The sequence below is a fragment of the Papaver somniferum genome, chromosome 6, assembly GCF_003573695.1.
Source record: "Papaver somniferum cultivar HN1 chromosome 6, ASM357369v1, whole genome shotgun sequence".
Lineage (NCBI taxonomy): Eukaryota > Viridiplantae > Streptophyta > Magnoliopsida > Ranunculales > Papaveraceae > Papaver > Papaver somniferum.
Window position 1 is genome coordinate 174,045,885 of NC_039363.1, and position 144,179 is coordinate 174,190,063.

At 37.3% G+C, this 144,179-nt stretch overlaps 7 protein-coding genes, 1 long non-coding RNA gene and 1 pseudogene across 16 annotated transcripts; 3 read left to right on the forward strand and 6 right to left on the reverse strand.

Annotated features, from left to right (window-relative positions):
- Window positions 1-18,507: 18,507 nt before the first annotated feature.
- LOC113290166 (glutathione S-transferase-like) lies at window positions 18,508-19,597 on the reverse strand. The gene is made up of 2 exons (XM_026539713.1): window positions 19,329-19,597; window positions 18,508-19,223 (listed from the first exon to the last, which is right to left on the reverse strand). The coding sequence occupies exons 1-2, from the start codon at window positions 19,476-19,478 to the stop codon at window positions 18,732-18,734; spliced, it is 642 nt and encodes a 213-aa protein (XP_026395498.1). The 5' UTR covers window positions 19,479-19,597; the 3' UTR covers window positions 18,508-18,731.
- Window positions 19,598-25,507: 5,910 nt separating this feature from the next.
- On the reverse strand, window positions 25,508-31,370 carry LOC113290167 (phosphatidylinositol N-acetylglucosaminyltransferase subunit P-like). Of its 7 annotated transcripts, XM_026539716.1 has the most exons (7): window positions 31,043-31,370; window positions 30,017-30,148; window positions 27,827-28,072; window positions 27,019-27,091; window positions 26,551-26,669; window positions 26,229-26,356; window positions 25,508-25,991 (listed from the first exon to the last, which is right to left on the reverse strand). In XM_026539716.1, the coding sequence occupies exons 3-6, from the start codon at window positions 28,008-28,010 to the stop codon at window positions 26,241-26,243; spliced, it is 492 nt and encodes a 163-aa protein (XP_026395501.1). In that variant the 5' UTR covers window positions 28,011-28,072; window positions 30,017-30,148; window positions 31,043-31,370; the 3' UTR covers window positions 25,508-25,991; window positions 26,229-26,240. The 7 variants fall into 7 exon arrangements, with proteins under 7 accessions (XP_026395501.1, XP_026395500.1, XP_026395499.1 ...); XM_026539715.1 differs by lacking the exon at window positions 25,508-25,991 and having other exon boundaries at window positions 26,031-26,356; window positions 30,045-30,148; XM_026539714.1 differs by lacking the exon at window positions 25,508-25,991 and having other exon boundaries at window positions 26,031-26,356.
- Window positions 31,371-32,102: 732 nt separating this feature from the next.
- LOC113286451 lies at window positions 32,103-32,939 on the forward strand (annotated as a pseudogene).
- A 13,765-nt stretch (window positions 32,940-46,704) lies between these two features.
- LOC113291843 lies at window positions 46,705-47,857 on the reverse strand. Its single transcript, XM_026541332.1, has 2 exons — window positions 47,501-47,857; window positions 46,705-47,097 (listed from the first exon to the last, which is right to left on the reverse strand). Exons 1-2 carry the CDS (start codon window positions 47,855-47,857, stop codon window positions 46,705-46,707), a joined length of 750 nt encoding a protein of 249 aa, XP_026397117.1.
- A 7,911-nt stretch (window positions 47,858-55,768) lies between these two features.
- Window positions 55,769-56,503, reverse strand: LOC113291844 (protein FAR1-RELATED SEQUENCE 8-like). The gene has a single exon (XM_026541333.1). The coding sequence runs from the start codon at window positions 56,501-56,503 to the stop codon at window positions 55,769-55,771; it is 735 nt and encodes a 244-aa protein (XP_026397118.1).
- An 8,220-nt stretch (window positions 56,504-64,723) lies between these two features.
- Window positions 64,724-67,488, reverse strand: LOC113291845. Its single transcript, XM_026541334.1, has 3 exons — window positions 67,155-67,488; window positions 65,799-67,012; window positions 64,724-65,695 (listed from the first exon to the last, which is right to left on the reverse strand). Exons 1-3 carry the CDS (start codon window positions 67,486-67,488, stop codon window positions 64,724-64,726), a joined length of 2,520 nt encoding a protein of 839 aa, XP_026397119.1.
- A 473-nt stretch (window positions 67,489-67,961) lies between these two features.
- On the forward strand, window positions 67,962-77,079 carry LOC113290169 (photosystem II 10 kDa polypeptide, chloroplastic-like). 3 transcript variants are annotated; one of them, XM_026539722.1, is made up of 7 exons: window positions 67,962-68,203; window positions 68,292-68,442; window positions 70,593-70,658; window positions 70,797-70,852; window positions 75,151-75,247; window positions 75,382-75,434; window positions 76,773-77,079. In XM_026539722.1, the coding sequence occupies exons 3-7, from the start codon at window positions 70,614-70,616 to the stop codon at window positions 76,939-76,941; spliced, it is 420 nt and encodes a 139-aa protein (XP_026395507.1). In that variant the 5' UTR covers window positions 67,962-68,203; window positions 68,292-68,442; window positions 70,593-70,613; the 3' UTR covers window positions 76,942-77,079. The 3 variants fall into 3 exon arrangements, with proteins under 3 accessions (XP_026395507.1, XP_026395508.1, XP_026395509.1); XM_026539723.1 differs by lacking the exons at window positions 67,962-68,203; window positions 68,292-68,442 and adding an exon at window positions 69,585-69,680; XM_026539724.1 differs by lacking the exons at window positions 67,962-68,203; window positions 68,292-68,442; window positions 70,593-70,658; window positions 70,797-70,852 and adding an exon at window positions 74,065-74,559.
- LOC113290170 lies at window positions 75,614-76,216 on the reverse strand. The gene is made up of 2 exons (XR_003331446.1): window positions 76,096-76,216; window positions 75,614-75,956 (listed from the first exon to the last, which is right to left on the reverse strand). It is a non-coding gene; the product is annotated as an uncharacterized LOC113290170 (long non-coding RNA).
- A 1,758-nt stretch (window positions 77,080-78,837) lies between the features above and the next one.
- Window positions 78,838-80,203, forward strand: LOC113286452. Its single transcript, XM_026535076.1, has 2 exons — window positions 78,838-79,619; window positions 79,810-80,203. Exons 1-2 carry the CDS (start codon window positions 79,470-79,472, stop codon window positions 80,077-80,079), a joined length of 420 nt encoding a protein of 139 aa, XP_026390861.1. The 5' UTR covers window positions 78,838-79,469; the 3' UTR covers window positions 80,080-80,203.
- The last annotated feature ends 63,976 nt before the right edge of the window (window positions 80,204-144,179 follow it).

Genomic DNA, 144,179 nt, shown 5'->3' on the forward strand with positions numbered 1-144,179 from the left:
GAAAAGACCCAGTTTTTACCACTACTACAATCACTATTTGAAAAACCATCAATAATAAACTCTTGAACTTCGTAGACCCTTTGACAATTTGTAACTCTTTTCCTCAATTTCCTTGTTGCTTAAAAATTCTTTATATATTTTTCTTCCCCATGGCCTTAAAAAATAAATAAAAACAAAATAACAAATTTTTCTCGTCGCTTTTTTTAAGACAAGAAAAATAATACAAAAATAACAATGAAAATCCATGGTGAAGTACTTTACTGCTTGATTCTTCACAATTTATACCGGCTTCGTATCATAAACATCAATAATTCTCATCTTTTGATTTTCTTCGCTCTTGTAAATAAGTCTGCAACTTGGATATGGAATTCCTCCCCTTATGTGTAAGTCTTCAACATGTATATAAAAATAGGCTCATTGTAGGTTGCTTTTACTTGGATATGAAACTTGTTCTTCTTTATATTGTTGCTTGTAAACCTCAGACGTCTTCAACTTTCCTTGTAGATTTTGATGTCGCTTTACTTGTTGATGATGATGGTGTTTCCATGGATCTGTTGTTGGCGGGAGAGAGAATCGTGCTAACTGCAAATCAAACTACAAGAAGGTGGTTTTCATCTATAGACGTCACCCTCATGATTGACAGAATTAACACTCAAGAGATCAAAGAGTAGTGCTTCTATTGGTGGGAGGTTGGGTAGCTCACCATTCTACCCGAACTTAACGTACGGTGACACACACTCAAAAGAAAGCTCTTTAGTCAGCTATAAAGAAAATTTGGTCTGGTGCCTCAGTTGATATGAAAATAGTATTGATCAGCAACTCTAATAATGCATTTCCCTCTGCACCTCATTTGCATCACCGACATGATTAAATCCATTATTTAACACTCTAACAAGCAAGACATCTGAATGTAGTTCTCTAACACTTCCAAGTTCAGTTATGTCGGCCAATATTCTCTATGTAAAATACCTAGAAGTATGCTAGCTAGTGACTCTAAAATCTCTACAATTTGAAGGTTTTTTTATGCAAAATCTTTTAAAAACTCTATATGCAAAATATCTAAACACTCCCCCACACTTAAATTTTACATTATCCTCAATGTAATTGACTCATCCTAAGTAAAATCAAATGGGAAATCCTAATATGATATGCAAAAGAATAAAATTAATAACAAAATGATAGAAAATATAAAACCAATGGGTTGCCTCCCATTCAGCGCTTAGTTTAACGTCCTCAGCCTAACCCGTTGGTTATCATCCGTACACCAATAATCTAAAAATCTGGTAGTCCTCCCAGACAACAGTCTGCAATTCTAGTAACAACTTCAAACAATTGTTAGCACAAGATATGAATAATCAAATAATTATTGCTTGGAAGTTTCCTCCATACTTAGTCCTTTCTACACTCGAAAGTGGATAGAGAACATAAAATAAGGGAATTTCGTTAGGTTCCTCAGCTTGGTGAACCTGTACAACGCTAGAATCAAACATATCAAGTGGCGGATACTTAGAAGCAAAATAATCCGTTAAAACTTTGGAAGCACACAACTCCAATCCTAAGCGATGTGGATAAAAATATTTAGAAATATGCAAAGGATTAGACAAACCTTCCACAATCTCTTTTATTACGGGATCCTCATCATTCTTAAAGAATTGCAATGAATTATTTACCTCGTTTGTATCATGGTCCTCTATGTTATTTAGCCATTCTTCGTCTGCTTCAACCGTAATCTTAGCATCATTATAATCCTTGGCAAGTTCAATTGGGTCTTCCACGACTTTAATCAATTTGGTTTCTTTCTCAATCTCAATCTCTTCAACAACCTCGTCGGAATCAGAATCCTCTCCCAGAAAGTCTAGTTCATTGGTGCAAATCCTAAAATCTTCACTTACGTACGTTACACCATTGATAACAACGGTTACGTCATATCCGCTCTCCTCCTTTTGAATAGGCGAATGATCGTTATTATGATCCGGAGTTGGAATAACATTACTATTATTGCAAGAAATTTCAAAAGGTTGCTCATCATCAGAATCTTCCTCATAATCTTTCATATCGAAATGACGTTCAAGTTCCAAATCTATGACCTTGTTAATTTCATCAAGAGTCTTTTGTGATGCACCGGCTTTTTCTAGCTGCTCATGTTGCTTAAAAAGTTTTCTGACATTAACACGTTTTCCACCATTATGCTCAATAAAGTTTCTAGACATTATCTCTTCTTTAAGTGAAGGAAAAACACGGTAAAGAGGAGTATATCTTGATTCAGTATCAGTTTTTAGTTCCAAACTCTCTGTCATCTTTACATTACAAGAAAACAACTGATTAGAAGTATAACTATCCTTCCATCCTCGTGATTGTTCACTTACATGCCCGTCATAAGGTTGTTGACATGTATGAGAATATCCGTAAGGTTCCGAGGGATATTTATCATAGCCAAAAAATTGATTTTGATTATACCCATAGGATGGTTGGTAGTTGTCATATGAATGAGATTGAAAACCATATTGATTACCACTGTTGTATGTGTGATCTTGTACTCCGTACATGTTATTTGCGTAAGGAAACATGACGACTCACAAGAACAAAAGAGAAAATCTAAAGACAAAAACAAGCTAAACAAATAGCAAATCAATTAACAATCGCTCCCCGACAGCGGTGCCAAAATTTGATGCGTGTCGTAACCACAACAAATTAATCGAGATATTTCTCACTAATTAACTGGTAATATAGCGGTAGTAAGGATCATTCCCACAGAGAGTGTGTAATTGATAGGTTATTTAGATATCAAAATAAGATAAAACAAAGGGGGGTTGGTTTAAAAGAATAACAAATAAAAGAAAGATGATCAAGGAATCCTTCGCTGTTACCAAACGTTAACTGGATTATAATACTTATCCATATTTCGTTAGAATCATTCATCACCAACCTTAAAATAATAGCTAGCTTAGTGCTATACCCAAAACTCCTTATACCACGGATAAAGAAACTATCCAATATCAGATTCCATTGAACCGAACCACCAAGTAGTAGCCCACTCAAGGTGTAATCCAATCGAACGCTTTAGACTTTGTGAATTAGGTTGATATCAGTAGTTGAACTTGTTAGAGCACTGCTCGGTCGAACTCGCATGCGTTGCTATCTCAAGCATGTTTGTCAATGTTAGTGATCAAAACTATAAGTCTTGATTTCTAATCTACTATTAGCTAAGTCTCGGACTAGGATAGAAAGTGTAGTTGAGATCAAGAACTCCATGGCGATCATCATACAAGACGAAGAACTACTCAAGGAACTGGTGGAACTTCATCGACTAAAAGGTATGTGGAGACTTGAGATTATCTATCACTCAAAAGTATATCTACTCCATCTCCTATCTTAAGACAAAAGTCGTTTTGCTATATAGACTATGATTATACACATTTGCAATTTAGATCCGAGTTTATCTCGCTTATCTATTTCTCTAAATATGTGTTGGTAAGATTTCGCTTTGACCAAGTTCATCTTTACCTAGTGACGAAAGTCATGTATTGTTTCAATCACTTGAAAATGGCTTTGACAAAAAATGGTTTGTGAATAACAATCATATAACGTCCTCTAAGAATGTGTAATGATTGAAATGAGAGTTTAGATTATATAACCATGGTTGGATATAAACATTGTGAGGTAACTCATACATGTACAAGTCCTTATTCCTTGAACCAAAGTATGCGTACTTTGTTGATCAGGAAAACCGGAACAGAGTCCGCGAACCCAGTCCGCGTACCCAGTCCGCGTAATGTCAGAGGTTCTCTTCCCGAGAAAATCTGCTGGAGTTTGTGAACTTTTTACAAACTCATTCCGGGTACTTAAGTCCGCGTAATTAAGTTGGTTATTTTCTAAAAACGATTATTCATGAACTTAAACTTATATAAACTAAGGAATGCAAGTTTGCAAACCGTGGCTATAAAGTTCATGAATCGATTCAAGTGAATCAAATCATTTTTTGTTTCAATTGTGTCTATTATAAAGATCTAAGCAATTGAACAACTCTCTAACTAGTTCATTTGAGTCATTTGAACTAGTTATGTTAAAGAAGAATATGGTTGATATGAAAGTGCTCATATGGCTAACCATTTGGTTAACTACTGTTGAACCAACTAGATGTACAAGTTTGGGTACGGTTACACGAACCTAGGTAAACGTGCATTTCATTTGTGTGTAACAATCTAAGTTTCGATCTAACGGTTGAAAGATATTACCTTGAATCTAATCAGGTTTTCATCTAACAGTGAATATCAAATGCTTTGTTACTAAGCTAACATTGATTGCAAACCCTGATTTGAAAGACTATATAAGGGAGAACTCTAGCAACTGGGAAACTTAATCCCCACACCTCTTGTGTGATACTAGTTGTATTATCTGGAGTCGATTCTCCTTTAACCTTAGGTTTCTACCGAGACCCTGTAGGTTAACGACTTGAAGACTTCATTGGGATTGTGAAGCCTGAACGATACTACTTTCTTGTAATTATGTGATCTGATCTTGTTGTTTCTATCGTACTAAGTACAATCGTAAGGATTGGCTTGATATTGATTTCTCCGATAGGCAAGATAAAAAAGTAATTACAAACACCTTCGTCTCATCGTTTGTGATTCCACAATAACTTATTCCGCTAGTCGATTAAGTTTATTGTGAGGTTATTGATAATACTAGGCTGTTCTTCGGGAATATAAGTCCGGTTTATCAATTGGTTTCTGTTCACCTCGATTTATCAAAAAACGGAACAAAAACTCGTAGGTATTTCTGTGGGAGACAGATTTATCTATTACCGTAGACTTTTCTGTGTGATACAAATTTGTTTATTAAAATCTTCGACTTTGGGTCGTAGAAACTCTTAGTTGTGGGTGAGATCAGCTAAGAGAATCAAGTGCGTAGTATCCTGCTGGGATCAGAGACGTAAGGAGCGCAACTGTACCTTGAATCAGTGTGAGATTGATTGGGGTTCAACTACAGTCCAGACCGAAGTTAGTTTGTAGTAGGCTAGTGTCTGTAGAGGCTTAATACAGTGTGATGTTCAATCTAGACTAGGTCCCGTGGTTTTTCTGCATTTACGGTTTCCTCATTAACAAAACTTCTGTTGTCTGTGTTATTTATTTTCCGCATTATATTTTGTTATATAATTGAAATATCACAGGTTGTGCGTTTGAATCAATCAATTGGGAAATCCAACCTTTGGTTGTTGATTGAAATTGATTGATACTTGAACATTGGTCTTTGGTACCATTCAAGTGATTTCTCTCGTATTCAATTATACTCGCAGATTTATATTTGCTTGAGTAAGTATTGAATCGAGAAAGAGAGATATAACTCTTTGATATATTTTTATTAAGATTGAGTCTGACTGTCTAGTTGATTCTCTTAAAAGTATATTGAAGTTAGTCCATACAGATTTCTAATCAAAATATTGGGTGTGGTTGTTAGACCCCCGCTTTTTCAATTGGTATGAGAGAAGGCAAACACGTTTAAGGACCTTATAAGTCTGTGTTTGTAGCGATCTGACTCTATGGACAAGAGTGTTATCTCTGATAAACGCTTCACCAGAAATAAAAGTTCTGTCTCTACTATATCTATTAAAGAGAAAGATTCTTCAATCTCAAATATAGACGAAGCTAGTGTTCTGATGAGACAGACAAACACTGACATGTGTTGTTCCGATTATCCTTCAAAAGAGTATATCTCCTTTAATGAAAGGGAAATAGATGAAGAGAGTCAACTGATTCTAAATCTTGTTAGAATCCAAGATGATAGATTTAGTCGGTTGAAAAACCATGTAAATGTCCTTCTTGGTGTAGTTAGAAACTGCAATTCCAAAAACGTTGAAGATCAGTCTTCATGTATCCTACTTAAGGCAAGTCTTGATAAGGATGTTTTGGAAATTGAACATTGCTTGAATAAACTCTCTATTCAAGGTCGTGTCAAAAAGTCCTCAATACCATCTACTTCTATTGAAACCAAAGCTCCAGGTTTAGAAGTAAAATCGGAATCCCTTCCTATTAAAAAGGATGTGCCTGAAATCTCCATCAATCAAGGATGTTGCACATCAAGTGGAAGAAAGAAAACTTCAAACGATGATGTTAAGACAAAACCTTCTAATCATCCTCATGATCAAAAAGTATGTCTCTTTTGTGATTCAAAAGGGCCTGTTAAGCTAAAAAGAAACTCTAGGTTGAATAACAATTTCATTGTTCAACTTCAACACACCTTAGACTTAATTCTCAAAGGTGTAACTGACATTCGTATGTCTAAACCAATTGGTTTTAGTACTTACGTTGTGTTTTCTACCAGGAGAGTCAGTTCAATGAGTTCCTCAAATGCTCAAAAGAAGAACAAATGTCTTAACAAAAATCGTCTAAGGAAAGATCAAGTCGTTTCCTATGGAAATAACATTACCTTTGATGTGAACGAAATCCCATGAGAGAGAAGAAAAATTGATGATATGAGAAATAACCTGAAGGAGATAATTGAAGGCTATAAAGAAATTGTCAACAGGTTGTCATCCTCCTCAAGTCAAAATTCTTCTGGTAAGAACTCAAACTATGTCTCATATTTTGATGACAATAAGTTTTATGATAATTTTTCACATCAAAAGAGATTTTTTCCTAGACTTGAAAGGAATATGAAACTCAACCATGAACTTCGTTCATCTAATGAGATGAAAGCTCATTCTTGTGCTAATTAATCGCAAGGGTTGAGAACTTACTCATAAAAATCCTGTTGGGTAAGTCGTGTTAATAATAGGGTATACTTCTGTCAAAATTATTTTATGTTTAGTTGGGTTGTCTTCTTATCGTTTATGACTCAACTATTGACTGCAAACAACTTTTCCTAAAGTATTAACTGTGTCTAATGTGATTCTTCGTTTTGCTTTCTCTTTTTCGAAGAAGTTTTAGTTGCAACCATGTTACTTGCTACTTTTGTGCTCTAATACTGTTTCTCTACTGACATATAACATTTATTGATCCAAAAACCTTGTGATATGTTTCACATAGCAGAAACTCTGTCTTGTCGTAAATTTACGACTGGTTGTGTATCTTTTATGTTGGGTCAAGATTGTGTTCGTACGAGTACCCGTTTACTATCACGAATCAATTTTTAGAAACCCTAAAAGTAACCTTCCCTAAGAAACCATTTAAATACCAAAACCCTTGAGTCTCGTACGCATACTCTGGGATTTTTTTGCGGTCAGTCAAGAATGTCTTCTTCTAACTCTAGCGGTTTTGCAAAATGGTTTCTTGACAAAGGCATTGGTTTCGAGTCTAAGGGTAGGAAGAAAAGAACCCTAGTAGAAGATGATCATCCTAATACCTCATGTTACTATGCCTATATACATCAGGATGTTGAGAATGAGGATATGATTTCTGCTGAAGTGGTTCATGGTTTTCTTAAATATTTTGAGGAAGCAAAACTGCAGCTCGTTGATACTTTGAAGAGTCTTGATGTGTTAAGAACTGAGTTGAAAAAGGTTACTTCTGACCTTGGTCTCATAAAGACACATATTAAAGATATTCTCAATAAGGATATCTTCTCTGAAGAAGCAGTAGATGTTGTCAATCACAAGCTCAAAGACCTCAAGGCTCGTGAGGATTCCGAAACGTCTATTTGATCTCAGTTCGTGTTCGGTTTTGATGGTTTGAGAGTCTGGCCTTGTTCTTTAGCTTGTTGATTTTATTTTGTCTAGCAAATCTTCCTATGAGAATTTTATTCTTGTGTTTTTAGGAAGAATAACTAGACCTTGGAATAGCCATTATTGTGATTACACATAGCTATGTCCAACGTTTTCATCTTTTTTTTAGATTTTTTTGATTAAATTCTAAAAAGTTGTTTGGAAGATGATTTTTGCAGTATTAATCTTTATGGTTTTATATATTGCAATATGTTATCGGATATGTGTGTTTGCGTCCGTGAAGTATAATTGTCCCATACCTTGTCAAACGTTAAGTCTTTCATATGTCGATATGCATGTATTGATAAAAGAATTGATGATCTTTTGACATGAAAAAAGTTTTGAGCCTATTATGTCATTATGCAAGTATTGATGGAAGATAGGATAAACTTTTGATTACGAGGATTACGAGTATGTCATTGTGCAAATAGTGATGGGAAATAGATTGAATCCTTGTCTATTCCGCAGTATTGATCTTCCCTGATCCATATTTTATGTATACACTGTGCGGCTCCGTAAGTTCTCTTATTTCGAGCATGACCAATTTAATTGATCACACTCTTGTGGTAATTTAGTTGTGTTTTCCGATTAAATTAATCATGGGTCTTCTTCTGGTTAATTTAATTGAGTAATTTTGGATTCAAATTCATATTCGTATGTGATTTGTTATGTCCAAAGAAATCCTTCTTTTCTTGCGAAAGTAAGGTCGCTCTTGTTGTTCTTTCGGGAATGACATTTTATGGGGGAGAGTTCTTAATTGAACTTGTGCTTAATTGCCAAATCTTTGTGGGGAGTGCGGCTGTGGAATATTATAGGGGTTATCTTGTATCTTTATAAACTCCTTGATGAATGCATTTAGTGAAAAAGCGGGGGTCTGACAACACTACCCAATATTTCACTTAACAATCTTTATGGACTAACTCCGAAATACTTTGCTAGAAAATCAACTAGACAGTCAGACTCAATCTAGATAAAAGTATCTCAAAGAGTTAATATCTCTCTCTTGATTTGATTTTTACTCAAGCTAAAATCAATAGCGACTCTTTATCAAATACAAGGAATAACTTGGACGTACCAAAGACCAATGTCCAAGGATCAATCAATATCAATCAACAACCAAAGGTTGGATTTCCAATTGATGATCATGAACGCATAACCTGTATTATTTCAATTATATAAAATATAATGCGGAAAAGAAATAACACAGAAACCAGAAGTTTTGTTAACGAGGAAACCGAAAATGCAGAAAAATCCTGGGACCTAGTCCAGATTGAGTACACACTGTATTAAGGCGCTACAGACACTAGCCTACTCCAAGCTAACTTCGGACTGGACTATAGTTAAACCCAAATCAGTCTCTCACCGATCCAAGGTACAGTTGTACTCCTACACCTCCGATCCCAGCAGGATACTGCGCACTTGATTCCCTTAGCTGATCTCACCCACAACCAAGAGTTGCTGCAACCCAAAAATGCAGACTTGATAATAAACAAATCCGTCTCACACAGAAAAGTCTATCAAAGGATAAATCTATCTCCCACAGATAAACCCTAGGTTTTGTTCCGTCTTAAGATATGAAATCAAGGTGAACAGGAACCAATTGATAATCCGGTCTTATATTGACTAAGAACATCCTAGATTAATCAATCACCTCTCTACAATCCTTGCTGACTACACAGGCGGTTTGTCGAGGAATCACAAACAGTGAGACGAAGATGTTTGTGACTTCTTTATCTTGCCTATCGGAGAAATCTCACGATCTGAAGCCAATCAAAGATTGTACTCGTACGATAGAAGATGCAAGATCAGATCACATAACTACGATAAAAGTAGTATCGGTCTGGCTTCACAATCACAATGAAGTCTTTAAGTCGTTAACCTGGTTTTAGAGAAGAAAACCAAAGGTTAAAGGAGAATCGACTCTAGCGAGCGCACTAGTATCACACAGACGTGTGGGGATTAGTTTTGCACAATGCTAGATGTCTCCTTTATATAGTCTTCAAATCAGGGTTTTGCCTTAGTTACAAAGAAATCCATATTCACCGTTAGATGAAAACCTGATTTAGATTCAAGCTAATATTTCTCAACCGTTAGATCGAAAACTTAGCTTGTCACACACACTTGGGTAGACGTTTACTGGGTTTGTGAAAACCATGCCCAAACGTGTACGGGTATGTTGGTTCAACATAATAACCCAAAAGGTTAACCATACGAGCATTTCATATCAACCTTGTTCTTCTTCACCATAACTAGTTCAATTGACTCAAATAAACTAGTTAAAGAGTTGTTCAATTGCTATGAGATCTTATGTAACTACACATGACACAATTGAAACAAAGATGATTCGATTCGATTGAATCGGCTCATGAACTTTATAGCCACGGTTTACATAAAGCATTCGTTAGTAATTTAAGTTTCATGTTCAGAGCACATCTTTAGATCATAACCACTTAAGATCACAAACAAATTAGCGGACTTAAGACAACCGGTGGAGTTTTCAAAACTCAGCAGAAAATCTCGGCAAAGAGACTTTCGCTAGTTCGCAGACTAGGTTCACGGATTGAGTTCGCTGACTTACACGCAGACGAGTTTTTGGAAAATCCCAGCAGAAATTCTCGGTACAAGAACTTCCATCAGTTCGCGGACTTGGAAAAGCCAATTCCTCCGATTTCTCTCAATCAATAAAGTTCCAAAACTCCGGATTAAGGAATACATGGTTATGTAATCTAAACTCTCATTCCAATCATTGAGACATTCTCAGAGGACGTTATATAGCCGTTATTCACAGACCGTTTCGCGTCAGAGCAATTCTCAAAGTAATTGAAACTTTTCATGTCTTTCGTCACTAGGTGAAGATAAACTTGATCAAAGCGAAATGCTTTACCCACACATGATTTCGAGATATAGATAGGCGAGATATACTCGGCTCGAAATATCAAATGTTTATGATCCAGTCTATATAGCATACGACTTTTGTCTCATAAGAAGTAGGAGATAGAAGAGATAGACTTTTGAGTGATAGATAAGTTCAAGTCTCCACATAACTTTTTGTTGATGAAGTTCCACGGTTCCTTGAGTAGATCTTCGTCATTGTATGATGAATCGCCATGAAGTCCTTGAGCTCAACTATACTTTTCTATCCTAGTCCGAGACTTAGCTATGTAGGCTAGAAATCAAGACTTATAGTTTTGATCACTAACATTAACAAACATGTTTGAGATAGCAACGCATGCGAGGTTGACCGACCTATGCTCTAACAACACACAAATGAAATGTACTATTTTGGGTTTATGTAACCGTACCCAAACGTGAACATTTGTTGGTTCAAAAATAGTTAACCAATGGTTAGCCATATGAGAACTTTCATATCAGCCATGTTCTTCTCCACCATAACTAGTTCAAATGACTCATATCAACTAGTTAGATAGTTGTTCAATTGCAAGGAAATGTTATGTAACTACACAAGACACAATTGAAGCAAAAACGATTTGATTCACTCGAATCGGTTCATGAACTATATAGCCACGGTTTGCATTTAGCATTCCTTAGTTAATATGAATAAGTTCACAAACAATCATTTTTAGATATAACCAACTCAAGTTTGCGGACTGGGTTCGCGGACTTAAGTTCCCGGAAGGAGTTCACAAACTCCAGCAGATTTTCTCGGGTCGAGAACTTCCGCCAGTTTGCGGACTGGGTTCGCGGACTTAGCTCGCGCCACTATTCCGGTTCTCTTGATCAACAAAGTTCGCAAACTTCGGTTCAAGGAATAAGGACACTTTTCTATCCTAGTCCGAGACTTAGCTATGTAGGCTAGAAATCAAGATTCATAGTTTTGATCACTAACATTGACAAACATGCTTGAGATAGCAACGCATGCGAGGTCGACCGAGATATGCTCTAACATTTAGCTTCGGCTATATGATGGCATCTAAAAAGTTGATATGTGCTTTCTTTTGGTCATGAAATGTCTCTATGGAAATTTCATTAGGATCCCACTAGTTTTCGTACCTTTGCCAATTATATTGACAAAAAGGGGGAAAATTAATGTGTAGTCACACTACAAATACATATGGTTTACGGATCATTATGTAAGGGGGAGTGGTTTCCATGTGAGATGGAGTATTGACTAAGGGGGAGTGATAGATATCACCATAGTATTGTTGTCGAAGTTGTGATACAATTGAACTTTGATGATGTATAATAATACTATGACACTGTATAACAATGATTGAGAATTCTTGTTTTCTCATTGTTATGACTACGGATTTTCAACAACAATGATACTAAACTTACAACCTTTGGAATCATTGGAGTACTTGGAAGTGACGAAGATTTCGAGTAATGTTGAAGAACCAATAAGATCAGGCATGTGGAAGAGAAGCTACAAAGTTTATTTATTTATTTTGTATTCCATATGTATTGATAGTTTTTCACTAAAATTGACAAAGGGGGAGATTGTTAGAGCACTGCTCGGTCAAACTCGCATGCGTTGCTATCTCAAGCATGTTTGTCAATGTTAGTGATCAAAACTATAAGTCTTGATTTCTAGTCTACTATTAGCTAAATCTCGGACTAGGATAGAAAGTGTAGTTGAGCTCAAGAACTCCATGGCGATCATCATACAAGACGAAGAACTAATCAAGGAACTGGTGGAACTTCATCGACTAAAAGGTATGTGGAGACTTGAACTTATCTATCACTCAAAAGTCTATCTACTCTATCTCCTATCTTGAGACAAAAGTCGTTTTGCTATATAGACTATGATTATACACATTTGTTATTTCGAGTCGAGTTTATCTCGCTTATCTATTTCTCGAAATATGTGTTGGTAAGCTTTCGCTTTGGCCATGTTCATATTTACCTAGTGACAAAAGTCATGTTATGTTTCAATCACTTGAAAATGACTTTGACAAAAAATGGTTTGTGAATAACAATCATATAACGTCCTCTAAGAATGTTTCAATGATTGAAATGAGAGTTTAGATTATACAACCATGGTTGGATATAAACATTGTGAGGTAACTCATACATGTATAAGTCCTTATTCCTTGAACCAAAGTATGCGTACTTTGTTGATCAGGAAAACCGTAACAGAATCCGCGAACCCAGTCCGCGAATCCAGTCCGCGTACTATCGGAGGTTCTCTTCCCGAGAAAGTCTGCTAGAGTTTGTGAACTATTTACAAACTCATTCCGGGTACTTAATTCCACGTACCAGTCCGCGTACTTAAGTTGGTTATTTTCAAAAACGATTATTCGTGAACTTAAACTTATATAAACTAAGGAATGCAAGTTTGCAAACCGTGGCTATAAAGTTCATGAGTCGATTCGAGTGAATCAAATCGTTTTTTATTCAATTGTGTATATCATAAATATCTAAGCAATTGAACAACTCTCTAACTAGTTCATTTGAGTCATTTGAACTAGTTATGGTAAAGAAGAAAATGGTTGATATGAATGTGCTCATATGGATAACCATTTGGTTAACTACTGTTGAACCAACTAGATGTACAAGTCTGGGTACGGTTACACGAACCTAGATAAACACGCATTTCATTTGTGTGTAACAAGCTAAGTTTCGATCTAATGGTTGAAAGATATTATCTTGAATCTAATCAGGTTTTCATCTAACGGTGAATATTGAATGCTTTGTTATTAAGCCAACATTGATTGCAAACCCTGATTTGAAAAACTATATAAGGGGGAACTCTAGCAACTGGGAAACCTAATCCCCACACCTCCTGTGTGATACTAGTTGTATTAGCTAGAGTCGATTCTCCTTTAACCTTAGGTTTCTACCGAGACCCTATAGGTTAACGACTTGAAGACTTCATTGGGATTGTGAATCCAGACCGATACTACTTTTCTTGTAGTTGTGTGATCTGATCTTGTTGTTTCTATCGTACTAAGTACAATCGTAAGGATTGCCTTGAGATTGATTTCTCCGATAGGCAAGATATAAAAGTAATCACGAACACCTTCGTATCATCATTTGTGATTCCACAATAACTTGTTTCGCTAGTCGATTAAGTTTATTGTGAGGTGAGTGATAATACTAGGTTGTTCTTCGGAAATATAAGTCCGGTTTATCAATTGGTTCCTGTTCACCTTGATTTATCAAAAGACGGAACGAAAAGTCGCAGGTATTTCTGCGGGAGACAAATTTATCTATTATCGTAGACTTTTCTGTGTGATACAGAATTATTTATTAAATTCTTCAACTTTGGGTCGTATCAACTCTTAATTGTGGGTGAGATCAGCTAAGGGAATCAAGTGTGTAGTATCCTGCTGGGATCAGAGACGTAAGGAGCGCAATTGTACCTTGAATCAGTATGAGATTGATTGAGGTTCAAATACAGTCCATACGGAAGTTAGTTTGTAGTAGGCTAGTGTTTGTAGCGGCTTAATACAGTGTGGTGTTCAATCTGGACTAGGTCCCGGGGTTTTTCCGCATTTGCAGTTTCCTCGTTAACAAAACTTCTGGTGTCTGTGTTATTTCTTTTCCGCATTATATTTTGTTATATAATTGAAATATCACTGGTTGTGCGTTTGAATCAATCAATTGGGAAATCCAACCTTTGGTTGTTGATTGAAATCGATTGATACTTGAACATTGGTCTTCGGTACCGTTCAAGTGATTTCTCTCGTATTCAATTAGACTCGCAGATTTTTATTTGCTTGAGTAAGTATTGAATCGAGAAACAGAGATATAACTCTTTGATATACTTTTATTAAGATTGAGTCTGACTGTCTAGTTAATTCTCTTAAAAGTATATTTGAGTTAGTCCATACAAATTTCTAATCGAAATATTGGTGTGGTTGTTAGACCCCCGCTTTTTTAGAACTCTTAGCTCAAGGTCCACTTGCTGGTGTTATCTTCACTCGCGATTGCTCCACATAATCCCTCTGCGAGGTCTCGCGATTTCCACTTGTGTATGAATTATTCGACGATTACTTATCTCATAACTTAATAATAGAAATAGAATGATCAATAGATTAATCTAACGTGCACTCCAAATATTCTAATTAATAAATCATAAACCCTAAAAATAATGAAAACAAACGATGATAATTAAAACTTCGAATAAATTTATATTAACAAATCAGACTTCACGTCTAGAACATTGAATTCATCCTCAATCGATAAAGGTTTAGATACTCACAATTATAAGAAGAATGGGTCCCCCCTAAAGGGGTAAACCCTAAGTTTTGATGTAGAAGTTGTGGTATGAGAGGTAGAATTGTGTCTTCCAAGGTATGGTATATCTTCTTAAGGCTATGGATGTCCTCTTATATAGAACTCTCAAAGTTAGGCTTTAGAATCCTTTCGGGACCGTGTTTCCTTGAGATAGAAGTCAATTTCGAGTCCAAATATGTCCCAGGAAGTTGTCAGGTTCGGCTCATAACTTGCCGACCTTTCCCGGACGAACCTGACAAGTGAAATTTACTATAGGAGAATGTTAGGTTCTGCTCACTTGATTAAATTTCTTTTGAGCCGAACACTCTCCTGTATACTCTTCGAAAATATTGATTTTTAAGCTCCAGGTTCGGCTGACTCGAGCTGATGAAGTTATCAGCCGAACCTATCTCTGTAACTTCAAGTTTCAATCTTGTATTGCCTATAACTTCTTCGTCCGAACTCGGAATGACCTCATTCTTTTTGCGCTCTTTTAGTATTCTCATTATCTTCAAGAGGGTATCAAGAACTTTTAGATTTGAATGAGTTGAATTTGGTCTTTGGCCTTCCTTCATTGATAGACTCCACTTCCTAATTCATTTAAGCACTTTTTAGCTCCTTTTTGGATGATTCACCTGATATGACACATAAACTAGAAAATAATCGTAATAACAAGTAATATGCAAGAATTATAGCTAAAACAAGTATGGAATTAAAATTCTAAACATGTAAATTAAACCCTTATCAATTCAAGATTATTATTCGAAAATAGCCTGAAACAGTGATATGTGCCATTGATGTTATTTGAGAATGTTTCGAATTGATTTAAAGAGAAATATAAAACTAATGTAAATATGGATACATGACAGTATGCATACCAGTTCACATATTGGGAAAACTGTTATAGGTCCGGAGACGCAGTACATGCACCCAGTACATGTACTGGCGAAGCTATAGTTCGGCAGCAACTTCGTGGTACGCATACCTGGTATCCATATCACAAAAAGTCTGTGAACTTGTGAACATGGAATGGTACGCATACCTAATATGCATACTGAAAAACAACTGTTGGTTTTGAAACTGGTGTGATATTCATAACCGGTACGCGGAGCGGAAAAGTTCTGTATGTTCCGGAACTTGTTTTTTTCTTAAGGGTACGCATGCTCGGTACATGTACCATGAAAAAAATAGTCACGAAGAAGGAAGAGTACACGCAGTTACCCTGTCGAATATTTTCAGATGCACATAAAATTATTTTTGTGAGATAATTAATTAACATTTAAATAAATCTCTAAAAACACTATATAGACATGATTGATCACATTATAACCTATGGTTGTGACTCAAGCTTAAAGTCTTAAGTGTTATATGAAAATGATTAAGCTTATGGTTCAATTGTCCAGTTTCAGTTAACCGTCCATAAACAATGTCTTTATACACGGTTCGGTTACGGTTCATCCTAACCAGAGTGTATATCTTGATATGTTAATTACATTTCAAAGATAAATCTAATGGTGGATATTGTTTGTTTGGTTCCAAAGCTATCTTAGCTTAAAGCTAAAGAAACCTATACTTTGAAAGCATATATAATGGGAACCTTAAGCAACTGGTATCTTTGAATCCCTGACACTATACTTTGTAAACTGGAGACGTTCTCTTCCTGCGAATAAAAAGACTTCACCCAAGGAATCGTGAAGCAAGGTCCAACTATATTTTATCTTGATAGTTCGCGTATCCTGATGTTGTTTGATTGTTGAGATGCTCACTTGAATAAGATAGATATAAATCGCAAAGTTCTATTCGTTTCAGACTTTGTAATTCCACAGGTTTAATACTTGTGAGGTGAAGTCCGGATTTTGAGGTTAGATACATTTTGTCTATTGTTATCGATTTCCAGTCTCACCTTGATCTACGATCAAAAATAAAATCACCATATAGGATGTTTTGTGGGGGGAAGATTGGTTAAAGTCTTCAATTGAGTTGAAGCACGTATGTCAGCTAAGGGAATCAATTGAGCGGAGTACTGCTGGGATTCAAGAGGCGCAAGGAGCGCGACTGTAACTCAATTGTTATGAGGGTTTAATTCGGTCTCAACTACATTCCAGTCCAAAGTTAATTGGTACTAGGCTAGTGTCTGTAGCGGCTTAATACAATTTGGTGTTCAAATCTAGATTAGGTCCCTGGATTTTTCTGCATTTGCAGTTTCTTCGTTAACAAAACTTCTGGTGTCTGTGTTATTTTTTTCTGTATCATATTGTTTATCTTTATATTTGAAATATCACAGGTTGTACGTAAATCAATCAAAGTAAATACATCCATTCTTGTTTGTTGGATACGACTTGATTAATAAACGAATATTGATCTTTGGAATCGTCCAAGAACTCTCACACGTAAATCTGGTTCACAGACTAGTCTTTGTAAACTTTCTGATTGTGAGAGAAAGAGATATAACTCTAAATATTATTCCTTGATTGAGATTCATTAAGTTGAACTCTCGGAATTGTATTTAAGTTTGTACATACAGATTTCCTAAGAAAAAGTTGGTGGTGTATTTTGGTACCCCCGCGTTTTCATAAAGAAATAGGTAAAAGGCAAAGAAGATTTCAGGTTTTGGATATTAACCAACTCAAACTTGTAGCTAAGAAAAGGCAAAAAAGAGTTCAATGCAAGGAAAATCAAAGCAAAGCAAATTTGAAGAAAAGATAAAAATAGACAAAGGAAACTCCGTTCATGAACACATTGATTGGAAGTTATGTGAAATGAAGAAGACAAACAAGATGAAGAACATTGTTCAAGATTCTTAATCTTAAAGTCTATATTTTAAATCATTATTGTCTACTTTTATGTCTTGTAAAAAGACTATTAACGATGAATTCAGAGTTTATATCAATTTGAAAATTTGACTCGTATTCTTAAAAATTAAGTTTATATTCTCTTCTTAATTCAGTCTTACATTTTAATTAGACTTACATTTTTATTTTAAGTAATAAAGTAAGAAAAATATTAAAACTTCTACTTAGGAAATTAATTTCTACTTAAAACTAATATTAAAACTTCTACTTAGGAAATTAAGTTGACAATTGAGAAATTAAAACATAAATATTTGATTATATTTGGGAAACACTTTTAAAACCTCAAAGCAACTTCCACATTGGAAGTCTTTTCTGTTGTTGCAGGGGTACTGCGCCCGACACCTTTGTTCGGTGTCCATCATGATTTCACCACTTCTCATATTATGACCCGTTTTCATTATCTACAATATGATCACGTCGAAACGATGACTCAACGAGTTCACATCATGATTGTACTTGTAGAGGTTTAGTGTTTGTTCTTGAAATTTCAAAAATATGTTTTCCCAAAATGTCATGGTATGGAGTGCAGCACCAACAATAAGGTATTGACAAAAAGAAAAAAAAAACAAGATTCGTGCAAACACATTCATCTTCCTGACAAAAAAACACGAGCGTTGTTAAGATCTTTTCCATACCTATAGTGAATGCAAAAGTGGCAAACCATAGTGTTTGACAGGTGTGCATAGGAATTGGCCCAAGGAAAATTGGGATGCAAATCTGCCACAATGGGCTTGCATACAAGAAGATATGATCTCAATTCCAAATGACAAATCAATGTAATTAATCTCGGACTCGGATTTTGTAATCAATTGCTAGACTTGTAGTTTTCAAGCAAATCTCACAAAAGCATTCAACATTATACTAACAACAAAGTTACAATCTTTTATTAATCAGAGAAACTCCGTATGGATTTTTCTGTTCCTGATCTACAACTCGAACACAAAACAAGAAAACCACTAATTTTGAAATAAATACTAGATTTGGGAGAAACCCAGTTCTTTTTAGTGGCTCTTCTGCAAATCAAGAACTTTAGCCCAGGAAGGTCTAGCTAAGATATCCTCAGACCAAGCAGAAACACGAGGTCGAGATTCAAAAAACTTCTTAACTGGTGTGCCCATCAAACACTGAAGATTAGGAAGATGATGAAGATCAGCCAAAGTAAACTCATCTCCAGCCAAATATTTGGACTGGCTTAGTCTTTTTTCATAAACATCCAAGACTTTACCCAGCTTAGCTTCGTTTTCTTCAACAGCAGCTGCATCTGTAGTCATACCAAACATCGGCTTAAACACCAACTCCCAAGCTAAAGCTGATGATACTGGCTCAAAATGGTGAGCCTCGACTTCCATCCAGTTCACCATCACTGGCATCTTCTCGAATGAAATCAACGGGGTTCCGCTCTTCGCATAATCATGTGCGATGTACTGTGTGATGGCCCTTGACTCGAAGAGCTTCAAATCTCCATCTTCAAAAGCTGGAACTTGACCAAATGGCTGCAAAATTAACAACAACAAAAAAAAAATTAGTGAAAAATTCTGTGATCCATCAACTAAAACTGTAAAAGAAAAAGATGGGAGTTTGAACTGTGATCTGCTTACGTTGAGAGAGATGAAGGGTTCTCTCTTGTGTTCACCTTCACGCAGGTTAACAAGAACTAGTTCATATTCAAGACCCTTTTCGATGATCGTAGCAATAACTCTTTGAGTTGCAGTTGAAATTGCACTTCCATGAACCTTGAGAACAGCCATTAATTATCCACTGAGTTTTCTAGCTAGGAAATGAAAAGAAAATGATGATCTTGTTTTGATTGTAATATGCAGAAAGTGATGGCAATTTATAATGGAGCAACGAACTCAAAGTTGCTCTGTCTAGCTAGTGTTAGGAAGTTGGACCAAAGTGGTGTGTTTATTACAATTGATACCCCTAGAGGATGGCTGTGGAAGTTTGAACAGCTTATCAGTACAGTGGCATTATCGTTATTTGGATGCTAATTGTGTCTAAATACATAATCTGTCATTTGATTAGTTTATCCAGTAATCCACTATCATAAAGTCTAAATTCTAGACACTCTAGACCACCTTGTTATCTCTTTCTACCAAACACAGACACGTGGTACGAAGAGTGCAGCGCTGTGTGGAAAAACGATGCAGCTTTTAATGTGAATGTGGTGTACCGTATAAGTTGTTACCACATGAAATTGACCAGTGTGCCAAGATTTTTGTGTGAAAAAGGATATGGGTTTTATACACGCTTCCAGCAGCTAACCGGTAAGTGAGCTACCATTCGTAAGTTTAGGTGGGAAGTCATGTGTTGATGATTTCTGTATAGGTACGTGCAAGAATCATGGGAATGGGGTGCAAAAATTTAGTATGGATGCAACCAAAAATTTTAGGGGTACAAAAATGTAAAAACACGCTTAACTAAGAAAAAAAAGTGAAAACTACATACAAACTCATTTTTCATATTTTTTCCATTACGAAACTCATGGTCAGAAAAACTCACGCGCGCACCCATTTTCTATGAAAAAATATCTCCCAAACTCATAGTTTATAAAATTCTGTTTCGGGTCTTTTTTTTCTTCTTCTTCTTCTTCAATTCCTTTTCTTCTTCCTCTCCACTATACCGTGAATACCCGATGAGTAAAATTATCCATCGACAAAACCCTAGAAATCAAATTAGTCGATATGTATAGTTAGTCCTGCACTGTCTGAAACCAAGAGAAGAATGGCGACACCTAAAACTCAGAAAAGGGAGAGGTTCATGGGGTTGTGGGAATTGATTTCGAATTTAAGATTGAGAAGAACATATGGGTTAGAATCAGATCGAGAAAAAAGTGATGTTATTCTCTAATCATGTGCTGAGAATACCTTTGTGTATGCTAATCGTGGTGAGGAATTATTCTTTTGTTGTTTCGTAGAAAAAAGAATATTTAAACCCATCTGTAACAAATGGTATGCATCCATTTTTGACTCTTCTTCATTTTTAGCATTTTAGATCTGAGAACTTCTGTTCCAAATCTCACAAAAAATTCACAGCCTAAAATTTTTAGGGTTTTTATTTGTTTTTGATTATTTCAATTATGTTAGATGTGAGTAATATATTTGACTCTTCTTCTTTACAAATTACTAGATCCCCTGATTTCCCGTTCTTCGTCTTCTTCACTTTGAAATTTCTCAAATTTAGTATGGATCTTAGTTGAATTTTGCTAAAAGAGGTGGAGGACCCACAAAACTTACTACTCGAAAATGTAAAGGGAAAAGAGATTTTGATTCCATTTGTACAAATGAAAAGTAGCCATTAAAAAGGGGAATTCAGAGGAAGCGCAGTAAGTATCTTGTACGTATTTGGTAAAATATATAATGCCAGTAATGTTAGCATCTGTACATGGAATGAGCTAATGAAAACTAGTGCTAGTTGTTGTTTTTTTTAAGCATAAAACTAGTGCAAGTGGTGTCATTACCTGATGCTAATGCCTAGTGCTAATGAAAACTATTTCCACTCAAGTGACGGTGATTGAGTTAGTGATTCATAGTGGCAGTGGAGCTATGAGATGGAGCACTGACGTATTAAGTTCCTTGTTTTGTGCATCAGCTGCAAATACATTTCAATCCAAAATCACCTTAACAAGAAGGATTACAAATGATTAAGTAAATAACTTGGAAGTGTTTATAAAAATGGATGCATAACCTATTATGTATCTACAAAATTTGCTGCATAACTTGTTATGCAGTCCAGAAAACAGTTCCATAACACATTATGCACACTATTAAAACCAACAAAAACAAAGACTGTATAACTTGTGATGCACCTACAATAATATCTGCATAACATGTTATGCAGTCGTGAAAATGGATGCATAACCTGTTATGCATCCGAAAATATGACTGCATAATGCATCGAGAAAATTGTTGCACAATCTTTTATGCATCGATAAAATAGATGCATAACCTGATATGCATCCGTAAATATGGATGCATAGTGCATTATGCATCAATTTTTTTATGTACGCACTAAAATCAACCAAAACAATGGTTACATAACTTGTTATAAATTCATAACTTTGTTATCCAAATGCATAATTTGTTATGCAGTGGAGAAAATGCTTGCATAATTCGTTATGCGTCTGCAGAATGTGTTATGCATCTTTTTTGATGACTGCATAATAGTTATGTATTAAGTTTTCGAAAATTTTGCCTAAAATGATGATCACCTCCGATTTTTTCGTGAAAAACAAAAATTTGATATTCTTGTTTGTACTCGTTACGTAGCTCTCTTAAAAAGATTTCCAACGATATAAAATTTGTAAAATTCCAAGGCGCGGATTTTTAGATATGTTATATCCAAGTTGCGTTGTCAATTATACCCCTGATGCATAGCCCGTCATGCGGATGCATAATCCGTCATGCAGACATTTTTAATAATTTCATATAATTATGGGTGTCACGGATATAATTATGGGTGTCACGGTACCTAAAGTTAATTGTGGGTCTGACAATGAAAATATTATTTTTTTTGGGCCTGCGCCTAATTTTCCCTATAAAAAAAAATCTTTTAATGGGCTTTGAAGCCAGCTGGGCAGGGGTGCAAGTGCACACCCTTGCAATGGGCTAGCTCCGCACCTGAGTACGTGGGCGAAACAAAAAAAAAGTTATATATGCCCAACTTCAATGTAAGATTTTTTTAAAGTGAAAACTACAGGGAGACCCATTTTTCAGATTTTCCCCATTGTGAAACCACGCTTAGAAAACTACAGGCGCGCACCCATTTTTTAGGAAAAAATTATTCTCAAACCCATAATTTATAAAATTCTGTTTCAGTCTTTCTTCTTCTTCTTCTTCTTCTATTCCTTTTCTTCTTCCTCTCCACTATTTCGAATTTAAGATTGAGAAGAATAGATGGGTTTGAATTAGATCGAGGCGGTGATTCTTGTGTTGTTTTCCGGCGATTAGGGATTAACGATGAGTACCAAGTTGATGAAATTGGGTTGGTGTTGATACTGATGCCTTGTAAATTGTTGAGTTCTCAACAAATCTGGTATGAGGATCTGGAATTAGAATCAGAATTTGGATTAATTTGTTGTCGTTGCTCCGGTGGTGGTTGTTCATCGGCTACCACAGATCTATTAGTAGAAGAACGAAATAGATTCGATAAAATACTGAATCTGTATGTTTTTTCTTCGCCTGATTAACACTAGTAGTATTTACAGTATTTGTACCGAAAGTGTTTGAAGATGGGCCTAATTGAGGAGTACTGTAAAACCTTGAATCTAATTGATTTTGGTTTTGATGCCAAGATGAATTGTGCACAAAATCATAGCTCGGGAGTTTGAGAATTGTACTATTGTCATTGTAGCTCACAAAATTCATGTGGTCATAGACAGTGATCTTGTTCTCGTCCTTAGTGAAGGTACGAAACTATCTAGATTTTGTAAGGATTTAAAAACTAGTTGTATGTAGGTTTAAGTTAATTGGATTTATGGCTAAGAAATCATTGCTGACGTCTAGGGAAGGAAGGGTTGTGGAATGCGATACACCATCTAAGCTACTCGAACTGGAGGATTCGTTCTTCTCAAAACTCATAAAGGAGTACTCAATGAGATCAAAAGATCTCAACAATTTGGCAAATGTATAAAATGTGGGAGCTCACCCATTTACAGCTAAGATCTTGAAATTACATGATCAATTTAGAGATGGGAAAGCAGACGAGCAATGAAAATTACCGAGTGCAGACAAAGAATTTCCATATTTAGGTGGTATTCGGTGTTTTCGTGTTGATGAAGTCAGGGAAATGAGCTGTTTTCGCTGCCGCCATTGACAGCATGTGATGGAATGAGACAGCAATGGGATTGGTGATGGAGGAGATAAATAAGAATGGCTTACCATCGACTCATTGATGGTGATGGTGGAAGATGTTGGGAAGGAAGTTGAGATGCTGTTAACAATGGTTGGAGATCGACAAAAAAGTTGTGCTGCAGGTGTTATGCTGTTAACACGTGATGCAGTTATTATTTTAGGTGGATGACAAGTTATGCCGTCTTTTTTTCGCATAACTTGTTATACAGTACAGAGAATGGTTGCGTAACACGTTATGCAACTACTTTTTATTAGTATTAAAACCAATAAAAAAAAGGCTGCATAACACGTTATGTACCTATAATAATATCTGCATAACATGTTATGCAGTCGAGAAAATGGATGCATAACCTGTTACACATCCGAAAATATGACCACATAATGCGTTATGCATCGAGAAAATTGTTGCACAATCTTTTACGCATCGAGAAAATAGATCCATAACCTGATATACATCCGTAAATATGGATGCATACTGCATTATGCATCAAATTTTTTTATGCACGCACTAAAATCAACCAAAACAATGGTTACATAACTTGTTATAGATGCATCACTTTGTTATCCAAATGCATAATTTGTTATGCAGTGGAGAAAATGGTTGCATAATTCGTTATGCGTCTGCAGAATGTGTTATGCATCTTTTTTGGTGGTTGCATAATGGTTATGTATCAAGTTTTCGAAAATTTTGCCTAAAATGATGATCACCTCCGATTTTTTCGTGAAAAACGAAAATTTGATATTGTTTGTACTCGTTGCGCAACTCTCTTAAAAAGATTCCAACGATATAAATTTTGTAAAATTCCAAGGCGCGGATTTTTAGATATATTATATCCAAGTTGTGTTGTCAATTATACCCCTGATACATAACCATACATTTTTAATAATTTCATATAATTATGAATGTCCTGGATATAATTATGGGTGTCATGGTATCTACAATTAATTGTGAACCTGACAATGAAAATACTTTTTTTTTTTTGGGACCTGCCCCTAATTTTCCCTTTTTTTAATGATAATCCGGTCCAGCCGAATACAAGTTTTCCGGTATAACCAGGCTGCAGAATTATTGATTTCTCGATAAAATGAACTCCTGTAACAATGTTACCGACTTCAAAACTTGTACGACTCTAGTTCGACAACAGGCTAATCAAATTTTCAGATGGGGTTCTAGAATCCAGCCTACTTTTTGTCACCTACTGTGCTTCATCGTGGGAAGGGGTTGTGAGTCGTGAGGCATCATACTAGAAGCTTCAAGACAATAATAGTATTATTTAGAAAATCAGATCAAAAAGAAAAGAAGAAGAGACAAGGAATTTGAAATGTAAGAGGGATGGATGGTCCAAGAATGCTTGCACGATTAACACGATATTTCTTTCTCTAGTGGTTGGTAGGACCTCAATGTTGTATTTTAGAAGATGGAGATCGTTTCCGGATATTTTTATTTGATTCTATATGCTCTGAAAAATAATTGAAGCTTTTAATCACACTGTTAGTAAAGCTAATGAAATGAATCATCCGAGAAAGTGCTAGCAAATTTTTAAATGACATTTGAAGTTTCAAGAACCAATTATGATTAGTCGTGTCCATCCATAATGTACTGCATGTGTGACCTTGCAGTTGCTGTTAGATCCTGGGAGTTTTGACTCTCTTCCCGGCTAGAAAATGGGAGCCTTAGGCATCTAGGTGCGCTTATTGCATCCATGTCTACGGCCATTTCAGCCCGGGTTCCTAAACATACAGTAGGTTGCTAAGTTATGTTTCTCACTCTCTTTAGAGACTGCAAGTAGCAAAACCAAGGATCCCAACAGGACCCAGCCGTATTATAGGCAGTGACGGAGCCAAAGCCTTTCTTTGATTGGTCACAATCCAAAAAATTTATAGTACAATGATATCATCAAGAATCATTAGAACCTACTATAAAACAATGAACACTGACCGAATGGAACTTGTAAGGGTAACGTTCATGGTTCTATGTGGAAGAAGTAAGAGTTAACTTCCATGAATCCATGATGCATTGGACGTTGGTTTCTCTGAACAAAAAATCTGGGCGTAAGAACTAGCCGTGATAGCATCAGTCATGGCTAATAATCCCCAATCACCTGATAATCCTTGTATTACAGCAGCAGGAACATATTACTACCATCTCTGACCCAAGATGGGAATACACGAGAAGTAACAAGTTATCGGAGAGGAGAGAATGAAATTTAATTTTGTGACGAATAAGACAAACCTGTAGAACAGTAGCACATTTTAGAGTGCAACCAGTTGGGATACCTAGTCTGATTCCAGGTCATGAGGTGCCTGGTAAATTTACTTACTTGCTTCAGAACTTACTGGCTAGAGCTGCAAATAGTAGGATGAATCGATGCACCAACATGTTGGTCTTTAAGCAAAAAAGGCTCTTTCCTAATTGCAATTCCATATCCAAATGAGAATATGAGATAGTGATAATAGTCAAATCCCACTGCATGCACTATGTTGTTTAAAGCGTGTACAATGTTACATATTCAGAGGTTTTGTGTTTGTCAGGAGAACTGGAATAAGGTAACTACAGTTTCGTCTATAAAATTCAAGAACGGGGCAGGATTAGCAAGTCTCGTGTAATTTGGCTTTTATATACAACTGAAGTCAAAGAGTTCTTACGCATCAATTTGCCTAGTTAAACATGAGATCGTTAACTTGATGGATCCCAATATCTGATATAGGTTCGATAGGTTGCTCATCTCCTTCCTTTGAAACCTGACAAACAGAATGTTCTCTACTGAATTCGTCTGCGAAATCAAAATGGTTTTTACAAAGAGGTCAGATTTTATGTAAATGTATGAGACCCCTATTGAAATTGCAGTTGCTTAACAGCTCTAACCAAAGAATCTATTGATCAAACAAACGATCTTGTGATATGATCTCAATTCCAAAAGACAAAACAAAATTTACATGCTTCGAGAAGAGTTGGCCAAAGGTTTACCATATATACTGTTGAAAGAGGTTGGAGGAGCTGTTGCCATGAAGTTCAGACCAATGTAAAATGTGATTGCTAATGCTATGGCAACCATAGCATAAGATGGCAATGCCAATGCCCAGTATCTGAACAAGTTGAATGATTTTTTAGTTAGATAAAAAAAAAGGCAATAACTTCAGAAAGAATTCTTCACGAGAACAATCTCCATATTAGCATATTACGCAAAGCTGAGAGTAGCCCTACCCAGGTGTCAAAAAATAAGATGAAGTTGCCTATGACAACTTTTTCACCCTGAGGCCTGGACTGAAGATTCAACCTCAGTTGGATAAAAGTACACAGTAAACACTCCTTGATTGCCGTCAGGAATACGAATTTATGTAGTTTTAAACCCAACAAAACGTTCATAAAACGCATGACATACCAGCAAATATACGAAGAAATAGTCAGAATGGAGAACAGGAAAAGCTCACTCACCTGCTAGGATAGTAAGTGATCCCTACAGAATGAAGCCAAGGTTCAGGAATGTAGGCCCATATCAGGTAGATAACTGCTTACAGAGAGGAACCAAAGAGTTACAGATCGAATGGACATTGAATGATTTTTTGAACATCTTGAGATAAGGTTTTACAAGCAATTATAGAATACTGTTGATTCTGGTGATCATAAAATGAAAAATAATCAGATGGATAACAAAGCTCACATTATATGGATGCATATGGATGGATTTTCTCAGTAACTTGCATTGTTCTTGACAGTAGCATAACGTGGTTGGCACTGATTCTAAAAAAATACAAAAACAAATACAATAACAGACCTTACTCCTACAAAGGGTGGGTTAAGTGAGACAAATGAAAAGGATGCATATGCTTTTACATTTGTAAGCAGAATCTATAAAATGAGTGAACCTAGATTGTTGGTATTACAAAATAACAACTGAAGACTTATTTGTAAAAGATGAATATTTGAAGGGTACCGGTTTCTCTCTTCAACAATTTGCCCAACATATGATGAAGCAGAAGATTTACTAAACTACATACCCTTGGGTCATCAAAAATGGAAGCAAAATATAAAAATAAACAAATCAAGGAATCCTAGCCTAAATTGAGCAACTTGCAGAGCTTAAATGCTTAATATGACTAAATCGCGGCCACTCATTAGCAGAAAGTTTTAACTATACAGTGTGTCCATAAGCAACCCAGTCAGAATACATAATCCTATTGTCAATAACTATCTTACACATAACAGCAAGGTTTGAAATATCAAGGATAGTATTGTTCTCAACCTGTAGTCGTGATGGTTGCAATAGACCCCACAAAGCCATATACCTCTGTAGGCTTTGCACCAAGTTCTTCAGATACAGGAAATCCAGAAACCTTGTCATCGGGATCTGTAAAAGAGACAGTCGCTCTCTTCTTCGATAAACTCAGTATTCTTCTCGGGCTATTGAGAAAAGACGGATCTGTCATTGTTTCAACAACTTCTTATCACTCGCCTGAAAGTTATCAAATAGAACACCACATGCTAATTCCTGCACATTCCCAATTAGTCAAGTTACAAAACTTATTTCCAAGTTACTTAAAAGCATCAATATCATTCATAATGTAGCATTAATGGTCTTTTGACAAGTTTGACCTCGAATACATAATGCTAAATATCATCCGATTCGAAGGAGAGCTTCTAATAAAAACACGTCCCTTGAGAAAATAGTCATGGTATAATTCCGATTTGCCAAAAAGAAACCGAACACGGGAACATGCAAATAAGAGAACCAATCTAATTGACCGAGAAACAATCCCCTGAATTTATGTAAACAAGAATACTGTATTTGTGGTCCAACAAATTGTTCAAATGTTCTACAACTATACAAAAAACCAAGAAATAATCAATCAAAAGTTTATAATGATTGTATCAGTAATGATAACAGAATAATCAGAAAGTCATTAGAGCTATCAAGGTAATAACATTACGTCAGTTAGCACGTTCTATAAACCCAAAGAAGAGCATCTACTGCAATTTCAAAATGGTAGAAAAGTTAAATATGACTTTTCTCAAGTTGGAGAGCTTTCTGAATTCTGGTTTGGCATTTTTAGATGGGGATTTTTAAACTTTAACTACACAAGGTTCTCAAGAATATCAGATAATAATTGTAAGAATATATAGGTGTTGTGGAAGAATCGAGGAATATTATTGAAATTAATTATAGACTGAGAATTTAGAGAACTGGAGAAAAGTGCATAAATTCTTATCCTTCCAAAATGCAAGAATGGTATCTATCTTCTTTCTCCCTCCTCTCCTAAACCTAAATGCAATTGAATACCAAATATCTCTATCTAAAGGCTATTACACCTGAGATTTTCACTCAAAGCATCTCTATCTAAATGCTAGATTACACCTGAATTTTTCACTCAAAGTGGAGAAATTATTCAAAGGGTTAAAAGATCGAAAGATAAGTAAAATGAAGACTGGCTTGGAGAACTAATTACCATCAGATGTATGAAAATTGATCCATCGGCTTAAAATATTTAATCAATTTACCAAAAAGAAGATTGCCGACTTAAGAACCGTCAACTGAATCTAACAATTGAAGACAAGAATATTTTTTTTGCTTGATAATCGAAACATTTTACTAGCAATGATTAGAACAAAACAATACACCAAAATCCCAACAGAGAGGCAAAGCAAAAAAGAAGGTAGCTACCAGCGGCCACCAACCAAGAAACAAGGAAAAGCAAAATAATCAAAATCTAGTAAAATCTGTAATAAAATGTATTCTTATCGGTTTCACAACAGTCTCTATCGTGCCAACACGAACAATCATCACATGTGGGATGTTCCATGAAGCATGGGTTTATTAATGGGACGGTGATCATGTGACAATCAAAAGTTGATTTCAGAATTCACAGTGCAATAAGCATCAAGAGAGTAATATAAACAGATTATGCTGACTGAATTTTATGAGTTGCATCATGCTCATTTTCAAATGATTCACAAAAATTTAGAGAGAGATGGAGACAATTCCAGCGAGAAACAATACTTTTAACTCTCCTTTGTCAGAAAGAGAAAGAGAGAGAGGACACTAGAGTGGTGCGCAATGGTGCAACTGTTTGTGAGGTTTTGTGTAATCAGATATTTGAATTTATGTCTGATGTATGAAGTGCTCGTATATGACCTATATTGGCCTTGGCCTGTCAGTAATCTAAAAATGCCAATATCCTATTAGCATCAAGTTGAGTGATTGATTATTAATAAATTATTACATCAACATTCTGACTAGTTACAGTAAGCCAACCAACTTCAACACCTATACAAATGTAAGACAACCAACCTCAGCACCTATAAGTTTTTAATACTTTTATGTGCTACTATGAAAAGCAGTTCTGCAGCCAAATCCAATCAAAACATTTATCCATTAACATGGAGATTAATTGAAGTACTCGAGCACAAATATTATAAAAATAAAAATAAAACATACCAGAACAAGCAAAGTGATGAGATTCTACCACAGTGAGTTTCTTCTTTCATTAGAAGTGCCAAGAACTTGGGAGATACAGAAAATGTTGTACTATGCACCTTGCTCAAAACTTCCGTGTACTCAAGAGTGTACCTGCGAAGAACATCAAACAATGAATTTACGTTTCAAGAGACTCATATCATGACCAATGATGGTTTCTTCTAATCAACAGGCGTGTATTCGTGGCTCAGGAGACATAAGTCATGATCAGAGTTCAAGTTATAACCTTTTGAAGAAACAAAACTTACTCTTAGGTAATTACGCAAACTTAATTTAGAAGTAAAAAATTAAGTAGAAGGGTAAGACAATCACACATGCAGACAGTCACTGGCATCAGTAATTACGAGCTTCACTTTTTAGTTACAGTTACCACTCAAAGATTCATGGACACATCAAGACATTACCATGTAGAAGATAACTACGTGAGTATATACACAAACAAAATGCACACAGCTATACTACCCGCTGAAGTTTCAACAGATACACACAACAAAGACCATTTTATCAGATTAATAACATGCCTGAAAAGTGTCTGTGTATAAACAAGGAAGAAGCTAAATAAGTTGATAAACCATCCAAATGGTTGGATATTGCATCCATATATAAAAAATAAAATAAGAACTCTTAAAAATGACTATGCGTCTATTATTAAGGCCGACTTTGATCTCTAAGCATGTAGAGGATGGCAACAATCAGATATGTTGTTCTCAAGATACTAAATGTTGGCGACATCTTAACTAAGATTTGATGGCAGAAGAAACTAAATTCAATTCAGCAATTGTTTTTAAAAGTCAAAATCAAAATAGATTCACTTAAACAAATGACACCTACAAGACTATTATTAGCTAATTTTTTTGAATCCATATAATTGCCTCTGTGACCTATTACTCTCTCTGTGCCTCAAATTGGGAAATGCAGCCTTAGTCAATCCAAGTAGGTTGGAATCCAAAACACTCTGAAAATAATTATCATGAATGTAAAGCTCACCTTCAAACCCTTGTTGGTCGATAACCTTGAATTCAATTTCGAAGCTTTAAACAGTTCAGCGAACGAAGAAGAAGAAGAACTTCGCAGGATGAACAAACATTGAGGAGGATGTCGGGCACTCAGGGGTAGTAAATTTTGGGACCCGTTTTGACGGGTATTTTGACGCGGTCAATGGAAAACTATTAAGTTTGACTAGTATTTATATACGAGTCGCCGAGACTTGTTTCCGAACTCAAGGACGGAAAGAAAAAAGAAAAAGAGTAAAATAGCGCACAGACAGATAACTAAAAACGTCTGCAGCTTGAGCACAGACAGAATACTTCACAAAGTTTGGTGATTCTTTCTTTTACATTGTTCTTCTCTATAATCTTTTGTTAGCGTTTGAGGTAATTTGATTTAAGCTTTTTAAAAGTATTTAACCATGTTTATATGTTTTAATCATCATGATGATATATTCTGCTATTTTTATTATCAAATTCATGATTGTTGATTGAATGGTGGTATTGATGTTGCGTGATATATGCATGACGGGCTGCGGTAATTCTTTCAGAATTGATGGTTATTTCGTAAAAAAAAAAACAATTTATTTTTTTTCAATAGTAGGAGTTGGCGGTTGCCACTTGCCTGCTATGTGATGTTTCAGTTTAAATCCAGAGGTTACATATAATTTTTCACTCCCAAGCAACTACTGCTCTAGCCAGAACTTGCATACTGGTTGGCCTCTCTGCCACATATCCTAGAGAAATCCTAAACCAAATGTTGCAACCTCAATTCAATCCACTGTCAACATAATTATGCACAAGATAGATAAAGGCCTCTACATATGCCAAAAGTGTCTTTTTCTAAGTTGTATTACCAGTCATTTTTACTGTTAACAAACCTAAATTCCAAATAGAGCGAGGAATTAGTGTAATGCAGATGTTTTTAGTCTACTACCAGCTCGAAATTAGTCGATTTATTTGATAAAGGGTTTCATCTGAATTATATAAACTTTTTTCTCAATGCGTTTCAGAGTGAGACAGGAAGATATAAGTCTGAAATTTGATGACTGTGTATAGAAATGGCAAACAGCAAATACGAGTATGTGAAGTCATTTGAGGTGGAGGACAAACTATTGCCATCTTTACAGTGTAGTTGTTTACTAGGAACTTACATTCCAAGGTCTTAATTTTATGGTTGTTGTTTTAGATTTTCTGCCGAGCATGAATTTAAGAAACCAAATGATGAGCGAGCTATGAAACTGATGAATGCTTGTGCGGAAGCGATGTTTGTCGAATTTCCAGATGTAGTCTTTGCATATGGAGTTAGCGATGAGTACATGTAATTCTATATGGATTGAATTCAATGTGTTAATTTTTTTTCTTGGGATATTAGTTTCTTAAATGCTCTTTATTATTTCGTTTTCAGCTTTGTTTTCAAAAAAACAACAGAATTCTACAACAGGAGATCCAGGCTTGTTTACCAACCCTTATTCAGATTTTCACCTAGCATGGTGTTGGTCTTTTCCGTACTCAGTTTTTCTTTTTCCTGATGTATGCAGCAAAATAGGTTCCATCCATGTTTCGTTTTTCACATCTGTCTATGTCGTGAAATGGAAAGAATTTTTTCCTGACAAAGATTTGAAGTCTACACCTTCTTTTGATGCTTGTACTATTTGCTTCCCATCCGCTGATGTTGTTCGAGATTATTTGGCAGGGAGGCAAGCAGATTGTGAGTAGTTAATGGAACCATGCACCTTAGTTAATTTGAGACTAGATTGTTGTATGTATGTGTCAGATGAATTTTGATCTTCATCTTTTATCCTGCTGGACTATAAACTTACCATCGCATTTTCTTTGTAGTTTGTATAAATAATCTGTACAACACTTGGTTTTGGATGCTGGTTATAGTGGCATAAAACCACACACTACATCCAATGGTATAGAGGATGAATTAAAACTAAGTAAAGATGTTCAACAAACATAGACACAAAGATATACGTGGTTCGGTATGATTACCTACGTCCACGGGGTGAAAGGATGAATGTTATTATTTCTTTTCTTTGATTACAAGGTGTTCTCTCCTTCTCAAATGGTGTAACTCTCAAACTCTCAAATGTAGTGTCTTGTTTCTCCCTCTTTCAACCTGCCTCTCTCTCTCGACCAACCCTTGTATTTATAGGCCAAGGTCGACATACAACAGAATTACAATGTTGGTCACATTACATCAGTTTAGATGTTCCCTATCGTGCCTATGTTGGCGCTCGCCCATCTTTCTGGTATAGCCGATAGAGTCTTGGTCTTTGATAGTTCTTCACCCGAGGCCGAGTCCTGATCGTTTGGTTGATACGATGTCACCCTTCTTTCTTACCGTCCCATTGTTTGACCAGCTCCCTTTGTCTGACCGAGTGCTTTCTGATCGTTCGTCCGACTTGTCAGAGGATAAGGGTCACGTTTCATCCGGCAACTATAGGGCCATCACGTCAAACCCCCGTGACACCTCGCTCTTTGCGCTATTTGGTTCTATCCTGTGCTTCGCCGCTCTTTCCTCTTCGACGTATCATAGTTTCAGATCTTGCCACCTAACCCTGTGGATTATCTACACCTATATTTATGCCCCTTCTTTCGCTCGTGTGCTTGGAACGAGGGAAAGAAAATCGTTCCATCTTCCCACTCCTTGAGCATGCCGAGAATTCCTCCATGCAGTTCCCCACTAAACATCCCTTTATGACTTGTAACCCCTGCTGTCGGTCAAGACACTTCATCCTGCAAATATCCCCCTTTATGTTCTATTTCCTCTATTCGCCATTTTCGAAGAAACCAAGTGTTGTTCTTTCTTCTTCTTCACCTTCCTTCCTTGTCGACGCCATTAACTCCGGTGACCCTTTTATCTTCTCAGTCTTCATTTTTGATGTTCCTGTTGGTGAGGTTTGCGACAGTCGTGGTTGGTTCTTCTTTTTACTTCTCTCTCCATCAAACTTCATATCTCTCCGTTCGCTTTCTGCCATGGCTACTTCTTCTCCGTTAATGACTGAAAAAAGGTGCGTGAGTGATACCTTCTCCGAGGGCGATGTTGTTTCTCTTGATTCCTTATTTTGGCTTGAGAGTCCTTCCCATCACGATTATCGTGTTATAAATTCCCTTTTTCCTGATGATTCTCCCTCTTTTTCATGTAGGGTTGATAAGTGGAGAGACCGAGGCGAGGGTCATGGATCTACGGCCGATTGGTCGACCTATAAGCCTAGAGACGCTCCCGATTACACTTCTGCCAATTTTATCGTGAACTACCGGAGCAGGACAACTACCAATGACGACCTTGCTGGTTTTGCTGCTAGCCCTCACCGTCAGAAATCTATGCCCGAGGGTGTTGACAGATTGTTGCTAGATGTTGATCCCCTTGGTAAAGGTTCCAACAAGCGTGCTCACCACACCAATGACACATACTGGGACCGAGTTCCACTTCTTGTTCGCGGCCAAATTTTGCATGGTAGCTTTCCTCCTCCTCAATTTCCTGCAGAGCCTTATCCATTCTGGGTGATTAACGATGGTAAGGTATGTTGCTTTCTTTCCACTTTCTTTGATTCCTGCTGTATCGGCTTGGGGTACTGATTACTTTCTTGTCGTAGGTTAAGCCTCAAGGCGAGTCTACCAAATCGGTTTCTATTTCCAAGAAGAGGAGTGCTGGCACAAGGGTCGAGGAGGATCAGGCGAAGGTAACAAACATATAGCTTTTATTCTAAGTACATGTACCTGCCCCTGTTTTTTGCCTTCACATATTCTGACGTTGAACCTTGTGCAGAAATTCCCTCGATGCGAGGATGAAGATGTTGAGGGTCCGATACTCGTGGTAGTGAAAGTTTTGTTCCAAAGCGTAATCCTTCTTGGGGGAAGGTGGCGGCAAAGGGCGTGGTGCTGAAAATCTCGGACGTTGTGATCGATATCCCCGATTAAGATGATGAGGACGATATATTCGGGGACGATCAGCTGTTTGATGAGGATGCTGGTGGCCAGAATGAAGCGGAGGTTTATGTGGAGACTGTTGTTGTGACTCCTGTCGTGCAGTCTGGTGATCATGGGCCGACCCAAACATCACTCCAAAAGTTGCCCCAGAAGGATGTTGGGTCTCCCTCGGGTGTTCAGACGTCCTTTACCATATCAGGCCCTATTTGTGATTCACTTGGCGCGTTGCATTCTGAGGAGTTCGGCTCCTATACTGATGAGCAGATGATTGCTGTCGTGCCCCTGTATCGTGATATCGCGCCGGTCTTTGATAATTTGGTAAGTGATTTGTTTGCACTTTTTCTTTGGATGTTATCGGGCCCCACTAATCTCGTCTTGGGATGAAATTTGTGGGCGTTGAATCGGTCGAGGTTGGAGGCTGCTCTCCGTCGATAGGAGATTAGGAAGTTGGAGGCTGCTCTTCAGCAGGAGAAGGAACGATCTCGCGATCTGGAGATCAAACTCGCCGATGAGAAAGGTATATTGTTTGCAATAGTTGTGTTGATTGAGTTCTTCGTACCGATGTCCTGAGTCAATTATTATTCTTCTAGCCGAAATTTCTAGTATAGATCTAGACGCTTCTTCGGAGTATAGGCTTATGAAGAGAAAGTGGGATATCGAGAAAGATCTTGTGGAGAATCTTCGACAACGAATTTCCAATAAGGATGGGAAGATAGGCCGACAGGAGGCCGAGATCCAGCAACTTCAAGAGGAATTGGACAGATATCGCCTGTTTGAGTATGTCCCCGAAGAGATAGATAACTTACGGGCCCGCTTGGGCATCTTTCAAAGACTTGTTGGGTGATAAAACGTTACTAGCCGATAATCTGGAGAGTCAAAATGGTTCTCTTAGGCTTCAAAATCGAGATCTTCATGAAGATCGGCGACGAATTTTGAGGGAAAAAGTTATGGCCGAGCAGTCCAACCGAGATCTTCTGGAAAGGACCAAGGGTTTCGATAAGCTGTCCAGTGACCTAGAGTGGACCCAAGCCCAGTTATCGATGCTACAAGTGTCCTATAACCGTCAGAGGGCCGAGTGGAGTGATCACAAGAAATATTTCCCTTCGAATGAGTTCAATGAACAATACTATAATGAGTTAACCTTGAAGCTTTTTAAGGCCGAGGATGAGTTGGCCAAGTCCATGGAGTCGTTAGAATCTATATTGCCAATTCTGTCAGGTCTCTGGAGTGCATGGTGGGGAGACCCTAACACCTAGTTAATTTGTTGTTTTTAATCTGTATTCTGCTATGTTCCGTGTTTAATATGCTTATGATGTTTTGTTGCAGCCGAGCAGGGTCGTGTCAAGGATCTGGAGCGAGATGTGCAAAATCTCGGGCAGGATGTGGAGCAGTGGAAGAAGGCCGAAGGTGAGGTGAAGGTTAAGCTCCATGCCGCCGAGGCGAGGTCCGAGCAGCTTTCTCAGCAGATTGTGGACGAGAGAAATGCTCATCAGAGCGAGCTTGCTGAGGCGATCAAGGCCGGTGTGAACGAGTACATCGCGCAAAAGCGCCGCGAGGTTGCTCAGAGAAAGGGGGGAGCCGGTGTTGTTCCACCCCGGAGTTGATCATGTCTTTTGTAGTGTTGTGCCACTAATTTGCCCTTTGTCGCGGGTTGTAATTCGTTTGAACACTTGACCCATGCTTCTTTGAACAACTTCTTTGAATGGGGTGCTGCGTCGCCAAGCTTGTTTTTCTTTTTTATTTTCCTTGACAATTTCCGCCTTTATCATTGTGTTGACGTTGTTTAATTTTATGGTTGTTATCTTGTTGTTTGTGTTTCGTATCTGCATTTGATGTCACATGCCTTAGTATTAATGCATTTTATGTCAAACACACTCAACAAGGAGGGTCATCGGGCCCGATGCCATGTCCCAGCCGAGGTATCTCATCACTATCTTTTAGATTCAGTGGAAGGGTTTTAGACGTCCTAGTTCTAGGCCGGATAATCCCGAGTGGTTATCGACCAACCAACTCGGGCAAGTGGTCACAGCTACTTGTGATGGGGGTAACCTTTCAGATGTAAGTAGGTTACCTAGCTGAGAAGAAATCGTATCTTAACAACCTTTGGTATCTGGCTTCCAACCACCAGTACCCTTAGGCTACCTCGGCACTTGCACACTGCCACTGCCCCGAGTATCGAATAGCCAGTCGACTGTAAGTCACCTCGGCACTTCCACACTGGCTTTGCCCTGAGTATCAAATAGCCAGTCGACAGTAAGTCACCTCGGCACTTCCACACTGGCTTTTCCCCGAGTACGAATGACCATTCAAGTGTAAGTCACCTCGGAACTTCCTCACTGGCTTTGCCCCGAGTACGAATGACCATTCGAGTGTAAGTCACCTCGGCACTTCCTCACTGGCTTAGCCCCGAGTACGAATGACCATTGGTCGCTCATGTCATATTTCTACCCCTCGCGGTTTTAAAGAAATGAATGACAAGTATGTTTACTTGTTTCCCTCGAACCCCTCATGGGTAATAAAGTTTCAGATGTTGAGCGTTCCACGGTTTTAACTCGGGTTTGCCGTCTGGTTTGAGTAATCGATAAGCTCCCTCGCCAGCTTTAGACACGATTGTGTATGGTCCTCCCCACCTTGCCGCTAGTTTACCGCCCTTTTTGTCACATTCCCAATCGGCTAGATATTTCAACACTAACTGCCCCGATTGAAACTCTCTTGGTCGAACTCGTTTGTTGTATTCTCGTTGTAGTCTCCTTTGGTAATTCTACATTTTTTGCAACGCCATATCCCTTGTTTCCTCCAAGTCATCGAGCTTGGCCAATATTAGATCTGCCGATATGTTTCGCCTCTAGGATTCAGTTCTTGTGGTGGGTATCATTGCTTCAGTTGGTAGTATCGCTTCGGTTCCATAGGTCAGCATGAAAGGTGATATCCATGTTGCTTCCCTTCGAGTGGTTCGATAGTCCCATAAAACATTGTAGAGTTCTTCGCACCAATCACCGTATTCTCCATCTAATTTTTTCTTCATATTGTCGGTGATAGTTTTGTTTGTGATCTCGGCCTGCCCATTACTTTGAGGGTGTATGTGGGTAGCCTTGCTTTTTCTGATGTTGTAGGTGTAGGTCGATGTTTTCTCCCTGGAGTTGTTTTCATTATACGAGACGATGGTCGCCAGTACTCCGAAACGACATATGATGTGCTCCCAAATGAACCCGATGACGTCCTTGTCACGGATATGTCTCAGTAGTGCCGCCTCCACCCATTTAGTGAAGTAATCCGTCACTACTATTAAGTATTTTCTCTGCCCCGATCCCACATGTAATGGTCCCACGATATCGATCCCCCACTTTGCGAAGGGCCGGGGGATTACTACCGAGTTTAGGGTTACTGACGGTGCATGTATCTTCTTACCAAACCGCTGGCATTCTTCGCAAGCTTGCGTCATTTGTTTTGCATCATCATTCATATACGGCCAGAAGTACCCCATCGTTTTCGCTCTCGCTGACAGACTTCGCCCCGAGCTGTGATTTCCGGCTGCTCCATAGTGTAGTTCATTCAAGATTGTCTGGCCTTCTTCCTTACTTAAGCATCTTAAGAGTGGTCCCAGGTATGATTTCCTGTATAGGACTCCGTCTCTTAGCTCGTAAGCGGACGATTTGCTTTTCACTTTGTTGATCTCGGGTCGCCCCTTGGGTAACTCGCTTGTCTCCAAGTACGAATGAATCGGATTTCTCCAATCTCCGTCCGGATATCTGTCGGCCGTGTTGATAGCCACGTCGACGTGCACCTCGGGTGTCTCTGGTATAGATGGGGCGAGGAGTCTCATGACACGAATACCCTCCACACTTGGGTCTGTGAGCTGGGATGCAATATATGTCAATGCGTCAGAGTGTCGATTATCTTTTCTCCATATGTGTCGAAATTTGATGCTGGGGATCTGGTCGATATAGAATTGGGCGAGCTCCCAGTAATTCTGCAAAATCGGGTCGTGGATGGCGTATTTGCATGTGATTTGTCGGATCACCAACTGCGAGTCGCTAGTTAGTCTTACATCTTATAGGCCCATCTCGACGATTAATCTCAGGGCGTGAATCGCAGCTTCGTACTCGGTGACGTTGTTTGTCGCCTTAAATTTCAATCTAAACTAATAGACCATTTTTCGTCCCTTTGGTGTGGTAAAGACTATCCCAAGTCCCGATCCATCTTTGTTCGACGCTCCATCGTCGAATACTTCCCAACGTGATGGGCTAATTGCTTCGAGTAAGTCGACCGGGTCTTCTCGATCTTCTTCTATTCCGGGTATGTCCTCGACCTCATCTTCGTCGCTTAGAGGAAAATCTGCCAAGAAATCTGCCACTACTTGTGCCTTCACTGCTGTCCTCATTTCGTAGAAAATATTGAACTATTTAATTTGTGCCCCCCATTTGGAGATCCTTCCAGATCGGCCTGCCTTGTCCAGTACCGCCTCAATAGGTGATTTTGTGAGCACGTGGATCCGATGGGCTTGGAAATACGTCCTTAGCTTCAGGGTGGCGAAATCTAGCGCTAGAATCATCTGTTCCATCCTTGTATAATTTTTCTCGGCCGGACTTAATGTTTTGCTGATGAAGTAAACAAGTTTTTCCTCGCTCCCCTCATTTCGAACTAAGACTGCACTGATAGCATATGAAGTTGCTCCGAGGTATAATGTGAGGACCTCAGATGGCTCGGGTCTTTGTAATACTGGAAGACTTGTAAGATGTAGCTTAATATTCTGAAACGCCTCCTCACAGGCGTCCGTCCATTTGAATTTCTCTCCCTTTTTAAGAGTGCTAAAGAAATCCTTGCATTTCTCGGACGACCGAGATATGAATCGCCCCAATGCTGCTATACTTCCGTTCAACTTTTGTACGTCTTTCATTGTGGCTGGTGATGGCATCTCGAGGATGTCTCTGACTTTCTCGGGATCTGCTTCTATCCCCTTTGGAGTGATGATATATCCCAAAAATTTGCCCGATGTGACCCAAAAATCGCATTTGGTCGGGTTAACTTTCATTTTATATTCTCTCATCGTCCGAAAAATTTCCCGCAGGTCTCGGATATGATCCTTGGCTAGGCGAATTTTTACTAGCATATCATCGACATAGACCTCAATGGTGTTGTGGATCTGGTCTTCAAACATGTCGCCCACCAACCTCTGATATGTGGCGCCTGCATTCTTCAGCCCAAACGGCATCTTGTGTAGCAGTATAGGCCCCTTGGTGTGAAAAAGGAGGTGTGTTCTTGATTCTCGGGAGCCAGCGGGATCTGGTTATACCCCGCGTATCTGTCCACCAACGTTAGTGCCTCGTACCCCACTATAGATTCCACCAGTTGATCGATACTTGGGAGATGGACACTGTCTTTCAGACAAGCTTTGTTCAGGTCGCTGAAGTCGATGCAGATTCTGACTCCTCCGTTTCTTTCTGGTACCACGACCATGTTAGATATACACTGTGGGTAGTGCAATTTCCTAATTATTCCCGATTTCTGTAACTTCTTTAGATCCTTCTCGACGGCCATCTGTAATTCTGGCGCGACTCGCCTCATCTTTTGTCGGACCGGTTTGAAGCTTGGGTCAATCTTTAATTGGTGACAGCATACCTCCGGGTCTATTCCCTCCATATCGTGCACGCCCCATGAGAACGCGTCCATGTTCTCCTTTAGCACCGCCACGAGCTAGTTTATTTGCTCGTCTGATAGTAACGACCCGATCCTCACTATCCTTGGTTCTTCTATAGTTCCCAAATTAATCTCCCGAGTAGGTTCTACGGCCGAGAAGTTTGGTTTTGGTTCCTTCATCGGTGTCGTCTCCTTTAATTGCTATGAAGGTTCACTTCCTTGTGTTTCGTATGCCATGACCGCCTGCGAAATAACTTTTTCCAAGTCCTCTGCCGCTTTGGCTTCTTTAGCCTTGTTCTTCTCTCTCCTTTGTCGTACTCACCGCTCCTCATTTATTCGGGCATCGACCTGCATGCACTGTCGGGCTGCCTGTGAATCTCCTACGACCTTAGCTATCCCCTTGTACGTTGGAAATCGTAGCTTCTGATGATAAGCCGATGCCACTCCTTTGATTCCCGCGATCCACGGTATCCCGATAATAGCTTCATAAGGCGAGGCGACATCGACCACACAGAATGTAGTTAACGTATCTAGGTAACCACCTCCGTCCGATACCCTTAGGGTTACTTCGCCCTTTGGGATGGTCACGGTCCCATTAAAACCGTAGATACGATATGTCGATGGGACGAGTATATCATCTGACAACTCCATCCTCTTGAACGTGTCGTATAAGATTACTTCGACTGAGCTCCCACTATCCACTAGTATCCTTCTTACCCCCCTTTCCTCAATCAGCAGGGTGATAACCAAGGGATCACTGTGAGCTTGGTCGTTCATCGGGACATCCTGAGCCGAGAAAAAGATGGGTCGCAACATCCAGGTTCCATCGGAAAAGCTTTTGCTACACTGAAAATTTCTTTCCCATTATGATCCCTCTTGTGGATTCTAGACATGATTCCAGGATTCAGATTGTACGATTGAGTGTCCGAATGCGAAATCGTGTTGACAAACTGCATGGATTTGTCGATCCTGACCTGGTGGACGGGTGCATCGGGCGTTGTGGTCGTCTGGGCCGGGTACCGGACGAACTGTCTCAGGTAACCGTCTCGAATAAGATGTTGCATGATGTCTTTTAATTCTCGGCAGTTATTTGTAGAGTGGCCTCGATATTGATGATAATGACAATACTCTGGGTGATCCTTGGTCTCCTTGAACTGTATCCCTCTTGAAGATGGGTATATGATGTCACTCCTTTTCTCGACCTCTTTGAAGATTTCTTCTAGTGGAGCATTCAAAGGGGTGTATGTTCTCGCCTCGTGCCTCGGCCTCTTTCCTTTAGCTAACCATTCCTTCTTCTCATTTCCTCGCGTAGGTGGGCTCGGTCTCTTCTCGGTCCGACGTTGAACATCGTCCGATGTCGACTAGGACGCCGCACTAGCCTCTTGCACTCCCATATCCCTTGATTCCTCCTGAATTTTTTCTAGGGCGATGAAATGCTCTTGCATTTTCCTCATTTCTTTCAATGTCTGTGGTTTTTCAGTAAACATGGCTATCCAGATGGGGTCCGACCTCCCTAATGCGTTTTCGAACCCGAATATTTGCTGGTCGACTGGTACTTTCCCAATTTCTGTGCACAAATTTCTCCATCGATCGGTCAACGACCTGAGTGGCTCTATAAACCGTTGTACCAAGGTGGATAACTTGTTGACCTTGGGCCGAGGTATGCTGTTGTGCATGTAAGTTTGGAGGAAGGCTTCGACTAGAGTCTCATAACTATCGACTGTTCCGGGTGGGAGATTGTAGAACCACTTCCTTGCCTCGCCCTCCAGGCTTGCCGCGAAGAATTTACACATTACCACCTCATGGTTCTTCCATTGGATTAGGGACATAGTGTACATCTTCAAATGCTCGACCTGCGTCTCCTGTACCGTCGAACCTAGATAGAAATCTGGGGAACGTGCACTTGGGTGGGAAGGCCCTTAGTTCTAGCTCTTGGGTGAAAGGGGTCCTCCCGGCCTCGCTTATGACCTCGGCTAGCTTATCTTCTTCGCCGCTTCCTGACAGCTTCCTTATCTTTTCTTCTAACTCCCTTAGCTTGGCTTCGGTTGCATTGTCGGCCCTTGTGCCTCTCTGTTGATGATTCCTCTCGCGCCCCTTCGTCTTCTGTTGATGAATCCTCGGGTGGACCGTACCCTCGGATAGGTGGTGTCGGGGGTTGTCCTGATCGGCCTTGGTTACCCGATATCCCTCGGCTGGAAGACCCTCTCGACCTCGACCTCAAGTTCCGTAGCTGATAGTTCTCAAACTCTAAAGCTAGGTTCCTCTACTGAAGATCCCTTAAAGCCGCCTCTTGCCTTCTTTGACTTTCTAGAATTGCGAGTAGCGTTGGATCCGTACTCTCATGGCTAGAGTGACCATTTGGATGGCCTAAATGAGCAGGGGGTGGCGCCGTCATTATTGGTAGGGGAGGTGGTACTGTAGGGGGTATCTGGGTTGATGCGCTGGATCGACTCCAATAGTTGTCTCTTGTCCTAACTGTACTCGCCTAAGTCGTTCTTTCTCTCGTCCGAGTGCTTCTTGATACTCAACTTTTCGCCTGGTGTTTCTTCTCTGGGCATGCAGGATTAACGCCTCCTCATCATCTTTTGTGTCTGATGCGGTGAGTCCATCTATTTGATCATCCCTCTTCTGAGTTGAAACGATTCGCTCCAGAGGCGAGGGTTCATCGTCTCGTCCAAGATCGATTTCCTCATCCACAATCGGCATACCCCTTACAGCTGCTCGTGATTCTCAGGTGGTGGATGCCCATCACTTCCCTGCCTCGGCCCCGTTACTCCTACTTGCATGCTACTGCCGGTGATCGTGCGGTTCCTCAGAGTTCTCCCCATCCCTGACGTACTAGCCATCGGACACAATATGTTGTAAGTCCGAGAGTCGTTCCTAACTACGTCAGCAGAAACAGACAATACCTTACTTTGACCTGTTTTTGAAAAGTTTATCTAGTACGTACGATTTTAAAGGAAAAAGGTGATTGACACCAAAACTAAGTTTCAAAAGTACGATTCCCTCTACTCTATCATGCTGACCTCGCAAGTATGCCCTGTTTTGACTCTAAGTGTTTCTTTTAGATGGGTATCATGCTACGTCTCTTTCAAGGTTGCACGACGTCGCTTTCAGTACCACGACTCTGCATTAACTACAATTTGTCTTACATTCCCTAGACTCCAAATCATTAACTCCTAGTTCTTTGCGAGTAAAAGATCCAAATTCATACTTTTTATGAGGTCAGCACACCACATTGAATTTGGATCAAAACTTATGAACTTCCTTGGAACTACACAGGGATGTCTTCTCTGAATTCCTTGGGTTCTTTCGCCGGAAACTAATAATCTCGCCGTGCTATTGTTTTGGGAATTTCACAAGCCAACATGGAACCTCAAGCAACTTCAACCACACATCGAAGATGTTATTTGGAAGTTTTAGAGGTATTCCGTTGTTGAACTCGTATGACGAAAACTAAGATTGAAACACGAAGATAAGTGCGAAAACTAATACGAAAACGAAGATTGAAACATGAAAACAGACTCGCCTCCGAGCATGGCTAGCCGATCTGTTATCAGGATCCTTCCTTGGCCTCGACCAAACGCTAACAGTGTTATTTGAGAGCTCTTGAAGGATTCCCTATCAACCCGACTGCTCGGAATTGACCCAACTGCAAATACTTGCTAAAGACACGACTTCAACAATGAAAACTCAACCATATCAACAAACTTCAAAACTAAACAAACATAAACAGACCTCACCAAACAAAGTTCATCCCGTAGCATCAACTAACACACAAGGTGTTCTTAGGAGATTTTGGATCGTCTCTGTTGGCACACGCAACCAAGGTATCCGGAGAACTTAAACGTTCCCCTTAGTCGGCGCCAGAATGTAGTGGCATAAAACCACACACTACATCCAATGGTATAGAAGATGAATTAAAACTAAGTAAAGATGTTCAACAAACATAGACACAAAGATATACGTGGTTCAGTATCATTACCTACGTCCACGGGGTGAAAGGATGAATGTTATTATTTATTTTCTTTGATTACAAGGCGTTCTCTCCTTCTCAAATGGTGTAACTCTCAAACTCTCAAATGTAGTGTCTTGTTTCTCCCTCTTTCAACCTGCCCCTCTCTCTCTCGGCCAGCCCTTGTATTTATAGGCCAAGGTCTACATACAACATAATTACAATGTTGGTCACATTACATCAGTTTAGATGTTCCATATCGGGCCTGTGTTGGCGCTCACCCATATTTCTGGTATGGCCGATAGAGTCTTAGTCTTTGATAGTTCTTCACCCGAGGCCGAGTCTTGATCGTCTGGCTGACACGATGTCACCCTTCTTTCTTATTGTCCCATTGTTTGACTAGCTCCCTTTGTATGACCGAGTGCTTTCTGATCGTCCGTCCGACTTGTCAGAGGATAAGGGTCACGTCCCATCCGGCAACTATAGGGCCATCACGTCCGACCCACGTGACACCTCGCTCTTTGCGCTATTTGGTTTTATCTTGTGCTTCGCCGCTCTTTCCTCTTTGGTGTATCATAGATTAAGATCTTGCCACCTAACCCTGTGGATTATCTACACCTACACTGGTTAAAAAACTTCTCCAACTGTTTGGTATAAAGTACACTGGGCTACCTGGCATATTTTGTAAAGGATCCTGCGTGTTCAAGGACAAGGTGAATTTTTTTCGTATCGCCAAAAAAATATACCTTGCACTATGTTTACAGATGTGTGTTTTGACGTGCTGGCTAAAATCACATAGATGGTTTTTGGTTTTTATACTCAGGTGGAGGAGACAGTGAAGTACAATGAAAATGGAGAACCCGTCGTCAAAAGATTCAGAAGTAAGGTGATTATTGACCATTGTGATATTACTGATGACAAATTTTGGAACGATCGTGTGAACATCCTCAAAGACGAGTAAAAAATCATCACAGGATACATCGAGCACGTACAAGCTCAGATTCAGATGAATCTGGCTGTGTTATCAATTCTTTTGGTACTAACTATGGTGTTTTGGATAGTCTGATATGGAAAAACTAGTTATTGAAGAAGTTTTCTAGTATAGATATTGATTATTAATAGAGATGAAAGCTTGAAATTCAGACTTCAGACTATTAACATTGCAAACTATATTAACGGAGTAATAGTCATCTTTTGTCGTTTCATCCAAACACTAGTATTTATTTCATCATAAGAAAAATGGATCTTTAAAGTAAGGTTATTGAAGCACTAACGTACCTATGAGGGGGCTAAGTGGGGCTTTAGCCCACCGCTCACAGGTAGAGAAATTTTTTTACTATATGCATTTATGAGATTATTTTTATAGCCCATTGTAAGCTAACAATAGCCCCATACCTAAACCACTACCAAGTACCAACTCCCTTTTAACTATATCTTATATCTTAATCTATTTAAAATTGAAAACAACTCTCGGTTGCTTACTGCAATAACTGAGACGGAGAGTTATAGAGATTGAAAGGTATTTGGAGACATCTCAAACCAGTGATTTGATCTTGACCGAAATTATCAAAAGTTTGTATTGTGATTTACCTAGTTCATTCTCTGATGAGAACTAAATGTATTGTGATTTGTAATTTTTACTTACCTTGTCAATTTATGGGTTTTTAAGAGTCAGTTAACTTTTAAGTGATGGTTCATTTGAATGTTATTGATATTCCGTGTGACATTTTTTTTCACACAGTTTCCCTTTTACTAGACTTCTTCGACAGTTTAGCCCCACCCAACTACAATTTTTGGGTTCGTCCATGTATTGAAGTAAATCAACTTGGGTTAGTCATTTCGAGTTGCCTTTCTTATGTGAAGTTCGAATAGCGCCCCCCTCTGTGGTTCAACATTGAAAAAACATGCAAAGAATTGTGAAAAGCAGCCCATAACATAAAACTCACTTTTGGTGGACCACCTTGTTTCCACAAGAACTTGTTGAAATCACAAATTTCTTCCTCCTGAACCAAAGACTCATAACACTTCTTCACTGTAAACCCTCCCATAATATTCACAGAATCAGCTTCTTCATTCAATCCATGAAGTGGACCTAACTCATTGCAGAGCATGTCCCATTCAAACTGCTCATTCTAATTCAATCTTCTTCTCACTTGACAAGTTAATCTGCCATTCTCAATCATGTCATCAATTGAAGCATTCTTATTCCTACAAGCCTTGTAAATTGCTGGATATCTTGCTTTCAAAGCACCTGTTGCAGTCCAATCATCAAGCCAAAACGTTATTGATTTACCATTGTTAAGCTTAAATTTCACCTCCTTATCCACAAAAGAAGTATTATTGAGAATACTCTTCCAATTACTCCTCCCAGTAGCAGTATCATCATTAGTTGGTGGACTAACTTCCTCCTTATTCTTTAGCTTTTGTTGCACTACCCTCCTCCATAAATCTTTCTTCTCAGTTGCATATCTCCATACCCATTTAGCTTTAAGAGCTTGACTTGTACATTTCAGATTCTTCACACCCTATCCACCTAAAGATTTAAGTTTACAAACTATAAGCCAAGAAACCCGACTTATTTTCCTTCTAACATCAGTAGAATCCCAAAGAAATCTTCTCATAAGCTTGTTCAGTTTCTTCTCCACATTGACTAGCATAGGAATTAAAGAAAGAAAATAAACAGGTAACTTGCTAAACAACTTCTTATTAAAACTAACCTCCTAGCCTTATAAAGAAATTTCTTCTTCCAAGAACCCAATTTTACTTCCATTCTCTTCACCACCTCATCCCAAACTGAAGAACACCTCCAAAGACAGAGTCTCAATAATATCATCTGCTCCCACACACTAATCATGGATCTTTTCTCCAACTTCAACTTCATCCAGTCAAAATCTCAAAAGAACTAAGCATCAACAACAATCTTCTCACCTCCTCCTCATTAGCAATCACAAACAATAAGGTGTCATCAGCAAATTGTAAATGAGAAATGTTGATCCCACCTTCAACCACCTGAAAACCTTTCAATTGATCCCTCCTAACAACATCATCAATTAACTTTGACAAAATCTCCACCGCAAGTAAAAATAAAAAAGGTGAAAGAGAATCACCTTGCCTTAATCCTTTAGATGGTTTGAATTTCTCTGTGGAACTCCCATTCACAAGAACTGAAAAATGAGATATTGAAATACACCACCTAATCCAAGATATCCATTTTCTACCAAAACCATGCTTCTCAAGAATTCTCAATAAAGAGCTCCACCTCACATTATCAAAAGCCTTATCCATATCTATTTTAAAAAGAATACAAGGTTTTCTAGCTTTCAACATGCTGTCCACACACTCTCATGCAATAAGAACACCATCCAAAATTTGTTTTCCCTTAATAAAAGCACCCTGTGAGTCTGAAACTAATTTATGCATCACAGTTTTCAACCTATTTGCTAGAACCTTTGAAAGAATTTTATAAGCACTACCCGAAAGACTCAAAGGCCTAAAATCCTTAGAAATACAAGAATCCTCCTTATTTGGTACAAGAGAAATGAAAGAACAATTCAACATCCAATCCCAAGAACTAAACCTAAAAAATTCAGCCATCAACTTCATGAAATCAGTTTTTAATTATAGGCCAACACACATTGTAAAACTCCATAGAAAACCTATCATGCTCTGGAGATTTATTAGTACCAAAATTCTTAACAACATCATACACTTCAGCTTCAGAAAACTCCCTCTCCAACTCTTCCTTCTCTCCTTCAGCAATACTTGGAAAAAATAAATTATCAAGAGAAAATGACACTTCATTATTTTCAATAAAAAGTCCTTCATAATAACTTCTCATTTCAGCTTTTATACTCTCCTGCTCAAAACATTTCACCCCATCAATCTCCAGCTTAGATATTGTGTTTCTCTTCTTTCTAGCATTAGCAATTCTATGAAACTAAGAGGTGTTAGAATCCCCCCACCTAAATTCATTTTGCTTGCTCTAGCATGCCACTCCCTTGCCTCAATAGCTTTTATCTTCTTCAATTGCAACAAACTCTTCAACCACTTCTCAAATTGCTCATCAGAAAGCTTATGTTTTTCCTCCATCTGATCCAACACATTAATCTTCTCAGTAAGCTCCTTCTTTTCCTTTTTAAGACCACCAAACTCCTTCATACTCCACTCTTTAAGAAAAAACTTCAATTCTGAAGCTTTTTAAAGAACACAAAACTAGCTTGCCCCTGGAACTCCATAATTCCCCACCATTTCTCCACATTCTTGAAAAAATCCCTATGCAGCAGCCACCCATTTTCAAACTTAAAGTAATGTTTACTCTTTCTACTAGGCTTAGTCACCAACATCAAAAGCTTATGATCTGAAACCACTCTTGTTAGAGAAACTTGAATAGAATATGGAAAAAGTAAATCAAAATCAATACTTAGAAGAAACCTATCCAACCTACAAAGAAGAGGATCCTCTGTCATGTCAGACCAAGTAAATGCTCCCCCAACCAATGGCAGATCCACCAACTCATTCTTCATAATATAATCATTCAAGAAATTATTATTTCTAGACTCTCATTCACCTCTATTTCTCTCTTCTTCACTTCTCACTGCATTCGTATCACCAGTAACACATAATGGACCATTCCACCAACTTCTTACCACCTCCAGATCCTTCCGAAACTCCTCCCTTTCGTTATAACTACAAGGAGAATAAACATTACACACTGCCCACTTCTTACCATTCACCTTAGAACACAACCCCAAAATGATGTTATTAACTCCCATCCTTTCTTCTACTTTCACAACTTTATTGGTGTTCCAGATAGACAATAAACCCCCACTATTACCATGACTCCCCGCAGAAGGAAGATTCAGCCAATCGAAATCCTCATCAAATCACAATTGCTTTACCAACCATATATTCATCTTCATAATTTTAGTTTCCTGTACCAAACAAATGTCACATTTCTGATTCCAAATCAACTCCTTCAATGCTGTCATTTTATCAAAAGCATTCAGCCCTCTAACATTCCAATTTATGATTTTACAATCCGTTACCAACTTCCAATTGATTCACAGTCTCTTCCATATTTACTATTGTGTTAGTGTTGTCTTCATTAACCAACACTAACTCCCTCACCCAACCCTCTTCTATCTGCTCCACAACCACATTATTTTTCCTAGCATTTTCCTTCATGAATCTTTTTTTATACTTTTGCACTTGTTTCATCACCACCTCTGTTATCTTATTCTTATCCCCCTCACAAACACCTCCATACGCACAACAATGTTTTAACATAAGCTCTGCAACCTCCATCACCTTCTTCATACTCTCAGTATGTGATAATTGAACATCTCCTAGTTTCGACACCACCTAATTCTCGATACTAGATAACATATTGATTTCTACTATCTCCTCATGGATATTCCTCATACCCTTCTGCTCCTCCCTATTTTTTGTTGCTTCTACCCTCTCTCTAAATGAATTGGTATTATCGCTTCCTTTTCCATTTGAATTAGAACAAGCAACGGTCGAATTTTGACCAAAGACCACCATACAACCAGAATTCAAATTAGTCTTTGACTTGAGATGGTAAATCCAACCTCTCGTACCAGTTGAAACAGCTGCAACTGACTCAGCTGAATCGTTAACATTTTCTCACTGACTCACTACCAGCTGACTCTTCCCTAACTAACTCCTCATTCCGGCCACCAACTCAACATCTACCGCATTTTTGAATTTTGAAATTTCTCTAACGGCTGCATCAAACTTCCTCAGTTCACGCCCATAATCCGCCTCCGATAACTGTCTTTCCTTCTTGTAATTCGGATCTTATTCCACTGTCAGCACCACCTTCTCCTTCTCCATCTCCATCACCACCACTGCCGGAATCTGTGTCAGAGTACCATTCACCGCCACTCTAAAAAAATGTAAACCCTCTAAATTTAAAGTTTCAGTAGCTATTCTTGATAACCCTCCTGTAGAAATCACATTTCCAATTTTTTCTAGCAAATTTGACGACCATTTTGACTTGTGTAACCCCCTAACTTTAAACCATTGTATCTCCTCCATTGTTTTACTAATAGAAAACACAGAGCCCTCCTCCGCCTTCTTCTTACTACTATCCACCAAATTCTTATCCTTCACCCTCCTTGATAACCCCCCTGAAATAGCAAATGAAAGTCTACACCTTCATCCCGCCATCTCAATGGTTTCCAAAGCTGTTTCCACTCCTCCTCTTCCAACTGAATAACTCCTTCTAAATCATTGACAACCTGTATCATGATGTACCTTCGTATCCCCATCTCTCGTTTGATTGAGACTGCTACCTTGTTCCAGTTTAGCTTGTGAGATAAGACTACCAATCTTGATCTAATAATCTTAGATTTAGATTGCTTAACCATTCCAAGAAAATCAATCTCCTTAGGGACCACCTGCACAACCTTCTTTAACCCTACCTTATCCATAAAGCAATATAAAACCTCCGCCATAATTGACCAACAACTCTTGTTATCCCCACTAGGGATGCAAATACTCACTCAATTAAAGTCTGCGGGCATCCAACTCAAAACAAATTGGCAATGAGTGGAGAGTCCCTAAGGATTATAAACCGCAGAATCTTAGATTTCCCAGACAATATGGGACTAATAATCTCAACACGCCCCCTCACGTATAGCCTCGTTGGGTCTAACACGTGGACACTAAATCGGGTGACGTCGGAGTAAAGGCACGGTCAAATGACTCGTCACAAATAACATGCTCTGATACCATGTTAGAATACGAGCATCCAACTCAAAACCAATTGGCAATGAGTGGAGAAGCCCTAAGGATTATAAACCGCATAATCTTATATTTCCCAGAAAATATGGGACTAATAATCTCAACACACTCCCTTATCACCATCACCTTTCTTGTGTTTAGAAATCCTAATATAATCCCCCTCTGCATTGTTCTGAACCTTAACTTCAAAAACGTTATCTCCATATTCTTCTTCATACCTCAAAGCTTTGTTCTTCCCTTTGTGAATGGATTTAAGTAAATCAATCACCCAAACCACTAATCTCTCTGGCAAAGCCACCCAAACCCTAACACCTCCCTATCCTCTCTCCAACACCTTAATCAACTCACGATCCGCAAAAGTATCCAATGAGATCTCAAAACTTTTTCGATCCAATTGAATAAGTTTCTTCCCTCCATCGCACTCTCTATGTTTCTCTCTCATCTCTGGTTCGTCTTTAACAGGGTATATTAGAAGTGTTTTGCATAAATATCAGTTGTACAAAAAAAACACTAGAATCGAAAAAATTGATATTATAAATATATTTTTAAAAGTTTTTTTTTTTTTTTTAGAAAATGTAAAAATGAAAACAATACAATACTGGGCTTAGTGGAAAGAAATAGAATCCTATTATTGGGGCTTAGAGAGTCAAGCTCCTTTGACCATTTGGGGGCTTTTTTTCTTTGGGGAAGCAAAAATCAGACGGGGGGAGATTCAAGTCATTTAAAAGTCTGATTTACCCTCTTTTCTAAATAAAACATAATCTTAATTCAAAACCTCTCCCCATTCATTTTCTCTATTCTCCTTCATCTTCTCAAAAAACTCTTTAAAACCTAATTCAAAAACTTTTGTTCTCCATTGAATCTCAAGATGGCAGCAAGACCAAGAGTGACAAGATCCGGCCGATTGAACCTTGATTCCGAAACAAGGCAAGTTATTGATGTTCCTTTTAATGGAGATGTGGTGAACCAATCTCTCCAAACATCTTCAAATCCTCTTGTGGTGAGCCAATATGTTCAAACACCTGTGAATCCTCCACAAATGACTCATACTAGGTAAGAATCGAAAAACTCACCAGTTATTTTACCATTAGATTGAAAAAATAGGTTCGATTGATGATTTTAGGGTATTTCAAAATTCATTTATGAAGGGTTTACGGCTGGGATATCATATCGTCCTATCCGTAATTGCAACCTAACGGTTGGGACATCACGAACTCCCATCAGTTAACCTCTTAAACGGTTAGGAAATTTTTATATCCCAACCATTATATGTGTACACGAATGGGACTTTCCCAACCGTAAAAACGCCCTGTGTTAGATGATTGTTTTCATAATTGATGGTTACACGGATGGGACATCCTAACCGTAACAAGTAGTTCTTGACCGTTATCCATGTTTCTTAGCCGATTTACTAGATTACGGTTAGGTATGGGCCATTTCCCAGCCGTTATCATATAAACGGCTAGGTCGTGTACATTTTTTATGACCGAGACTTTGTTTACGGTTAGTATGTCCTAGTTATCCCAGCCGATAAAGTTTACCACAGATGGGTTTTTGTTAGTTCCTAACCGTAATTGTATAACTCTGATTTGTTTTTCACCATTTGTATGAACCCTGAAAAGCAAAAAGAAGCCCAAGAGCTTCCAATGTGTGACATTGCTACGATGATGGTTAAGCGATCTAAGTGGATATCCAGGGTACTGCGACGTAACCTTGAGGAGGTCTTATATTTGGATTGCGACCAACAAAAAACACTGCTTCTCAGGCTTCAGGAGTTACATAATCCAATGAGGGATGATCTATATACTGACGAAGAAATTGATGATTGGACTAGTGCTTCCTCAACTCCCCTAAGTTCTTCTTCATCATCTTCTGACGATGTTCCCAAGAATATTGGTCGTGCTGAATAAGTGGTTTATATACTTGTTTAAGACTTTGTTTTAGTATGTCCATCTTCTTAGGTTTTATCATTCAAGACTTTGTTTTTGTGTTGATTTAACTTGTTTTCAGTAATTGGATACTAATGTACCTTGAATGAATGCATACTAGTGTTTTAATTATCTAGCCGAGAACACAATTTACTGACAATCCAAAGTAACAAACGGCTGGGATAACCAACCGTGAATTAAGGATACGGCTGGAATTCCTAGCCGCATATTAGTTTACGACCAGCAATATCAGCCGTAAACTTGATCGTTCCCAGAAATACGGGTGGGATTCCCAGCCGTAATTCTGGGGAAAAAAATTAAAACACCAGTTCATTTGGCATTACAGGTTGAATTCCCTGCCGTAATATGTGAATTGGTAATCTCGGTTGAGTTTTCAGGCCGTAACTTTTGAAACTGTGAGGTTTTTCAGCCGTTTTTAGGTATACGGTCAGGTATTTCCAGCCGTTTCAACTAAACGGCTAGGTCGTGTTAGCGTAAAACCTGGCCGTAATGAGTGATTTCAAAATTCATTTTTTTAAACATGTGATAAAACTAGATTAAAATGTTCATCATTTATAATGAGTGATTCAAAAAACAAGAACATTCAAAAGCAAAGGTTCACATCACATTCAAAATACAAATGTTCACACGACCCTTCAAAATAACATTGTTGTCATATTATCACTAACCTTGACACCACATTTACTCATAGTCATCATCATCGGAACTCATTAGTACACAAGGCGCATCCCTAGACCTCTGCAATGTTGTCCACAATTCAAATCTTTCTTCGAACCTAGCACACCAACTCACTGATCTTCGAACCTAGCAAGCAAACACTTTAGCCTAACAAAAGTAATTTGGTCGTCACCCCAATCTTTTGCCTGCTCAAAAGGTCCAAGTTGATCTACGAACACATGGTATCCACAATTTCCGTCCCCCGCAACATCGTCAGTGGACTTGACGTACTCATGAATAAAATGTGGTAAAAAATGCATGTAATTCTTGTATATTGTATACGTAGGTCGGATATAATTACCTTCATCATCTATAGGGGGTGCTATCCCTGATCATACGTCCATATAAACCGTCTCTTTCTCACCACTAACTACTATTTGTGGGGTGATTCGCGATGCTTCAACCAATGGTGATTTTCCTTTGACATTATTACCCCGGCTTCTCGCTAATTTCTTCATACCAATTGCACTACCAACTTTCCTTTGGACGCTACTACCTTTTTTTGTTGTTGAACCTTGTTGGGATGCCATAACCACCTTCTTCTTGCGGCCTTTTTCCATTTCCTTTCCCTTTATTGAACCTTCTTGGGATAGAACAACCGGTTCTTTAATTTTGACTCCATCATTAACCTTTCTTTTTGAACCTTGTTGGGATGCAATAGCCACCTTATTTTTGGGGCCTTTTACCTTCTTTTCACTAGCTCGGCTCGGTCCGCCTTTTTCCATTTCCATTCTCTTATGTTTGTTTGTAGCCGTATCTTTCGACTCCTTGTACAACTCGTTCAACGTTTCAAAACCCGAAGGATCTCTATGCATTGACGGAGTCAATTGTGGACCCTCTTGAAGCTTTCTCCTACCTTCCGCCCTTCGAACTTTCCTCTTTTTTTTGTTTGATGGACTACCCCTTCCCTTCACCTTGGGAGGTTCAAAAATATCATCTCTAGTGAAAGGACGATTGAATTTCCGCAATTCATACAACCAAAGTTGCCTTTGCGCCGGTAATAAAGAAGCATACTTGTCAAAAAGTTTCTTGTGTGTGTCCGTGTCGCAAAACACCTCCCCAAGACCTTGATTGGGTAATGGATCGGTGAATGTTAGTTGTTTCCAAAATTGATCTATATCTTCGATCGGAATCATCCTTGTGGGGTAATTGGCTACCATATGTTTACATGGGATGCCCAAAACCGTCTTGATGGGAAAAATGCATCTAACTCCTGGTGGAATATGATTATCCTCCGAAGCCTCCACTTGCTCCGTAATTTTTAGGATTGCCCATTGGAAAACGCATAAATGTAATCCCCGGAGCCAAGGGTTCTCCCTGCAATCGAAAATCCTTCTAGATCGGCTCCATTCAAATTCCCCTTTAATTCTATGAAGATCACGCTTGAAATATTCATCCATGGCTTCAAAAACAACAACAAATCCACCATCACAACCATTTAACTTGCTTTTGAACCGATAGTGAGACGACTTCACCGTGCTTGTGGCTTGGTTGTCATAATGTCTATAACGGTTTACCCGTGCACTTGCAAACTTCTCTTTGTGGGGATCCAATAACTCCTTCTTCAAATATTCTATAACATCCGGGTAGTTATCCCATTTTTCCAATAGAAAACACTCTCTTACGAAAAAAGCATCTTGCGTGAGCGACCATATTAATTGTTCCCAATCACGTTGAAATTCCACCCATTTCAACTCTGCTATCTCATCATCGATCTTAAACTTATCTTTGGCATCTTGTTGTTTCTCCATTGGTATTTTTTTTATCCTCCCCATTTCGGACTTCCTTGTTGGAAAAATAACCCTCTTGCAATTAGTTTGCACATTGTTCCATATATGAAACGTGTAAAGATGGTGACGCGCATCGGGAAAACACGTGATATATCCCACATCAACGATTGCTCCTTATCCGTAATCAACACCCTAGGAGTATAACCTTCTTGATACAATAGCTTGACCTTTTGCAATGCCCACAAATAACTTTCCTTGGACTCGTCTTTCAAGAAACAAAATGCAACGTTAAATGTCGACTTGGTAGATGTTTGCCCAACAAAGTTCAATATTGGCATGTTGTATCTGTTTGTTTTATACGTGCAATCCATAAAGAGAATTTGATGGAAGCATCTTGTCAATTCTACACATTCCGGATTCGCGATAAAAAGATATTCCACTTCACCTTCGTTATTCATGTCGTAGGCGGTAGAGTAGTTTGCCTCCTCAAACAAAAACAATAATTGTTGCATAAGCACCCTATCTTGCCATGACTCATTTCTAAATTTTTCTCTTTCTTTATAGATAGTCGACAATGAGGATGAGTTTGAGGGGCTTAACACCTTCACGCCACTAAGAATATCAATAGGTCTTGTACGTCTTTTACTCAACACGCGTACTAAATCTTTTTCCAAAGGGTTGAGCCTTGCCGAATAAGGATGGTTGATCAAACTTTTCGGAATAGGATGACTATGATAACCCGAGACGACTTTTTCCATATACCACATTTTCTTGTCGTCGTTAAATTTAAATTGAAGATTAAAAGGGCATCCGCATTTCTTCGTATTATGACGTCCCCTCTTCCTCGTTGTTTTTGGATTATACTCACTACCCTTCTTCTAATGACTCTCATACTTTCCACTACACTCACAAACCATTTGAAAGCTTGTTTTTGTAACTTGTTTATTCTGGACTATGATGCACATATTTTTCAGTCCTTGTTCTCGAGCCCACTTCTTTGCATCTTTCGGATCTTTCCACTCATAGTTGTTTGCATAGTGAGCACTTGTGTCCTCGGAAACTTGCACCGGTAGCGGTTGGTCTTGTATAACCACCTCTTGGTCTTCTATAACCACCTCTTGGTCTTCCACCGGAACGTATGACACGATCTATAACAAAATTAAAGATGTCACATCAGTTATTAAAAATAAATATACAAAAACGGCTGGGTCAAAAGGGAAAGTTAGAGCCGTAACAGAGTTTACGGTTGGGTCGACTAGGTATATCCTAGCCGTAACGTGTTTACGGCTGGGTCGACTAGGTATATCCTAGACGTAAAGTGTTTACGTATAGGAGTTTTTTGGCCGTTTATTTCCCTGTTTTTTGGATGAGTCTTATTTCAGCTTAGAAACCCATCCGTAAACCGGTAAACGGTTAGGTAACCCAGACGACGCCGTCAGCATTAAAAAGCATTTAATACTTTCGTCCAGAAAACCTAACCGCCGCCGACAGTATTAAATGCTACCCATGCACGTAGAAAAAACCTGGCCGTAATTGACTAATTACGACCATGAAACTTTCATCGTCCCATCCGTAATATATTGTTATTGCTCGGAGTTCATGAATTGTGAGCCGTATAACAGAGTTACGGCCAGGAGTTCATGAACTGTGAGCCGTATAACAGAGTTTCGGCCAGGAACGCATTGTTTCCGAGCCGTTATTCTACCTGGCGGCTAGAAACCTAGGGTTTTCGGAAGGAAAAAATCGAAACTTCTAGCCACTATGAGCTTAAGAACTGAAACCGGAGCTAGAATAGAGGTATACCTGGTAATCTTGAGCATTGGGTTCTCGGATTTCTTCTTCTTCTTGGGTTGGTCCTTCGAAATCATAGTAAGGTTCATAGGGGTTATTTTGAGTTTGAGAAAAAATTTCATGATTTTCTGGAAAATCAGCAAAAAACCGATCGTTGTTGATGGGTAATAATATGTTATCATATTTTGAAGATGAAGGGTGACTGATGTAGTTTTTAAGTGGTAGTAAAGTTCGTTCAACTCGGACTTGATAAGATTGGGTTCTAGACTTAAAATAAAAATAGAAAATATATATACAAAAGGTTTGTCACAATGTCGAGAGAGACTGAGACTCAGGATTCCACCAAATTCCATTCATGTGACTCAAATAATAATTCCAATCAATTATAGTTCAAATAATAAAAATGGGCACTTGTTCTTTGCCAAAAATAGATTTTTGAAAAGCAATGATTGTAAATCAAAAGCATGATGTATCAAAAATACATAGACCAAGCATACACCATCAAACGAAATCACACTCACTCAATAAAAATCATAAATCGATTAAAAATCAATGCAAATAGTCATAAAAGAATTATTAGAACTACCACATGCGTGAAATAGGGATTCCTCTGTCATCCCAGTGTTTGGGTTTAGCTCCTCATATTAATCAATTGATCAAAATACATGTTTATAGCTCAAAAGTTGATTAAAAGAGTGAAAAGAATAAAATCAGTGAATCTGCGACCCACAGAAGGCCTCCAGAAAAGAACGATAAAACTGAAGTGCTTCTATTGCTGTTGTTTTAAGACTGTCTTGCGTCTGTCCTTGTCACTGTAGAAGAACGACTGTCTGTGGAAGTCCGTTCTTCGTGATCTTCAGGATCTTCGTGTAGCAGCAGCAGCAGCAGCAGAGGCGGGCCTCCTGTAATCTCTGATTCTTGCCTCTTGAGCTCTACTCTCGACCCCAAACTCCTCGTCCTTCTTCTAGGGGACCTAAGCATCCTATTTATACACAAAAGGGTCATTGAATCTTTCCCAAATCGCATCAAAATTCCCTTTTTCCTTTCTTGGCAGTCACGACAATAATCGCTTCCCAAATTTGTTTTACGCGTTTCTGAGCTTTCCCACTTATCTCAAACTCTTCCTTGGATAGATACCAATCTTTGGGAAGTTTTGTAGCATTTTAATCTCCCTAGAATTCCAAAAATAGCTCCAAACAGGGACCCGTGTGTAACTTAACCTTGATTTCCTTTTTCCGGCTATTCTAGCCAAATTCAGCCCATGAAATCACCCATATTAGCATTGTATATCTATATCACGTCCATCCCATGAAAATAGGCCATTGAATCTCATTAAAATACGTCCAATGATCCAACCCTAAATCTGTCAGAACTGTTGTAATTTTTCCCGCCATTTTTTGCATTTGAATTTTGAAGAAGATGACCTCCCCCTATCCAGTTCTGGTGTCCCTTTAGCACATGCCCGAAATGGGTTACCCCTTATCCAAAGCGAGAGTCCGAATAGCAAATGTCCTCCCAGGTTCCTTTAACAATTTTTCGAGCCAATTTCGCCGCAAAAGCTTATTTCTCCAAAAACACCTACAAAGAGATAAAATACCGAAATAAGTACAAAAATGGGTACTAACAATATAACAATAGAGATGAAAATAGACACATAAATGCGTCTATCAAATACCCCCAAACTTATTATTTGCTAGTCCCGAGCAAATCAAAACTACAAAATAAAATCCTAACTCACTGTCGCAGGCATCGTCGATTGCATTTAGCGTATGCAATAAGCCTTCAAACCCCTAGGTGGACCTAGTGGCGGAGTGTTGTCTCCGGAGGGCTTACAAGAGATATACCCACAAAACCTTTACTACTCCAGACCCTAACTATCTACGCAGAACCTTGGAAGGCACTAAAGAATCTCCTTGGTTGGCATACTTATTGACTACATGAGGAAGTACCCTGATGCGAAATTCCAATTGATGTACACGAGTTTGCACTCAAGCATACTAAAATTCATATATAAGTGACAGAGCCCTACTCAGATAGTTGCACTATGGACATCATATTCGGAGTCAAAACTAATCACATGGATAGATCAAGAAGATGGATATAGAAAAACATAGATGGTTTTGATGTTTACTAAGTGAACGGCGTTTCCCATATCTGTCTGAAGGCCTCCGCCAAAATGAACCTATCCTAATAGATTGAGATATTAGTCTGACTAATATCAACACACTGGCATATACAAGGGAACCAGTGGTCGATAACCTAACTCTAGGTCAACACTACTGGCATATACAAGGGTACCAGTGGTCGACTTTATTGAATTTATTCCTTTTGGTCAAATGGTCTGGTCTGGTCTTTTTTTTTTCAACTTTTTGGTAACTACCATTTTTTTTTTGGTATCTCAATCACTCTAATTCACCCTAGCATTGGTAACAAATTGAATCGTGGGCCCCACCTATCACTTAGAGAAACATAGTTTAAAAACAAAATAAAAATAGAAGTGAAAAGGACTCAACGAGATATGGTGAAACTATCATGTTATTTCTAACACCTGAGCTCTGTGCTTTTATGAATAGACTCTTCTAGATGTTGCCATCTAATCAGATTGGTTCCTCAACTCCTACAACCAAAATGCTTCCATCCACTTAGATTGGTTAGTGCCATCCTTAATAAACATAAATTTCTAGGCTCTGGAGTTTATTAATGCAACTAAAAAGTTTCTCCCCTACCCCCAAACTTAAATCTAACATTGTCCTCAATGTTCTAAAGATAAATTAAAAGCACGAACAAGGAGAAACTGTTACCATTTGAAGCAAAAGAGATAAGGAAAGATATTGCCGTGTTGCATGAATGTTGGGTTACCTCCCAAGAAGTGCTAAGTTTAAAGTCTTCAGCCAGACTAAGAAAGGATTAGTCACCTCAAAGAATCATAAAGTAATAGACGAAATTTCTGTGGGTCATCAAAACCAAATAGAGCTATCACAAATAAAAGGAATCTGCAACCTGTCAAGAAAATAAACAAATAAAGCACACCCTTGGCTAGTTTCCTATTTAAGACAACTACAGCTAGCTATGGTTCAGGTTCAGGTTCTATAACTGGGTCCAAATAAAATATTTTCATGGGTTGGAATTCCTCAAAGCTAAGATCCGGTTCAGGTATTAGAGTCTGAAGAAACTCAAGTAAAAATTTAAAAGCACATAATAATAACCTGAATAATTGTGGATCCTTAAAGTCAATCAGTTTTGACTCACACAGCTGACCACAATGAGAGTGGTGGTCTATCTTAAGCAAATGTGTCAGTTCTATTTTCCTAAAGTACTTAGGGTTAGTCTCAAAACTTAATATTCGACACATTTGAAAATCATTCATTCCCACATTTGGAAGAAAAGTATTTGGTGGGAAAACAAAGTCGATCTTAGTATCATAGCCTGGTCTAACCTCATCAACCAGAGGATGGGTTTCTAACAACTGAACTTCCTTATGGACATCACTAGGTTCAGGAAAACGTGTATGAAGATAATCTTTTAAAATGGTTGAGGCACATATGTCAAGTCCCAAGTGAGGGACCTTTCTAATAGTTAAAGCACATGGAGAATGATAATCACCCCCAAACTTAGAGTTTTCAGTGTCTCTAGAAAGACTAGTCACAACTTCCCTAATTTCAAGGTCATTAGATTCCTGAAAATGGTCAATTGCTTCTTCTAGGTTATACTCAGGTGATGCCTCCTCACACATGTTTAAATGCTCTACGATTTCATCTTCTTCGTCTAAGACTATTGTTTCTAAATTGCTAGACTCTAAAACGATATTCTCAGAATAAACTCGTTCCTCTAAACCATTATCGACTTCGTAATCAAAAGGAAATACTACATCATCTAAAGAAGTGGTATCTCTAATCAAATCCTCGTCCTTTTGAATAGGTGAATAATCATTAAAATTATCGGGATCTGAACCAGAAATAACACTATCATCATAAAGTTCATTTGGAGTAACAAATTCCTGATCACTATGCCTACATATTTCAAATTCTTCATCAACACTATCCTCGTCATAATCATCATAATAGCATGAAAATGGTTGAACCTCATCTAAAGTGGTGTTACCAATTCTAACCTCGACATCTTGATTATGCAAATAACTATCCTCATTTTCAAGGGTACTATTGGAAACACTATATTGGAAATTAAGACTATCTTGAGAAGTTCTGTTCTGGGCCTCTAATAAAAGCTTTTGAATCGACTCACATGACTTCCTTATGGTATCGTGTATAGAAGGTTCACTCATGGGTACATTTTGTTTATTCATTTCTAACACAAACCTATTTGTATTCTCAGTTAATTGTTTGAGAGACTCTTCTAGAGGAAGAACAGGTTCAGAAGGATCATAATAAGGACTAATTTTCAACATTTTCATTATATTGTCCAAAGACGAGGAACTAGTACTATAATAATCCTTATTTTCTTGCTCGTATGACCGGTGTGTGTGTGTATAGTAATTGGGCTCACCATGGTATGAGCCGTAACCTTGAAAAGGTTGATGTTCCCAATCACTATTCACACTATGGTTAAAATTGTAACGTCCATTTTGAAACTCAGTCGGATATTCGTTGTATTGGCTATTGTGATACCAGTTCGACATTCTTTTGCAGGGGTGTGAGTTATCACAAAATAAAACCCACTGACAGGGGATTCGTGGGTGGATAGAGTCTTACCTCCCGTACCAGACGGGCGATGAACCGTTGAAGTCGACTCAGGCCACCGACTCCGATGTTAGTGTACGAACCCGAGGGGCCGAGACAGTATCGTAACTGTCGTCCTTCCCTGCAAACAGTTGATATTTAATTTTGACCCTTTCTTAGGGTTTAAAAATAATGTCCAAGAATGTCCAAAAAGTCCAAAAATAAAAATGTCCAAAAAGGAAAAGAAAAATTACAAAAATAACACCTTATTTACAGTTTCTAAAAATAAAACAAAATAACTATATACAAAATCTTCTTCTTCACTCCTTTCGGATTCCTCTTTTCTTTCCTTCTTTGGCGATGCTTTCCTTTTATAACACTTTTTCTTTCCTTGTAGCTTCGCTCGAAATCTAAAAAGAATCAAAAAATACCAAAGGCGTAAAAGAGAACAAAAATTCTAAAAGAAATAAAATAAATCTAAAACCTAAAACCTAATACAAATCCGCGTCGGCGGCGCCAAAAATTGATATGATTTTAATTATTGTAGAAAAAGTGGTAATAAGATTCGTTCAACTCGGACTTGATAAGATTGGGTTCTAGACTTAAAATAAAAATATAATATATATATATATATATATACAAAAGGTTTGTCACAATGTCGAGAGAGACTGAGACTCAGGATTCCACCAAATTCCATTCATGTGACTCAAATAATAATTCCAATCAATTATAGTTCAAATAATAAAAATATGGACTCTTATTCTTTGCCAAAAATAGATTATTGAAAAGCAATGACTGTAAATCAAAAGCATGATGTACCAAAAATACATAGACCAAGCATACACCATCAAACGAAATCACACTCATTCAATAAAAATCATAAATCGATTAAAAATCAATGCAAATAGTCATAAAAGAATTATTAGAACTACCACATGCGTGAAATAGGGCTTCCTCCGTCATCCTAGTGTTTGGGTTTAGCTCCTCATATTAATCAATTGCTCAAAATACATGTTTATAGCTCAAAAGTTGATTAAAAGAGTGAAAAGAATAAAATCAGTGAATCTGCGACCCACAGAAGGCGTCCAGAAAAGAACGATAACATTGAAGTGCTTCTGTTGCTGTTGTTTTAAGACTGTCTTGCGTCTGTCCTTGTCACTGTAGAAGAACGACTGTCTGTGGAAGTCCGTTCTTCGTGTTCTTCAGGATCTTCGTGTAGCAGCAGCAACAACAGAGACGGGCCTCCTGTAATCTCTGATTCTCGCCTCCTGAGCTCTCCTATCGACCCCAAACTCCTCGTCCTTCTTCTAGGGGACCTAAGCATCCTATTTATACACAAAAGGGTCATTGAATCTTTCCCAAATCGCATCAAAATTCCCTTTTTCCTTTCTTGGCAGTCACGGCAATAATCGCTTCCCAAATTTGTTTTACGCGTTTCTGAGCTTTCCCACTTATCTCAAACTCTTCCTTGGATAGATATCAATCTTTGGGAAGTACTTTAATCTCCCTAGAATTCCAAAAATAGCTCCAAACAGGGACCCGTGTGTAACTTAACCTTGATTTCCTTTTTCCGGCTATTCTAGCCAAATTCAGCCCATGAAATCACCCATATTAGCATTGTATATCTATATCACGTCCATCCCATGAAAATAGGCCATTGAATCTCATTAAAACACGTCCAATAATCCAACCCTAAATCTGCCAGAACTGTTGTAAATTTTTCCCGCCATTTTTTGCATTTGAATTTTGAAGAAGATGACCTCCCCCTATCCAGTTCTGGTGTCCTTTTAGCACATGCCCGAAATGGGTTACCCCTTATCCAAAGCGAGAGTCCGAATAGAAAATGTCCTCCCAGGTGCCTTTAACAACTTTTCGAGCCAATTTCGCCGCAAAAGCTTATTTCTCCAAAAACACCTACAAAGAGATAAAATACCGAAATAAGTACAAAAATGGGTACTAACAATATACACAATAGATATGAAAATAGACACATAAATGCGTCTATCAAATACCCCCAAACTTATTATTTGCTAGTCCCGAGCAAATCAAAACTACAAAATAAAATCCTAACTCACTGTTGCAGGCATCGTCGATTTCATTTAGCGTATGCAATAAGCCTTTAAACCCCTAGGTGGACCTAGTGGCGGAGTGTTGTCTCCGGAGGGCTTACAAGAGATATACCCACAAAACCTTTACTACTCCAGACCCTAACTATTTACGCAGAACCTTGGAAGGCACTAAAGAATCTCCTTGGTTGGCATACTTATTGACTACATGAGGAAGTACCCTGATGCGAAATTCCAATTGTTGTACACGAGTTTGCACTCAAGCATACTAAAATTCATATATAAGTGACAGATCCCTACTCAGATATTTTCACTATGGACATCATATTCAGAGTCAAAACTAATCACATGGATAGATCAAGAAGATGTATATAGAAAAACATAGATGGTTTTGATGTTTAGTGAAAGGCGTTTCCCATATCTGTCTGAAGGCCTCCGCCAAAATGAACCTATCCTAATGGATTGTTTCTCTGGGAGGAGGAGACCAATGCAAATTATGTCTGTTCTGCCTATGAGGGTTTACAGTTTTCTTCCGACACATGTCAGTGAAATCAGAAAGATACTTCCTGCAGTTTTGAATAATAGTTTCAGGTGACACTGAAACTCCCTTGAAAATGGTATCACATCTGTGAGACCATATGCACCAAGCTACAATAGCTATTCTGCAGATTATATCTTCATTAATCTGTCCAGATTGAAACTGCGTGAAATGACTTATTATCCAGTCTTTGAGAGTGACATCAGAAGGACTTCTTACACCCAACACAGCAAACAAGACCAAGTGAACGATGTGCCATTCCAGAATACAGTGAGAAGTTGTTTCAGTGACTTGCTTGCAGAAAGAACAACTATAATCACCATCAATAACATGCGTTAGTTTATCTCTTGAAGGAAGAACATCCCTCACACATTTCCAGAGAAATTGCTGGACTCTTGGCAATAATGGCAACCTCCACAACCTTTTAAAAACACTCTTCATATCATCACTAACTATTTGACCTGCATTTTTCTCTTGAAACATTTTCTTGTAGGCAGACTTGACTGAGAAACCTCCATTTTTCTCCAAGGTCCAAACAAGTTTATCTTCATAGTCTGGAAAAATATTAATATTAAGAATAACATTTGCAGTCTGATCTTCAAAAAGTGAGAATAGCAGATCTGAATTCCAACTGCAGTTGTCAGCAGCCATAAGTTGATAAACATGAGTATAATGGGAAGTATTAATAGCACCTTGTTTAGGAATTGGCGGTTCATGCATTCCATGCACCCAGTTATGCTTCCAAATAAGAATTTTATGGCCATTACCAAGAGACCAAAAACTGAACTTGAGGATGAAGTTAATCTCATAACTGATGCTAGTCCAAGACCAAGTGGTGTTTTTGCCTTTCTTTATATTAGAAACTTGGCCATCAGGGAAGTATTTTGCCTGTAAACATTTAGCACATATAGAAGTCTGATCTGTACACAATCTCCATGAGGATTTTGCCAAGAGAGCTCTATTGAACAGATGCAGATCTCTAAAGCCCAACCCTCCTTCTTCTTTTGGAGCATTCACACTTTTCCAAGTTATCAGTTGCCTTCCCTTGTTTGACTCTTTTTCTCCTCCAGAACATTTGCTGTGTTGAGTTCATTTTCTTGATGGTAGAATCTGGTAATTTGAAACTCAGCATATGGTGAACTGGTATTGCATTTGTAACACCTCTGACCATTACAGACCTAGCAGCTTCAGACATATTAAAACATCTCCATTTTGTTAGTCTTGCTTCCATTTTACTGTTTAGAATAGAGAAAGGAATTTTCTTGTTTCTACCAATAAAGAATAGAAGACCCAAGTATTTTTCCTCATTGAGATTCATTTGCCTGACTTGAAGAAAACCACTTACTGTTTGACAAGATGAAGGAGACATATTCTTGCTAAAATAAATTGCTGATTTATGGAAATTGATGAGCTGACCAGAGCAAGAACTGAAGTCTTCTATAAGTTGAAGAAGCTTCCTGGTTTGGTCTAAGTTTGCCTTGCAAAACAAGAGACAATCATCTGCAAATAGCAAATGGTTAATCTTTGGAGCAGATCTTGATATTTTCATACCTGTTAACTGTTTTGTGACTTCATAATGATTCATATTTCTTGAGAATGGCTCCATTGCTAGAATAAACAGGTAAGGGGAGAGAGGATCCCCTTTCCTAATACCTCTTGTAGGTTTGAAAGAAGGAGATGGAGATCCATTAACCATAATCTCATTTTGTGTAGTTGAGATACATTGATGTATGAGCTGACATAACTTTTCAGAAAAGCCAAACTTCTTAAGAACATTCATAAGAAACTTCCATTCTAGCCTATCATAGGCTTTTGATATATCCATATTTAAAGCCAAGTGACCAGTTCTACCTTTTTTCTTCTTCATAGCTTGAACTAATTCTTGAACCAAACAAATATTTTCAGAGATCAATCTCCGTGGGACATATGCTGATTGCATGGGAGAAATGATGTTTACCATATCCTTCTTTATTCTCAGTGCAATGACTTTGGAAATAATTTTGTAAATTGTATTACAAAGAGTAATGGGTCTGAAATCTTCTGGTTTTTGAGCTGAGTTAACTCTGGGAATTAAAGTTACTCTAGTGCTGTTTAATTTCTTCAATAGAAAACCTGAGTGAAAAAAAGCTTGAACCACTTTGCAAATATCATCTTTAACCACTGACCATTGAGATTGATAGAAACCAGGAAGAAAACCATCTGGTCCTGGGGAAGTCCAGGGGCTCCATGGACATAAGAGCTTTGTGTATTTCTTGTTCACTTGGGATTGCAACCAGTTCTTCATTGTCTTGCTGAGTGATGCAGGAAGGGATATGTTGAAGAAAGTTGTGGCAATCTGCTGGATTACCTGTAGTACTGATAGTTTGAAAGTGATTTACTAGCATCTGCTCTATTGAAGATTTATCTTGACACCAGGAACCATCTGGAGCTTTAAGTGAATCTATCTTGTTTCTTGTTCTTCTTTGGTTGGCTCTAATATGGAAGTACTTGGAATTTTTGTCCATGTCATTATAAAACCTATCCCTTGATTTCTGTTTGTTTGAACTTGCTTGAATATCATTTAAAGATTCAATCTGCTTCTCTAACTCTATGACTTTAGAAGTATTGCTGCCATAAATATCTGTAGCTTGCAGGTTAGATAACTCTTCTTTAAGATCAAAAGTTTTGCTTGAATTACTCATTTTCTCCAAAATTTTCTTCTTCTTCTTCTTCTTCTTCTCTTCCCTCTGAATTTCTTTAGTTTTGATTTTCAGTTTCATCACTTCACTTAAAGAGATGAATTAGTCTTAATTCATTTGTTAATCACGACTAATAATGTTAATCAGGTTTTATTATCTAAAATCATACGGGTCATATTAGTCTTTTATAGAAATATATATTGAGGGGTGTCCCAATTGATATTTGGTGACCCTAGAAAGCCCCAAAAAAGCTTGACTTTATAAGCCCCAATAATAGAGTTCAAGAAATAACCCATACATAACTATCCTTACATAATCATGAAGTATTAACACTTATTATATAAGGGTAGTTATGTCATTATCAAAAAAGATGAATAAGGAGTGATGTTGTTTTTTATTTAGTGACCCTATTTTAATATTATTTAATATGCCTCCAAAAAGAATCCAGTATGCCTCAAAACAGGTTTCAAATGAAACCCGCTGCGACCAAATAGAGAGCAGCAGTATTTTGCCTCTTCATCTCCTCTATATCACCCACATTTTTCTTGATTCTGCTCTACAACCGGAAAGAGTTAGCATTCAGGGTTTATTTACAATGGTTGAAAATGCCGAGAAGGAATCTAGACATATCGCATCTGATGAAGTATCAACACATTTCAAAACCCTAATCAACAATGGCATCATCGATCCATTCTCTTAAACAATCACAAAATCTCATGTATATATGTTCTCTTTTTTGATGTTGGAAATCAATAGGTATCCCTAGATGTTCCAAGTTGTAATCGTCTTCTTTTGTTTCATTGCAGATTGGGGAAGCTACAGGACAGGAGTGCAATATCATCACATTTTAATGAACCTTCAGAGCGTTGGGTTGCTCAAGTTGCTCCTGATTTCAATAGGAATACGCGGGTCAAGCTCTATGAAGACTGATCTTTATTACACATTCCTCAAGCTAAGGTGCCCTTTCTTAGTCTCATTTCCAGAAATTGGGTCTTCATCTTCTCATGGGAAGTTGTTGCATGTAGCCTGAACCCTGACTTTACTGGGGAGTCTGGCAGTCTGCCATCACAATTGTAGCAATATGTATCATTGTACTTCTGTGGTTTCCTTCACACCATTTAACCGGCTTCATCACTACAATTTCCTTTTAAGTAGATAATGTTTGTGCAATTACTGTCTCTGGAATGTTTATTTCTAATCTAGATAGAAGGAAGTTGCTCAAGTAAGTGATAGTGTGCGAAAGTGTACTCGAACGATGTCTGTTGACTGTGAGATGAAGTGAATGTTGCATGTTAAATAGATTGTAATGAGTATTTCGTTTTAAGAAGTAGGTCAAGTTTATATACTTTCAAGGCATATACAGTATTCATTTAACTTTCAAATCTATTCTCGGCAGTTTGGTATCAGATCAGGCTGTCCGGGATCATTATGTTGTCGCTTGGTCGATAGTTTGTTAGATTTTTGTCTTAATGATGATATGGCTTCATTATTGTATCGCTATCAACACGATTTAGAACTCAGGCAATCAAATCAACCTCAAATGCGATGGTTGCAAAGTACTCACACTAGCCTTACTCTCTTTGGTTTCTTTACTTGATTGGGTCAGTGGACGGAAGCCCCTGAAACCTCGGCAAAAGAAAATGGAAAGAAGTTTCAGTCAGAAACAAATAGAAGAAGACTTGGGCAAAAACTCATCCCATACATACTTGCTTCCCATAGGGTGGTCGTGGCAATGCTTGCTCTTTTTATTTTTATTTTCTTTTTCTTTTTAATATACATGGAAGAGCAAATTGCTTGGTTGAGTTTGTAAGTTTGGTTATCAAGGAAAAGAACTGTTTGAAATGATTCATTTTAATACTTAATACTGAGTGTGTGGTCAAGCTGTAAGCTTGTCTCATCTCATGTCAACACCATCGCCAGTTATCATTCCACTATTTGGGATAAAACATGATTCTAATCAGTCTTTACCATTTTTTTCTGTAGCTAGTGCCATGTAATTGTGTTTCTTAACGTTTAACTAGACAAAATTCATTGAGTTTCGCTTTTCCTGATCCATCTTATGACACAACTTTTATATAATGTTCTCTATACAAAAGCATGAAGGGTAATGTGTAGCTGCGTATCCCAATTTTAGATGAAAGACCAGACTTAGAAAAGACACAGTGATATATCCTTCTTTCCGAGACTTGCCAAAGGTAATCCTACTCTCCTTCTGAATTTTGAAAGGTTTCCATGGTTGTAGTTTTAGTAACTGCAGAGCTCATGCCCTAATTGGGTGAGTATAGTAGAAAAGTCACTCATACCTCTAGACTTTCATTTTGTCATATCATCCATCTGAATTGAGTGTTACCCATTAAAGCAACACAGATAAGCTGAGTTCTGAGAGGAAAGACTGGGGAAAGCAAGGCAGTATTCAAGGCCTCCATCCCTAGCAAGGTCTTCCACTTTCCACATGGTTTCTGCCAGTCAAATTAAGAATATCAAAATTGATACACCATTTGGATGGTTTTATCTCAAACTTTATTATTGTACTCCATGATTTTGTTATATTTATATTTAATTTAATTTTTTGTTCTATGCGAGTCTGTCTGTGGTTGTTAGATCAACTTAATAGTAAGCCATGTATGCGTATTTCTGAAACTCACCTGAGCTTCCTACCGCTAGTTTTAGATTAGTGAGAAAAGCATTTTGAGTAGTGGTGTTCAAATTTTAGGTATAACTTACTCCGAGAAAGGTATGCGTGGGAGGTTCACCATCGCATCACTTTGGAGCAGACTTTATACAACTTATATCAGCCATTAAATCTTTAATCGCTTTAAAAAATGGACACTGTACACAGCAAAAAATCATGTTTTAGACTTAATTTGTGGTAGATTAGAATTGAGTAGTCGTAAACCTCAAGCCTAATAGAGGAGTATAAGATAAGGCCTAGTGAAACTGACCAGTAACCTTGATAGCATTCTATAGAGGAGATTGTTATCGCCTGTAGGCTGTGGTATTTCATTTATACCGCCTTAATCCTTCAATTTGAATTTATAACACGGCACAAGAGAAACCACTAAGACCATAATATGGTTCATATTTACGTATACATTTTTCTTCTTCAGATTGTTGGGACTGATGGTGGCATGAGTTTGAAGGATGGTATTCATGCATCTGGAAGAAAGCCCACGGTTTGATTTTTCCTCCACTTTTTTCTAGCATGTGTAGTAACTTTCTGATTAGTTTATGTAGAATTAAACTGTACTTATTGCAGTAAATCATATATACCATTTATGGTTATTTGACGTTTCATGAATGAATTTGTGCAGGGAAAGGGTGGCTATCAGTACAGCGACAAATGTGGTGGTAACATCGATGGATACAGGTGCGCGGTGTTCGAAAGAAATCACTTTGTTTGTTTTTAATTCGTTATGACTGAACTGTTAGAATCTTTTTGTTGCAACATGAACTCAAGCTAACAGAGTACTTATAACAGAAAGAACTTAACCTGCAAATTAGCTTATGTCTATGTGTTTATGCAGTTTCCATGCACAATTAAAACCATGCTCTTCATAAACTCAAACAGTTAAGCTTCATTGGATAGTAATTTGCTCAGGGGAACATACAACTTATTGGTGATGCTATGATAATAACTTATTATGATCACGTACATGCTGCAGTAGAACACACATGATACATGCATGAAGTAGTCGAACTACATAGTATTGCAGCCTTATTAACCCAGACCCAAACCCTTTGAACCTGTAGTCTGTGGTTAAATTAAATCCTTCCTGAACCACAACAGCATTGATGTCAGGATTCTCTGACTCGATCCTGGCTGCTGCAATCTGCCCATCGAACCCAATTAAATCTGTTCAAATTTAGTGTTGATCTTATGTAACTACGAGATAATTAGCTAAATCATATATTTCCATACATATAAACATAAGAGGAAATCAAGGTTATACTAAATATGAGCTCGACGTATAACTGAAACTGACCTTGGCATTCGTCTCCCATCTTAAAATTTGTTCAATCTACCATGTTTGTTAGTTCTGTTGTGTGTGCTTTAGTGCTTATGATTAGATTCGTCACTAGTCTGGGTTTAAATAGGTTTCCGGAGTTGGATTTATTTCTCAATACAATATGCTCAGGCAGTGCAGTAATCTTTGATGGATGGATTTGAATATAAATTGAAATATGACATTTTTTTATGAAGATTTTCTGTTTTTGTTTTAATAGATAATTATGCTGTTGATTTTTATTATTTTCCTCTGAGTTATGGATAGAAAACAATTAATGAATAGAAAACAATTAATATCTGCTGTAGTTTTGATTGATTTTAAGCGGGTCAATTTTCTACAATTTCATAGTAAGTTTCTAATTTCACACCTACCAGGGAAAAGTTGACTCCATCAATCTGATTCAACAACTGATATATCGATTAATTATTAACACCAGTAGCTAGGCTAGTAATTGTTTGTATGATTGCAACTCAGGCACTAGTGTTTATTGTAGAAGCCTGAGCACACATAAATCACATTACATAAGAAAGTTCACATCACGGGCTAGCTTATTAATTGCTAGAAATGAAAGGGTATATCCCACGATTCATTTTGGAAGGACATTTTGTTCTGACATACGTGGCTAACATTATCAGTCACTTGATTAGAGATTCCTAGGACATAATTACGGGACCTAGTAGGATGTTGGCTGCATAGACTTGCACATTTGTGTTGTAAATGAGGCTTACTTAGCTATGGTGGTTGATGACTTTTGTAGTTGAGGAACCTGCTCAAACCTCATTATCAGTTTTATAGTTTTATGGTGTAAATGACCACGTAGTTCTAGTTTTGTTGGTGTGTCCATTTTGTAGCTTCAAGCATAGCCCAAAACTCAGCTTTACTGGCATGCTGGGATCTTCTATAAGTCCTTTGGGTGCAAGAAATTTGCCTGCATTATCTCTGGTTAGATTGGAAATTCAGGAAAAAAAGATATTTACGATGAAATGAAGCACCTATGTTATTTTTTAAGCTATTAGTGGGAGGATAAGTCCAGTGAGCATTATTATGCATGGAACTAATGCTAGTATGCATGGATGAACGAGTCTTCGTACTAGTAAGCTGATGTTGAATGATGTATGAGAATAACTCATCTTCTGATAGCAATGGGTGATCCAAAGCTGTATCCAGTTGTGGGTCCAAATGTTGATTTTTTTCCATCGCCAACTAGCCATATGGCATATCCATTTATGATACGCAGTCCATCAGTGATGCTTTGCTATATCCAGCTTTCATTTTGAACTGGTGGAGGAGATTCTTTCATAATGTGATGCAGAAGCTCCCAAGCAAGCTTAGATAGAAATGCAGAGTTGTAGTGCTGAAGATTCTACTGACCTAAACCTCCGAAGTAGCCTCATTTTATCCCTGGAGATTAGGGTAGAAATTTAGTACCTGGCTTTTCATTTCACCAGTAGTTCCGTTGGTCCATTTGTTGATTTGTTATCTGAGGGAGCTTGAGCAGATGCATTTGGTACAGGCTCATGGTACTAAGCACCGATTGAATCTGGGTTGTTTTGCCCGCTTGAGTTATTAACTTCCTCAGCTATCCCTGTAGTTTGTTTATCATTTTCTCTAGGATGTGTTTGTGACAATCGGAACGCAAATTCACGGTTTTCACTGAGATTCGTGATGACTCTTCATGTTCCTAGCTACTAAGGTTCTTCCTTCCCTTCTAACCTAACTCTTATAGCTTATAAAGGATGGGTAGAAGCTAGGATTTTACAGATAAACCCTTAGCTTAGGATTGAAGCAGTCTTAGAGTTGATATGGTGCGCGCTGTTATAGAGTTGTATCTTGCTTCGGCTCCTAACTGCTCTCCGCGTGTTAGGTGCAGATTCAGGTATCTAATATCCTAATTGGTAGGAAATCACTCATCCATATAGTGCATGAGCTCCGAGGTTACTAAGACTACAACCATGGGAACCTTCCATAATTCAAAAGGAGCGTAGAATTACCTTTGACCCTTCTCAGAAAGACAATTTTAGTTGTTGAACCATCCAGCAAAGCTCCAGGATAGCTAGCGACAAATGAGACATTAGTGACAACTTCTTCAAACCTTCAGTCTTTCAATTAGCATAATTCTACAATTTTTTTCAACAGTTCAACTCCTCCATCTCTCAGAGACAATATCACCAACATTCTACACATGAAGATCATGGGTCAGGGGGGAAAGTACTTGGGTATTTCTCTCCTTCACAGGTCCAGAGATCAAAACCTTAAACACTGTAAATACCAGAATCTGCACCGAACACGTGGACAGTGGCGGAGCTGGAAAATGAAGGTTGGGGTGGCTTGAAAACCAATTAGATTGGTAGGTGTGGCTCAAGCTTATGATTTAGGCATGAATATTTTTTTTCAAACTTAAAACCATGGTAAAATATTGTGTTTTGCTGGACTTTGGGCTGGCTTAATCTACATATAGTTCCGCCGCTGCACGTGGAGAGCAGTTAGGAGCCGAAGCAAGATACAACTCTACGACGGTGCACCATATCGACTCTAAGACTGCTTCAATCCTAAGCTGAGTTTATCTGTAAATCCTAGCTTTTACCCTTCCTTTATAAGCTGTAAAGATTAGGTTAGAATGGAGGAAAAAACTCTTCACATCCGGAGGCAAAAAACCCTCTTTACCTGTGGATGTAGACATTTAATGTCGAACCACGTTATATGCTTGTGTCTCTCTGCACTTTATTTTCTACTTATGATTTTAGCATAAATCTTGTTTTATCTGTTACTTTATTGTTTGATTTGATTAGTTGTGACATCGGGTAAACGATTGTCACAGCGACTGTTAATCCTATATTAGAAAGGTCAGTTACAGAACCACCTGTAGGCTTTTCAATATTTTGTCATATCATCCATCTAATCTGATTGCAGCTCAATAAATCAGTACGAAGAAACTAAGTTCAGAGAGGAAGGACTATGGGAATTGAAATGGCAGGATCAGTAGGGATGGCTACTTCGAGTTTGAAACCAAAACTCCATGTCAAGAGAGAATGGCAGATAGTATTCAAGGCCTTCCCTCTGTAGCAAGGTCTTCCACTGTCCTCTGAGCTTCTGCCAATCAAATTAAGAAGATCAAAACTGATACACTATATGGTTGGGTTGATCTCAAATCTGTATATGCGGTTGTTGGACCAATTTAGAAGTAAGCCACGTATAATGTATGTGAAGTTCTGAACTCATCAGAGATTCCTACCACTAGCTTTAGCTTACATGATAAAAGCTCACTAAGTAGTAATGTTCAAGTTTTACATATAATATACTCCGAGAAACGTATGCATGGGAGGTTAATCATTGTATCACTTTGAAGCTGCCCTTACACAACTTATGTTAACTATCGAATCTTTAATCATTTCCAAAAATGGACTGTGTAAACAACCTAAAATCATGTAATTCACGGTAGCTTAGAGTTGTGTGGTCATTGGCCACAGCCTAATAGAGGGTGCATCGGCCAAGGCATCGTGATACTGAACAGTAACCCTGATAGCATGCTATAGCTATTGCCTGTAGCGATTTCATATATACTGTGTTATTCTTTTGGTTTGAAATTATACCAAGGCACAAGATACACCACTTAGACCATCAGATGATTTATATTTCCTTGTATATTTTTCCTCTTCAGAGAGCAGGGTTTGTTAATGTTGAGCAGTGAAATTGTTGGAACTGGTGGTGGCATGAACTTGAAGAGAGGTGCTGATGCATCTGGAAGAAAACCCGCGGTTTGATTCTTCCTCCACTTTATTCTAACAATCTTTTGGATTAATTACGTAGAAATAAATTCTATTTGTTGCATTTGATTATATACTCCGTATAATGTTTAGGAGTGTTTGACTTTTGATGGATATTGATGCAGGCAAAGGGTGTTTACCCCACAGGCAAAATTGGTGCTAACGTCAATGGATACAGGTGTGCAATTTCATAGAAAATCACTTTGTTTGTCTTAAATTCAATGTTTGAACCGCATGTGTGATTTTTCTGTTGCAACATATTACTCAAGCTAACAAAGTACATGTAACAGAAAGAACTTAACCTGCAAATTAAATTTTGTTTATGTTCTTGCAGTTTCCATGCATAACGCTATACTCTTTAATAAACTCAAGCTTTATTGGATAGTAATTTGTTTAGGGGGACACACAACTTATTAGTAATGATATGATAACAACTTATTACGATCACGTACATGGATGCAGTAGAGTTTACGTGATTCATGCATCAAGTAATCAAACTATACAATCTAGCCAATGATGGGTGTTTCTGTCACTTTTCCAGCCTTACTAACCCAGACCCAAACCCTGTCGCACCTATAGTCTGTGGTTACATTAAATCCTTCCTGAACAACAATAGCATTGACGTTAGGATTCTCTGACTCGATCCTGGCTGCTGCAGTCTGCCCATCAAACCCAACTAATTCAGGCCATGAGTTCTTACCTGTTAAATTTTGCACAGATTTAGTCTTGGTCGTATGTAACTACAATTAGCTATATTATATATTAACTTACATATAAAACATAAGAGCAAATTAAAATTATAGTACTATATATGAGCTCAACGTATAAATGAAACTGACCTTGGCATTCGTCTCCCATTTCAAATCTTCTTGATCAATCTATTATGTCTGTTGATTGAGTTGTGTGTGATTTAGTGCTTATGATTAGATTCATTATCAAACTGGGTTTATATAGGTTTCAAGAGTTGGTCTATTTCTCAATACAATATGCTCAGACGGCGCAGTAATCTTTGACGGGATGTTGGCTTTGAATAAATAATTAAATTTTGAGTTTCCTTTTGTGGACATTTTCTGTTTTTATTTTAATAGATAATTATGGCGTCAGATCTTCTGAATCACGGATAGAAACGATTTGTTGATTGCTGAACTTTAGATTGATTTTAAGCGGGTCAATTTTCTCCTACAAGCCACATGTGTAAATGAATTGTTAACTTTAATAGTATTAAAGTTTCCAATTTTACACCTACCAGGAAAAATAGACTCCATCAATCTGATACAACAACTGATATGTAGATTTATTAAAATAAGTAACTAGGCTATTAATTGTTTGTTTGATGGGAATTCACGCACTTTTTTTTCTAATAGCCAGAGGCGCACACACATAAATTACATTATATTAGAAAGTTCTCATATGGGCTGGTTAGTGGCTAGAAATGAAGGGGGCACATCCCACATTTCATTGGATGGACTATATTCTGGCATTTATTGGCTAACATACCAACCACTTTTAATTACAGACTCGTGGGACATAACTACAGGACCAAGCTGGATGTTGGTTACATAGACTCGTACATTGTTGTGGATGTGGCTTGCTTTGCAATGGTAGAAGAGGACTTTGCAAGTCATAGAATGCAAATGATTTCATCGAGAGTTCCAAGTACAGTTCATTCTTTTAGGCAATCATAGTGACATAGACCGTTGAATTCATTTGTTTTAGGCAAATGGAGACAAAAATTCACAGTACTGGTAAAAATGATTTTTTGTCTCCATTTTCATATGGAATTCATTTCTTGCACTTCGAAACTTGCATCAAATACTAGTCCTGGTTCTGTACCCTGGGTTGTTAATTGGCTTTCTCATTTTCATCAAAAAAAAAAGTTGGCTTTCTCACATGCCGAATTTGCTACCTCCCGGCTACCAGAACCTCAAAACGTAGGCCATAAAGTTAAAACGTTGGGGCTAGGTCGCATGGGCACCGGAGATGGTCTGATCATGGATGTGAATCGTGGGCATAAACTAATGCGTCTGATCATAGATGTGAATCGTGGTCATAAAGTAATGTGGAAAACTATGCTCCAGGAGTCGAACAAACTAGCTAGCACACATCTACACTGCATTTCAGGATTTCAGGTACCGGATATACATGCAAATATTTGGGACTATAAACAAATAGACTAAAAAATAAATAAAATAGACTAGCAGGAATGCTAGTCAACAGGTGCAAATAATTAGCAACGTGCATCTTCAATTTTGGCACTGAATTTCAGCACTGCCAGATTCCGAAACTCATCCCAAAACGAGTCTCATGCTTTTGGACATGATGTTGCAGCGTATCATTATACTCGATCATTACTTGACTCAGGCGAGCCTCGATATAACCAAAACCTTGTGAAGGTTTCCACGTGTACCAAAAAATACAATTGAACCAAACTTTATGCGGGCCGGTCAAAATTGCAAACCAAAAAATCAACGATCACGAATAACCCTAATTTCTGTTGGCAGTGTCTAAGCCTTATAAATTGGAAAGCTTTCCCTCATTTGCGCCTACCTAGAGCCTCCTCTGTCTCTGAAAGAAAAGAAAACCCTAAAGATCAACAACAAACAGATCTCCCTCTGGTTATCACCATCAGTCCATCGCAATCCAGTCATGGCTGCCGATTTCAACAGCTTCAATAACTACGTCAATATTACACACAATGATTTTTTCTCTCGATAAAGTACAATTTCTTGCCAACACAAATAGCTTTAAGGGGAACAGGTATGGTCCAGAAGAATGGATCTGTGATCTTAGATCCAACCTTAACCTGTTCTTTTTCTGTTCTGGAATCGCGAAAAGTAAAATAGGATAGACTGGTGTGAAGAAATCCATATGGTAAAAGTACTTATGCAGTTACAGAAAGTCGACGATGAAAGTTCTTTTGTATTTCCCACTTATCATAATATATGTTCTCCGGTAGCACTGAAATTTTGATTAAAGTTTTGCAACAATTTAGTTTCAATTTTTATTTTCCCTTTAATTGTTTTGTAAGCCATTTTATCTGTAAATTAGCAAAAATAAATAAATTCAGAAACCTTATTTTGATCTATTATCAGTCTCTTTTACAATGTAAAAACAAATTTTGGGGACAGTTTCGCATAAATTCAGACTGTTGTTTCATTTTTATTGAGTTGAGTCTCATCGCCAGTCGGCCATTTTTAGCTTCTGGAGTTCATTTTTTTTTTTTTTTTTTGACAATTTTTCGCCATTTTCATTTCATTTCCTGGCATCCACTTTAAAACTAGCATCAAGAATCTTGAAATTTCACAAAATTGGTTAAAAAGATCAAAATCAACAATTCCTGGGTGAAATGGACAGTTAGATTTTGATATTGTTTAAATGGATAAAAATGTAAAAATAGTCAGGATGTAACCAGTTTCATCGTGTCCATTTTCAAATATTTTTTCTTATTTTTAATTTACAATACAGTTTCATCCTTCTATTTAAACTAGGATGAATCCAGTTTCATCCTTGCTATTTTTTTTTTTAACCATTTCACCAAATTACTTTTTACTCTCCATTTGAACCGTGATTTAAAAATATTTGGACAAATGATCCATTTCCGCTGAAATTTCGTGGAATAGAGATTTTGAAAGAGTGAAATCTTCTACAGACTAAACTAACACACATCTCCGGTCCAAAATTTCTCTGGTTTCAACTTTTAAGTAGCTCTTAAATCCTGTTGCGCGAGACGAGCTGTGCCGTGTCCGACTATTCCAAGCAACATTCTCGAAGCACATTCCCTTATAAACAACGTATACCCAGTCTAGACTTTTTCTTACATTTCATATGAAATCATTCATTAACTATCCTTTTAAATGTATTCAAAGTTCAAACTTGTTTGACTGCTTCATTCGGCTGAATTTTAGATAAGATTTTGGACAGTCGAGAAAAATCAAACCGTTGAGATTAGCTCCCCTGATTATTTAATTGTGTAGTTAACTTGCACTTAACTAACCATTTTGGAAAGTCTACTCTGGCTCTTCAAAACCAATCATTGATATTAAAGCAGCCAAGTCTTCTTCAACTCTGATCGTTATTATAACCGTAATTTTCCATTTCCCTCTTCTGCAAAATCATTCACCACAACAAACCTTCAAAATTTTCTAGTTCTCAGGCCACTAAATAGAAAAGCACCCTATTTCCCCGGCCATAAAACTTTTATTGCATCTTAAATATGTATAGAAGCTTCGATGCAGATGAAAATAGGTTAGAGGATTTATTTGAGACTGCGGTGAAGGAAATGGATTTTGGAGGAATTTATGCTCTCGGGATCACGAATTGTCTCATCAACCGAGTATACAAACTTGGTCCGGCTGAAATCTATGTGAGTATAGTTTTAGTTTCTCTTTATTTTGTATTTCGATTACTTTTTTTTTTCTAGAATGAAATTTTGTATTTCGATTACTTTTTTTTTTCTAGAATGAATGACAGGATATTGGATTTGTATGGTTGAAAAACATATACGGATTGTTTTGATTTCCTAAGACTAAAGGGTACATTTCCTCCCTTGTTAGATTGAAGTAATTGCACCTTTTGCGTGGAAGAAGCATGAACAAGTTCTCTTTGAAGATGTCAACAAGTTGCAATATTTGGACTTAGAGTTGGGCAATAGCTGCAGGAAATTGGTGGAGAACCCAACCATTAATGGTTTGGAGGTCTATGTTAACGTAACTCAGAATAACTCTCCAAAAACAAGATTTTGGACATTCAAAGAGCATTTTTATCCACCCCAGGGATCCTATGAAAATTACTTTTCTTTGGAAAAGATAATAGCACTCCGCTAGAAGTTGTATCGTTGTTTACGTTCGTGGTAGTGGATGTCTTTGGATTTCAGCGTGGGGTGTCTAGGGATTTTACCTTTGTATATATTTTCTTTCTTATTAATGAACATTCAGAATTTAAAGGCCATGTCATTTTATTATGATGTTCCTTACCTTTTAAAGACTTCTAGAATCTAGAATATAATTTTTATTTGTATTGGACGTTTGAACCACATATGATGGCAGATGTTTTATATAAGAAATAAAAGAACACTTGCACCAAATGCTTTATAAGAGTGGATCTTCGTTACCATCTTTTCTCTTTACGATGTTGCTGCACCCACCTCTTGTAAATATCTTTTGTCCGAGTGACATCCATTTTACACGGAGATTGTGACCATTTTTAACATTTACACCCTTAATTTTCTCAGAAAATGAGTTATATGGACAAACATCAAACCTGGTCGATATGGATGGGCAAAATATTGATCTGGGTCAAATGGACGAGAGACACATCGTTCTAAAACAGACTATTATACCCTCCACCTAATCTTCATCTTCTTCCGATACAAAAAGGAAAAGCTTCAGTAATTTCACTTTAACTATGAAAACCCGGTTTTTTCTTCTCCAGTATTCCCACCGCCACCACCACCATCGACATCGTAATCTTCTTCCCCTCCATTATTGACACCACCAATAACATCTTCACTGCCGCAAAACACCAACGCCACCATCAACAACATCAACTTTCTCCACCGCCATAACCTAAATCATCACCACCACCACCTTCTCTACCACCACTGTCGACAATCGTCGTGTTTCTCCAAAACCATCGTCAACAGCACCACCAATCGACAAAGAATTTTCTAATACCCTAATTTAATTGAAATTTTTCAAATTCATAAATTAAAAACTTAGGGTCTTGTGTGAATTGAAGTATACATGCTCAAATCGGTAAGTTTCCATCCCTAATTATTTTTTGATTATATCTGAATTTTTCATCTTGGTATACACTTTGATATTTGTTTTCTAGTTGCATCATGTGTTATCACTGGATGAAATTGGTTTCATTATGTGTTATCACTGGATGAAATTGGTTTCATCATGTGTTGCCACTAGATGAGCCTAGTTTTATCATGTGCTGCCACTAGATGAAATTGGTTTCATCATGTGTTATCACTAGATGAAATTGGTTTTACTATGTGTTGTTACTGGATGAAATTGGTTTCATCATGTGTTGCCAATGGATGAGCCTAGTTTTACCATGTGTTTCCACTGGATGAAATTGGTTTCATCATGTGTTATCACTGAATGAAATTGGTCTTACTACGTGTTATCACTGGATGAAATTGGTTTCATCATGTGTTGCCACTGGATGAGCCTAGTCTTATTCAGGTTTCATCATGTGTTAAATTTGTTGTTGTAGTTCATTTATGAAATATAAACTAAATCAAGACTTGTTTTTTTCGTCCTGACTTTGAAAATATATGTTTTTTCAGCCCTCATTCAATATAGTATTATCTATCATCATCTAATTCGGGATGAGTTATCGGAGGAGAAGAAAAAAAATATATTTGAGGATGAAAAATCACGTTCTTCTTTGAATCGAAGGTCTCGGTAACATTTAAAGAAGATAATGGAATATTGGTCCATTCCAGTTAATTAAGAAACAAAATTCTGGGTGGAATAACCAAACAGGATATTTGAACAATATCTTTTTGATTCCTGTCCATATAAACAGTATCAAAACTTACAAGTCTGTTTCACCCAGGAATTATGGGTTTTGGTCTTTTTAACCAATTTTGTGTAATTTTCTTAGGTCAATATTATTGTTTTCTTGTACTAATAGTTTGCGTGTTTTCAATTCACACAAAGCGTGTTTTTATAAAAAGAAAATAAAAGTTAAGAACAAATTATTTGTGCAACTAATATATACTTCGGATGGTATTTATGTGAGAAAGACATATTACGGTCTTTTAACAGTTAGATGAGTAAAATTCCGATAAAAAAAACCCAGTAAGATGAGTAAAATGATGTTACTAATTAAAAGTTTGTTATCAAAACTGACATTAGCATAGAGTCTTACAAACTTCTCCATCTTGAAGACAACTTTTATATGTTATCACAAAAGATTCTAATGTATACCTAGTAAAGTAGTTTTGCTTAGATTTGGAGCTCGATTGGTGTTTTAAATCTATACATCGTAGACTCGTAGTACATGAAAGAGGAAAAGAAACTATCACCTCTCTTGGTTCTTGGTGCTTGCTTCTGTGTAGAGGGTAGTATCAATAATATTGAGAATTGTGGTGAAAAATGATTGTTCGTGTTTGAATGAAAAGAAATACAGTCTAACCTCGATAAATAAATGTTCGATAAATGAATAACCTTGTCAAATGAATAATTTTCTCCGGTCCCGACTTGGGCTAAGGGACTAAATGAATAACCTCGCTAAATGCATCAATGAATAAATGTTTTTGAGTCCTTAAAGGTCCTATGAAAATATAAATGAATAATTACTTAATTCCGTACAAGAAAAAATACATAGTATACCAAAATATTTCATCCGTTCAACTATGTTTATATAAGAAGTCATTTCTTCTCAAAAAATACATGTAAAATTGATTTTTTTTCGTTCCACCTAAAAGAAAATGCATCACATCACTAACTTTTTTGTAATGATGCACAACTTCTATAACATTTCCCCATGTGTTTTAAAAATAATATTTTATGGTGATTGTTGCTTGAAAAGCCTCATTTGATATGACATTGTTATTATATGGATCAAGATCATTCTCATCATTTATTAAAGACTTGATAGTTTTTTCACTTGTAGGTAATTCCATAATGCATCATTCTCGTTAGGATCATCAGTTCAAAAGATGTTCGACATCCATTACAATTCTATTACGCAAATTAAATTTGACATCAGTTAATAAGATAAAAAAAATACGTCTAAAAAATATATATATTCATTTATCTATAAATAAATAACCTCGTCAAAAGAATATTTTTATGGTCCCGAGGCTATTCATTTATCGAGGTTACACTGTACATCAATAAAGTTAATTGTTTAGGTGGGGTTTGAAAGGTTAATTGAGACATGTGAAACACTAGCATGCACAAACAATTTCTAATTCAAGCAACTGTGAAAACTTGGAAAGGAAGTTGCCTTGCATACGGTATCAATAGAGTGGTTACAAAGAGAAAATATCATGGCTTTTGAATCAAGGACTGGCGCATATTTGTTGCACGCCAAGTACTTTGATGTGATATATTCTCTACATCGGCAAGTACTATGTAGACTCATCTCTCTCATCTTACCAATTTACTATCATTTAATTTCTTACTCGAATTTGTTGATCAAATTACATAACTAGGAATTGATGGTATGATTGTGTAGTTAGAGGTGTCACTGACAGTCTTATAGTTATATGTATGGTTTGTTGGTTAGTTGAAAGTTGTGAAATCGTGATGATGTTAGATCAAAATATTTAAAATAATGTCCAAGTAAAAAGGTTTTCTAATTAGTCGTTAATTATGATGAAACTCTTGGAAATGGTTGGATCTTTGGATCCTAACATCTCCACTATCAACTATCAGTAGACTTGTTATTTGTTTTGGATGTGTCACATTTAGTCCAAACAATACCATTTAAACATGTCATGTTACTAAGGAATCGGTTTGGAATGGTTACATTTAATCATAGGAATTTATTCTGTTACTGTGAAGCTAAAGGTCTTGAAAGTCTATGTTGTTTGTTAAATTACTTGGAGTCGGTTGAAAACTTTATGGGCTGTATTGTAATCCTTGTAACTCGCCCTATTTGGAATCGTGCAATTATGAATGTTAATGTATAAGGCTTGCTTCTTTTTCGAAAAAAAAAAAAAATTAGTCGTGAATTTGATGAATGCTTCAAAGAAAACATTTGAGTTCATTATTTTTTTTCTTGTTTAAATGAGGGCTGTGGGTTTTAAAAGAGTTGTCAATTTTTAGTCCCATACGTGGAAAGTGGATAAGGGGTGTGTAAATATGATAAAAAAGACTGGATTGCGCTAATCGATAATATTGTGACATGTGTTATCTTTTTTGTATATTTATTCTAATTAATTTTTTTAGTGTCTTTTTTTTTTAATTTCTTTTTTCTTTTTTCATTGATTCTTTTTTTCATTGTCGACATGATCACTAAATCATGACCAAGATGACTAATTTAAATTGTGGATAAAAAAATTTAAAATAAATAAAATCTTCTTTAAATTTTAACAATGACGACTCTTGTCAGTTTTTAAACAAAAATGAACTTGTACAATATCAATTGTAATCGTCATCATTCTAGATTTTAAACATAATGATATTCTAAAATATTTAAAATAAAAAGTAACCATGAAAAGTTGTCATTATTCAAATTTATACTTCCAAAATATTTAAAATAAAAAGTAACCATGAAAAGTTGTCATTATTCAAATTTATGCAACATAACGGTTGTTTTAAGTCGTCACACAAAAATTTATCGACCATAGAACTTTTATTGCATCTTAAATATGTATAGAAGCTTCGATGCGGATGAAAATAAGTTAGAGGATTTATTTGAGACTGCGGTGAAGGAAATGGATTTTGGAGGAATTTATGCTCTTGGGATCACGAATTGTCTCATCAACCGAGTATACAAACTTGGTCCAGCTGAAATCTACGTGAGTATAGTTTTAGTTTCTCCTTATTTTGTATTTCGATTACCTTTTTTTCTTTTTCTAGAATGAATGACAGAATATTGGATTTGTATGGTTGAAAACATATATGGATTGTTTTAAATTCCTAAGACTTAAGTGTACCTTTCCTCACTTTTTAGATCGAAGTAATAGCACCTTTTGCATGGAAGAAGCATGAACAAGTTCTTTTTGAAGATGTCAACAAGTTGCAATACTTGGACTTAGAGTTGGAAAACGGCTGCAGGAAATTGGTGGAAAACCCAACCATTAACGGTTTGGAGGTCTATGTTAACGTAACTCAGAATAACCCTCCAAAAACAAGATCTTGGGAATTCAAAGAGCATTTTTATCCACTCCAGGGATCTTATGAAAATTACTTTTCTTTGGAGAAGATAATGGCATTCCGTTAGAAGCTGTATGCATATGCTTACGTCCGTGGTAGTAATGTCTTTGTGTTTCAAATTGAAGTGTGTAAGGATTCACCTCTTGTAAACATTTACGATGAATTTTATTTTCGTTTTCCCAGCCTTTTAAGTCTTATGAGAATGTAATTTTTATAGGTAATTTGAGCAAAACTAAATATTTCTTCACCCATTTCTTTTGTTTTTATTTTTCAATCAATTTTACCTCTTTTTTGGAACCTAATCTCGTTGTTTTTCCTTTCGTTTTTGTTCTTTGCATTTTCTCGTTTTAGGGTTTAAGTTTTATTTTAGGGTTTTGGTTAAGTTAACATGCCTAGGTTTACAATAGCTTCCACGTCTCGTCACCAGATGCCATCCTATCAGATAATTTATATAAAAAAGCACTTGCACCAAATGTTTTAAAGGAGTAGTGATGCGTGTCGCAGTGCTTCTAAATCAATATTGCTTTCTCACTACTCAACATATATCATGAAACAAGGGTAAGAAAAAATTGTTTCCATAAGAGAGGTCTTGGATTGTTGTATGTTTCCATTTTCTATATAGAACAAGGAGTTTTTGAGAATGCGGGGTACCAAAATATACCACCAACTTTTTCTTTCGCAATCCATACGGATAAAATCAATACAATTCCGAGAGTTCAACTTAATAAAACTCAATCAAGGAATTACATAGCGATCTTATATCTCTTTAACTCTTGTAATTAGAGCGTTTACAGAACCAAGTCTATGAACCTAATCACAAAGAGATTACTTGGATGGTACCAAAGACCAATGTCCAAGAATCAGTGAAATCGTATCCAATAAACAAGGTCGGATGTATCTACTATGATTGATTGACACACAACCTGTGATATTTCAATTATAAAGATAAACAATATAACGACGGAAAAAAAATAACACAGACACCAGAAGTTTTGTTAACGAGGAACCCCTCGGCCTAGTCCAGATTGAACACCAAACTGTATTAAGCCGCTACAGATACTAGCCTACTACCAATTAGCTTCGGACCGGAATGTAGTTGAGACCGAATTAAACCGTCCCAGGAATTCAGTTACAGTCGCGTTCCTTGCGCCTCTTGAATCCCATCAGGACTCCGAGTAATTGATTCCCTTAGCTGACGTCACACCAACTAAGAGTTGCTTCAACTCAATTAAAGACTTTAAACCAATCTGCCTCCCATAGATTAAGCTTATATGTGCTTTCCTTTACGATCAAAAAGTTTGATCAAGGTGATGGAAATTGATATAAATAGACAGAGTCTAGCCAAAATAAATCATTTGTTGATTGGATTTTTTTCTGGTTAATTGATCCCTTGTCTAAGCTTCCTGGTTACCAAAATATACCACCAACTTTTTCTTTCGCAATCCATACGGATAAAATCAATACAATTCCGAGAGTTCAACTTAATAAAACTCAATCAAGGAATTACATAGCGATCTTATATCTCTTTAACTCTTGTAATTAGAGCGTTTACAGAACCAAGTCTATGAACCTAATCACAAAGAGATTACTTGGATGGTACCAAAGACCAATGTCCAAGAATCAGTGAAATCGTATCCAATAAACAAGGTCGGATGTATCAATTATAAAGATAAACAATCTAGTGATCCCTCTGGACTAGTAGGAATAATTTTATCTTCCAAAACCTGAGAGAGTCTCATGTAGAAGTCTTAGCTAGAGCTAAATCAATGCTTCTCACTAGGAAACCCCGTCTTACACCCCCTACTACGTGCTCTGTCAATATATGTGATAAATGGATGTCCCCTCCTTTGGATGGATTAAATGTAATACTGGTGGTTCCTATGATGACATTTCTGGAGAAAATGGTGCAGGATATGTGATGAGGGATTTCTCAAGAAAATCCTCCTTTTGTGCCTCCCTGTCTTTTGAAGTAAAATCTGCTGAAGAAGCTGAAGCCAGAGCTATTTGGGCAGTCCTGAAGAAAGCAGTGGAACAGCTGTTAACCCATATCATCGTTGAAAGTGATGCGAAGATTCTCATTGATCAATTCTCTGCTGGTCTGTTTGATGGAGACTCGCGAACGAATGCTATTTTTAAGGATATTCAGTTATTTTCTTCTAAACTAGTATCTTGTATTTTCAATTTTCAACCTCGTGTTTGTAACTCCGTAGCTCATGAGTTATCTCAATAGGAAAAAAAAATGCATGCATGTACTAGTATGTTCCTCCTGTTTGGTTACTACTTACAGTTGAGGGGGATCATTAGCATTTCTAAAGGCCTTTGTCTAAAAAAAAAAAAAAAAACTGAGTCTAGCTAACCTCAAAATCCAGACTTATGCAACCCGAAGTGCAACCTAGATTATTATTAAAACTTGCGGAATCAACAAAGTCTGAGACGAAGAGAACTTTGATGATTACTATTTATCTTGATCAAGTGAGCAGCTCAACAATTGATCAAGATCAGGATACTCAAGTTATCAAGATAAAAGATAACTGGACCTGACGTCACGAATCTCTGTGAGTTTTTTGTAGTCGCTAAACCCTAAAAGGGTTTTAGGAAGATGACGAATCTAGTAACAACTAGGACACACCAAAAAGTAGTGTTAGGATTCAAAGATCCCAGTTGCTTGAAGTTCTTCAAAGCATGAGTTGCTTTAGGTTTAAGCTACGATAGCTTCCGAACCAAGCAAACAATATCCACCATTAGATGAATCTTTGAATCTGATTTACATAAATAAGATATACACTCTGGTTAGGTGAAACCGTAACTGAACCGTGTATAAAGATTATGTTCAAGGTGGTTAGCCGAAACTATACGATTTGAACCTATCAACTTAAAATTATTTTCATAAACACCTAAGACCTTAAACATTAGTCACAATCATGTGATCAAATAAGTCTATAGTGTTTTTAGAAATTTGATCTGATACTAATTATCTTGAAGAAATTATCTTATATTGCATTTGATAATAATCGACATGGTTAGTAGATGTACAAAGTACAAATACCGCAGCCGTTTGTGAGTCAGGTCAGTCACAATGAGTGTACCGGTTTGTATACTATTAAGCACAATCAAGTTTCGGAGTTCACAGAACTATTTAGGTATGCTTACCGGTATGTGTACCTTAAGACTATAACTGGTTCCGGAGTCCACATAACTATTTTGGTATGCGTACTGGTATGGATACACAAACCGAGTTCTGGAATACTTAACTTTTTTGGTACGTATACGGGTATGGATGCCAAACCGGTTTCGTAACCACAGTTCCTCTTCGGTTTGCATATTGGTATGCTTACCGATCCGGTTCACGAGTTAACAGATTTTTACATGATGTGCATAAGAATATGCGTACCACAAATCTGCTTATCGAAATATAGCTACCTTGTTACGTGTACTAATATATGTAATATACGGCTTCAGACTTATAGCAGTTTTCTCAGTTTGTAAGACTAATAACACTTTCTTATATTTGAATCTATATTAGTTTTATATTTCTCTCTAAATCGGTTCGAAACATTACCGAATAACATCAATGACACATATAACCGTTCCAGGCTGATAAAGCTTGAATCATGATTTTGATTGCGAACAACAAATTGTCCTTAACCGAAATTCATCAAGTATGAAAAAAAATTCATTAAGCTTAGTCATTATATTTCGAGAAGTCCCTTAACTTGGTAATTAGTTCTCAACTCGAAATTCTTGAATATGCATGATAGTATAATTAGTTATGCGACATCATCTCATAGATAGAAAAATGAATATAACTTGAGAAATATGTGGTTCAGTCTTCACCTACCTTTTGTTGAATAAGTTCTCCAAAATATTCTTTTGATCTTCACCTTCAAACAGTAGAACGCAATGATAACTGCCACGATGTCGTTCCTCAAGAGGCACATCGATCCTAACATGCGTTGGGATCGATGTGCCTGTTGAGGAACATAAGAGCATGAGCTTTGTTTTTCTCAGTTGTCGGAGCAGCGTCGGCAAATGGCTTTATAGTGGAGGTGTAGTCCTTTGCCACGAAGGTGGTTTCCACATCAGATACCCAACGGTGGAACTCAAGTCCTGCTGAGTCCAAAAGTTTGAATTACGGTCGAATTGGGTCCATCTACATAGACAAAATAAAAGACATTAATATGGTGCTCAAGTCCTTCTGACTCCACGACAAACCCCGGTATCATTTTTCCCGTGACCAAATTTCTTTATGGCCAAGATGGATACCAAAACTAAATTTCTTTATGGTATTATGAGTATGTCATATAGTCCAATCTCTGATCATAACCCAGTCCACAAAATTAATTAACCAAATTTCTTTATGGTTTTAACAAGGGAAAACCATTTACAAACCAAATTGGTACATATATCATTTTCAAGGGTAAGGAAAAACATATGGTAAAAGTACAAACTATCACTATCATGAATAATTAATATCCTTAAAAGAAGGAGAACAATATATAAAAATCAGGAAATGATTTATATTTATTCCATGCATATGGGTATGTAATAAAGAAGAAGATAAACACATTAATTTCAAGGAAGAGACAACATGCATGTGCAACAAGTTTTAGAAGAATGTTCCACACACACACACACACAAAAAAGACCTCCTTTAATGATTGTATTTGATGTAGAGAACAAAATTTCCTACCTTAATTGATTAAACAAAGTCTTAATTATTTGGAGTAAGGTGTTGATAACGTGGTAAAGTAAAATGGTAAGACATAAGATAAAAGAGAGAATAGTATTAAAGAGAAGAGAAAAGGGAAATCAGTACTTCTCATACTTGTCTACTTCCTCCTTTATATACATAAAGAGTACATTCAATAGAGGGATTTGAGTAGTATACTTGTTGGTCAGCACAGAATAAACCTTACATGTGTCAAGTACAAAGAGTGAAGTCTACATGCATGTCTCCACATGTGGTGGTCTGACATTTTCCCACTCATGTTCCTACAACAATGTTTGAATAATTTGCATCTTCTCTAAATAATGTGATTTTAGGGTGAAAGAAGCCTAGCTGCTTAGCTCTTGGAAATCTGGTTATATTTGGTTTGTACATGAGGATCTCTATGATCCAGTTTCTGGAAGTTATTTAGAGCTTCTCCTACGGAATGTATGTGAAAACAAATGTCTAAATACACGTAGAATAGGCATTCATTTTTCTTAAAATTCTTCTCCAACTTCCTAAATCAGTGTGAAAATTTCATGGTGAATGTCTAGTTTTAGGCATTTACCTTGACATTGATGTCAAGCTATCCTAATGGGTTTTTGCTTAACTAAAATTAATTGCAAATTTGCAACATATTAAATAATCATTTTTAGCTCTAATAAAACGAATTGCTAAAAATTAATTTTGCATTTAATTAAAAATGATCATAAACAACACCATCGTAGATGAGTGTGCCCGAACTTAAAGAAAGAACGAAGATGTCTTGTTTGTGTTGCCACATATTCCCTTCGTCAAAAAAAGGTAATCCCTATATATAGGCGGATATCTATTTCCAATGTGATTTCTTCCCTATATATCATTATTAAAGAGTATGATATTGACAAACTTAGTTAATGCCTTTAGTAAATCCCAAGAACAATTACGTTTTTTAAATACTTTTGTGAGATAAAAACTTTTAATATATAAATATTTTCCATATTTACTAGACAAATGTATTGGAATTGATAAGGGTGAATCAGGTACAATTAGGAAAATTTATAAAAACCAAACATTTTCTTATTCTAAGAGAATTCTACTTTTCCGCTTATATAATGGGGACGGAGGGAATTGAAAATACCAATAACAACCATTGGAGAAGCTCTTAGCTACACCTTTGGAACTTATTTATCTTTCATATGGGTTAATTTTGTTTCCAGTGCCATTGATTTTTGAAGGCTGTCCTAGTGGGATTCTGACTAGTCATTGATATTTTTATGTTTTCTCGGGGTACATAACTTTCAAAAAAAAAACAGATTAATAAACCAAATTTTGAAAAATCTTTCAAGACACTCAAACTAGATTAATATTGTTAAAAGAAAAACAATGATGACAAGGAAGAATAATTAAGATTGATGTAACAGATTAATAAACCAAATAGAGTAATTGTTAAACATTATAGTACCTACTGTGCTCTCTTACTAACAACAACAAAACACAAACGATAGAGGAAAAGTTACGAAGTTCAACCAATGGTGCAGATATTGTACGGCCTACAAACGAGGGCAAAAAAAAGAAGAGAAAGCAAATGATAACCGGAACTGACAAATAGATGTAAAAGAAAAAGAAGAATAATAAGAAGAGATATTAGCCGTTGTTTAGGTTTTAGATACTTAAATATTATCAAGCTTGTTCAGTTCTAAACTAAGTCTTCTTTCTTCCGAAGGAGTATTTCCACACACAGAATAGGACACCATCAGTAACACTAACAGCACCCCACGTAAACCTGCTTGTGAAGAAAGTTTTTACAGTATCCTGAGTATAAGAAAAAACTCATAATCAAACACATGCTTGAACAAGAAACTTATTAAAAACTTTCAAAATCAGAAATACCTTGTTTATAAGAAAAAAAAACTCATAATCAAACACATGCTTAAACAAGAAACTTATTAAAAACTTTCAAAATCAGAAATACCTTGTTTGAATTACTATAAATATCATTTGTGGGGTCAATCCTTTTTGCCTCACTGAGAAAAAAAGATGAACGCTCTTTATAGTGCTGCCTCAAAATGTCTCCCTTTGGAATAATATGCATCAGTAGAGCATGTGCGTAACCAAGCAACCAAATAAGGTTGTCATGATTCCCCCGTTCTCAGCATATCTAGATAGATTTAGATTTACAATTATAGCTATAATTACGAAATATTTGAATTAGAAACCAATAAATCAAATGGTTATAATCTTCATTTGTTTCAAACATGCATGTAAATTTTTGTCATGAATGTGCATATATATCAAACAAAATTAGTTTAATCTATCTGTTAACTTGTAACCTCTCTCGCGTAGTAGCTTTATCCTCATAAACAGACAACTCTAATAATTCCCCTCCATTGAACGAGATTCTCATAGGTTCTATTGGCTTGTTGTTGACGCTGTGCAATTTTTAGACGAAGGATCGCCACACATTGGTAATCACCCATCTTGAAGAGCAGAATAATAAATTGTCAAATGAGAGCCCAGTACTATTAGCAATAGAAAATTAAGATTTCTTGACCAAATACAACCCCCATCGTCATTTATATGCAAATATTTGAATTAAGAAACTATTATCTGGGTATTTATGAAATCACACAGAACCGTGTTTTCATGTAAAAAAAGAAACTAATATCTAGGTGTTTACAAATTCACATAGAATAATATATATATATATATATATATATATATAAGTTTAGAAAAAAACATCCGTTAACTGAGATATATATTTGATAGTATTTATGTAAGAAATACATATTACAGTCTTCCAACAGTAAGATGAGTAAAATGATGTTACTAATCAAGAGTATTGTCTTAAGATGGTTAATTGAAAGTTGCGAAATCGTGATAATATTAAATCAAAAAAATTTAAATAATGTGCAAGTAAAAAGGCTTTCTAATTAGTCGTGAACTTGAAAAATGCTTCAAAGAAAACATTTGAGTTCATTTTTTTCCTTGTTTAGCTGGGAGTTGTGGGTTTTATGGAAGATCTGTCAATTTTTAGCTCCGTATGTGGAAAGTGGATAAGGGGTGTGTAAATTTGGTAAAAAGACTAGATTATCTTAATCGTTAATTGTGACATGTCTTATCTTATTTATATATTTAGTTTAATTACTTTTTTAGTGTTCATTTATCTTTATTTTTCATTTATTTTATTTGTTTTTTTTTAATTAAATTTTTCTTTTTCATGTGTGGCATGGTCGATAAATCACGACTATGATGGCTTATTTAAAATATGGATAAAGAAAATATATAAAAAATAGAGTCGTCTTCTAATTTCAACCATAACAACTCTTGTCAGTTTTGAAACAAAAATAAACTTTACGATATCAATTGTAATCGTCGTCATTCTAAATCTTAACCATAACAATTTTCCAAAATTTTAAAATAAAAAGTAACCATGAAAAGTCGTCAATGTTCAAATTTATACACCATGATGACTGTTTTAAGTCATTATGATATAAATTTATCGACCTTGATCACTCTAATTGAAATTTTGGGAGGGTATTTTGTGTCATCGGTGTCTTAAATTTCAACCATGGCGATCCTTGTCAATTTTGAAATAAAAATGGACATGTACAATTTTTCATTACCATTACCACCGTTATCGTCATAGACTTTTAACCATGACAAGTTTTTGAAATCTCAAAGTAAAAATTGGCCATAAAAAGTCGTCACAGATGCAACAAAAGGAGTTAACAATCCATTTTGACAAATTTCCTGAATCGTGGGATATTATCTATCGAGTAGTTTTTACTCCACTGGGGCCACAATTTTGTAAATTTGTTCTTTCTATTTGGCTCAATTAGCCGAGCCAAAAGAGATTGATAATTAAAAAAAATAAAAAAATAAAAAATATAGTGTATTGTTTGATTACCATGAGAAAATTAATTTACCATTCTGTGGTTCTTGATTAGAAACATGAGATTCTTTTAATGATTGATTCTTAGCTCATATGTCCTTGTGGGATTGCTAAAATCCAATATTAAAAATCCTCTTATTTTAGAGAAAAGTCGCTTTTGTTGTTACCTTGAGAATGATAACTAGCCAAACGAGTGAGAGTTCAATTTGTACTTGTGCTTCATTATTATATCTTTGTGGAGAGTGTGGTTGTCGAATTATGTGTTATGAATGTATCTTTTCTCTCCTTAATTAAGATGCTAAGTTGCAAAACTTAGTGGAATCGTCATAACTTTCTTATGTAATCTTTATTCTCAATGACTTTTTTGTGTCATTATCCCTTCTCTTTCTGACTTTGCCAATTTTGTTCACAAAAAGGAGGAAAATTATTTAATAATATTCTACTATAGCATACAACTTCTTGGAGCAATATGTAAGGGGGAATGAATTGCAAGCTTCAAAAGAGACAAGTAAGGAATAAAAGGGAGAATATACACCATAGTATTACTTCAAAGTTTTGGTACAAGTGGACGTTGAAGCGGGTAAAAATATTACGCATTGGCATAACGACCTGAGTAGATTGATTATTCACTTTAAATACTCTAACTTGAGTATTCTCATAAGTTGTTAATATGTTAGGGATCTTCAACAAGTACATAATGAACATATACAGAATCAAAGGCGTTGAAGATTCATGAAATCAAGAATCATAGTGAAATTAAAGCAAATGTAAAATGATTCTGTCATTAAAATTGACAAAGAGAGAGATTGTTAGAGAATTACTTGGTTAAACCCACTGGCGTTGGTATGTCAAATCAGTTGTCAAATTTAGATGACAAAGCGAATTATTGATTTAGTCTACTAAAGTCAGTTGCAGACTAGATTGGGTTTAAGTAGTAAAGTATGTTATCAAAGTTATCCTTGAATAATGGTTGAGTTCGTGAATAGTGATGTGTGGGTAAGGTTGAGTTCGTGAATAGTGTACACAAACTTTTAACAACAATTTGCAAACTAAAACCGGAAATACGTGACAAAAAGCCTATCTTTTTCAAGTGCTTGGTGTTTCCTTTCCTATACAACGTAGCTTTATTTCTAAGAAACCTATCTAGCCTTGATATTGACTATAAATAAAGTTTTCATGTAACCACACAATCCATCCCTTGGAAAATTTTGTGTGAGTTGCATAAGATTATTTTCCACATCTTTGTTCTTCACGAAAAAGAGTGAGATTTTAAAGACTTTACTTGAAGATCGTAAAGCACTTGTAATGTAGTTTTTATAGTGATAATTTTTTTTTTATTCCCAGACCTGTAAAAGTTTTGATTCTAAACTAAATTTCTAGAAAAAAAAAAAGAAAAGAAAAAAGAAACTCGATTGAAAGTTGATATCAAGATTATAAAAAGCATTGACGAATGCAAATAGGGATCACAAATATGGTCAATATCACGAAGAAATTAGAGAGACCGTCTATAGCCATCTAAAAATTGATGTTTTCATAAGGTAACCATCTAAGGCTTTCTATAAATTGAGATTTGGTTGTTGAAGGATCGATTTATATCAAAGGAACATGGGGATACAAATAAGTAATAAGAGAAGTGCATAGGCCAATCAATCCAATGAAGTGATTCAATCTAATCAATAAAGAGGAGTAATTCGACTTGGGATTCCACCATTAACCAATAAAGTGATTCAATCTAATCAATATTCGTGCAATTCTTTACGTTTAAGGTGAATCTAATATGATGCAAAAGTGGATTTTCAAAGTAACAATTGTAAATAAGAAATATAGAACATCAACAACACTATGCTAAGCATGCTCCATCAAAAGAAATCACAATTGCTTAATAAAAATTCTTAAATCAATTTTTAATCAAAGCAAATAATCATAAAAGAAATTACAAAATTAATTAAAATATAAATATACCACTTTATTGACACAATGGCTTCCTCCGTCGCCTCAGCAAAGGGATTTACCTCCTCATATTAATCACTCGCTCAAAATAATTATTCATGGCTCAAAAGTGTACGAGGAGGTGAAAATAAGATAAACGAGAGAAACTACAACGTTGTATAGGCATTACAGTATGACTGTTACGACCTAAGAATTGCAGATTGAACATAAGTGTTGCAAATTTGAATGAAAGTGTTACAATTTTCTATCGTTATCACTGTCGAAGAGCGACAGTTCTTGGCGGTTTGTTCTTCATCTCAACAACAACATAAACAATTTCCTGCAACTCGATTTTTCTCTGTGTTTTTGCCTCTGTAATTTTCAAAGCGTTTCTAAAGTTGAGTGAACTCTTTTAGGACTCGACTACACCTAACAAACCCTAAAATTCCTGATTAAATCTCTTTGTTTTTACTTCTCCAAGTTATGGGATCTTCACTTTAAGTCTTTTTTACGCTTTTGTGGGATGTATAATTCCTTCCAAACACTCTATTAGATTGATAAGAATCTTTGGAAGAGTTTATCTTCCCTTAAACCGCACTGAATTTCCAAAAATAATCAAAATATGCGATATATCTTTTATTTTCTGTTTTAGTGAAAATCCGACTATCCGGCTCAATTCTTTTTTATCCAACAACCATACCATCCATGTTTATCCCAAACAGGTCAATCCCATCCAAATCTAGCGATTGAATCTCCCTGGAACCTATCCAAAATTTGAACCCTAATTTGCCAATTATTTGCCCGGCAAAGCTATAATTCAAAATGGGGAAGAAGACAGTGTGCCCATATCCGTCTGTGAATTCCCTTTAGCACTTTTCCTGAGGCGCAAATACTAATTTTTGGGTGTATTAGTAATTGTTTATGGTGCCTTTACCAATTCTTTCGGGTGCCTTTAACACAATTCTAGTGTGCCTTTAGCACTTTTTCGGGGTGCCTATAATAATTTTGTCAGGGATGCAAATATCACTTTTCGAGCAACTTTTTTCCGCAAGAGTTTTTGTCTCCAAATATAACTACACACACATAAAACACCATAATAAGTACAAAATTGAGCACTAACAATATATAGAATTGAGACAAATCAGACACAAAAATGTTTCTATCAAATAGCCCCCAACTTATTATTTGCTAGTCCTCTAGAAAATCTAATCTAGAAAATAAAATCCTAAATCATTGTTGTAGGAATCACGAATGCACTTAACGTGTGCAACAACCCCTTGAACCCCTATGTGGTCCTAGTGGTCGAGTTATAGTCTCGGGAGGATTTACAAGAGTGTATATACCCACAAAACCTTTACTCCGGACCCTAACTACTTATGAAGAATCTACAAACGATACTAAAAGATATCCTTAGTTGGCATACTCTCATTAGATACAGGAGGAATTACCCTTGATGTGAATTCAATTGGTGTACACGAGTTTGCATTCAAGCATACTTAAATTTATATATAAGTGACAGAGCTCTACTCGGATAGTCGTACTATGGACATCAGTATATGGAGTCAACAAATCACAGTCACATGTAGATTAAGAAGATGGATATGGAGATAAAAGGTTTGCAAATGTTGACTAAGGTGAACGGTGTTTTCAAGAATATCAATATGACCGTCAATGCCAAGATAAATCCTAATGGACCGGGATACTGGTCTGAATCCTAACTCTAGTATCAACTCAACTGGTATATACAAGGGTCTCATCGGTCTATATCCTGATTCTAGGCCAACTCATACGGTATACACAAGGGCCCTATATATTATAATTAATACCGATTGGCCTCATTTTTTTAGTGTGTCAATCACTTTACTTCATCCTAGTAGAGACAATCAAGTCGGTACTAGTGCCCCGTAAAATCACTTAGAGGAACACATAAAGTTTGCAAAAATAAAAATAGAAAGTGATATGGTAACGACGTCGACTCCGAGATATTGTGAAACTACCATGTTATGTCTAACACCTAAGCTCTGTCCTAATATGAATAAACTATTTAATTTGGTTCCCTCAACTCCTACAACCAATATGCTACCATCGACTCGGATTGGTTAGTGTTATTCTGAATTGGCACAAGTTTCTAGACTCTAGAGTTTCAAAATGCAACTAAAAGTTTCTTTCACACCTCCAAACTTAAATCTAGCATTATCCTCAATGTTCTAAATATGAAATTAAAAGCATGAAAAATGAGAAACTGTTACCAATTGAAGAAAAGGGATATAAGGAAGGATATTACCGTGTCGCATGAGCACGGGTTACCTCCCAAGAAGTGCTAATTTAAAGTCTTCAGCCCGAGTAAGAAAGGATTAATCACCTCATAAAATTATATAGTAACGGCTGGAACAGCTGTGGGTCATCTAGATCAAATAATGTTATCCCAAATAATGGGAAAAAACTTGCCAAGAAATTGAATAAACCGAGCACACCCCTAATTTTATGTTTAAGACAACTACATCTAGTTGTGGTTCAGGCTCTATAAAAGGGTCTAAATGAAAAGTTTTTACGGGATAAATTTCTTTATAGGCAGGATCTTAAGGATCGGGTTGTAGAGTCTAGAAAAACTCAGCTAAGAACTTAGGTTGTAGGCACATAATAATAACCTGAATAATTGTGGATCCTCAAAGTCAATCATATTTGACTCACACAGTTGACCACAATGGAAGTGGTGATCATTCTTCAGCAAATATGTTGATACTAATCTCCTAAAGTAATTAAGTTTAATCTCAAAACTTAATAACTGACACATTTTAAACTTATATATTCCCACAATTGGAAGAAAAGTTTTTGGTGGAAAACAAAGTCAATCTTGGCATTATTTCCTGGGTAAACGACATCAACCAGAGGATGGGTTTCTAACAACTGAACTTATCTATGAAGATACTCTTATGAAATGGTAGATGCATGTATTTCAAGTCCACCCAAACTTAGAATTTTGGGTGTCTCTAGATAGACTAGTCACCATATTTCTAATATCTAGACCATCAGGTTCCTGAAAATGGTCAATTGTTTTTTCTAGGTTATAATCTGGTGGTTCACCATCTAAGTGAATCTGATGCGTACAAACTGTAGGACATATGTCCTTAATATCCGTATGGTCTGCCCTAAAGCTTCCTTATTATATTGAAGCACGATCACTAGCTAATAATCAATTTGAAACATTCTCGAATAACATCAATGACACATACTACTGTTTCATGTTATTTTCAAATGATTAACTTGAATCATAATTTAGGTCATAAACAATAAATTGTTCTTAACCAAATTCATCAAGTATGAACAAATGTTCTTAAGCTTAGTCAACATATTTGGAGCATAATTAATCAAGATAATCTTGATTCGAAATTTCTGTTATGCACGTAAAGTCCACTTTAGTCATGCGACATACTCTCATAGATAGAAAAGTGGAAAGTTGAGTAATAGGTGGTTCATTCTTCACTTAGCTTTTATTGATGAAGTTCTCTAAAATATTCAATTGATCTTCGCCTTCAAACGGTAGAATGCAGTTATGTATGGTACTCAACTACGCACTTTTATCCGAATCCGAGACTTACTAATAGACTAGACATCAAGATATAGTTTTGATCAACTAAATTTGACAATAAGCTTGAGATAGCAACACTTATGAGTTTTACCGAGCAATTCCCTAAAAATAGTCATATTACCAATGGATAGATTCATAATACCATTTCATCAGCTAATGATCGCATTATACGTAACTAAAAATGGGCGACCTAAAATCACATGTATCTGGTTCTCCGGGTCAGGGACACATTGCTTATCTAGGACAAAAAAATCCACTAGATAAATAAACCTATCGACCTCAATAAGAACATCCTCTATAACACCAAGTAGAATTTTCTCAGACCTATCAGCTAACTGGAGTGTTATCTTGGTAGGTCTCAATTCACCAAGTCCTAGTTGTAGCTACACATGGTACGAAGTAAGTTCACACTGACTCCTAAGTCAAGTAAAGCTTTTTCTACCCGGTAATTACCTATTGTGCAAGAAATGTTAGGGGAGATTGAGTCTTTGTACTTAGGAGTTATGTTGTTCTGCATAATCGAACTTACATGACTAGATAAAAAGGCTTTCTTTGGGACACTAATCTTTTCTTTTCGCGTAAACATATACTTAAGGAACTTAGCACACGTAGGAAGATACCTAATTGCATCTAATAAAGGAAGGTCTATGGTAACTTTCTTAAAAATCTCCAATATGTCATTAAAGTCGGGTTCCTTCTTTGTTTATACTAGTAGCTATGGGAATGGGGATTTAGACACAAAATCTGCCTCATCAGGAACCGAATTGGCATCATGGGGACTTTATCAGTCTCTTCAGCTACTGGTGGTCCTGAGGGGTGAACTACAATAAGTTCATTATGGGGCATAGTTACCTCATTGTCCACTACTCCTAAGGGGTATAATTGCTTTCACTTGATTGAACGGTTTCTCTCCCTTGGGATTAGGATTGGTTTCACTAGGGAACCCTCCTTTCTCTTTGTCACTTAGAGTCTTATCTATTTGAACTACTTGAAGTTTTAACTTAGCAAGACTCTGGGCACTAGATTGAAAATTCTGCTTAGTTTTCTGTTAAAAATTATACTAAGTCTTTGATAATAGATTAAGAGTTCCTTCTAAGATGGTTATTCCCTTTTCTGGAAAAGTTTTGAGAGGAAGTTGGCTCTGTTGGATTCTTGGATTAATTACTAGTCTGGACTTTATTTTGACCCTATGACCATAATAATTTCGAATGCTTTCTTCATATGGGTTTATAGCTCTCTGAATATGGATCAAACTTTTGACGGTTATCAAATCTAGATTTATTATAAAGAGCATGAGCTTGCTCTTCACTAATATGTCCTTCCCAAAATGAATTATTGGGTTCTATCAATCCTACCATTATTTTCAACAAAAGACCGATGTTTAGACTGACTCGATTTCTAAAGCTTCTAACCGTCTAGATAAGGAAGCAAACTTAGCACCTAACTTAAAGCTTGATTCTACCATATTTGTGTTATTTCTGTTTTCCAAAGTCTTTTAGGAGGTTCTACACATGACTCTCATTGTAATGATTTTTCATCCACTTCTTATAAAAAGGAATATGGTTACTCATCAGTTTTATTCAAGAACCTACCAACACATAATAACTCACCACGACTTTGGTCGACTACTCTAACCTGTCATAAAGAATATGCGCTAGTTTTATTTTTTTCAAACACATGATGGGGACACTGTGACAAGATATTATTGAATCTTTCTAAAAAATATAAAGAGCCTCTCCTTCTTGTTGCATACTGACACTAATTTTCTAGCCAATAGACGAGTTTTTATGTTTTGGGTAAAACTTTTGGAAGAAAGAAGAAGTAAGTTCATCCCATGTTGATATGGACTTTGATGGAAAATTATACAACCATGACTTAGCTTTATCTCTCTCTCAAAAAAAAGGAACAATCTAAGTTTTAAAACTTCATCACTAAGGTCTTTAATCCTAACTGTTACGCGGATTCCTCAAAGTCTCTTACATGAAAGTACATATTCTCTTCATCTTTCCTCACTAAAAATAATACCAGGTTTCAACACAAAATTAGTCATAGTAGCAGGTAACTTTATGCATGATGGTCAGTTAAACCTAGTTGGGTACATGTAACCTCTCACAACTGTCATTGCTGGCACAGTCAGAGTACTAGGGGTACTTTTCTCACTAAAAATAGGACTTTATAAATTAGTGTCTTCGAGATACAACTACTAGGTTTTTAACTAATAAAATGACCCAGAGCATTTTTTTTACGCTTAGTGATAATCGAATTCGACATATACAAGAATTAAACAAAAATCAGTGGACATGCAAATGTTAGGTTCACTATTTTAGGTAAGCTTGGGTTACCACAAAAATATATACCTACTGTCAAGGACTGGTCAAAGGTACAAGGCTGAGGTTTTTGGTGTTTTAGATGATAACGTGCAGAGGGTTCACCGTACTATCCTACGAATTTTCCTAAGAATCCGTGCCAGGAAATGCAATTGGTGTGTGCGTGCGTGTTATTTTTTTGTTATTGTGAAATACTAAACATAAAAAAGCAACCAAAAAAAATATATAAGTCCAAAAATAAAATAAGGAAATTAATTAGCAAAATAAAAGTTCATAAAACAAAATCTCTGATTTTCTCCATTTTTTGAAGGCAGGTCCAATTTTTCATCTTTATCTTTGAGTCAAACATGCACACCAAAAACAAACAATACCGAAGTAAAATCTATAAATTAATAAAATAAAATCGTAGCTAAACTAAAAAATAAAAATCTAAAACCTAAACCTAAGTACAAGTTCGCCTCGGCGGCGCCAAAAATTGATGTAGTTTTTATAGTTGTTAGAACATTGCTCGGTCGAACTCGCAAGCGTTGCTATCTCAAGCTTGTTTGTCAAGTTTAGTTGATCAAAACTATATACTTGATTTCTAGTATACTTATGGCTATGTCTCTAATTAGGATATAAGTGTGTAGTTGAGCATTAAACTTCACGGCGTTCACTATTTGAAGAAGAAGATCTAAGAGATTAGAGGAACTTCGATGACAAAACGTATGTGGAGAGAAAAACTTATCTATCACTCAGAAGTTTATTCAATTCTATCTTCTAATGAGACTAAGTCGTATAGCTATATAGACTTTGTGTTATACACGACTGAAATTTCGAGTCGAGTTTATCTCATTTATATAATTATCGAAATACGAGTTTGAATAATTCTCTAGATATGTCTTGACTTCATCGCCTACTTGACAAATTTTAGTTATGAATAATTCATTTGTTTGAAACTAAACATTAAGTCAATATGATCATGTGAAAATTACCTTAAACATCGATCTTACATGATCTGTGTGAGACAATCATTTGATGTTAACTTGGGATGTTTCGTATTGATCAATTAATCATTGAAAATTACTTGAAGCTAGTGGTATGTTTAAGATTACCATTGTTATCTTCTAAGGATGTTTCAAATCGATTAACGAGAGTTTTAGAACTGCTACCAATGTCTGGATACAGCACAGTATGCGTACTCAGTATGTGAACTGCGAAGTACTAGTTTGGGTGCGAAACCCTTGTTTGCGGACTGTGTTTGCGAATAATTTTATCTGTTATGGGTCAGGAACTCTGGTTTGCGAACAATGTTTGCGAACGGCAAAACTAGGCAAGGTATGAAATGGTAGTTCGAGTACTCGATGGTGAGGTTCTAAAATCGATAATTATGACAACTGGTTCACATACTCGTATGCTAACTATTGTAGATACTCATGAACTCAGGTTCGTTTGTGAACTCTGTTTGCGAACAAAAGTCCCTGGATTTTTAACTTATTAAGGTATGCGAACTTAGTTTGCTAACCGTGGCATTATGTTAATGAATTGGTTCTTGTATATGTACTTTGTACTCTTACAAACCATGTCGAATATGTTTCAAATGGTCATATATATTTCTATGAAATAGTGAACATTTGAACAACTATCTTGTAACATATTTAGATACTATCATGATTGATTTATCGATTATCAGATTGAGTCTAGAAGTATTAGATGGATATAGCTAAGCTAAAAGTGTTCATATGGCAAACTTCGAATAACTATTACTGAGCCAACTTGTTATACACGTTTAGGTACGGTTCATCCATATATGAATATAAGTATATTTCATTTGTGTGTGTATCAAGTTAAAACATCTGACGATGGAGATTGATTGCTTAGTTTCTAAGCAAACTTAGCTTGAATCTTAAATTAGACGTGTTAGAGCATTGCTCGGTCGACCTCGCATGCGTTGCTATCTCAAGCATGTTTGTCAATGTTAGTGATCAAAACTATAAGTCTTGATTTCTAGTATACTATAGATAAGGTCTTCGACTAGGATAAAAAGTGTAGTTGAGCTCAAGAACTCCATGGAAATCATCATACAAGACGAAGGACTACTCAAGGAACCATTGGATCTTCATCGACTAAAAGGTATCTGGAGACTTGAACTTATTTATCATTCAAAAGTCTATTTATCTCCTCTCTTGAGACAAAAGTCGTTTTGCTATATAAACTTAGATTATACACATTTTCTATTTCGAACCGAGTTTATCTCGCCTATCTATTTCTCAAAATATGTGTTGGTAAGCTTTCGCTTTAGCCAAGTTCATCTTTACCTAGTGACGAAAGTCATGACAAGTTTCAATCACTTTGAAAATTGCTTACTTTGACGAAAACTAGTTTGTGAATAACAACTATAGAACATCAACGTCCTCTAAGAATGTTTCAATGATTGAAATGAGAGTTTAGATTATATAACCATTGGAGGATATAAGCATTGTTGTGGAAACACATATATGTATAAGTATTTATTCTTTGAACCGAAGTTTGCGAACTTTGTTGATCAAGATAACCGGCATGGTGGCGTGAACCAAGTCCGCGAACTGACGGAAGTTCTCGTCCTGAGAAATTCTGATGGAGTTTGTGAACTCCGTCCGCGAACTTGAGTAGGTTATATCTAAAAACGATGTTTGTGAACTTATTCTTATATATAAACTAAGGAATGCAAATTGCAAACCGTGGATATATAGTTCATGAACCGATTCGAGTGAATCAAATCGTTTTTGCTTCAATTGTGTCTTGTGTAGTTACATAAGATTTCCTTGCAATTGAACAACTCTCTAACTAGTTCATTTGAGGCACTTGAACTAGTTATAGTGAAGAAGAATATGGTTGATATGAAAGTGATCATATGGCTAACCATTTGGTTGACTATTGTTGAACCAACAAATGTACAAGTTAGGGTACGGTTACACAAGCCTAGAAACGTGCATTTCATTTGTGTGTAACAAGCTAGTTTTCGATCTAACGGTTGAAAGATATTAACTTGAATCTAATCAGGTTTTCATCTAACGGTAAATATTGAATGCTTTGTTACCAAGCTAACATTGATTGCAAACCCTGATTTGAAAGACTATACAAGGGAGAACTCTAGCAACTGGGAAACCTAATCCCTACACCTTCTTTGTGATACTAGTTGTGCTAAGCTAGAGTCGATTCTTCTTTAACCTTTGGTTTCTTCTTCTAAACTAGGTTAACGACTTAAAGAATTCATTGGGATTGTGAAGCCAGACCGATACTACTTTCTCGTAGTTGTGTGATCTGATCTTGTTGTTTCAATCATACGAGTACAATTGTAATAATTGGCTTGAGATTAATATATCCTATAGGCAAGATATAAAAGTAATCACAAACACTTCGTCTCATCATATCTTATTTTGCAGCTCGATTAAGATTATTGTGAGGTGATTGATAATACTAGGTTGTTCTTAGGGAATATAAATCCGGTTTATCAATTGGTTCATGTTCACCTTGATTTATCAAAAGACGGAACAAAACTCGTAGGTATATTCGTGGGAGACGGATTTATCTATCACCGTAGACTTTTCTGTATGATAAATATTTGTTTATTAAAGTCTTCGATTTTGGGTCATAGCAACTCTTAGTTGTGGGTGAGATCATCTAAGGGAATCAAGTACGTAGTCTGCTGGGATCAGAGACATATGAACATAACTGTACCTTGGATCAGTGTGAGATTGGTTGGGGTTCAACTACAGTCCAGATCGAAGTTAATTTGGAGTAGGCTAGTGTCTGTAGCGGCTTAATACAATGTTTGTTCAATCTGTACTAGGTCCCGGGGTTTTTATGCATTTGCGGTTTCCTCATTAACAAAATTCTGGTGTCTGTGTTATTTCTTTTCCGCATTATATTTTGTTATATAATTGAAACATCACAGGTTGTGCGTTGTTCAATCAATTAGAATATCCGATCTTTTGGTTGTTGATTTAAATTGATTGACGCTTGGATATTAGTCTTTGGTACCACCCAAGTTATCTCTCTAGTATTTGATAAAGACTCGCATATTTCTATTTGCTTGAGTATATAAAAAATTGAGAGATTGAGATATAAACTCTTTGATATACTTTTTATCTAGATTGACTCTGACTGTCTAGTTGATTCTCTAGAAAGTATATTGGAGTTTGTCCATACAGATTGCCAAGCGAAATATTGGGTGTGGTTGTTGTACCCCCGCTTTTTCAATTGGTATCAGAGAAGGCAAACACGTTCAAGACCTTACAAGTCTTTGTTTGTAGCGATTTGACTCTATGGAAAAGAGTACTATCTATGATGACGCAACATCAGTTGAGAGACTCTCGGGTGAGCTTCAAAGTCCTGAAACTTCCGAGAAAAACTCTATTTCCTGTTCCTTGACTGAATCTGCATTCGACTGATAAAAATCTCTTGATGAGAAGTTGGATGAACTTTCAGATGAAAGTGATTCAGAAGAAGGACAAAGTATCGATGAGGAAGTCTCTCAATATATCAATCTGTTTGACCATGCTTTGAAAGAAAAGAAGTCAACAACTTGCTTGAGTAAGTACATGACTCCTCTTTGTCAAGAAAACAGAAAATTGAGAAAACTCTTTAAAGGATATGATGGTGGATATATTCTCCTCAATCTATCTTTAAAGATCGTGAAGAAGATGTACGCACAAAAAGGTCTGAATGTGATAATCTTCTCCGAAATCTCTTTGTGTTGAAAGAAAGACTTGCAGAAGCTGAAACAAGATATGACTCTCAAAAAAAATGTTTTGATGACAAAGAACTAAGTCTTCTTGCCAAAGAAAAATCCTTGGAGACTGACCTTGCAGCTACTCTTGATAAAGTGAAATCACTGGAAGAGAGTCTGAGAAAATTCAATTCTATCTCTACAAAATTGTCTTCTATGATTGGAGCATGTAAAGAACATCGTGATACACGTGGTCTGGGCTATAAAGGAATAGATGCTCCAAAAACTAGTAAGATCAATTTTGTTAAAGATATTGATAATTCTTCATGTGAAAAAACTTCCGCAGCTTGTAATGTGGCTAAAAACAAGGATTCTACTTCTTCCAAATCTACTCACACGAGAACGGTTAAGAATAATTCCTTTAACTGCTATTATTGCGGAAATAAAGGAAATTCCGAGCGAATATGTCGTTTTCGTTTAAGGAATGAAAAACTTTACAACATGCTTGCATGGATGTCTAAAGAAGTCATCAAACCTGTCTCTCACATTGTTGGAGTAAAGGGAACCTTCGAAAATCAAGAAAGCTACTATGACAAGTCTTTTCTTAATCGTGCATGTGGAACGAAAAATGGTAGAAGGAAGAACGACAGAAGAGTAACTGACTTCTTAAATAACTCTGAAAAATAGGAAAAGACATAGGAGAAAGAAAGAAAGGTCGAGTTTCTTGTCACTCCCTGAAGAAGGCCTCAAATCCAAGAGTTCAGCTCCAGATTGCTTACATATCAATAATCGAGTCTCAGAACTTAAGATAAGCATAAACAGACTCAAACGTGGCATCAAAAAAACATGGAAAGCGATCGACTCAGGTACTCCTAGTTCCCCTCTTAATAAAACTCCTTCAACTATGTCATGTGATTTATCTCTAAATCCTTCTGAAGGAGAAAAAGAAGAAGTCAAAATTGATGAGCAAAATGCTCATCTTAATACACCATGACTTCTCACTACAACATTCCTCTTGTAATTTAAGAAGGATGCTCATTGTTCTCAAGAAGTGTGTCTTGAGAAGTGCTGTCAAGGTTGTATGTTTTCTCTTCCTTTCTTGTTTTTGATCTTTAAAATCTGTTGAGATTCGCTCCAGTTTTTCTCTTGTAGATAATCATGATCCTTCGTCCTTGAGAAAATTTCTTGTTTGCGTGTACTTCCTCCAAATAGTTGGTTCTAAACTATTAGTCTTGACATTCGAACTTCATTCTCCTTTCTTTTGATCACATCTTAAGGCCGTGACCACCGGAGCACGAACTCCTGGCCCACACGAATGTATACAAGTTCTCCTAGGGTTTTCCATGGAACTTATTTATATACTTGGGTATCATCCAGTGGTACACTATTCTGAAAGGTCAAAGGTTTTTACCAATTTTTGGTGTGCACAATGAATGGAGGAAAAGAAGATGATGAAGTCAAGAAGGGGAAGACTATCGAGTTTGATGAGAATCCTGTTTTCATAACATGCTATCATGCCATTGATCATGAAAAAAAACTACCAATTCAGATGTCATCACAACTGGTAAGAAATCTTCTTCAAGATTTTGAAGTCGTACGTGAACAACTCGGAATCGCAACAAGGAATCTTGAGTTTCTGAAAAACGAACTGAAGAAAGCAACCGATGAGCTCGTCCATGTTCAATCTCTGGTTGCTGACTGGGTCTAGTGTTTTTCAGATCATGTTCTTTATAGGATTTTATTTGCCTAGTAAATCTTCTATTTTCTTGTTTCTGTTAGAAGAATAACTAGAGTTTGGAATAGCCATTATTGTGATTACACATAGCTATGTCCAACGTTTTCATCTTCATGTTTTTAGATTTATTGTTTTAAATTCTAAATTTGTTTGGAAGATGATTTTTGCAGTATTAATCTTTATGATTTTATATATTGCAATATTGTTATGGGATATGTGTGTTTACGTCCGTGAACTATGATTGTACCATACCTTGTCAAAAGTAAAGTCTTTCGTATGTCGCTATGCATGTATTGATAAAAGAATGAATAGACTTTTGACAAATACATAAGTTAAGCCTATTATGTCAATTATTGATGGAAGATAGGTTAAAATCTTTTGTTTGCAGGGATTGTGTCTATTGAATATCGTTAGGCGAATAGTGATGGAAAATAGAATGAATCCTTGTGTATTTAGCAGTATTGATCTTCCCTGATCCATTTTTTTTTATTAATGTGAGGCTCCGTAAAGTGTTTTATGTTGAGCATTAAAACGACCAAGTTGATTATTCTTATGATTAGCTTTGTTGTTGTTCCGTGAGGTACTTTACGTCGAGCATATTCAACTAAATTAATCATCTTGTTTGGTTATTTAGTTGTTGCTCCGTAAGTTTTCTTATGATGAGCATGACCAATTAAATTGATTACTTTTGTGATTAGTTTGGTTGTGTATTTCGATTAGACTAATTATTAGTTTGGTTGTGTATTTCGATTAGACTAATCATGGTTCTCTTGTGGTTAGTTTAATTGAATTTTTTGGATTCAAATTCATACTTGTATGCGATTTGTTATGTCCAAAGAAATCCTTCTTTTCTTTCGAAATTAAGGTCGCTCTTGTTGTTCTTTCGGGAATGACATTTTATGGGGGAGAGTTCTTAATTGAACTTGTGCTTAATTGCCAAATCTTTGTGGGGAGTGCGGTTGTGGAATATTATAGGGGTTATCTTGTATCTTTATAAACTCCTTGATGAATGCATTTAGCTTCGGCTTTATGATTGCATCTAAATTAGATGATACATTTTTGCTTTCTTTTGGTCAAGAAATGTCTCTTTCGGAAATTTCATTAGGATCCCGTTCTTGTACCTTTGCCAATTTTATTGACAAAAAGGGGGAGAATTAATATGTAGTTCACACTACAAATAAATATGGTTTTCAGATCATTATGTAAGGGGTAGTGGTTTCCATGTGAGATGGAGTATTGACTAAGGAGGAGTGATACATATCACCATAGTATCGTGGTTAAAGTTGTGACACAATTGAACTTTGACGTTGTGTAATGATACTATGACATTGTATAACAATGATTGAGAACTCTTTTTTTCTCGTTGTTATAGCTACGGATTTTCAACAACGATGATGTTGAACTTACAATATTTGGGATCATTGGAGTACTTGGAAGTGACGAAGATTTCGAGTAATGTTGAAGATTAGGCGTATGGAATATGATCTACAAAAGTTAATTTAATTATTTTTTGTATTCTATATGTATTGATAGTTTTGTCACTAAAATTGACAAAGGGGGAGATTGTTAGAGCATTGCTCGGTCGACCTCGCATGCGTTGCTATCTCAAGCATGTTTGTCAATGTTAGTGATCAAAACTATAAGTCTTTATTTCTAGTCTACTATAGGTAAGGTCTCGAACTAGGATAGAAAGTGTAGTTGACCTCAAGAACTCCATGGCAATCATCATACAAGACGAAGGATTACTCAAGGAACCGGTGGAACTTCATCGACTAAAAGGTATGTGGAGACTTGAACTTATCTGTCACTCAAAAGTCTATTTACTCTATCTCCTATTCTTGAGACAAAAGTCGTTTTGATATATAGACTTTCATTATACACATTTGCTATTCGAGTCGAGTTTAACTCGCCTATCTATTTCTCGAAATATGTGTTGGTAAGCTTTCGCTTTAGACAAATTCATCTTCAACTGATGACGAATGTCATGTTATGTTTTAATCACTTTGGAAATTGTTCTGACGAAAACTGGTCTGTGAACAACGACTATATAATGTCCTCTTAGAATGTTTCAGTGATTGAAATGAGAGTTTAGATTACATAACCATTGGTAGGATATAAGCATTGTTGTGGAAACACATATATGTATAAGTCCTTATTCCATGAACCAAAGTTTGCGAACTTTGTTGATCAAGAGAAACTGAGTGTGGCGTGAGCCAAGTCCGCTAATTGGCGGAAGTTCTCGACCCGAGAATTTCTGCTGGAGTTTGTGAACTCCTTCCGTGATCTTAAGTCCGCGAACCCAGTCCGCGAACTTGAGTAGGTTATATCTAAAATCAGTTGTTCTTGAACTCATGTTTATATAAACTAAGGAATGCTTTTGAAAACCGTGGATATAAAGTTCATGAACCGATTCGAGTGAATCAAACCTTTTTTGCTTCGATTGTGTCTTGTGTAGTTACATAAGATCTAAGCAATTGAACAACTCTCTAACTAGTTCATTTGAGTCATTTGGACTAGTTATGGTGAAGAAGAATATGGTGGATATGAAAGTAATCATATGGCTAACCATTTGGTTAACTATTGTTGAACCAACAAATATTAATGTTTGGGAACGGTTACATAAACCAAAAATTGGACATTTCATTTGTGTGTAACAAGCTAAGGTTTCGATCCAACAGTTGATAAATATTATCTTGAATCTAATCATGTTTTCATCTAACGATGAATATTGAATTCTTTGTTACCAAGCTAACATTGATTGCAAACCCTGATTTGAAAGACTATTATAAGGGAGAACTCTAGCAACGGGGAAACCTAATCCCCACACCTTACGTGTGATACTAGTTGTGCTAATCTAGAGTCGATTCTCCTTTAACCTTTGGTTTCTTCTTCTAAACTAGGTTAACGACTTAAAGGCTTCATTGGGATTGTGAAGACCGACCGATACTACTTTTCTTGTAGTTGTGTGATATGATCTTGTTGTTTCTATCGTTTTGAGTACAATTGTAATAATTGGCTTGAGATTTATATCTCCGATAGGCAAGATAGAAAAGTAATCACAAACACTTCGTCTCATCGTTTGTGATTCCACAATATCTTTTTTCGCTGTGTCGATTAAGATTATTGTGAGGTGATTGATAATACTAGGCTGTTCTTCGGGAATATAAGTCTGGTTTATCAATTGGTTCTTGTTCACCTTGATTTATCAAAATAAATAACAAAACTCGTAGGTATATTCGTGGGAGATGGATTTATCTATTACCGTAGACTTTTCTGTGTGATACAAATTTGTTTATTGAAGTCTTCGACTTTGGGTCGTAGCAACTCTTAGTTGTGGGTGAGATTGGCTAAGGGAATCAATTATGTAGCATCCTGCTAGGATCAGAGGCGTAGGAGCATAAATGTACCTTGGATCAGTGTGAGATTGATTGGGGTAACTACAGTCCAGACCGCAGTTAGTTTGGAGTAGGCTAGTGTCTGTAGTGGCTTAATACAGTGTGTGTTCAATCTGGACTAGGTCCCGGGGTTTTTCTGTATTTGCGGTTTCCTCGTTAACAAAATTCTGGTGTATGTGTTATTTTTTTTCAGCATTATATTTTGTTATATAATTGAAATATCACAGGTTGTGCGTTGTTCAATCAATTAGAATATCCGACCTTTTGGTTGTTGATTTAAATTGATCTACACTTGGATATTGGTTTTTAGTACCATCTAAGTTATCTCTCTAGTATTTGATAAAGACTCACAGATTTCTATTTGCTTGAGTATATATAAAATCGAGAGATTGAGATATAAACTCTTTGATATACTTTTTATCTAAATTGAGTCTGACTGTCTAGTTGATTCTCTATAAAGTATATTGGAGTATGTCCATATACAGACTGCTAAGCGAAATATTGGGTGTGGTTGTTGTACCCCGCTTTTTCAGCTGGGATCAGAGACGTGGGAGCATAAATGTACGTTGGATCAGTGTGAGATTGGTTGGGGTTCAACTACAGTCCAGACTGAAGTTAATTTGGAGTAGGCCAGTGTCTGTAGCGGCTTAATACAGTGTGTGTTCAATCTGGACTAGGTCCTGGGGTTTTTCTGCGTTTGCGGTTTCCTCGTTAACAAAATTCTGGTGTCTGTGTTATTTCTTTTCCGCATTATATTTTGTTATATAATTGAAATATCACAAGTTGTGCGTTGTTCAATCAATTAGAATATCCGACCTTTTGGTTGTTGATTTAAATTGATCGACACTTGGATATTGGTTTTTAGTACCATCTAAGTTATCTCTCTAGTATTTGATAAAGACTCGCAGATTTATATTTGCTTGAGTATATATAAAATCGAGAGATTGAGATATAAACTCTTTGATATACTTTTTATCTAAATTGAGTCTGACTGTCTAGTTGATTATCTAGAAAGTATATTGGAGTATGTCCATACAGACTGCTAAGCGAAATATTGGGTGTGGTTGTTGTACCCCCGCTTTTTCAAGATGTTCATATAACAATGGATATTAATTGTTGTGTTAATAAGTTATCTTAGCTTTGATTGTAAGCAACCCTGATTTGAAAAACTATATAAGGAGAAGCTCTAACATCTAGAAAAACTAATCGGGACGCTTCCATGTATCCTAGTTTCAAGTTGGAGTGGATTCTCTATTAACCTAGGTTTCCAGGTTCTTATGAAAACCATTACTAGGTTTAACGACTTAAAGACTTCGTTTGGGATTCGTGAAGCCAGGTCCAGATATTTTCTTTCTAGTTGCTTATCTTGATCTTTTTTTTTCTACCGTGTTGAGTTTAATCTTCTCTAAGATTTTCTCGAGTTTTAACTCTGATAGGTAAGATATAAAAAGTAATTACAACAGTTTTTTCGTCTCAGACTCTTGTGATTCCGCAATAACTTCTTTTGTTAATCAGTTAGGTTATCGTGAGCTGACTAATATTCTAGGCTGATCTTCAGGAGTATAAGACCGGATTATTAGTTGTGTTTCCTGTTTACCTTGATCTTTACTATTAAGACGGAAACAATAAATAGAATAGACTTATCTGTGGGACACATATCAACTTATAGGTTGTAAAAGACGTCATCTAGGGGAATCAAGTGATCAGGATCTTGTGAGATTCAAGAGGTGTAAGGAACGCGACTGTACCTTAATCGGTGTGAGACTTGGTTAGGTCTCAACTACATTTCAGTCTGAAATTAACTTACAGTAGGCTAGAGTCTGTAAGGGCTTAATACAGTGTGGTGTTCAAGTCTGGACTAGGTCCCGGGGTTTTTATGAATTTGCGGTTTCCTCGTCAACAAAATTTCTGGTATCTGTGTTATTTCTTTTTTGCATTTTATATCCTTTATATAATTGAAATATCACAGGTTGTGCATTGTTCAATCACGGTTGAAAACTCCAACCTTCTTTGTTTTATAGAATTTGATTGACACGCGGACATTGGTCTTTGGTACCATCCGAGTTATTCTCTCTGATTTAATGATTGTATTGAGAAAGAGATAAATCTCTTTGATATATTTCTTGATTGAGTTTCATTATGTTGATACTCTCGGAATTATATTGGAGTTTATTCCATACAGATTGCAGAACGAAAAAGTTGGGTGTGGTTGTTGTACCCCCGCGCTTTCAACAATGATACAAAAATTATATTTGATTCTCAAACTTGTAAAGATTTTAATTTTAAACTAAATTTATAAAACTAAATAAAGAAAACTCAATTGAAAGTTGATATCAAGATTATAAAAAACACCGAGACTTTGGATTCCACCATTAACTCATAAAGTGATTTATTCTAATCAATATTTATGCTATTCTTTACGTTTAAAGTAGTTTTAATATGCTGCAAAAGTGGATTTTCGAAGTAAAAATCGTAAATTGAAAGTATAGAACATCAACAACCCTATGCTAAGCATACTCTATCAAAAAAAATCACAATTGTTTAATAAAAATAATCATAAAAGAAATTGCCAGAAATAAGTAAAATATAAATACACCACTTTGATTGACACAATGGCTTCCTCCATCGTCTTAATAAAGGGGTTCAGCTCCTCAACTTAATCACTTGCTCAAAATTGTACAAGGAGGCGAAAATAAGAAGAAACAGAGAAATCACAACGATGTATAGGCGTCAACGTATGATTGTTACGACCTAAGCATTGGAGATTGAAAATGAATGTTTCTTATTTAAATGAAAGTGTTACAATTTCTGTCGTAGTCAGTGTTTAACTACGGTAGTTCTTGGCAGCCTGCTCTTCCTGTTCTTCGTCTTCAACAGCAGCTGAAACAATTTCCTGCAACTCGATTTTCTTTGTGTTCTTGCCTTTGTAATCTCTACAAACCCTCTTTAAAGTTTTGTAAACTCTTTTGGGACTCGACTAATCCTTTTATACACCAAAGAAATCCTAAAATTCCTTATCCAATCTCTTTATTTTTTTTCTTCTCCAAGTTATAGGATTTTCTCTTCAAGCCTTCTTTACGCATCCATGTGCTGTATAATTCCTTTCAAACACTCTTTTGATTAATATTAATCTTTAGAAGAGTTTATCTTCCCTTAAATCTCCCTGAATTTCCAAAAATAATCAAAATATATTTGATATATTTTATTCTCTTTTTTAATGAATGTCCGACTATCCAGCCCAATTCTTATGAATCCAACAACCATACCGTCCCTATTTAGCCCAAACAGGTCTATCCTATCCAAATCCAACGATTGAATCTCCCTAAATCCTCTCCGAAATTCGAATCATAATTTGCCGATTATTTTCCACCAAAATTTGAATTCAAAATAGGGAAGAAGATGGTGTTCCCCTATCCGTTTGTGGAGTCCCTTTAGCATTTGTCCCGGGGTGCAAATAGTAACTTTCAGTGTATTTAGTCTTTCTTCAAGGTGCCTTTATCAATTCTTTTGGGTGCCTTTAACACAATTCTGGGGTACCAATACTTTTTTGGGGTGCCTTTAGCAATTTTCCATGGGGGAGGGGTGGTGCAAATATCATTTTTCGAGCAATCTTTTTTACGCAAGAATTCATTTCTCCAAGAACAACCACACACACATAAAACACCATAATAAATACAAAAATGAGCACTAACATCTATCTGACCTACTTGAAGTTCTAACTTAGCAAGACTCTGGGCACTAGACTAAATAATTTACACAGTTGTCTGTTGAAAATCATACTCTTTGCTAATAGATTAAGAGTTTCTTCTAAGATGGTTATTCTCTTCTCTGAAACGTTTTGAGAATAAGTTGGCTCTGTTGGGTTCTTGGGATAACTAAACCCTGGAGGATCTTGTGTATTACTAGTCTGACCTTGATTTTGACTCTGGAACTATGATAAGTTCGGATGCTTTCTCCATCCGGGGTTATAGGTCTCTGAATATGGATCAAACTTTTGACGGTTATCAAATCTATAGTTGTTATAAAGAGCATGAGCTTGTTCTTCACTAATCTGTCCTTCCCAAAACGAGTTATTGGGTTCTATTCCGCAATTAGAGATTTGAAAGGTTTTAATCCTATCATCAGTTCCGAAAAAAGACTTATGTTTAAACTGACTCAGTTCTAAAGCTTCTAAACGTCTAGATAAGGAAGCAAACTTAGCATCTGACTCAAAGCTTGAGTCCACCATATTTGTGTTATTTCTATTTACCAAAAGTCTTTTAGGGGGTTCTGCGCATGACTCCCACTATAGGGAATTTTCAACCACTTCTACTAAAAATAAATAGGACTGATCAACAGTTACATTCAAGAACCCACCGACACATAATGACACAACCATGGCTTTGGTCGAGTACTCTAACCTGTCATAAAGAATCTGCACTAGTTTCATTTTTTCAAACCCACTAGCTTTATCTCTCAAGAAAAGAGGGAGCAATCTAAGTTTTAAAAATTTATCACTAAGGTCTTTGATCCTAACTGTTCCTCGAATTTCCTCAAAGTCCCTTACGTGAAAGTATGTGTTCTCATCATCTCTTCCTAAGAATACATGAATAATCTGAATAGTACCAGGTTTCAAATCAAAAATAGTTGTGGTGGTGTTGATGGTGACTTTTAGTTCAGGGCTAAAATTGTAAAACCCTGCATTTAATAGGTCGTCACTCTGCAGAGAGACAGATCCATGTAAAAATGATGAGGGTTCAACCTCTTCACTGACACGTTCATTTATCAACTCAATATTTTCTTATGAAATTTACCCAGAATGGTGCATGTAGCAACAATCCCAGATATTCTGTAAATTTTGGCACCTTGCCTATATTCACTTAATGTAAGTTTCTTTGAATGCTTTCTGTGCTATGTTCCCCGGCTGAACCCTTAATGTTGATATGGCATGACAATTTTGTGTTCACTCGCAGCAGAGTAGCACGAATTTCCAAGTATCAAGGATAAGGTCTTTACATAAGGTATTCAATCAGAAAGCATGCTGCTCTCTGGCAATGAACTTAAAAGAACTCTGCATCAACACATAGAATTCAATCAATTACCCTGACTAATTTGCAAAAGTTAGGGTTTTGCGCCTTGCGCAATATATCAGACCTTCCTTGTCGAAATTAAGCTTAGGCAACCTAGGTGATTAATCTGCCATGGATTAGTAGGTGCAAAATCTTGCCTAGAATCAGAAAACAAGGAGCCGTAGGATAAGATCAGCACCAAAGAGAGGTGTGGCCATGCCTTAAGCCATCCGACGCCATTTGCCATCGGCCACACCCCATCCTAAACCGGCCATATTTCCCTCGACCAATCAGGTCGCCTAAAACTCACCACACACACATAAGTTGTGGCTGGGCCCATACTTGCCGGCCCCATTTCTCATCGACCAATCAGGTCGCTCTAAAGCCGCCACACTCACACCAGAAGTGTAGCCACGCCCATGCTTGGCCGACCCTCTTTTCTGACCAATCAGGTTGCTCTAAACTTTCCACAGTGTTAAAAAGGGGAAACTGCGCCAGATGGTCACGAAGCTAATTGGATTTCCAAAAACCGCGCCAACATGCCAAACATGGCATGTTGTGCCAATGAGATGAGCGGCATGCTAACATGCCACTTTGTGGCAGCATGCCAAAACATGCCATAAACATCGCCATGCGTGCTAACCTATCTCCTGTTCTTTCCAACGCCATGATAAGCTTAAATTATTTTCTAGTCAGAAGCACGACTTTACATTAACCAAAGCCCTAATTTCCAGTCGTGTCACAAATTATGCCACTTCGACCCCACAACATGCCACAAGCCGTGGGGACCCAGGAAGCCCTAGTAATGGTGCCATATCATATCCACCCACGACAATCCTTACTCATGTGGTCATTTCCACACCATGGCCTTGCTATAGTTCCTTTGGCACATCTATGGCACCATTTGCACAAAAGTGTCGCCATGCCGCGTCCGCATGCTACACACACTAATTAGGGTTTCAGCATGCCAAACCCTAATTTAGGCAAAGTTTTTACGCCAACCAAGCCAAGTAACGTTCCCCAGATCATTGAGATTGATGTGGCAACAAGGCCAATTTTGCCACGCCACGTTTTGGGTCTAACACCAATGTGCCAAGATCTGGCGGCCATGGCTACGCCAGGCGCTACTTGCATCATCGTGCCACTGGCATGCGCCAGCTATGTCAGCCACGCCACCGTGCCGCATCACACATTCTAATTATGGTTTCGATACGCCAAACCATAGTTTAGCTAAAGTCTACATGTCAACTAGGTTAAGTGATTCTCCTTAGGCCTTAAGTTTAACTTAGCAACAAGGCCAATGTTGCCAGAGCCATATTTGGGTCTAACACCAATATGCCAAAACAGCTGCCACGGCTACGCCACTGGCATGCCGCTATGACATGGCTACGCCAGACGCCACTTTTCTATACAACAAGATATGGCCATAATCAATGGCCATCCTTTCTCATGAGATGCAATCTCAGCCATCCTAATTCGCCATCGAACTGACAGACTTGTGGCAAGTTTTAGGCGACCAGCCGCTTAAATCTCGTGGCCATGGCTACCCCAGGTGCCACTTATACCACCATGCCACTGGCATGCACGAGCTATACCAGTCATGCCGCAGTGCCAATGACATACTCCAAAAACGCCACTGTGCCATTACCAGGCGCCAACAGAAGGTAGCCACAATCAACGGCTACCCTTCCTCATGAGATGCAATCTCAGCCATCCGAGTCGCCACCGACTTGTGGCAAGTTTTAGGAGACCAGCCAAGACGTGCCTAATAGCATCACATGCTATTTTCTTGCGGCAAGACTCTTGACTTTGAATTGCCGCACATGGAAACCTGCTACACGTTTTCCATGAAAACACTCGAGACATAAAACATGTCACAAAGTGGGGGATACTCATCAGGGTATTGGTCTGGCGGTTTACAGAGTGCGGCGTGTAATACGCTCGTTATAAGATAGTGTCATGAAGAGGGACAATTAGTGGTGGCAAGAAGCAACGGGTGTAAACGGATCAACTTCCTTCATCATGGAAACATGGGTTTCTGACGGTTATACGTTACTCCACTCTTCCATCACCCAATCGTTCCCACTTCCTATGAGACCAGGGTACGTTTAAATATGACTTGTGTAAATAGGCTTCACCTATTTCCACCAAACAACAAGTTTTTGGTCGGCAAAAACATATTATCCAGAAATCACCAAGAACTGATAGCTTTTCACTCTGCAAGCCAGTTCCACTTTCTGATACAAGTCATAAAACAAACCACATCTTCAGAATTAACCATTTTGGTCTCAACACTCTCTTCGCTTCCCTCCCTAAGACCAACCTTTCTCCTTCACTTTGGGACCGAAGCAAGCCTGGAACGACCATTTCTTGGTTTAGGCCAGGATTTTACAGATTGATCTCTCGAATCAAAAGTACCCCCGTGTTGTGCATTGTTTAGGGTTTAGATTCGTTTCTCATCCACACACCCAAAATTAACAAAATCAGCAGAAACACTTTTCACCCACAAAGAATTGGCGACCACAGTGGGAGGTTAATCTCTCGGTTGCAAATTTGAATCTCAATTCCATCATCATACCAGTGATTTCAATGCTTTGAAGCGCATCGTCCAAGAAAAGATGGATTCAGGAGAATTGCGTCTGGGGACTAGAGATTCCGCCTTACCACGGATCGATATAAATATGTTCCACAGACAATAAAGAATGACTGGGGACTTCTCCCGACAAGGAGGGCGTCACATAAAGACTCGGATTTACTCCCTGAAGATTCAGTTTTGGTGAAAGACCCTAAAGTGAGTAAGTTTTGTCAGAAAATGTTTACACGATCTATTGTTTGGGTTTTCACATTTACAATGGAAGCCGATAACCCAATCATCCCAAGATTTCATATCTTTCCTTTTCTCATGCAACATTCACGGTTTCAAAATTTTCCCGAATGATTTTGCTACTTACATTGGCAATTCAGATTTTGACATGTCGATTGATCAAAGGGCCATTTTTCCAAAATAATCCAAAAACTCTTATAAGAAATAATCATCTATCAATCCAAAACCAGAAAACCAAACCATAAACTAGGAGTTTCTTTTGCCTTTCAAAAAAAAAAACCCTAAGAAAAGGATGTTCAGAAAATAAAAACATTCAAGGAAAATTGCCTAACAACGTCTCGTTCTTCTTGGAGAAAATGTCCTTCATGATTTGAAGAGACGCCTGTTTCAGCTTCAACTCCTGGGACAACTTCTCAACTTCTGCCTCTTGTTGATTAATCAAATCCGCGGAAGGACCATCAACCGCTTCAGCCAGCAGCCTTTGGATCTCGGAAAATCCCTCACAGAACCAGGAGGCGTTAAACTCAAAGTTTACACACATATCCCGGTGGAACTTCCAGCTTGAGATTACATCTCCAAATACAGTATGACCAGTCACGTTACACATATCATGAAGTGAAGATAATTTTTCTTCCATCCGCTTAACCAACGAAAACCGGCTGGTGATCTTTTAGGTTGTTACGATATGACCATACATTTCCCATATTATGGTATACAACTCCGCATACTTAGCTGGTACACTGAAGCCTCCGATCAGCACATGATATTCATGAGGAGTCAAAAATAGAGGGTCGAAAGTGGCTCATGCAACTGATTCCGCGACCAGCAGGGATTCCTTGGCAACAATCGCACCTGCAGCCATGGGAGCATTTTCCGTCATCTGAAACATAACAGCACCTTCACGACGATCAATCTCCATCTCCGGGTTGCTAGCAAGTACGACTTCCATGATTGGAGACAAAACCACATCTTCATCACGACGAATCTCCATCTCAGGGTTATCTTCGATGGCTTCTTCCTGTGATAACACCGATTGAGTATTTATTCCGAATAAATAAATGGCCTAAAAAAAAGTGTGGAAAACTCACCGACTCATTTGTGGGCCCACTGGAAGAAGACTCGTTGTTATATTCAGAAGTGTTCCTCTCTTCACCGGATCTCGAGCTTTCTTCCTCTTCGGATTCTTCTTCAAGATACTCAGTCTCGTCGCCTCCTTTCTCAAGAGGCGCCGTCTTTTGGATGTGGGCAAGTCTGGAAAAGACATTCGAGTTGACGAGACCCTGAGTCAAAAAGGAAAAAGAGTCAGCAGCGAAATAGAGAATCTATGGGATTCGACCAAGCCAGAAAGAAAATCATATGTACTTGCATATTGAAAGAACTGAAAGTCACAAGAGCCGTCTAATCCGATTGGAAGCCACCTGCACGATTTTTCGACCTTTGCTCCCTTTCCTGGGGACTGTCTGCATCCGAGCTAGAGGATTTTCTCTTGCCCGAAGGAAGCTGTTTCAACAATTTACGCTTTGCTAGAACCGCAGAGGAAGGTTTTCCACGGGGATTTGTCACAACATCCTGCACGAACTGATGAATAGCGAGAAACTCATCTTGCCAGAAGACATTATATTTGGGAGTCGTCACAGGTTTTCGTTATGAGAGCAAGAAGGGGAGACTTTTATCCGGTGCAAAAACACTGTAATCAATAATGGCGGGTAGCAATTCATCTGGAGCTGTCAGTGGGCGACGAAATGGGACTCCCTCATCAAAGCCCATATGTTGAGCAGCCATGTCAATGTTTTAAGATACTACTCCACAAGATCCTCTGAAAAAGATGGCACATACCCAGGTATGCAGCTTCGCAAGAACACAGTTTCTCCAATGCTCATATTCCTGTCAGCGGAATGCAATATCACGTTCGGTGCGGAACCAAAAGTGTCTGGTTGAACTATGGAGGCGTGGACCGGAGCCCAAGGACGAAAGTTAACTGCATGCGCGTTGTCAAGAAAATCAATGAGCTTTGAGCCAGGTCTTGGACGCCTCTCCAACCAACGGAGTATCCTAGAACCGCCATATGTATCAGTAAATGAGGTTTTCGCGTTAGGAGCGTAATTTTTGAAATGATCCCACAACCATGCTTGGATAAAGGCAACATGGATATACAAGTCTACTTTCATATACCCATTAGAGATGTACATGTCTGCTACTAAGTGATCCAGATGGGTGTATAAAGAGCCAAGAAACAAATTACCGATGGGAAGAGCAACGCCTTTCGCTAGTTTGGTAGCAAATTTGATGAGCTTCTTCCTTATCTCCTTCTTGCCAGAGACATCATCAAAAATTTCTCTGGATAGCCACAGAACTAAAAATGCAGCAACATGGAGTGTATCATCCAGCACTTGATCCGACTCCGTCTCATCAGGGAACCACTCAGACACCCACCAGTTATAGAAGCGCTTTTCCTCATAATTCTTTCGAACATATCCTGTTGCTTTCGTGACCAAAGTGGCATGTATTTCTTCTTATTCCTCAGACAAGACAACGTTAAGTTTACCAATTATTGGAAGACTCAACAGAACGGCTACGCTTTCCAAGGAAATAGTCATCTCACCCCATCTACATATAGCCGTGTGAGTTTCCGGATACCATCTGGAGATGAAAGTAATCAAGCCTACAACGTCTTTCCTGATTTGAAGTGTTACATAAGACATGACAGCATTCATGATATGCGCCCCAGTTAGATTAGCTCTACATGGTCTCGGCTCATCATGAACTTCATTCATTTGTCATAAGAGCGCAATGGACTATGACAGATTTTGAAGTCTATGGGAGAAGCCAGATACTCTTTCTTCGGAAGGCAAAACCTCATTATACGCCCTGGATAGACTGATTGGACTTCTCCATCATTCTCTGAATCATTCAGAATAGTTGCCACGAATTTGGGATGGGTCCTAGTAACCGTAGCAGACTTCGTAAAAAACTCATCATCTGTGTTCGGCTTGGAGTTGTAAGCACTTCTCGATGCGTCGGCAGCACTGCTTTCAGGTGACATCTTAACAAAATTCCTTATGCTACTCTTACTTTTGAAGTAACTATAATGGAGCAAAAACATAAAAGTTACTACATTGAAAGAAACCATACATGGAGATTTTTGTCAAAAATTGGGTACAATGATTAAGAGCCGACAACAAATTTTCTACGAGAAGCTTTCTGTGGCCACATGATTATGGCGCTCACGGCCAAGAGAAATGGCACTAGCGCCCGCTCCAACAAACACATGTGACGCCGCGGGAATTGTGTTCATGGCCAAAACCTAGGGCTAAGTTTTACGGAAGAGAGAGCAAACAATGGTCATTCATGCATAGATTTCGCCCGCCCTACTAATGACGTTCGATTCATTGTTGTTAATGTCATTATTGATGCTACTATTATGCTGCTAATGTATTGTGGCAAGTTTTGCAAGTGAAAAAAAACCGCTGGCTAGGGTTTCATGCCTGCATAGAAGAACAAACAAGTTGCAAAGGAAAAGAAGAAGATGTTGAACTACATACCTGAGTTACACCCAAGCCTCCGCAATGTTGCTATCGCTCCTGCTGGTAGGATTGTAATCGACACACCTTTGCTGCTCGAAGATGCAGAAACAAAACCAAATCCAACAATACAAGAAGTAAGGGAAGTAGGAAGTGCCTTCTTTTATATACATATCGTTTTCCTTTTTCGGAGTTTGGGTAAAAGAGAGGTTTCCCTTTTTGGGACGTGTACGAAAAAGGAAGCTTGGACCGTGGCGCCAATGTTCCAAGCGCTGAACCAGCGGCAATGCTCCATGACGCAACGTTCTGTGGCCAAAGTCGCCACGCCAAGCGCTCAACGTCAATCCTCACTGCCGAGCCAACACTGTGCTTCATAGCCAAACCGGGAACGCGCTAACGCTCCAATCCACCAACGCAAGGACCATGGACCACTCGTGCTTCTTACCAAGGTCAGTTGAACTTTCCATGGCAGTTTCCACATGTTTTTCCTTTCTTTTCATCCCTGTATGTCACCATCTCATGCTTACCCCGCAACAATGCCACTGTTACGTTCTAAGCAGGGGAGTTAATGTTGATGGTGAATTTTAGTTCAGGGCTAAAATTTTAAAACCCTACATTTAATAGGCCGTCACTCTGCAAAGAGACAGAGCCATGTAAAAGTGATGAGTGTTCAACCTCTTCACTGACACATTCATTGAGCAACTCAATATTTTCTTAAGAAATTTACCCAGAATGGTGCATGTAGCAACAATCCCAGATACTCTGTAAATTTTGGCACCTTGCCTATATTCACTTAATGTAAGTTTGTTTGAATGCTTTCTGTGCTATGTTCCCCGGCTGAACCCTTAATGTTGATATGGCATGACAATTTTTGTTCACTCGCAGCAGAGTAGCACGAATTTCCAAGTATCAAGGATAAGGTCTTTGCATAAGGTATTCAATTAGAAAGCATGCTGATCTCTGGAAATGAACTTAAAAGAACTCTGCATCAACACATAGAATTCAATCAATTACCCTGACTAATTTTCAAAAGTTAGGGTTTTGCGCCTTGCGCAGTATATCAGACCTTGCTTCTCGAAATTAATCCTAGGAAAACTAGGTGATTAATCTGCCATGGATTAGTAGGTGCAAAATTTTGCCCAGAATCAGAAAATAATGAGCCACAGGATAAGACTAGCAACAAAGAGAGGCGTGGCCATGCCTTAAGCCATCCGGTGCCATTTGCCATCGGCCACGCCTCATCCTAAACCGGCCATATTTCCCTTGACCAATCAGGTCGCTTTAACTCACCACACGCACATAAGTTGTGACTGGTCCCATATTTGACGGCCCCATTTCCCATCAACCAATCAGGTCGCTCTAATATCGCCGCACTCACACCATAAGTGTAGCCACACCCATGCTTGGCCGGCCCTCTTTTATGACCAATCAGGTTGCCCTAAACTTGCCACAGTGTTAAAAAGGGGAAACGGCGCCAGATGGTCACGAAGCCAATTGGCTTTCCAAAAACCGCGCCAACATGCCAAACGTGCCATGTTGCGCTAATGAGATGAGCGGCATGCTAACATGCCCCTTTATGGCAGCATGCCAAAAAATGCCATAAATAGCGCCCTGCGTGCTAACCTACCTCTTGTTCGTGGCCAACGTGCCATGATAAGCTTAAATTAGGGTTTTTCTAGTCACAAGCACGACTCTACATTAACCAAAGCCCTAATTTCCAGTCGTGGCACAAATTATGCCACTTCGACCCCGCAACATGCCACAAGCCGTGTGGGACCCAGGAAGTCCTAGGAATGGCGCCATATCATAGCCACCCACGACAATCCTTACTCATGTGGCCGTTTCCACACCATGGCCTTGCTATAGTTCCTTTGGCACAGCTACGACACCGTTTGCACAAAAAGTGTCGCCATGTCGCGTCTGCATGCCACACACACTAATTAGGGTCTCGGCATGCCAAACCCTAATTTAGAAAAAGTTGCTACGCCAACCAAGCCATGTAACGTTCCCCAGAGCATTGGGATTAATGTGGCAACAAGGCCAATGTTTCCACGCCAAATTTCGGGTCTAATACCAATATGCCAAAATCTAGCGGTCATGGCTACGCCAGGCGCTACCTGCATCATCGTGCCACTGGCATGCGCTAGCCATGTCAGCCACGCCACCGTGTCGCAATGCACGTGCTAATTAAGGTTTCGATACGCCAAACCCTAGTTTAGCTAAAGTCGCCATGTCAAATAGGTTAAGTGATTCTCCTAAGGCCTTAAGTTCAACTTAGCAACATGGCCAATGTTGCCAGAGCCATATATGGGTCTAACACCAATATGCCAAAACAGCTGCCACAACTACACCACTGGATGCCGCTATGCCATGGCTACGCCAGACGCCACTATGCTAATGGCGCCACTTTCCTATGCAACAAGATATGGCCATAATCAATGGCCATCCTTTCGCATGAGATGAAATCTCAGCCATCCAAATGCCATAAACATGTCACAAACTAGGGGATACTCATCAGGGTATTGGTCTGGCGGTTTACAGCGTGCGGCGTGCAATACGCCCGTTATAAGAAAGTATCATGAAGTGGGACAATTAGTGGCGGAAACAAGTAACGGGTGTAAACGGATCCACTTCCTTCATCATGGAAGCATGGGTTTGTGACGGTTATACGTTACTCCACTCTTCCATCACCCAATCGTTCCCACTTCCTACGAGACCAGGGTACGTTTAAATATAACTTGTATAAATAGGGTTCACCTATTTCCACCAAACAACAAGTTTTTGGTCGGCAACACATAGTATCCAGAAATCACCAAGAACTGATAGCTTTTCACTCTGCAAGCGAGTTCCACTTTCTGATACAAGTCATAAAACAAGCCACATCATCAGAATTAGCCATTCGGGTCTCAACACTCTCTTCGCTTCCCTCCCTAAGACCAACCCTTCTCCTTCACTTTGTGACCGAAGTAAGCCTGGAACGACCATTTCTTGGTTTTGGCCAGGATTGTACAGATTGATCTCTCGAATCAAAAGTACTCCCGTGCAGTGCATTTTTTAGGGTTTAGATTTGTTTCTCATCCACACACCCAAAATTACCAAAATCAGCAGAAACAGTTTTCACCCACAAACAGGTGGCAAGTAACCTTATGTATCTAGTTGGGTACATGTAATCTCTCACAGCTGTCATTGCTGGCACGGTCGGAGTACGAGGGGTACTTTCTTCACTAAAAACAGGTGAAAATGCGCGGGTCTAATAACCACACCCAACAATTCATTTGGAAATCAGAGAGGACTTACTCCAATATACTTTCTAGAGAATCAACTAGACAGTCAGACTCAATCTAGAGTAAAGTATATCAAAGAGTTTAATATCTCTAACTCTTAATTTAATCAGCAATCAGCAAATAGAAATCTGCGAGCCCGATTGAATATAAGAGGAATTACTTGAACGGTACAAAAGACCAATATTCAAGTGTCAATAGATACAAATCAACAACCAAATGTTGGATATTCTAATTGATTGATATTAACGCACAACATGTGATATTTCAATTAAATATAATGCAGAAAAGAAATAACATAGACATCAGAATTTTTTTAACGAGGAAACCGCAAATGCAGAAAACCCCCGGGACCTAGTCCAGATTGAACACTACACTGTATTAAGCCTCTACAGACACTAGCCTACTACCAATTAACTTCGGACTGGACTGTAGTTGAACCCTAATCAATCTCACACTGATTCAAGGTACAGTTGCGCTCCTTACGTCTCTGATCCTAGCAGGATACTATGCATTTGATTCCCTTAGTTGATTTCACCCACAACCAAGAGTTTCTATGACCCAAAGTCGAAGACTTGATAAACAAATATGTCTCCCACAGAAAAGTCTATATGATTGAATAAATTTCTCTCCCACAGAAATACCCAAGAGTTTTTGTTCCGTCTTTTGATAAATCAAGGTGAACATGAACTAATTGATAAACCAGACTTATATTTTTTTCCCGAAGAACAACCCAGTCTTATCAATCACCTCACAATAATCTAAATCGTATGATGGCGAAACTAGATATTGTGGAATCACAAACGATGAGACAAAGATGTTTGTGATTACTTTTTAACTTACCTGTCGGAGAAATTAATCTCAAGTCAATTATTTTAATTGTACTCAATACGATAATCGGGCAAGATCAGAACACGCAATTACAAGAGAAATAATTGGGTATGGCTTCACAATCCCAATGAAGTCTTTGAAGTCGTTAACCTACAAGGTCTCGACAGAAATCTAAGTTTAAAGGAGAATCGACTCTAGTTATGCAACTAGTAACACACAGGAGGTGTGGGGATTAGGTTTTCCAGTTGCTAGAGTTCTCCTCTATATAGTTTTCAAATCAGGGTTTGCAATCCAAGTTACCTTGGTAACAAAGCATTCAATATTCACCGTCAGATGAAAAACTTGATTCAACCAAGATAATATCTTTCAACTGTTAGATCAAACTTAGCTTGTTACACACAAATGAAATGTACCCTCATTTAGGTTTATGTAACCGTACCTAAACGTGTACACCATGTTGGTTCACAAATAGTTAACCGAGGTTAGCCATATGATTACTCTCATATCAACCTTATTCATCTTAACTATAACTAGTTCAAATGACTCAAATGAAACTAGTTAAAGAGCCGTTCAATTGCTATATTCTCATAGAAGTATACAAGAACACAATTGAAGCAAAATCGGTTTGATTCACTCGAATCAATACATGAACATTATAGCCACGGTTCGCAAAGATTGCATTCCTTATTTTTATAAATGTTTAGGTTCATGTACAACCGATTTTAGAAAGCAACCACTTAAGTATGCGTACGGGTATGCGTACTTAAGTAACCGGATTTGAGTTTGTTTTATTTTTCAAACTCAACAGAAATTCACGGACGTGAACTTTCCGCCAGTATGCGTACGGGTACGCATACTTTGGTAACTGGTCTGAGTTGGTTTTGATTTCCAAACTCAGCAGAAATTCACGGACGTGAACTTACGTCAGTATGCGTACCTTAGCGAGTCTTCATCAACCATTTAGTACACACACAAGTATGTATATATTTGGTTCCCGGTTTTTGACTTATACACAAATGTGCGAACACACTATATGCTTATATCCAAAGATGGTTACATGATTTTAAGCTCTTTATTTCAATCATTGAAACATTCTTAGATGATGACAATGGCCGTTTTCACACACTATTAGCATCAAAGCAATTTTTAAGATATTGAAATAATCATTATCGAAACACTCCAAGTCTACACCAAATGATTGTATCACACAAACCATGTAAGATGTTACTCGGCAATTTTCTCATGATATAAGATAAACTTGGTCGAAGCGAAAGCTTGCCAACACATATTTCGAGAAATATGTAAGCGAGATAAACTAAGCTCGAAATCTCAAATGTGTAAATAGAAAACTATATCGTAACACGACTTATGTCTCAATATAAGAGATATAGTAGAAATAGACTTTCCATGTGATAGATGAGTTCAAGTCTCGACACACCTTTTGTCGATGAAGTTCCACAAGCTCCCCTTAGTAGTTCGTCGTCTTCAAATGATGAACGCCGTGAAAACTAACCTCAACTACACAATCTATGTCCTAGTCCGAGACATCTATAGATAGGCTAGAAATCAAGACTTATAGTTTTGATCACTAACATTGACAAACATGCTTGAGATAGCAACGCATGCGATTTCGACCGAGCAGTGCTCTAACAATCTCCCCCTTTGTCAATTTTAGTGACAAAACTATCAATGCATATGGATTACAAAATAAATAAAGATTGTAGCTTCTCATCCAAATGCTTCATCCCCTTGGCATCTTCAACACGACTCGAAAACTTCGTCACTTCCAAGTTGTTTTGGGGTAAAAACTGATTCTGCCGTTTTTGGTAATTTGGGGTGTGTTGATGAGAAATGAGTTCAAACGCTAAACAAATGCACTGCACGGGAATGATTTTAGGTTTAAGAAATCAATCTGTAAGACTTTGGCCTAAACCAAGAAATGGTCGTTCCAAATTCAATTCGGTCACAAGGTGAAGGAGAAGGGTTGATCTTAGAGAGGGAAGCAGAGAAGGTGTTTGAGATCAGAGTGTTGAATTATGAAGGTGTGGCTGTTTATGACTTGTGTATCCGAAAATGGTTTTTGGCTACTTGTGTTGATAACACTTGTGTCCCCCTTTCGAAATAGATTGAAAATATTTTTATACAAGTCATTTGAGCGCAACCCTGATCTCATAGGAAGTGGAGGAAGTTAAGTAGTGGAGTAATGGAGTTGTGTAAGAGGTGGTGATCATTGCGTGATCACACCTTGACCCACTACTCCATCATTACTAACCGTCCGTCTTTTCCTAACACGTTCTCGTAATGGGCGTGTTTCACGCCGCACGCTGTAAACCGCCAGACCAATACCCCAGCAAGCATCCCCCACTTTGTGACATGTTTGATTTCTCGAATAAGTGGGTCAAGTCATATGACCCGCCGAGGAGAATAACATAGATCTATTAAGTGAAACAATTAAGTTGTTTATGAGGCCAATAAAATACTGTATGTATTCGATGCATGTGAAGCATCGCATTTAAGCAGCTCAAACTAATCGATGTGTATGAAGCATCATTGTTTTAAAGCCTGATTGAATAAGTCGCGGATATGCGTCTTAAATGAGACATCATGATCAACCACCTTTGGGTGATCGTTTGAAGACCCTACGGTCAAGTCATTACTTGGCAGTGACCTTCAGAAAGACATGGGAAACATCGTTCACCTTAATCAACAGTTCGCCACCATCTACTTTCTATTTCCACCTTCTTAATCTTTTCATGTGATTGTGGTTGATTAGATTCCGAGTATTGTGGTTGTGTTCAACTTTCTGATAAAGCTATATTACTAATTTATGAATTGGATTTGAAAGTGGGTACTTCCTCCAGTAATCATTGATAGTATGCCAATTACAAAATGTTTAGTGTCATTTTTTAAACTTTTCACAGGTAGCTGGAATTTGGAAGTAAAGGTTTGGTAGGTACACCTCTTGTAAACCTTCACGAGACTATAACTCGTCCACTAGGGACACCTAGGGGTTCAGAGGCCTGTTATTCATGCTAAGATTAACCGTATCCTCAGCGACATGGAGTTGTATGTACGTTTTATAATTATTTTGTTTGATTTGCTCGAGGACTAGCAAAGTCTAAGTGTGGGGGAATTTGGTAGGTGTCATAAACACCTAGATTGTTATCTAATGATTATGCTTTCTTTGCTAAGTTTTCTTGTAAATTATGTATCTTATGTTTGTTTTTGAGTATTTAGGTACTTTGGAGTCATTTGGAACAAAAGAAGAGGAAACGTCGCTTAAAAGGTGAAAAGGTGCAAATACTGTTGGAGGCAGATTATTTCTCATTCTTTGCTTTTATTTCTTCATCTCTGTCTGAAAAGTATGTCAGCTTTAGTGATGCATATTCATTTGTCTGAAAAGCATGACAACTTTGGTGATGAAGAGATATTGAAGAGAATAAGTGAATTTGAGAAATAAGAGACGGGTGATGTTGGTGGAAGAACTCGAAAGAAGGAAAAATCATTCAATTAGAGCTAAAAGGAGCAAAGTCGTTACTTCGCAGACGACTGATATTTGGAGCCCGCCGAGGATAAGGGATAACCTGCTGACAGAATTGCAGGCTACAGTTCGTTAAGGGGCACCCACTCCTTTATAACTAAGAGCTAGGTCGAGGGTTTTATTTCACAAGTTCATCTTCCTCTCTTCGAGCAGAAACTTAGTTGCTCCAATAACGTTGCCGGCTTGAGATTTGGGTCCATTGGGTATTGCCGATGAGCTCTGTGGACGGAAAAGGAGGATTAATGGGTTTGTGCTCCATGGGTCCGATAGCTGAGTTCCAAGGGTTCGTGAGGAGAGGATATTGACGACAAGAAGGAAATTAGCAGATGATCGAGTTTCATATATTTAAGTCGTTGTTCAAGCCAAGAAATCAGAGAAGAAACAAGTTTGCAGTCGATTGATTGAAGTATCAATGGAGATTCAGGCCTATTTGTGTGCTTCAGATGCATTGAGAATATGAGTTTGTGTGTATGACTGCAGGGAAGGAGTTGTGAAATGAATTTCGGAGCAGCAGCAGGTTCATATCTGTAAGAACAACAAACTGCACACAGGTTATTTGTAAGAAGGCCTGAACGGGTAGTTCTTCACATTTCAAGCTAGTTGTGACCAGTCTTACTGCCTATTTGCTTTGCTGCCGCTCTGCCTTGATTCTCGAGGGTCTAGTGCATGTTATGAATCAAAGAGATGAAATTGAAATATGTGTTTGAGTTTGTTTGAGAACGAGAAGACCCTGACTTTGTTGTTTGGAAGGATGAAGAAATGGTGGAGAAATTGGTTGTTCTCAGTGCAGTGATGGGAAATTGCAGGTACAGGTGACGATTCGAGATTTCAGTTTAGGGTTTGTGTTTGATCTGAAATTGAAGATGAAAGAATGAGTTTGTGTTGGATTTGAAGAATACACAGAAAAAGAGAATATTGAATTGTTGGTGCTGTAATGAGATTGAGGCAGTGATGTTGTGGGCTAAGCTGCAATGAAGGAAAATCAATTGGTTGAACTGGTGAGCTGTTGCTGCCATTGAGATGTTATTGCAGGGTGAAATTGAGATGTAGAAGAAGGATTACAAACTTTGTTTGAGAAGCTACAAATTGTGTTGGCTTGGAGGATAAATGGAGAAAGGGAGCAGAGAGTGACAAGGAATGGTTGAAGCTGTACACAGATTTTGGCGCCGTTGCCGGGGAGGCAGCGGTTGTCACTTGTTTTTGGTTTCTTATTTTCTTGTTATTTTTTATTTTTGTTTTATTTTCTGCTTTTTAATCTTGTTTTGAGAATCGTGTTTCAGGTACTTATTTCTCATGGATGGAGCATATTGGAACAATGGATACGGTTTCCAACAATCTCAACAACATGACAATTTCCAACAATTCCAGGGGTATAATCAAAACCAATTCATTGGCTATGACCAATATTCCATGGATCCTTATGGTTTTACTCAACAACCTTATGTCGGGTATGTGTGTGAACAACCACAAGGATGGGAGGATTCTTATGCTTGTGAACAAAAAGTCTCTGACTTTCTAGACAAAGTTTCCAACTTTTTACAAGAAGAGTTTCAAAAAGATAAAGAGGCTACACAAGAGCAACTCTAAGAACTTCGTGAAGGTATTGCTAACTTACAAAGAGGTATTGATCAAATCAAAGAAGAAAGGTATGAAGAAGAACTTTGTTTTCAAAACAATAACTATTGTAATGTGCCTGTGGTTTGTGATGAATATTTGATTGATGCTAATGTTGAAAAGGGCCAACCTTTGGGGACTTTCGTTGATAATTATGTAGCTAACTCAACTCTTGATCTTAATAATGATCATTAGCCTATTCAAAAGGATGAGTTTGAGGTTAGCAACACTAAATTAAGCGACAACCAATCTTATGTTAACTATGAAAGTGATGATGATTATGAAGATACGTCGCTTGAACCAACCCATGGTGACATTTCCCAAAGGTGTACAACGGAATCTTTTTTGGATCAAAATGAAGACGAAGAGGAATATGTTGACACTTGTGTAGATTACTCAAGCATTGATCTTAATAATGATCAAGAGCTTATTCAAAGGGTGGAGCTTGAGGATGATGCATTTTTGAGTCTTCTAAAAAAGTTCCTTATAGCGAAATTTGCATCCGCAAAAGAGTTTGAGCCTAATGATGACGAGTATGTTGAGAATGTGACTGTTATGACCAATATTGTGGAAGACCCAATTGATCTTGCAAAGGATTATAATGATGATGTTAATGCCGAGACTTTAGTTAAGGTAGAAACGGATGAAGAATGGTTGCAAGGTTTGATAGAGGACCATGATATAAAAGAGGTGAGTAATTCACTTGAATTTTTCAAGGATGACGAGGATTATGTGATACAAGATATTGTGCAAGGTTTGTCTAACCCTTTGGATATTGTTTCTTCTTATTTACCTCTTATTGTTTGAATGTATGTGCTTCGAGAATATTGTTGAATGACTTTGTTTCTCGATTTCCGCCATTAAAGATACTTAATTCTCAAAGTATGCAGGTCTTGGAACAAGAAACCGTGGAAGTACCCGACTTCTACATTCTTTATACACTTCCAAATGTGGACAAGAATAAGTGTGGGGGAAACTTTTATCGGTTGATAGCTTCGTTTCTATTTTATTATGCTAATATGTGTGTGAAGCTAGTGTTTGTAAAACAGGTGCTATGGGTGGATCCCCAACTTTTCCGATTATTGGTGTATGGGGAATTCGTCGTGCAAGTCGGGCTAAAGACGTTAAACTAAGCGCTAAATGGGAGGCAACCCACTGAGTTTGTATTTCTATCTTTCATTTTTCATATCATATTTGCATCCCCATGTTTAACTTCCTTGAGTCCATAATCTATTTTAGAAGAAAATTATGACGAATACCTTTTCGTCAGAAAATTTCAGACTGCACGTAGTTCAGTCCAGAGACCATAACCGTCAGACCGTTTATCGAAACACTTTTCCCTTTTGACACTGTGTAGAAAAGACGTAGGCGAACAACTTTCGTTAAATAGTGTTTTACCAAATTCCTTACCAATTTGTATAGTTTTTGTGTTTTATCTGCTGGTACGTCTGAATTCAGAATTTTCGGTTTTTCACATTGAGGACAATGTGAAGTTTAAGTGTGGGGGAGTCTTTTACATATAGAGTTTTTAGCCTTGTTAAGAAAAACTAAAAAAAAAAAAAACGAAAAAGAGAAAGTCTAGCAACGTGTGCCTTACACTAATGGAAACATCGTGGTTGTAGGAGTTGAGGAACCCATTAGTAGAGTCTATTCATATGAAAACGAACAAAATATAAGAATAAATAACATGTTAGTTGTCACCATATCTCGGAGTCGTCACCATATCACGTTCTATTTTTATTTTTCCATATTTATCTATTGTTTCTCTAAGTGAATTGGTCGGGCACGAACATCGAATTGTTATCACTACTAGGATGAAATAGAGTGATTGAGTTACTACAAAAAAAAGAGGACGACCAATTAACCAAAAGGAATAAATATGACACTTGGATAAAGAAATATGTGCGTGTTCTCCCTGTCTCCATCGCCTAAGCAATCGTGGAGTGGATTGAATAAATCTGTCTCCCACAGAAATACCCAAGAGTTTTTGTTCCGTGTTTTGATAAATCAAGGTGAACAGGAACCAATTGATAAACCGGACTTTTATTCCCGAAGAACAGCCTAGTATTATCAATCACCTCCCAATAAACTTAATCGACTAGTGAAAGAAATTATTACAGAATCACAAACTATGAGACGAAGTTTGTTTGTGATTACTTTTCTATCTTGCCTATCGGAGATATAAAATCTCGAGACAATTATTTCAATTGCACTCAACATGATAGAAACAACAAGATCAGATCACACAACTACAAAGATAAGAGTTGGGTCTGGCTTCACAATCCCAATGAAGTCTTCAAGTCGTTAACCTATAGGGTGTCGAGAAGAAACCTAATTACTTGTAATGGTCACAACATTGAACGCAGAGGTTCTGACTGTATTCTGATCAAAATTAAGTAATTTAATCTTTCCCACAAGAGTACTTCTGGAAAGAGTATCAAGGTTATTTCCTTCAACGATGGCATGCTTCTTAGAATCGTATCTAGATGGCAGCAATTTGAGAATTTTCATCACAATGTCCTTTTCAGGAATAGTCTTACCCAATGCAAAAGATGCATTAACAATTTCAGACACTTTGTGATTAAACTCATCAAATGAATCTTCATCTTCCATACGAAGGTTTTCACAATCGGAATTAAGGTTTTGAATCCTAGCTTCCTCTTCACTGGTATTACCTTCGAATACGGTTTCTAAGATATCCCAAGCATCTTTAGACCTAATGCACGTAGTCACATAGTGCTGAAGATCTGGGGTAATGGCATGTATGATGGCATTCAAATCGTCGGAGTTTTGCTTTGCAGCAAGTATCTCGGAAGCATTGTATTCACCAATGTTCTTTGGAATGTTCACATTCCCTACTGCCACAACGGGAGCATCATAGCCATTAACTACATAAACCCATGATTCAAAATCACGCGCTTGAAGAAAGGCACGCATAGCAATTTTCCACCATAAGTAATTAGAGCCATCGAGACTGGTGGTACGTTTATAGAGATAACACCTTTGTCCATATCAGATCGCTACAAATACAGACTTATGAGGTCTTTAATGTGTTTGCCTGCTCTGATACTTGAAAATGTGGGGGTATAACAATCACACCCAACAATTCGTTTGGAAATATGAGAGGACTTACTCCAATACACTTTCTAGAGAATCAACTAGGAAGTCAGAGTCAATCTAGATTAAGTATATCAAAGAGTTTAATATCTCTAACTCTTAATTCAATCCGCAATCAACAAATAGAAATCTGCGATCCTGATTGAATATAAGAGGAATTACTTGAACGGTACCAAAGACCAATGTTCCAGTGTCAATCAATGTATATTAACGATCAAAGGTTGAATATTCTAATTAATTGATCTTAACGCACAACCTGTGATATTTCAATTATATAACAAAATATAATACGGAAAGAAATAACACAGACACCAAAATTTTATTAACGAGGAAACCACAAATACAGAAAAACCACGGGACCTAGTCCAGATTGAACACCATACTGTATTAAGCCGCTACAGACACTAGCCTACTACCAATTAACTTCGGACTAGACTGTATTTGAACCCTAATCAATCTCACACTGATTCAAGGTACAGATGCGCTCCATAAGTCTCTGATCCCAGCAGGATATTATGTACTTGATTCCCTTAGCTGATGTCACGCACAACTAAGAGTTCCTAAGACCCAAAGTCGAAGACTTGATAGATAAATCTGTCTCGCATAGAAGTCTATAGGATTGAATAAATCTGCCTCCCACAGAAATACCCAAGAGTTTTTGTTTGGTCTTTTGATAATTCAAGGTGAACAGAAACCAATTGATAAACCGGACTTACATTCCCGATGTACAGCCTAGTATTATCAATCACCTCACAATAAACTTAATCAACTAGCGAAACAAGTTATTGCGGAATCACAAACAATGAGACGAAGTTTTTTTGTGATTACTTTTCTATCTTGCCCGCCGGAGATATAAAATCTCGAGCCAATTATTTCAATTGCACTCAACACGATAGAAACAGCAAGATCAGATCACGCGACTACAAAGATAATAATTGGGCCTGGCTTCACAATCCCAATGAAGTCTTCAAGTCGTTAACCTACAGGGTCTCGGGAAGAAACCTAAGGTTAAAGGAGAATCGACTCTAGTTATGCAACTAGTAACACACAGGAGGTGTGGGGATTAGTCTTCCAGTTGCTAGAGTTCTCCTTTATATAGTTTTCAAATCAAGGTTTGCAATCCAAGTTACCTTGGTAACAAAGCATTCAAGATTCACCGTTAGATGAAAAACTTGATTCAGCCAAGCTAATATGTTTCAACTGTTAGATCGAACTTAGATTGTTACACACAAATAAAATGTACCCTCATTTAGGTTTATGTAGCCATACCTAAACATGTACACCATGTTGGTTCACAAATAGTTAACCGAGGTTAGCCATATGATTACTATCATATCAACCTTATTCATCTTAACCATAACTAGTTCAAATGACTCAAATGAAACTAGTTAAGAGTTGTTCAATTGTTTAGAAAACACAATTGAAATCAAATCGGTTTGATTCACTTGAATCAATCATGAACATTATAGCCACGGTTTGCAAAGATTGCATTCCTTATGATTTAAATGTTTAAGTGCATGGACTTGACCGATTTGACAAAGTAACCAGCTTAATTATGCGTATGGGTGTGCGTACTTAAGCAACCGGTTTTGAGTTTGTGAAGTTTCCAAACTCAGCAGAAATTTTCGGTTAAAAAATTGCCGCTAGTATGCGTACGGGTACGCATACTTAAGATGACTGGTTTGTGAGTTTTGCCAAAACCAAACTCAGCAGAAATTCTCGGTTTGAGAACTTCCGCCAGTATGCGTACGGGTACGCATACTTAACCAGTCTTCTTCACCAAATCCGTATACACACATATGCATACTCTTGGCTTCCGGTTTATGGACTTATACACTAATGTGCGAACACACTATATATACTTATATCCAAAAGATGGTTACATCATCAACTCTTTATTTCAATCACTTAAACATTCTTCTATAATGTTAATAGTCGTTTTCACACACTATCAACATCAAAGCAATTTTCAAGATATTGAAATAATCATTATTGAAACCTTCCAAGTCTTACACCAAATGATTGTATCACACAAACCATGTAAGATATTACTCGGCAATTTTCTAATGATATAAGATGAACTTGGTCGAAGCGAAAGCTTACCAACACATATTTCGAGAAATATGTAAGCGAGATATAGTCAACTTGAAATCTCAAATGTGTATAGAGAAAACTATATAATAACACGACTTATGTCTCAATATAGGAGATAGTAGAAATAGACTTTTCAAGTGATAGATAAGTTCAAGTCTCCACATACCTTTTGTCGAAGAAGTTCCACAAGCTCCCCTTAGTAGTTCTTCTTCAAGAGATGAACGTCGAGAGATTTAAGCTCAACTACACTCTATGTCCTAGTCTGAGACATCTACAAATAGGCTAGAAATAAGACTTATAATTTTTATCACTAACATTGACAAACATGCTTGAGATAGAAACGCATGCAAGTTTGACCGAGCAATGCTCTAAGAAATCTCAAGCCAATCTTACGATTGTACTCAAATACGATAGAAACAGCAAGATCAGATCACGCAACTGTATAGAAAATAGTTGGGTCTGGCTTCACAATCCCAATGAAGTCTTCAAGTTGTTAACCTACCGGGTATCGGTAGAAACCTAAGGTTAAAGGAGAATTGACTCTAGCTTATACAGCTAGTATCACACATGAGGTGTGGGGATTAGGTTTCCCAGTTGCTAGAGATCTCCTTTAGTCTTCAAATCAGGGTTCGTAATCAATGCTACCTTGGTAACAAAGCATTCAATATTCACCGTTAGATGAAAACCTGATTAGATTCAAGCTAATATCTTTCAACCGTTAGATCGAACTTAGCTTGGTATACACAAATGAAATGTACGTTCATTTAGGTTTGAGTAACCGTACCTAAACGTGTACACCTAGTTGGTTCAACAGTAGTTAACCAAATGGTTAGCCATATGAGCTCTTTCATATCAACCATATTCTTCTTTACCACAACTAGTTCAAATGACTCAAATGAACTAGTTAGAGAGTTGTTCAATTGCTTAGATCTCATAGAAGTATATAAGACGCAATCGAAGCAAAAACAGTTTTCATTCACTCGAATCGATTCATGAACTTTATAGCCACGGTTTGCAAGTATGCATTCCTTAGTTTATATAAGTTTAAGTTCACGAATAAACCGTTTTTAGAAAATAACCCACTCAAGTATGCATACCGGTACGCATACTTAAGTACCCGGATTAAGTTTGTTTTCAGTTCACAACCTCCAACAGAAATTCACGGGACGTGAACTTCCGACAGTACGCGTACAGATACGCGGACTTTAGTTCCGGTTATCCTGAGCAGCAAAGTACGCATACTTTGGTTCAAGGATTATGGACTTACACAACTATGAGTTCACATACAATGTTTATATCCATTCAAGGTTATGTATTCTGAACTCTCATTTCAATCATTGAAACATTCTTAGAGGACGTTATATAGTTGTTGTTCACAAACTATTTTTCGTCAAAGCGATTTTCAAGTAATTGAAACTAATATGACTTTCGTCACTAGTAAAGATGAACTTCGCTCGAGAAATAGATAATCGAGATAAACTCGGCTCGAAATAGCAAATGTGTATAATCAAAGTCTATATAGCAATACGACTTTTGTCTCAAGATAGGAGATACAATAGATAGAATTTTGAGTGATAGATAAGTTCAAGTTCCACATACCTTTTAGTCGATGAAGTTCCACCAGTTCCTTGAGTAGTTCTTCGTCTTTGTATGATGAACGCCGTGGAGTCTAGAGCTCAATTACACTTTCTATCCTAGTCCGAGACTTAGCTGTAAGTAGACTAGAAATGAAGACTTATAATTTTCGCAACTAAACTTGACAAACAAGGTTGAGATAGCAACGCTTGCGAGTTCGACTGAGTAGTGCTCTAACAACACAACATCAAAGTTCAATTGTATCACAACTTTGACAACAATACTATGGTGATATGTATCATTCCCCCTTAGTCAATACTTCATCTCAACATGAAAACACTCCCCCTTACATAATGATCCGTAAACCATATGTATTTGTAGTATGAAACTACATATTAATTCTCCCCCTTTTTGTCAATATAAATTGGCAAAGGTACGAAAATAAATGAGATCCTCATGAAATTTTCATAGAGATATTTTATGACCAAAATAGAATACCATACCAACTTATTTAGATGCAATCATAAAGCCGAAGCTAAATGCATTCATCAAGGAGTTTATAAATATACAAGATAACCCCTATAATATTCCACAGCCGCACTCCCCACAAAGATTTGGCAATTAAACACAAGTCCAAAAAGAATTCCCCCCCATAATATGTCATTCCCGAAGGAACAAGAAAGGCGACCTTGCTTTTACAAGAAAAGAAGGATTTCTTTGGATATAACCAAATCACATGAAAGACATGAATTTGTATCCAAAAATTCAATTGAAATAACCACAAGAGAGCCCATGGTTTTTTCAATTGGAATACACAACTAAATTAACCACAAAAAGTGATCAATTCAATTGTCCATGCTCATCATAAGTGAACTTACGGAGCAACACAGTATATGCACACAAAAATGTGGATCGAAGATCGACCAATATTGCAGAATACACAAGGATTCATTCTATTTTCCATCACTATTTGCACAATGACATACAATAGACATAATCCTTGTAAACAAAAGTTTTATCCTTTCTTCCATCAAATAATGACATAAAAGGCTTTAACTTTTGTAATGTCAAAAGTTCATTCTATCTTTTATCAATACTTTCATACCGACATAATAGAGATAACTTCTGAACAAGTATGGGACAGTCACAGGTTCACGGACGTAAACAACATATCCCATAACAAATTGCAATGTATAAAATCATAAAGATTAAGATTGCAAAATCATCTTCCAAAAAACTTAGAATTTAAATAAATAAATCTAAAAACATGAAGATGAAAACGTTGGACATAGCTATGTGTACTCACAATAATGGATATTCCAAACCCTAGTTATTCTTCTAAAAACATAAGAAATAAATTCTCATAAGAATATTTACTAGAAAAAATAAACCAAAACAAACTCAGATGAGATCAACAACCATGGAACGGACAAGGGCGAGTTCATCAACTGCTTTCTTTAGCTCCTCCTTCAAAAACACTAGATTCTTTGATGCAATCTCAAGATGTTCATGCATGACTTCAAAATCTTGAAGAAGATTTCCAACCAATTGAACAAACATCTGGATTGGAAGATCTTTTTCATGATAAATTTCTTTATAGCAAATAACAGGGATGGGATCATCATCAAGTTCAAAGGTTATATCATCAAAGTTGTCTTCCTTTTTGCTTCCGTCCATCGTGCACTTGCTCAATCAACCCCAGGAGAGCACTTGGCGTTACCGAACCAGTATACATACATATATATATATATATCAAAAATTTGATACATATTTAAAGGAAAATTTCCACAAGAGAAACCAAGGGTTTCTTGTATACGTTCGGTAAGGACCGGGTGCACATATTAATGGTTAAGACCCAAGGCGAGGTCGATTAACCGATGGAGCAAATAGGTTTTGAGATAATAACAGGAATATTTGATACAAGGTGACTCGATTGTCATTTTAGGAAGTAAAACTAGTGTATATTAAGAAGGCATTAGGTAAAAAAATTTAAAAAACAAAACAGTTCGGAGAAAAATATGGGAAATGAGAACAATGTCAACATAATACAACATAGACCATTTGTCAAGAAGAAGGTATCTTCTTTGAGGCTTATGTGTATCTTCTCATTGGTCCATAGAGAGGATACACATAAAAGAATAGTCAAGTTGTATGTTGATGAACATGAAGTTCATCAGTGTTGTTGATACATTCCTTTTTACTCTCCTGCCCTATAACAGAACTATCAGGAGAATGACAAGAATTACCTGGATCAGCTGCTTTCCTTGCCTTCTTGATCTTGCGCTTGAGACCGTTGATACCAGTCTTGAGTTCTGAGACACGATTATTGATGTGAATGTAATCAGGAACACTTATTTTTGAAGCAAGATCATTGTTGAGGGAAGGAGAGAGTCTTGAAGAATTTTTCTTTCTTCGATATCTTTTTATCCTTACAGGTCTTTCAGAGTTATCAGTCATCCATATAGCATTGTTCCTTTTACCATTGTAAGTGGAAGGAACGTTATGTTCATAATCAAGAATTGTCCCATTGGAACACTTTTCTTGATAGTGGAATTTCTAACTGAACACCGAGAAACATGTTTGATTACTTCTTTAGACATCCATATGAGAATATTGTGAAGTTTTTCATTCTGTAGACGAAGATGACATTTTATTTCAATGTGACTTTTCTTTTCGCAATAAAAGCAGTTGACAAGAAGGTTTTTATCTACTCTCAGCAGAGTTGTCCTTGTAGGCCCACGTTCTTTATTTTCAGATACATCTACGGAAGTAGATTGAGGAAGGTTTTTTGCCTTGACAAAACTCATCTTACCAGTACTTGGAGCATCTACACCTTTATATCCCATACCACGTGTATCGCTATGTTCCTTACATGCCCCAAGCATAGAAGATAGTTTTGTAGAACTAGAATTGAAATTTTTCAAATTCTCTTCTAAAGCCTTGACCTTTTTAAGAGTCGTACTAAGATCAGTCTCCAATTGTTTTTATCTTGTAAAAAACGCCTTTTCTCTATCACTGAAACGATCTTGTTAAGAGACATAACTTGCTTCGTTTTCTGCAAGTCTTTCTTTCAACACAAGGAGATTCTGACGAAGATCATCACATTCAGAAATCTTTGAACATATATCTTCATTACGATATTTAAGAGTATCTTGCAATAAATCATATCCAGAATCATATCCCTTAAAGAGTTTTCTCAATTTTCTACTTTCAATGCAGAGAGGAGTTAAAAAATCAGTCAAACGGGATGTTGACTTATTTTTTCTTTAGGAGATGATCAAAGAGAATGATGTACTGAGAGACTTATTGTTCGACATTTCCTTCTTATGAATCACTTTCATCAGAGAGTTCATTTAACTGTTCATCCAGACGGGCTTCCCAGTTAGGTGTGAATTTAGAAGAAGACGTCGAAGTAGAATTCTTAGTGGAGCCAGGACAATTGATCAAGTTGGAATGTCCATGAGCTAGTGGCGTATGATTAGATATATTCTCGTCCATATCAGATCGCTACAAACAAAAGCTTATGAGATATTTAATGTGTTTGCCTGCTATGATACCAATTGAAAATGTGGGGGTCTAACAACCACACTCAACAATTCGTTTGGAAATCTGAGAGGCTTACTCCAATATACTTTCTAGAGAATCAACTAGACAGTCAGACTCAATCTAGAGTATATTATATCAAAGAGTTTAATATCTCTAACTCTTAATTAAATTTGCAATCATCAAATAGAAATCTGTGAGCTCGATTGAACATAAGAGGAGTTACTTGAACGATACCAAAGACCAATGTTCAAGTGCCAATCAATGTAAATCAACAACCAAATGTTGGATATTCTAATCGATTGATCTTAACGCACAACCTGTGATATTTCAATTATATAACAAAATATAATGCGGAAATGAAATAACACAGACACCAAAATTTTGTTAACAAGGAAACCGCAAATGCAGAAAAACCTCGGGACCTAGTCCAGATTGCACCACACTGTATTAAGCCGCTACAGACACTAGCCTACTACCAATTAACTTCGGACTGGACTGTAGTTGAACCCTAATCAATCTCACACTGACTCAAGGTACAATTGCGCTCCTTATGTCTCTGATCCCAGCAGGATACTACACACTTGATTCCCTTAGTTGATCTCACCCTCAACCAAGAGTTTCTACAAACCAAAGTCGAAGACTTGATAAACAAATCTGTCTCACACAGAAAAGTCTATAGGATTGAATAAATCTGTCTCCCACAGAAATACCCAAGAGTTTTTGCTCCATCTTTTGATAAATCAAGGTGAAAAGGAACCAATTGATAAACCGGACTTATATTCCCAAATACCAACCTAGTATTATCAATCACCTCACAATAATCTAAATTGTATGATGGAGAAACTAGATATTATGGAATCATAAACGATGAGACAAAGATTTTTGTGATTACTTTTTATCTTGCCTATCGGAGAAATTAATCTCGAGTCAATTATTTCAATTGTACTCAATACGATAGAATTGGGCAAGATCAGAACACGCAACTACAAGAGAAATAGTTGTGTCTGGCTTCACAATCTCAATGAAGTCTTTGAAGTCGTTAACCTACATGGTCTCGATAAAAACTTAAGGTTAAAGGATAATCGACTCTAGTTATGCAACTAGTAACACACAGGAGGTGTAGGGATTAGGTTTCCCAGTTGCTAGAGTTCTCCTTTATATAGTTTTCAAATCAGGGTTTGCAATCCAAGTTACCTTGGTAACAAAGCATTCAATATTCACCTTTAGATGAAAAACCTGATTCAACCAAGCTAATATATTCCGTTAGATCGAACTTAGCTTGTTATACATAAATGAAATGTACCCTCATTTAGGTTTATGTAACCGCTAAAATGTTGGTTCAAAAATAGTTAACCGAGGTTAGCCATATGATTACTCTCATATCAACCTTATTCATCTTAACCATAACTAGTTCAAATGACTCAAATGAAACTAGTTAAAGAGCCGTTCAATTGTTATATTCTCATAGAAGTATACAAGAACACAATTGAAGCAAAATCGGTTTGATTCACTCGAATCAATACATGAACATTATAGCCACGGTTTGAAAGATTGCATTCCTTATTTTTATAAATGTTTAGGTTCATGTACAACCGATTTTAGAAAGCAACCACTTAAGTATGCGTACGGGTATGCGTACTTAAGTAACCAGATTTGAGTTTGTTTTATTTTTCAAACTCAACAGAAATTCACGGACGTAAACTTCCGCCAGTATGCGTACGGGTACGCATACTTTGGTAACTAGTTTGAGTTGGTTTTGATTTCCAAACTGAGCAGAAATTCACGGACGTGAACTTCCGCCAGTATGCTTACGGGTACGCATACTTATCCAGTCTCCAT

Excerpts from the sequence above, each read along its gene's own strand:
- LOC113290167 (XM_026539716.1), bottom strand. The coding sequence starts at position 28,010 with ATGACAGATCCGTCTTTTCTCAATAGCCCGAGAAGAATACTGAGTTTA. Across the intron at positions 26,670-27,018 it reads ATCACTTACTATCCTAGCAG|ATACTGGGCATTGGCATTGC; the intron begins GTGAGTGAGCTT and ends CAACTTGTTCAG. Across the intron at positions 26,357-26,550 it reads CTCTTTCAACAGTATATATG|ACGAATTCAGTAGAGAACAT; the intron begins GTAAACCTTTGG and ends TTGATTTCGCAG.
- LOC113291845 (XM_026541334.1), bottom strand. The coding sequence starts at position 67,488 with ATGAGTAATTCAAGCAAAACTTTTGATCTTAAAGAAGAGTTATCTAAC. Across the intron at positions 67,013-67,154 it reads TCAAACTATCAGTACTACAG|GACCAGATGGTTTTCTTCCT; the intron begins GTAATCCAGCAG and ends GGACTTCCCCAG. Across the intron at positions 65,696-65,798 it reads GCTCCAAAAGAAGAAGGAGG|GCAAAATACTTCCCTGATGG; the intron begins GTTGGGCTTTAG and ends AAATGTTTACAG.
- LOC113290166 (XM_026539713.1), bottom strand. The coding sequence starts at position 19,478 with ATGGCTGTTCTCAAGGTTCATGGAAGTGCAATTTCAACTGCAACTCAA. Across the intron at positions 19,224-19,328 it reads AACCCTTCATCTCTCTCAAC|CCATTTGGTCAAGTTCCAGC; the intron begins GTAAGCAGATCA and ends TTAATTTTGCAG.
- LOC113291844 (XM_026541333.1), bottom strand. The coding sequence starts at position 56,503 with ATGTGGTATATGGAAAAAGTCGTCTCGGGTTATCATAGTCATCCTATT.
- LOC113291843 (XM_026541332.1), bottom strand. The coding sequence starts at position 47,857 with ATGGATAAGGCTTTTGATAATGTGAGGTGGAGCTCTTTATTGAGAATT. Across the intron at positions 47,098-47,500 it reads TGATTGCTAATGAGGAGGAG|GGTGTGAAGAATCTGAAATG; the intron begins GTGAGAAGATTG and ends TTAGGTGGATAG.
- LOC113290169 (XM_026539722.1), top strand. The coding sequence starts at position 70,614 with ATGAGTTTGAAGGATGGTATTCATGCATCTGGAAGAAAGCCCACG. Across the intron at positions 70,659-70,796 it reads CATCTGGAAGAAAGCCCACG|GGAAAGGGTGGCTATCAGTA; the intron begins GTTTGATTTTTC and ends GAATTTGTGCAG. Across the intron at positions 75,248-75,381 it reads CATCTGGAAGAAAACCCGCG|GCAAAGGGTGTTTACCCCAC; the intron begins GTTTGATTCTTC and ends ATATTGATGCAG.
- LOC113286452 (XM_026535076.1), top strand. The coding sequence starts at position 79,470 with ATGTATAGAAGCTTCGATGCAGATGAAAATAGGTTAGAGGATTTATTT. Across the intron at positions 79,620-79,809 it reads TTGGTCCGGCTGAAATCTAT|ATTGAAGTAATTGCACCTTT; the intron begins GTGAGTATAGTT and ends CTCCCTTGTTAG.